Source organism: Nansenia antarctica, assembly GCF_963989245.1.
Source record: "Nansenia antarctica genome assembly, chromosome: 4".
NCBI lineage: Eukaryota > Metazoa > Chordata > Actinopteri > Argentiniformes > Microstomatidae > Nansenia > Nansenia antarctica.
The window spans coordinates 23,780,268-23,924,144 of record NC_137689.1 but is presented as its reverse complement, the minus strand read 5'-3'; the positions used below and the strand labels follow the sequence as shown (position 1 = coordinate 23,924,144).

General features: G+C 42.6%; 12 protein-coding genes across 13 annotated transcripts in view; 7 read left to right on the top strand and 5 right to left on the bottom strand.

Annotated features, from left to right (window-relative positions):
* The window catches only part of tecta (tectorin alpha), a gene marked incomplete at both ends in the record, with an annotated part of 18,869 nt that extends 15,789 nt beyond the window's left edge, over positions 1–3,080 (bottom strand). The window contains 6 exons of the mRNA XM_080528818.1: positions 1–72; positions 893–1,058; positions 1,351–1,488; positions 1,937–2,224; positions 2,628–2,767; positions 3,017–3,080. The exon at positions 1–72 is cut by the window's left edge and continues 341 nt beyond it. Coding sequence (XP_080384944.1) covers positions 1–72; positions 893–1,058; positions 1,351–1,488; positions 1,937–2,224; positions 2,628–2,767; positions 3,017–3,080 — 868 coding nt within the window. The remainder of the gene's footprint in view (positions 73–892; positions 1,059–1,350; positions 1,489–1,936; positions 2,225–2,627; positions 2,768–3,016) is intronic.
* A 5,783-nt stretch (positions 3,081–8,863) lies between these two features.
* Positions 8,864–19,188, bottom strand: tbcelb (tubulin folding cofactor E-like b). 2 transcript variants are annotated; one of them, XM_080528822.1, is made up of 8 exons: positions 19,076–19,188; positions 18,509–18,660; positions 18,247–18,386; positions 17,255–17,436; positions 16,769–17,025; positions 16,473–16,599; positions 16,094–16,210; positions 8,864–12,592 (listed from the first exon to the last, which is right to left on the bottom strand). In XM_080528822.1, the coding sequence occupies exons 2-8, from the start codon at positions 18,648–18,650 to the stop codon at positions 12,229–12,231; spliced, it is 1,329 nt and encodes a 442-aa protein (XP_080384948.1). In that variant the 5' UTR covers positions 18,651–18,660; positions 19,076–19,188; the 3' UTR covers positions 8,864–12,228. The 2 variants fall into 2 exon arrangements, with proteins under 2 accessions (XP_080384948.1, XP_080384947.1); XM_080528821.1 differs by having other exon boundaries at positions 19,007–19,185.
* A 21,741-nt stretch (positions 19,189–40,929) lies between these two features.
* Positions 40,930–46,649, top strand: foxred1 (FAD-dependent oxidoreductase domain containing 1). The gene is made up of 11 exons (XM_080528820.1): positions 40,930–41,217; positions 41,569–41,789; positions 43,324–43,434; positions 43,627–43,745; positions 43,839–43,933; positions 44,359–44,460; positions 44,569–44,645; positions 44,828–44,988; positions 45,275–45,404; positions 45,580–45,684; positions 45,871–46,649. Exons 1-11 carry the CDS (start codon positions 41,067–41,069, stop codon positions 46,123–46,125), a joined length of 1,527 nt encoding a protein of 508 aa, XP_080384946.1. The 5' UTR covers positions 40,930–41,066; the 3' UTR covers positions 46,126–46,649.
* A 2,190-nt stretch (positions 46,650–48,839) lies between these two features.
* Positions 48,840–52,270, bottom strand: cry5 (cryptochrome circadian regulator 5; the record flags this gene model as incomplete). The annotated part of the gene is given in 9 exon segments (XM_080528823.1): positions 48,840–48,995; positions 49,113–49,253; positions 49,925–50,019; positions 50,022–50,091; positions 50,226–50,366; positions 50,662–50,816; positions 51,031–51,149; positions 51,649–51,843; positions 52,056–52,270. Coding segments are annotated over 9 exon segments (1,287 nt in total).
* Positions 52,271–56,207: 3,937 nt separating this feature from the next.
* dcps (decapping enzyme, scavenger) lies at positions 56,208–63,749 on the top strand. Its single transcript, XM_080528828.1, has 6 exons — positions 56,208–56,399; positions 56,530–56,680; positions 60,946–61,091; positions 62,176–62,289; positions 63,059–63,169; positions 63,426–63,749. The coding sequence occupies exons 1-6, from the start codon at positions 56,211–56,213 to the stop codon at positions 63,690–63,692; spliced, it is 978 nt and encodes a 325-aa protein (XP_080384954.1). The 5' UTR covers positions 56,208–56,210; the 3' UTR covers positions 63,693–63,749.
* An 812-nt stretch (positions 63,750–64,561) lies between these two features.
* Positions 64,562–78,824, top strand: LOC308155499 (CMP-N-acetylneuraminate-beta-galactosamide-alpha-2,3-sialyltransferase 4-like). The gene is made up of 11 exons (XM_080528827.1): positions 64,562–64,692; positions 69,080–69,157; positions 70,258–70,333; positions 70,802–70,891; positions 72,238–72,341; positions 74,083–74,146; positions 74,400–74,495; positions 74,883–75,072; positions 75,613–75,756; positions 77,741–77,893; positions 78,048–78,824. The coding sequence occupies exons 2-11, from the start codon at positions 69,130–69,132 to the stop codon at positions 78,135–78,137; spliced, it is 1,035 nt and encodes a 344-aa protein (XP_080384953.1). The 5' UTR covers positions 64,562–64,692; positions 69,080–69,129; the 3' UTR covers positions 78,138–78,824.
* Positions 78,825–80,891: 2,067 nt separating this feature from the next.
* Positions 80,892–82,239, bottom strand: LOC308155907 (G protein-activated inward rectifier potassium channel 4-like; the record flags this gene model as incomplete). Its single annotated transcript, XM_080529273.1, has 3 exons — positions 80,892–81,082; positions 81,223–82,099; positions 82,213–82,239. The coding sequence occupies 3 exons, from the start codon at positions 82,237–82,239 to the stop codon at positions 80,892–80,894; spliced, it is 1,095 nt and encodes a 364-aa protein (XP_080385399.1).
* A 6,172-nt stretch (positions 82,240–88,411) lies between these two features.
* Positions 88,412–89,578, top strand: LOC308155389 (ATP-sensitive inward rectifier potassium channel 1-like; the record flags this gene model as incomplete). The annotated part of the gene is made up of 1 exon (XM_080528707.1): positions 88,412–89,578. One exon carries the CDS (start codon positions 88,412–88,414, stop codon positions 89,576–89,578), a length of 1,167 nt encoding a protein of 388 aa, XP_080384833.1.
* A 4,443-nt stretch (positions 89,579–94,021) lies between these two features.
* On the top strand, positions 94,022–95,167 carry LOC308155906 (ATP-sensitive inward rectifier potassium channel 1-like; the record flags this gene model as incomplete). Its single annotated transcript, XM_080529272.1, has 1 exon — positions 94,022–95,167. One exon carries the CDS (start codon positions 94,022–94,024, stop codon positions 95,165–95,167), a length of 1,146 nt encoding a protein of 381 aa, XP_080385398.1.
* Positions 95,168–103,365: 8,198 nt separating this feature from the next.
* On the top strand, positions 103,366–104,517 carry LOC308154935 (ATP-sensitive inward rectifier potassium channel 1-like; the record flags this gene model as incomplete). Its single annotated transcript, XM_080528157.1, has 1 exon — positions 103,366–104,517. One exon carries the CDS (start codon positions 103,366–103,368, stop codon positions 104,515–104,517), a length of 1,152 nt encoding a protein of 383 aa, XP_080384283.1.
* Positions 104,518–110,155: 5,638 nt separating this feature from the next.
* Positions 110,156–122,637, top strand: LOC308154758 (protein C-ets-1-like; the record flags this gene model as incomplete). The annotated part of the gene is made up of 8 exons (XM_080527974.1): positions 110,156–110,216; positions 117,548–117,667; positions 118,574–118,774; positions 119,001–119,075; positions 119,213–119,449; positions 119,958–120,218; positions 120,357–120,475; positions 122,422–122,637. 8 exons carry the CDS (start codon positions 110,156–110,158, stop codon positions 122,635–122,637), a joined length of 1,290 nt encoding a protein of 429 aa, XP_080384100.1.
* Positions 122,638–137,136: 14,499 nt separating this feature from the next.
* smtlb (somatolactin beta) lies at positions 137,137–139,836 on the bottom strand (the record flags this gene model as incomplete). The annotated part of the gene is made up of 5 exons (XM_080529270.1): positions 137,137–137,337; positions 137,871–138,050; positions 138,243–138,356; positions 138,873–139,051; positions 139,821–139,836. The coding sequence occupies 5 exons, from the start codon at positions 139,834–139,836 to the stop codon at positions 137,137–137,139; spliced, it is 690 nt and encodes a 229-aa protein (XP_080385396.1).
* Between the last annotated feature and the right edge of the window lie 4,041 nt (positions 139,837–143,877).

Genomic DNA, 143,877 nt, shown 5'->3' with positions numbered 1-143,877 from the left:
TGTCCAGGCAGCGGCACCGCTGGGAACACTGGTCGGACAGCCAGAAGATCTCGCCACGCCGATAAAAGCGCCCTAACGGAGGAGGAGTGAGGTGGAGATGGAGATGGAGATGAGAACCAGGAGGGGACCCACTTCTACGTGAGCTTAGAATTATAAGGTTCTATCTCCGTTTAGGGTAGTTCAGAGATATTGAGCGTCAAAGTTTTTACATTCCATTATGTTTTGTGAGATGGAACCTTTGTATTTTATGAATTACTAACTCAAAAATGTCAACATTTTAAAAAATAACAGCACACAGGCATTAATAAACACCTAATGGATCAGATTATGTAAAAAACAAAATTTTGACAAAAATGGAGATAGAACCTTATAATTCTAACGTCATGACTGGCTTTGTGCCAGCATCAAGACAGCTATTCCATGAGAAGGGCTACACTCATCATCACAACCTGTCTGTTACCAGGGGGTTGGGTTGATGTAAATGTTAAATGTCTGTTAACATCTGTTGTAAACAGATTACAAATGTGTTGTGAATTTGCTATGTTCTGTAATGTACTGTTATGTGTTTATATGTGCGGATTATTATTTCCGGTATGTGTCTGACACCACAAACAACGTTTCTTCAAGAGAAATAAATACAGTATAGCCTACTCATAATGAGCTTCCTAGCCCCATATGTGACATCCCCCACTAAGGTGGGTTTATAGAATGAGGACAACCAGTACTGTTTTGTGACAGGAGGAGGAGAGTGATGTACTGTATTTGTATTTTTCGCTATAAATAGTTCACATCCTCTTTATAAAGTGTTAACTGGTTTGTAGAGAACCTTGGTCAGTGTTCTGTGTTCCGTTCATACTAGTGAGTCTGGTCGCGTGTTGGACTCCTCACTCACCGTTGTAGCTGCAGCCATTGGCTGGGTCTATCAGCTCAGTGTCCACACGGAACAACCAGCGTCCAGGCAGGTTGACGTTGGTGGTCTGCTCGATGTTGACCACGTCGTTTGACCGTGACCCGGGCAGGTTGAAGAAGTGACCGATGTCCCCTCCGTTAAAACCTGACTGGAGGTGGGCGAGAGAGAAGAAGGGGGGCGTTAAGGGAGGAGGTTATCACACCATAGAAAGTGTTGGATTACACATTCAAGATTCAGATTCAGATTCAGATTCAATGGAATTGTCATTGGCAGAGTACAAGTACAGAGACAACGGAACGCATTCGGCATCTAGCCAGTCGTGCAATATCCGCATAGTGCAAAAGCCATAAAAGGTGAGGACAGATATATAGACACATAAATATGGTTTTGTACAGTTTTGGTGGTGGTGATATGGATACTGGATGTAGGGTGACTGTTACCTGTGCCGTGGTGCCGCCCAAGCCTGTCAGAGGGTCTCCTCCGCTGGCCGTCCCGGTGCTCCAGGTGATCTCCCCGTAGTTGAACATGGAGAAGAAGGCCACGCCGTCTGATATCAGCACCGCCTGGAACGTGTTCACCTGTGGAGAGGTCCCCATGCAGAGACAGAAGGATGCATAGAAGGCAAATCAACAACTGAGATCAAAGATGAGGAGAGATTCACCATGAAAAAGAAACATTCCCCGTAAAAAAAAAAAAAAAAAAAGACTTACCCCACCTGGCATAATTCAGCATTTAAGCAAAACAAACATCCCCCTCTAGACAAAACCAATATCTACCCAGAGAGACAGAGAGATTATATAAATGGCATCTGTGGAATAACTTACTGCTCAAAGTTCTGGCATGATTACTCGCAGAATGTTGGTGTGGTTTGTACTTCTAATACGTGATTTAAATGTCTATTAAGGGACATATCAATCTTACATTGAGGTGTGTGTGACTGTGTGTGTGTGTGTGTGTGTGTGTGTGTGTGTGTGTGTGCGTGTGTGCGTGTGTGTGTGTGTGTGTGTGTGTGTGAGTGTGTTTTACCGGGGTTGTCTGACTGCCTCCATAGAAGGTGACCTGATTCCACGTTGTTAGAAATACCCATGTGGCAGTGAAGGTGGGTATGTTCTTGAAGTACTTGCGAATATCTTGTGTGGCCCGCTCTAGTATATCTGGCTCAGTGCTCTCGCGGTAGTAGACATCTCCACGGATGCCGTTGTGCACATCTGCCCATAGTGGAGCGATGAAAGACCTAGTGTCACTCAGGGGGAAACCCTCCGGGGTAAACTGGCTGACCTGCACGTTGAAGGAGATCACTCCGTTGTTGTTAACCTGTTGAGAGAGAGACGGGGGGGAGAGAGAGAGGGGGGGGGGGGGGGGGGGGGAGATAGAGAGGGAGAGAGAGAGAGAGGGGGGGGGAGATAGAGTGGGAGAGGGAGAGAGAGAGAGGGGGGGGGGATAAAGAGGGAGAGGGAGAGAGAGACATAGATAGAGAGAGAGAGGGGGAGAGGGAGAGAGACAGAGAAAGAGAGGGGGGGAGATAGAGAGGGAGAGAGAGACAGAGAGAGAGAGAAAGAGGGGGAGAGAGAGGGAGAGAGAGAAAGAAGGTGGGTCAGGCAGAGAAGAGAGGGAAATATTAGGATGCAGAAAGAGAGAGAGAGAGGATTAATTTTAATTTAAACAGATATTAATATAATGATTGATGGTTAGGAAGAATAGGTAGATGGAGACTTACATAAATGGACCGGTAGGGGACAGTGAAGAAGACAAATGGCATTTGTAGAATAATTTCAGTAGAACTCCCATCGTCCATCTTGGGGGTCTCCAGATCCCTGTTGGCTAGTCCAAAGGGGTACAGGACATCCTGAGAAAGAGCTTAAGGGAAAGGGGGGTAGAATTGTCTCATGAGATGAGTAAAGAACCAGGAACGGTTCATAAAAACATAGGGAGACTACCCCAGGTGATCTGATACATTTCAATGGACATTTCAGATAAGATCAGATAAGAGCAATGTTATGTTTGTGATCAACTGTGGGAGAGTTGGCTGTCTATTGAGCACACCGGTCTTCAGCGTTGTGTCTAGACACTGTTAGAAGTAGCCTATTGAAAGAACACAGGACCCACCTCCTCTCTGGGCAAAGACACTGAAGAGGTGGAGCAGAATGACTGGAGTGTCTGACCTGACCATCCTAAAAGGGAGAGTGACAGAGACAGAGAGGGGTGGAATAAGTCGGAGCAAAGACCATTAGGGAGCAGTTGCCATCATGCTGTAGTGATGGCGACTTTTAGTCATGATTCTAATTTTCACCAAATCCAGGGAGCGGAGTTTATTTGGTCCTCAACATGAACTGGATCCTGAATCTGTTTCCATCCCCTCTTGTCTTCATTTTGAGGGTTAGGGTTAGAGTTCACAAACCATTAAATGGGAGGAGTGAGAGGGACATTCAACACCACAAGCAGATCTCACATCCTCAAGCCTGGTAAAGGGTAAAAAAAATGAGTCACAAAGACAACTTCTCATAAACAAAAGCGTTAGACAAAAGCGGTGGGGAGGGTGAGCCAGCCTGCTGACGGTACGTAACTTCTTTAAGATCAGTCTCCCAGGTCTCCCCAGAGGGCAATACTCCCCCCCCCCCCCCAAAGCCCTTTCCCCACTGCAGTGACTGGTTAAAGGGAACCTTAAAAAGGCCCCATTATGCGTTTGGGAACAATGTGTCAGGATCACATTCACCTTGCAGTCCCGTGTGAGTGGACAACGGCGGGGTAGGGCCCGCTTGGTGCCAGGGACCCTGTGGCCCCACCCGACCCGACCCCCGCTCCAGCGTCTCCCTGTCTGAGGGCGGGAGGTAGCTGCCTGGGACCTCATTACCAGGTCTGTTTGGGAGCCATGCCCTTGTTGGCGAACGAGTGGAGAGCGTAAACAGTGGAGCTCTTAATGACTTTAATTGAGCAGGCTTGAATTGCCAAGGTCCTTACTGTGGTCCTCAGGGCTGTGTTGGTGCCTGACTTGGCAGGCTTCCCATCGCCAAACTGGGATGTTCAGCCAAGTTCCACTGTACAAGACCAGATATAATTCAAAAGCTGTGTTGAATTGAATGAACGTTGAATGTCAGAGGGATAGTTATGTAATCAATTGAATGAAACAGTGCGGTAATTTGTTGAATAGATGTATTGAATCAAACGATGTATCCGTGTGATTACAGTTGACCTAACACAGGTGCTTTGAGGGGAGTCTCCGAGGGGTTGAGCAGTGTAGGTAAATGTGATGCCGTAGGTAATTTGATATTTTATCAAAATTAAAATGCCCGAGATCAAGTTCTAAGCGCTGTCAAGATGATAAAATCAATAAATGACAGCATAGTTGATCCATCTCCTAAACCAATGGAGTCATTTGCCATTTGTCAACAACAAGAATCGAGAGTACAATAAACCATAAACATCTATAAACATATCCAAATGACATTAGTGCTCTGGGGATTAGTTAACCATCAGTAAGTAATGCGTTGGCCCATGAGGTATTTATATAATTTGTAACATTATCCAAACATTTGCATTTGAGGAATGTGATATAAATTAAGTCAAATCTCCACTGTCTCCTCTTTAATGCGTGAGCCGCATTGTCTGATGGTAAACTGCGCACAGGTGTGCCAAGGTGAGTGGACCCTGGTGAGAGAGGACCATTGTACAGTCATCACCCTGTCATCACACTGTCAACACAGAGATTACCACAATTGATATTTTGATTCCTACAGTTCCCTACACGCTGTCTGACAGTCATTTACAGCGTACAGTTCCAACAAAACAACTTAGATAAAGACCATGGGTCCTCACATAGGGTTTGACAATAAGGTTGTACTGATGGTATAATTGAATAAAATGTATGGGTCACACTCCAATGCCCTAAACCTTTTACTGTATGAGCAGGTTACTATCTTCAGTTAACAGTTAAAGAATATACAATGCATATAGAGCTGCAGAACTAAATGAATGAATAATACATCATCAGACAGTCATGTCTCAGGAGACACAGCCCAATGACAGTTGGGTTATCTTGTGCAACTGAGATTCTTGTAAATCAGAGACAATATCTTATCTATTATCTAAAACATGGAACATATAATCCTCCAATTCATGACACAAAGACATTAAGTCCCACTAAGACTGAATACTAATGATAGCACACATCTTTCCTTGAGTTATGACAAGACAATAAATCAATATGGTGTTCTCATGCTGTCATGTACCAAATGTATAACAAATGAAGTGGGTGAGGCTGGTTACAAACTGGTTGTATTTCCTCAAAAAGCTGTGGGATGACAAAGGTAAATCAACACAAGCACAATACGTTTTCAGGTGCAGCTTACCACCAGCACCAGTCTACCAGAGATGCACCTGTCAGAGGCAGTAAGGGAGAGGGAGAGAAAGAAGGCTAGAGAAGAGAGATGGTCCACTCACCTGCTTTCAGAAGACGGACATTTAGCACCTCACCACTCTCACCAGGCTGCCTCCACTACAGAGCTGAGTTCCATTCAACTGGGAACCATCCACAGGGTTTAAAAGAGCAAAGGGAGGACAGGAGAAAGATGGAGTGGGTGGTGGTTGGGGTGATGGGAGGAGGCGAGGGGGGGGTGGATGTCGAAACAGAGGAACGCTTCTCGTCCTCCACCTCCACAGGATTACCAGGAATAACGAGTCCCAGAAAACAACAGAATCCTCGCCTACGGCGTCCAGTGGGTTTCAAAAGCGAGGAGAAAAAGAGATCCCTTGGATGCGGAGGAGAGAGGCACTGTAAAGCCCCTGCCGAATCTCTGGAAGGAACTTCACTAAAGAGGCAGGTGCAAAAACTTTAGGGATAGTGTTCAACTTAATCTGAGATCAGTGTTTGGGGAAGGGGTAGGTGGGGAAGGGAGGGGGGCTTTGAGTGTACAGAGAGGGAGGGAGGGGAATGGCAGAAAGAGTGTTTGAGATAGTATGAGTGAGAGAGAGAGAGAGCAAATGAGAGAGATCCTGGAAATGAGGGAGGGCAGATTGCAAGCAAAGGCAAATATTGAAACCGGACTGTAATCTCCTCCAAACATGGAAGGTATAACTGTTTGAACAAAGAGGATTTCGGATGTAAATGTCAGCCTCTTGGATTGGGCCCTAATTCCCCAGCAGCCCTGATGACAGGGTTTGCTCTGTGTGGCTAAAGCTTTCCACCTGAGCGCTCAAGACAAGGCAAAGGCAGCAGTCTCACTCTGGGGCATTTATGGACAAAAAAAAAGAGAAACCCCGACACACACACACAGTAAAACCTTGCTTTTTCCAAAAACCTGGGGGTAGGTAGAGTTACCGAATTTACATGAGTCACTTAGGACACACTGTGTGCCTCTTCGTCCTTAATTAGGGACGGCCTCGTTTAAAAGGACACACAACGCCACTCATTACCATAGATCTTGGAGAGCGATTAGGAGAGGGGGAAATCGCTGGTGAATCCGTGCTGATAGAGTCTGGGAAGGAGAGGGCAGTCAGTTGGGTCTTTGTTGCAGGGGGACAGTGGAGGTAACTGGAGAGGGCAGAGCAGAGACGTATGAAAGGCTGCAGGACTGAGGGCCGACCTGGGGCTCCCATTGACCAATGTAGGGGCTCTCTGTGGAGGATTCTTTTACACCTCCCATGCCTTGTTGTGTAAATGCACACATACTCTGACCCAACCCGTGAAAGAGAGCGACACACAAAAGGGGACAAAAAACAACATGATCCCAGTAGGCCTGCTGGGCTTGGAATCCTCCGGTGCTATTGGTTGGTGTTTGGGGAAATGTCGAGGATGGAGAAGTGGGAGAGATTGAGATGAGACGATAGGCCCTGATTTTCTCACTTGAACTCCCTCCCTTAAATGCACTCACTCACACACAAACAGTTCATTAGACAACAAGGACCTGATAGTGACTGGATAACGGTCTCTCTCTCTCTCTCTCCCTCTCCCTATCTCTCTCCCTCCCTCCCTCCCTCCTTTTAACTGACTTGGAATGGGGATGGTGTTGTGTAACAGGGATGTTGGGCAGAGCTGAGGTGACATTGCATTTTCCCCATCTCTACAGTACGCTTTGTTCTATGCATCAGTGAAAGACATTATATACAGTATATATGGGAATACCTACTCACTGGCTAAGAGGGCTACATGTTTTGTTTTGATTTTGGTTCCAATTGTAAAAATGTGGTCAAATGAACCACCCATGGTTGATCTGAAACAGACTGGTCTAGTAGCTTTACTGTTAATGAGTAAACAGCATTTACCATCAACAGTTTCTGTGGGATAAGCGAGGGTGCTTTGTGGGAACAAGGTCAGGTGTATCGAACCTCCCAAGTTCTGGAGAGTCCATCAAGCTTGACCTTCTGAGAAAAAAAAAAGGTCCTGGACTGGATTCCGGGTGAGCTCAGTTCAACAGTCATCCAATCTCTAGAGTGGGTCGCTCCACATCAACCCTCTAACCTCCCCCCTATGCCCAGCAGTTGGCCTTGCCCTGCCCTGCTCTCCTCTTCTTTCCTCCACAATGTAGAACCTCCTTCTGGTAACCCAAACCTCCCTTCCTCAACGACTCCTTCTCCTGGGCACACAATGGACTCCGTTCAGCCCTCCCTGCCCTTGCTCCAGCTCCATAATGCAATGGGGCAGATTAGGATACCGGCTGCCCGGCCAGGTCTTGGGTAGGAGACAAGTCGTGAAGAGTTACCGAAACAACTCACCACCTCTTAACCTCAGCGTGACCCTGCATTAGCGGGCTGCCCCGGTGTCGCTGCCGGCTGACCCCCATTGCCAGCCCGGTTGCTTGACTCCTATAGTTTCTGTCTATCCCTCAGTGAAGACAGCCATGGTGCTCCAGCGAAGTAAGGCCAAGGGGACCTAGCTCAGCCCTGAATACTGCCTTGTGAGAGAGGTGCTGCTGGGTTGGAGACTGGACTTTGGAGCCGACGGGCTGGGTGCTTTAAGCAAACGCCCATTATTAGACGAGGGAGGTGGCAATGGCGTCAGCCAAACTTGGCTCGCACGGTTCACACCCTGCCTGGAGGATAGAGGGTGGGGAAGGGCTTTCGGTACCTCAAGGCTCTGTGACACCAATTAAGCCTGATTGTTTTGCAGCCAAGTTGTTGCAGTGATCCGGCGGTTGTGGGACTGGACTGGCTCCAGTTGGAAGGCTTGAGCTCAGTGGTGGTGACTGTTGTCGGTGGCTATTTCAGGTCTAATACAACTCACAGGGTGATAAGCGAGAGTCAGGAAAGTTATTCCTCAGAAAAGTCAATCACAAAAACATGACTGAACTGACTCCAGTGGATCATTTGACTCTACTATTGGCTCCATTGGTATCAGGTTCAGGAGAGAACATCAGCACCAGACCACTCACTTTTCAAAAGCGAGAGAAACCACCAGAATGTCTGTGAATCTACTGACTCCTCTGTGCTGTCGAGTTCTCACCCAAACCTGAATAACCTCAGCCCCTATCCACGTGCTCCCATTTGGGATACGAGGATAACCTCTGTGTCTAATCTGAACCCCCTAATGGGTCTTGAGCTTGTGTTAACACCCTCCTAGAGGATAGGGTTGCACTGGGTTACCCAGAGAAGGGGTCTTGTAGTGGGGGAGGGGTAGACACATGTATATATACCACTCAGATCAGGATTAGGCCTGGATTTGGTGAAGCGGAGGGGATGGCCCAGAAATCCAACACCTTGACACATATGGAATGGAGATAGCTGCTTCGTTAAAACATGCATGCCAGAAAGAGAGAACGGATCTGCTGTGGCTGACTTAGCAGCAAGGCATGTCAGCCTATGAAATGGAGCTATACTGGCTGGACTTAAAATGGGCAGTGTTTAATGTACAATCAGCAGTGGTACAGTAACACTTACAATACACGTGCAGATATAATACAATTTCCATATTGATACTCTAAGTTATTTCTCAACCACACATTTTGGCATAAATCTGTCTAACACCACTCAAGCATTTTAAAGCAAAACCAAAACAGGGTATACAGCTATACATATGCTATGCAGCGCCATTTTCCAAGTATTGGAAAGACATAGCATTTTGTATTCTTTTAGCTCTATACTCTAATTTGAAATAAAAGAAATGACCATGAGGTTAAAGTAGGGATTCTCAGCTTTAATTCTATTTTTCTCAGATTAGTTTCACCATTTAATTATAACCCTTTATATAGTCCCTCTATTTCAGGGCACCAAAAGTATTCTGGTTAGTCAGGTCATGTTCTGTCACATCATTTGTGCAGACATAAGAGAGCTGTCAATGCCTAGAATTGATTCTAGGCTTTGCATTTGCCTTTGGAGTCTGCTATTGGTGTGTGTCAACATGAAGACCAAAGACACATCAATGAAAGTCAAAAAAGCCATTATGAGGCTGAAATATAAGAACAAAAATCAGATACATGGTCAAAACCTTAGGCTTACCAAAATCAACAGTTTTTGTAACATAATTCAAAAAGAAAGCACCAGAGAAGTCTGTGACACATTTGCATGTCTGTGTCACAGACTTCAGCCATGCAAAAGATTGTCAACCAAATACTAAACATGAGTACTTTATTTTGTCCAATACTTTCGGTGCCCTGAAGTAAGGGGAGTATGTTTAAAAATGATGCACTTTCTAAATGGTGAACACAATCAGAAAAAAAAACTACCTTTGAATTAAAGCTGACAATCTCTACTTTGACCCAACAGTAATTGTATGATTTCAGTCAAACAATTCAAACTGTTGTAGTATAGAGCTAAAAGAATACAAAGTACTTTGTCTTTCCAATACCTATGGAGGGCACTGTATTTCACAGTCCACTAGTTACCTGGAATTAACATGGTCCTGTTTCTTTGGGTTTCACTGAAACAGCACAACTTACCATGATACCAGGTATTCAGTCTGATCATTAGGACCATAATGTCTTTAATATCGGCTGGAACAGGACTTTCTTAAAGCATGACAGTACTGAAGTACTCATGAAGCAAAACTTCTTCACAAATTAATGAATCTGATAAATCACTTTACAGACAGCAAGGAGGTGAAAGGTCTTACAAAATGTCTTACACAAGTTGTATTTTATACAGTGCAAAACATGCAGTCATCAAGGACCTAACGGACCGATCAGCCCATCAACATGAGCAGGTAAAGTGTGTTGATCTTCTTGGTCAAGTTGATCTTAAGTGAAGATGAAAGAGGACACAAACTGAATAATACAAACTGAATAATATGAAAAAGAAAAAGAAATTAATAGGAAGCATCAAAGCTTTCTGAACAATTTGTATCAGTCCTCCAATACAAATAAACTCTGCATAATATTACAATAAAAAGAAACTTTGCATAACATTACAATAAAAAGAAACGTTGCATAACATCCCATTGAAACCTTAGCGCAGATCCCTCATACATCTGAATTGAAAGTCCCACACACAGTATATGATGTCTCACTGAAACATCAAACCATATTTCTATCCCAAATATATTACACATTACATATTCTATTACCCTCCATGCAAACATAACATTTATCAATCATGACTTACAGCACCTGAGAATCAAATTCCCAGATCCGTAGAAAAATCAAAAGCTATCCAGTTCTCTATCAAACACATAGTTGCCTGACAGACAGAGGGCTAAATTGCCCCTTGTTGTAGAAGAATGAAACACAATGATTGAAGACGGGAATAAATTGTAAAATTACTGGTGAAATAATTTTTAAAATGTCATAGTTCACATTTACTTTAAGCAACTTTAAGATGCAAACCTTGCTCTGTTGCAAAAACGTAGTATATTTGGTCTAGAGACCAGGCAGCGACAACAAGTTATTTTTCATTGGCCCACTCTCGCATCTGTCCACCAATCAGAGGTGGGGTCGATTGTGACCCGGGGTCTAGTGAAACAACAGACACTAGTTCCAATGTAGGTGTTGGGTGAGAGAGTGAGACGGATGTGAGGCAGAGAGAGGGGCGAGTCTGTGGAGGGCCGCAGCCTGTTGGGTGAACCCATTGTAATCTAAGCACAGTGGAAGTGGCTGTGACACAGCAGCCGGTGTGTAGTTACCCTGCAGGCTGGGCCGGGGTTCACAGTCTCTCCCTCCACCAAGAGAGAGCTGCTCCATTCATAGGGAGACAGCAGGAAGACCTGAGGCAACCTGAGCACATCCCTGCTCCCCTTCCCTCCGCCCCCAATCCCCTCCATCTCAGTCTCGTCTCTCTCTCTCTCTCTCTCTCTCTCTCTCTCTCTCTCTCTCTCTCCCCCCAGGTCGCCCATCTGAGTTGAGGTCAACGGTGAGTGTGGTCTGTGAGCATGGGATTTATTATCCTCAACACTTAATAGGCATATCTCCTTCAATACTAACACTTTACACTCAGTGATTTCAACTCTACGGTTCTCAGGATATCTCACACGATATCATGTCTCGTGTGATTTGAGACTCCAACTAAGGTTATCTCAAGATATCTCACGCAATATCATGTCTCACATGATTTGAGATGGGGGGAGGGGAGATGGCAAGAGCTGTTCAAAAGTTCAGGTGTTCCAACTGTGCTACCTTTCATAAAACAAATATTTGTAATAAAAGACTTGAGAGTGTGAATGAATTTATGTACGTATGTACAGGGCCCTCCATAAATAATGGGGCAGTGAAGCATTATTTAGGCAAAAGGATGCATGTCATTTCCTGATGATAAGATTCTAGGCCAAAAAAAACTAACTCAGAACAAACAACAACAGCTGAAGATGGCTGAAGATGGCTGCAGCAGGCCTGGCAGATCACCACCACAGAAAATGTGCTTGTCTGGATGGGTCAATGGGTCGCAGCAGTTGTTGCATGAAGGATTGTAAACCAAATAAATATATATAAACATATTCTCATTACTTTTGGTGGCCTGAAATACAGGGGACTATTATGTCTAAAAAGTGTTGTCTGTTTGTTGCACACAAACACCATCAAATAAGCAGAGAATCTATACTGTACATTTACATTACACTTGCATAGTAAATCTAAAGAAATACTGTAAGCTCATCAGTAATTGTTTTCAAATTTAAAGTTAAAATAGTGCTAAAAAAAATAAAAGAAATGCTTCCATTACTTACGGAGGGTACTGTATGTATATGTATGTATGTATGCATGTATGTGTACTGTAAGATTGGGCTTTTAAAAACAGATTTACAACCACGGTTTCAAAAACCTTTACATTACAATCATCTGGCATAAAAAACAACAACAACAAACTCAGCATAGATGGTTGGTATCCAGAGGCTAGTCAGTGTATAATTCCTGAGGATTTCCTTTTCCTCTCACATGTTCACCAACCGCCCCATCCACGCTGACTCAGGATTCCGAGGAAGTGGAAGTGGAGTTCCGGGTCCTAGGTCCGACGACCTTTGGCACCACCAGGATCTCGTCTCCGTCCCTGATGCAGTAGGAGTGGAGGGCCCTGGTTCTGGACCTCATCTCTTCATGCCCCATGGAGTAGCACTGCTCCTGCGCCACGAAGAACACCCTCATGCCGTTGACGGGCAGCTGCACCAGGGCCCTCAGCTCCTTCTTCAGCTCCGCCACCGTCTGATCCAGGCGCAGGTTCAGTGTCTCCACGTTCTCCCCCCAGCGTACCGCCACCAGGGCGCTAGGAGGCCTCAGGTCCACCTCCGCCAGGGGGGCCAGGCGGCCATACTTGGTCACCAGGGTGTGGTACCTGAGAGAGATGTTTAGGAGATGTTTAGATGTTTAGGAGTTTGAAGCACCGGTGTTGTATTTTTTTTGCCATAAACAACAAGCCTGGGGGTTGATCAGTGTAATTAATGACACATATGATGTCTGATCTACTTTGTGGACATAAGTTTAACCATGGTCATTACTTGAGCTTCAACGGTGAACTGCTGTTGAGCGGTTAAAACAACACAAGATAAAAGACCACAGAGTAAGAGGCTACGCAGCTTGACATTCACATGGGGGTTTGAAGAATGACTTTTCCTGAAACTAATAAAATAAAAATTAAAAATTAAAAACATTTAGCTGATGCTTTTATCTAAAACGACTTGCATTGCAATGAGTGCATTTGTTTCAGTCTATATGGTCCCAGCAGGAAACTCTGGAAGTAGTGGGTAGGCCGCAGCGAATGTTGACCTACGAATGAGCCAACGCTCATTTGTGAATGTATGAGTGAGTGTGTGTTCATTTGAATGCATGCAACACAGCAAGCTCTCTGCCCGTGAGAAAGCACTCACCCCCCCCGGGGAAAGCTAGGTAGAGATAAGGCTCAGGAACGATAAAATAAAATCCAGGAGAAAAGCCTTTGCTTTCAAAGCTACTGTAACAGCTGGGCCAATCAAAGCAATTTCCCTTCCCTCCCCGAGAGCTCGCTCCACAAAGCAAAGCCCCTGGCCTGGGTTTCAGCCTAAAGCTCCAGGCCCTACCATGGGAATTCTCCTCTAAGGCCGTTGCGCACAAAGTGCCGTTCTGTGAGAAGCTGTTTCACTCAAAGGTCTCATTTAATGTGGTAACTGCTCGTACACCGAGGTAAATAACATCATCATCACAGGTCTCCCGAATTGCCATTTCTAATGCACATTGGCATAGGTGCTGAAAAAAGCAAAGTGGCATTAATATGTGTTCGATACACAGCCAAATGTATTGGAGCCAATACACTATCTAGCCTAGATCTCCCGCCACAACTTAGCGCCTGGTGTTTCAGGCTCTCTGTCTGTCGTTGTTCATTAATCCACTTGGGCCGCCAGGATGAGAGATGACGCGCTAAAAGATTTGCGATGTTGATTTCCTCCTTCCTTCCGGACTCACCCGCAATCCCCCTTAAACCAGTCGTCCTAAATGGAGATCTGTGTGTGTGTGACACTTTATACTAATAAAAAGGTCTGCTTCAAAATCACACATTGTGCATTTCCATGACAACCACACCTTTTTTGATAGCCAACATCTCCAAGTATGATGACACCATGCCCCCAAGCGCAAATGGTCCATTGAAACTAACCTCATCCAGCTTTACCATCATCATGGTCAATGGAAACTAACAGCTATGAATGGCTAACCCCATTTCAACCATAATGGCTGTCAGCAACACAGACAGAAAGACAATAAGAGTTATTTGCATGATCAATTGCACAATTACATGTGAATAAGTACCCATTCATCACACCCCCATGTCGAAATGCAGTAAATGTTTTCTACTCAAGTCATCATATAGTTTTGCTCTGTCTATTTATCTATTTAGACATTGTTTTCAATTTCATTTATTGTACACTTAAGAAGCAAGATAGTCTAGGCCTATTCTTTTTTTCATTTCTCTTTGTGTGCGTGCGTGTGTGTGTGTGTGTGTGTGTGTGTGTGTGTGTGTGGTTCGGTGGATAATTGTGCAGTGAACGGCTCACTTGTCATTGGTAATTAACCGTATGGTTATGAAAGGATTTACACGTCTCAACCATCATGGTTATCAGCCACACAGAGACAAAGAGCTTTTGGAGAACTGATCATGGGCATACGCTTGTCTTCCCAGACACCATGGAACAGAACCCATTCCTAAAATCCAATATTGGTCAGGTTCGAAACATTACTGTTGATGAGCAATTATTTCCAACATTGTTGGTTTCTTAAATATTTTTTTGGGTTGTTTTGTTTTTTACAGTAGGCTAGCTGTACACAGATTACGTCCTTCAATACTATGTTATATTAAAATGTGCATGGTACTGATCTAACTCAATTATTACACTGTTACACTAACATCTCTCTCCCACTCCTTGCCTCCCAAATCCTCTGTCTCTCTCTCTCTAGCTGCCCTCCATTCTTCCCCATACTTATGGGCCTCACTTTAGAAAGCCGATTAGGCCTGACGCGTCCGTCTCTGTATCTATAGCCGTGGGCTGAGGGCTGAGTTTATGGTTACTATGGTTACTATGAGTTTATGGTTACTCAAAGGCGGCGGGGTCCCTGTGGCCCGTGTCAGATCTCTGCAGGATGTGTGTACACCTGAGAGGCTGTGACCCTCTCCCGCAGCTCTGATCTTAGAGGGGAGCCGGGGCAGGGCCCGGCCCGGGCCGAAAGAGGATAGCCGCCTGACTCCTGTCCACTGCTCACTGACCGTGGCCAACATCACCACACACCCACCCACCCACCCACAGACCGACCCAGACACTCATCCAAGCCTAGCCCAGAAACCTCATGGCCCCCCCACAATCCCGCTCTGAGAAACTGGCTTTGAACCAAATGCAGACTCATACCTAAGACCGAGTTGAAAGGCAGGGAGCCAAAATGAGAGAGAGAGAGAGAGAGATGGGGTGTAGGCTTTACAGTTCCCTGCAGTACCCTGGTCAGCTGAGATTCATGGAGGGCGCTGTGTTACAGTAGTTCCCATTCATCAATTCACCAACATAAACAGACAGAAAGAAGAAGAAGAAAAAAACGACACCAATTTCCCCTACACAGTCCTTCCTCCCCTCCCCCATATCTAAAAAGTCACTTTGCTGGTGTCATAATTAGGTAGACAATTCTTGCTATGGCCAAGCTACATCAGCTCCTATTATTACACAGGGAAACGAGTCAACCTTTCAATCCCCCCTAAAGAAAAAGAAAATGATGGAGAGAGAGGGAGGGAGCAAGGGAGGAGGTTTATATATATCAAAAAAAATTCAACCTGCCACCTTGTATATCAGTTTTCCGATCAGAGTATTCCCAGCACAAAGGAGTCATTGAGTGGGCAGAGACTGGTGGCATTGTCTTCCAAAGGTTACTTTCCCCCAGTCAGGGACTGCGCTTTTCCCCCACAAATCCCTCCCCCACATTCTCCTAAGGTTAAGTGGAATGTGCCCGTTGAAAAGCGTGGGCGATTCCTTTTCCAGCATCGAAGCCCCAAGGCCTTCCCCGACATTCCCACAGAGGGCTCTCCCAAGATGACAACATGTCATGGGACGTTGTGTGTTTCAGCACACTCAGGAGAGGGTTCATATTAACAAAGGCATTGGCAGGTATTTGACAGGTAGTGACTCAAAGTGGAAAGCATCAGTTTTTGGGACTGACTAGTGGAGTCCATATGATACCATGACGATACCATCCATCTCCATGACGATACCATCTGATAAACCTAAAACGTGTTGCACCTGAAATGAAGATCCCCCTCAGACGAGTAGCGTGACTGTAGATTGTGTGTGTGTGTGTGTGTGTGTGTGTGTGTGTTCTTCCCCTGTACCTTTGAGGTAGTTCCTCTTCAGGAGTGTCCTGATAGCATCTGATGAAGAACCGCTCAGCATCCTCTCTCTCTCCCTCGGTCACCACACTTCCATTCAACACACAGACAGATGGCAACCTGCAAAGGGGTGAAGGTCAAAGAGAATATGTGACGGTAGCTGGTGAAAGCTGCCAAATCGGCAACCGACCAAATGTTCTGACTTTTATTCTGAAAAAATGTAAAAGTAAAAGTCTGAATATTTCGATTGGTTGCCGACTTGTTCCCGCTTTCACCAGCTGCTGTCACATATGTGTGTGTGTGTGTGTGTGTGGTGTGCATATGTGTGTGTCTCTCTCTCTCTCTCTCTCTCTCTCTCTGCAGTGTGTTTGTTTTAACTCACCGTGCCACGACAAGGCTTCGTCGCTCTGCGTTGGTGTAGGACTGCAGCAAGGGAATCCCCATCAGCCTCACCTCCTCCAGCTTAGGAAACAAACTCAGCCTCTCAATGTCTTCCCATTGACTCAGCCCTGGATGATACACAGAAACACGTTATGGACATTCAGTATGAAATATAACACTTTAATATATGCATTTTCACTTCATTTGGATAATTCATTTGGATTGTGGATTCATTTCCCTGAGTGAGCGAGCAAGTGTGTGTGTGTGTGTGTGTGTGTTCATGTAGCTGGAACATACCCGAGTTGTTGAGGTTGATGCTGTGCAGGTTGGGGAAGAGGTTGTGCAGTGTGTCCTGAGGCTCCTGGACAGAGTTCAGTGTATTGTTGGCCAGTACCAGTGTGTTCAGGCCAGGGTACATGGGGCCAAACTTGCGCACCTCTGCCCAGTCCTGCAGCTGGTTGTCTGTGATTTGCAGTAGGCGTAGGGAGGAACAGGGCTCAGGGGACTCAGTCACAGAGTCATACTCATTTAAACACAGGAACAGCTCTTCCAACCTGTAGGGGGCGAGAGTGCCCCAAGAGGTATATAAGTGGCAGCAAAATATACATACACACACGCACGCAAATATTGCATTCATTTCAAACCAACATATCTATTAGTGATGCAGACACAATGCCAACATACAGTGCCCTACATAAGTATTGGAAAAAGGGAGTATTTTGTCTTATTTTAGCGCTATCCTCCAACAGGGGGGAAAGAGGGTGAGGGGGGGGGGGGTCTTACTCTGGGGTCTCCCGGGTGAGTGTGTTCACTGTGTCCCAGGTGACGTGTGTGTTGATGAGCACCAGGCGACGGATCTTGGAGAAGACCTCCGCCCGGCTGGGCTCCAGCTCCATCCCGCTCAGAGGGTTCATACTCAGGTTGAGGAAGTCCAGGTTTGGGATGTTGGACACGATGGTGCTGACCTGGCAACGCAAAGGTAGATTTATAGATCTGGCAACCCGAAGAGAAACCATGCAAAAATGCAATCCAACTCCCTTGGGCATGACACTGAACTGACACTGAACACTGAAGAGGCCATTGTAAAGCACTTTGGAATAAGATGCTATATAAGTTCAGTCCATTTACCATTTAGTCTTGACTTGAACATATTTGCTGAGGTTGCATCCCTAATGTAAACTGGCAGTGCATTCCACAATTTGGGTGCATAAAATGAGAATGCAGCCTCACCAAATCACTTCTTTTGTACATGTGGTACACAGAGAAAACCAGCGTCAGAAGACCTGAGAGCTCTCTTGGGCTGATATGCTAGCAAAAGGTCTTTCAGATATTCTGGTGCTGTGCCAGTGAGAGCTTTATAAACAAGCAGAAGGATCTTGAAATCTATTCTGAACTTAACAGGAAGCCAGTGTAGAGTCTCTAAAATAGGAGTTATATGAGCTCTTCTGCTTGTTTTGGTTAAAACTCTCGCTGCTGCATTTTGGACTACCGGTAATTGCAGCTGGCCAATAGCTTTCTTCAGAAGACCAGAAAGAGAGTTGTTTTGTAATAACCAAAACAACTAGTTATCAACTGACTAACCTGGTTGAATAACGTGTTCAATGGTATAATAAGAATAAGTGATCAAATCTTTAATGAATTTCATTGACCCTTTTATTCAACTGGAAGACTGCAAGGCTTTAAAATGTGTTTACTCTCCTGCTATAACAACCAAATGGGCAGCTTTCTGAAAGAGCTCAGAGGCCAGGTGGGGCACACACAGAACAGATACACACCTCCCCCCAGTCCTGGATCTGGTTGTGGGACAGGTCCAGCTCAACCACATGGGCACAAAAGGTGGCGACCTCTGCCTCATCCCCGGCCTTCGTGATACCACAGCCGGTCACCACCAACACGCTGGGCAGGTTCAGACGATCTGTGAAGGGATTCACGATTTGAACCTGTATTACTATCACAGCCTACAGCACTCTCAGCAAGCATTCTCATACGGTACGTCTACCACTGGCCCATCCTGCTTGAAGCTCCCTGACCTCTCACCTTTAATGGGAGAGTCCTGAGGGCTGGACAGCACCACTATGCCGATGCCGTTCCCACTGCAAAATGGGAAATTATCAGGGTTGTACTTCTCTCTAATTACTTGGACGAAGGTGTGCCCCTCTTCTTCATTTGAGGATTCCATGGCTACGGCCCTACAGAGAGAGAGAGAGAGAGAGAGAGACTGTCTTACACTCGGGTATGGAGTGAGAACACCACATGCACCCATAGGCTACATAGGTCGTGGGCACACACATGCTCATGTCAATCAGACAGTCAGGACTCTTAAGACACTTGGCAGTAGTCGTCAATGGTTTTTGCAAACCCAGTACATGGCTTTGGTGATACATTTTCTGCTACGGTTCCGTGTCGGATGATTTGGTTTTCAACTGCTGCATAGTATTTTTAACTACTATGTTAAGTATCTTTTACGCTTTTATTCTGAAATTGACATGTCATGGTTAACAGGCACTGTTCCGAACGAAAAACAAACAGACTTACACATCGGGTTCCTCTTGTGTCATAGCTGGAGTGGACCACTGCCACTCACATGCACACACACACGAGCACCTCTGAGCTGTAGTTTGTGGAGGAGGTGCCCTCTCTCTCTAGCTCTGTCCAGGCCCGGTGGTGGAGGAAGTGGCAGTGGCAGAGACTCACACAGCAGAACCCTGGTACTCTGCTGCTAATGGGGAGACAGAGAGAGAGTGAGAGAAACAGAGCATGTGCTAAATGAGTCAACCCATTGTCCTTCAGCTTTGTGACATCATCTAATTTAAGTAACAATGATTCAAAGACTGGAAGATCCACTCTACTTGGACCGTGTACATGTATGACATGAGTATATTCAGTATATTCAGTGCATGATACACTATGCAATATGCGTAGATAAGCTGAAATGGTTGCCTACATAAAGGCATCAACTTGCATGAGGAAAAAGGTAGTCAAAGTCAGCCATCTTAACCGTAACACTTCTAATAGACACAATAGAGGCATAATCCTGCAACTTGAGTTTGCATGATGTGCAATGCATTTAACTCTGGTTGAATAATTCGTTTTTTTCAAGGGTTAATATTTGCTACAATAGCACTGTGCTCATCCTACACAGGCCACAATTGTGAGTGATTCTTTGATGAATAGCAGCATACATGTTTCAACTTTGAATTGACACTATCTGGAGGGGCAAAATAACATACACCAGAGTGGCTGTGAATTCATACAGTGCTTCTTCAACGATCAGACCTATTGATTTCACAGCTAGTCGGCTGGTCAAGTACTCTCTCTGCCTGCAGCCTGACTCTTCTGAAATCACTAGACCAACAGCTCTAGTGGTTCCGCTTGCAATCCTTATCATCCCAGATATAATACAATCACAATCGACAGGGATCTGTCAAGAGCCTGTGTGAAGTTCTCTCAAAGACGGTTTCTCATATCAGAGAGCCTCTGGTTTCTAGCCCTGACACACCTGTGTGACCAAAGTACAACCTTTCCCTAACATCCCAGATCAGGTGCTTCTGGGGCTGCTGAGGGGCAAATGAAGAGCACTTTGGTCGCTTCATGAAAAGGCTTATGGGATTTGGGTTAGAATCCTAATCATGTTTGACTGAAGCACATTGCATTGCGAATTAATGGATTGAAAACCACAACCTGGATGACACCATGTAAAAGAGGACTAGCCTACCCGTGACAACACCTATCTGACAATAGCTTACAAGACGTCCATTACAAAAGATAAGTCGTGTTCTAAAGGGACAGTTGAGTTCACTGAAAATAACAATTGTGGGGGGACGGGGGGTACAGGACAGCTGTCATGGCAACACGTTTGTTTAGAGTGTTAACAGTTGGGGGAGGGGTAGAACCAGTGGAACAGAGTTGGAGATGTAACTATTCATTATTCTCCAAAGTGAGGTGTTACAATGTAACACTGCTAACAATGAATTGTAACTGCAGCGGATTTTAACTCACACTGGATTTAACAATTCCATTCGATCCTGGATTTACATTTTGTTATTTTTCAATGGTGAAAACCTTTAACCTCACTAATAAAGTCAAATATATTCACTGACAGTTATCAAAAGGATGCAGGATGAATATAAATTACTTTGTTTTGAAACAAAGACGTAGCGTAGACTCGCCGTGACCAAGGAATCGATAGTTCCACTTCATTTGACAACCAGAATGTCAGTCAGGGTTACGACTACAGTTATGCTCATATAGTGAGACAATTTGGTAAGTGGCCTAGCTACATATAAAAGAAAAAACGATGCATGAAATTTCTAAAGCAACGTGCCGTCAAGCCACTGAAACGTCCTGTAAAATGTGGGCACAGTGCAGTCGTACATCGTTCGATTGACTTACCGAACACACCGACCTCCGTCGCTCACTTCTAATGTTTGTTTTGTTGTTCAGTTTGATAACAGACAAGACCCTCCCCTTTATCCAGGAAGTGACGCAATTTAAAAGACGTCAATCATTTTCTCAAAAAGAAAACAAGTATTCAGTTTTCATCCGTTTTCATGTGGGGGGTATTTCACGAAACTCGATTAGCCTACAGGTAATTCCGGTTTGTTTTCATAATTCAAAATTGAGTTCCATTACCAGAATGTGGCTGAAATAACTCGCTGTTTGGTTGCTATGCAACCAACCATTCAGAACAAACCTGGGAGGTATTCCACGTACGTTAGATTAGTATATCTGTGATTAAAATAAAAGATTGGGATTCAAGCCTCAACTTATTCCTCGAATGAGAATCAGGCTTGTGTCATCAATGTTCACACAACATCTTATCAATTCCCATCCCTACACATGATTATACAATGTAAACAGTAGTATGACAACTTACTCATTAATAACGCACACCGAATATGACACCAACAATAGTACACAGGAGAGAAACACTGATAGCCAGGAGCACCGGTAACAACAAAAGTTAAACTTGTCCTGGCATGTCAAGTCACTTGACTCAAGTTCACAGTGATGTCACACCTAGTAAACCACCTGATTGTGGCAACCTTTTGTACAGTTGAAGATACATGTAGGATAGTTTATGTAGGCAGTTGAGGAATTGCCTTACAATGTTGTGTTTTTTTTTGTCATTTGGTATAACACATTTATGTTGATCTGACAAACATGTGTTAGTGTGATTGACAATTTCTGTTACACTAAATGACAAAAGTTACTCTATGCTATAATCTTTGTTATAAATGGTACATTAAATGTTTAAGCACTAAATACATTTCATATTTATGTATGCTACCATATATCCTCAAATGTTAATGCTGAAAGGCACATTTATCTTTGTAGATGTCACTGTCTGCTAAAGAGAGGGCCTCTCATGCCCTCTCAATGCACCTTAATGTGCATTTAATACTGATGTTGAACTGAAAATAAAATACTGAAATAAACAAGTTGTTCTCAACCATGACTTATTGTTTATAGGCTATAGTATGAATGTCTGGAATATTAGTGTATTTAGGTGTTTTCGGGTGTCGAGCTAGCTTTGTGGATCGTAAATGATACTGTGGTTGGGAAAAATAAAATATGTATAAACATTGAAAACATTTTATGGTTTGGTGACCATGTTTAACTGTTCTATGTTGTAAATGAACAGCCAGACCGGTTCATAACTTAACACCCTAGCTCAGAATTCTAGTTAAATTCAACTTTGAAGTTAAACAACCCCGCCCTATAGGTCTATCTAATCTTGCCAGAACATTCTGGGGCGCTGCGTACACAGCTCCCACACCCAGACTCAAAAACGACATGTTGTCTTTGGCCCTTATACATTAAATCGGAAGAGATAGTACTACAACGTTTTTTTATTTAACCTTTATTTATACAGGTAAAAAACACATTGAGCCCCAAGGGCTCATTTTCAAGTGTGACCTGTTCACAGGCATACAACATCCACCACAAACAAATACAATACAAAACCTGGCCTACATAGTCTAAAACTAAACTAAAACGACATAGTCTAAAACTAAAACTAGTCTAAAACAGTCTAAGATCATCTAAAACTTTCCGTCAATATAGTCTAAAACTAAAACTAGTCTAAAACAGTGAAAGATAATCTAAAACTAAACTAAAACTACAAAACCTAAAACTAGACAGCTAAAGAGCTAGGGACAGGGAGGGGTCAGCAATGGGCAAAAGGGAGGGTCAACTCAATTGCAAGAACAAATCATGGACTCGCACTGTATGTCTCTCAGCAAGAGCTTGAAACTGGAAAGAGGGATCAGATGTGACAGTTTCAGACTCTGCTGTAAAGAATTCCAAGAGGAAGGAAATGAGAACGCCCTTTTGCCTTTCATGGTCCGGACCAATAGTCTAGCAGGAAGGGCCCTCAGATTTTGAGATAGATAGATAGATAGATAGATAGATAGATAGACTTTATTTGTCATTGCTACAGTACAGGTACCAAACAACGAAATTTAGGAGGGGAGGCTCCCCTGGTGTTTAGGAAAGGAAAAAGAAACACATTTTAGAAAAAGCATAGATGCATAAAATCACAAGAAGGTAAGGAGCTGGTTTACATCAATAGAGGCTATGTACACAATCCACTGTACTATACTGCACAGATAGTCAACTAGGGTTGTCATATTTCACAAGAAAGTATTTTTTCACATTATTTTAAAGTGTCACAGTTTGCAGGCTTGAAAATGTACATGTTTGTGCCTCAGCACTAGCTGCCATACAATCCGTCCGGACTGTCCTGGGCCCAGAACTTAGGCCTTTTCTGTGTTCAGGGCCTTGACGGCCCTGTGGTAGAAGCTGTCCTTCAGTCTGTTTGTCTTAGCGGCCGGGGTCCTGTACCTCCTGTTCGAGGGCAGCTTGACAAAGTGTTCGTGCCCAGGGTGGGTCGGGTCCTTGGAGATCTTGGAGGCCCTCCTGAGACAGCGTGTTTTGTACAGCTCCTCCAGAGAGGGGAGGGGGGCGCCGGTGATCTTCTGTGCTGTTCTCACGACTCTCTGTAGATCGCTTCTCTCCGCTGCCGTGCAGCTGTGGAACCAGTTGGAGATGCCGAAGGTGAGGATGCTCTCCACTGCGCCGTGGTAGAAGGCCACCAGCATCTCCTTCTTGCTGTGTTGTTTCTTGAGGCATCTCAGGGTGTATAGCCGCTGTTGTGCCCTCTTGATGGTGCCTTTAGTGTTGTCCTTCCAGGCCAGGTCATCCCGCATGTTGTGTCCCAGGAATCGGAGGTTTGAGACTATCTCCACGCTCTCTCCGTCGATGAGCAGCTGCAGGATCTCGGACTTTTTCCTCCTGAAGTCTACGATGAATTCCTGGGTCTTTGACTTGTTTAGCAGCAGGTTGTTAACCTTGCACAGCTTGCTCAATTGCTCTACCTCATCCCTGTACGCCGCCTCGTCCCCCCCCGAGATACATCCCACCACGGTGGTGTCGTCTGCAAACTTTACGATGTAGTTGCTGGGGTGGATGGGGGTGAAGTCGTGGGTGTAGAGGTTGTAGAGGATGGGGCTTAGCACGCAGCCCTGGGGTGACCCAGTGCTGAGGCTGAGGGCTGTGGAGGTGTGGGGGCCCACCCGCACCCTCTGGGGGCGGTCGGTCAGGAAGTCCTTGATCCACGCACATATAGAGTGTGATAGACCCAGGTCTAGTAGTTTGGTCACTAGCCTGTCTGGAAGGATGGTGTTAAAGGCGGAGCTGAAGTCCACGAAGAGCAGTCTCGCGTAGCTGTTTCCCCTCTCCAGGTGGGATAGAGTGGCGTGGAGAGTCGTCGCTATGGCGTCCTCTGTGGACCTGTGGGCTCTGTAGGCGAACTGGTATGGATCCAGGTTGGGCGGGAGGCGTGTGAGTATGTGGGCCCGGACTAGTTTCTCGAAGCACTTCATGATGATTGGTGTGAGTGCCACCGGGCGGTAGTCGTTTAGGCAGCTCACCGTGCTTTTCTACGGGACTGGGATGATAGTTGAGGTTTTCAGGCAGGGTGGGACGGTGGCCTGGGACAGGGACTGGTTAAAGATGTTGGTGAAAACCCCGGCCAGCTGGTCGGCGCAGTCTCTCAGCACCCGTCCCAGGACGCCATCCGGCCCCGAGGCTTTCCTGGGGTCCACCGCCTTCAGTACGCGTCTCACCTCGTGCTCTGTGAGGGTGAGGCTGCTGAGAGCTGGAGAGAGTGGTGTCTGTGTTGTGGTTACCTCCGTTCGCCCCTCGTCGAACCGGGCGTAGAAGGTGTTCAGCTTTCCCGCCAGCAGGGGGTCGTCCTCTGCGGCTGTGAGCCTGTTGGCTCTGAAGTTTGTCATCTGCTGAACCCCCTGCCACATCCGCCTGGAGTCGTTGCTCAGGAGGCATTCCTCAATCTTCTCTCTGTGCTCTGCCTTGGCCGCTTTGATGCCGCGCTTTAGGTTGGCCCTGGTGGAGCTGTACAGCGGTGTGCGCTTCCCTGCGAAGAAGGCGTTGTCCCTCTCATATAGAGATACCCCTACCCGAGGTAGAACAAATGACAACAATGATTTTTCTTATCTTTAGGGTCTCCCATTAATGAAATTGATTGTTGTCAAATTTTTTGGGTTGTTCTTTAGAGCTACTTTTTCAAAGCATATGACTGTCACAACACTGAGTGCTGTAACTGAGAGCTATATAGGAAAACTGAGTACAGCTACAGAACCAACAATGTATAAATCCTGGAAACTCAAAGAAAAGTTGATCCAGCATTATGGGGATAAACTCATCTTCATTGAACGTCCTGGAAAATCTGATCTGATCTGTTCTGGTGCCATGACTGTTGGCCATGCAATGAGAGAAGCTTCTCTCCTCAGAGAAAACATAACAGAAGACAGGGAGACAATGCCTCCACAGAGAACAGAGACCCTCACTGACACTCAAATCCTCCACCAGGCTGCAGGTATATTGAGGAAAACTATGGAAAAGGTTGAGCATGAGCCTCAATTCTACATAAGCAGTGACAAGCTTTCCCTTCTCCAGTGCAGTGAATATGTGCCAAACACTCTGTATGATTTTGTGAACTGGTGTGTCAATGCAGGTGCATTTAAAAATGTGCAGACCTGTGATGAGGACCCAGCTCTGAAGAATAACACAAGTGTTATAACCTTTTGACTTACTTGACTTATGCCGTTGGATCTCTTGCAGAGCAAAGGCCATCAACGACACTTCTCCATCCATCACGGCTCTGGGCTTTCTTTTCCACCTCTCCCCAGCTGGTACCCTGCCTCTTCAACTCCGCCTCAGAGTCCCGCCTCCAGCTGTTTCTGGGCCTTCCTCTTTTCCGCTTTCCCCGTGGGTTCCATGTCAGGGCCTGTCGTGTGATGGTAGCTGCTGGTTTGCGCAGGGTGTGACCAATCCATCCCCACTTCCGTCTCCTGATCTGGCTCTCTACTGGCTCCTGGCTCCCTCTCTGCCACAGTTCCTTATTACTGATTTTATCTGGCCACCTGATTTTGAAGATGCGCCTCAGACAGATGTTGATGAAAGTCTGGATTTTCTGCAATGTTTTCTTTGTCATTCTCATTTTCGTCATGTCAGTGTTATTTGTTCTACCTCGGGTAGGGGTATCTCGAAAACTAAAGCCTTTTTTGAGGACTTGCTGCTAGACTAGTCTAGCAGGAAGGGCCCTCAGATTTTGAGATACCCCTACCCGAGGTAGAATGACAACAATGATTTTTCTTATCTTTAGGGTCTCCCATTAATGAAATTGATTGTTGTCAAATTTTATTTTTGGGGAAAATATGTTTTTTTGGTTGTTCTTTAGAACTACCCCAATCCCAGAAAAAGAGGCAAATTAGACCAGGCCGAATATGGGGAAGGTGACAAAAGAGCCCATAACTTGAGAAGGATCACTCTTTTCCTCTTCAGATTTGCTGAGGTATGAACCACTTCTTGATCTAATGAACAGAATAGATGCTGATCTTAAAGTTCACGTCAGCTTTGCGGGTTTTTCCTTATACGTTTACCGGTAGGTTTGAAGGTTGAGCGAATTACGGGTCAAGGGAGAGCTAATTTATTGCGCCATTGAAATCATAACTAAACGACTTAATAGAGTAGGAATTAGAAGGGTAAAAGATAACTGATAAAATATGAATAAAACATTAATAGAATGTAATACAGAAACATTTTAAATAATATAATGTTTCTCTTGGTATAACATCATGCTGTGGTTTTATACGATGTATTGATTTCTGTATTTTACTGTGTTGTTTAGAAATTGTATTTATATATGTATGTATTGCACCTGCAAAAGAGACATCAGTCTCAGTGTCAGGGTTCGAGTTATGTGGGAGCCAATGAGCTCCCATAAGGAAGGTCTGAGCTCCCATAAGGAAGGTCTGAGCTCCCATAAGGAAGGTCTGAGCTCCCATGAAAGCAGTAAGAACAGTACATCAACAGTAGTGTTATGTCTGCACACAAGTGGTGACGTTAGAATTATACGGTTCTATCTCCATTTTTGTCAAAATTGAGTTTTCTTACATAATCTGATCCATTATGTGTTTATTAATGCCAGTGTGGTGTTATTTTTAAAATGTTGACATTTTTTAGTTAGTAATTCATAAAATACAAAGGTTCCATCTCACAAAACATAATAGAATACCGTACCCTAAACGGAGATAGAACCTTATAATTCTAAGCTCACGAAGTGTGTTCGAGTCCAATCCTCATCACCAGATATTGTGTTTGTAATATTGAACACAGCTTCAGCCTTCCTCGTCCCCACTACGGCCTGCTCGCACACGTTCAAGCCCTGACCACCTAGAGGACTTTGTCTCAACATTTCATGTTTGAAATCCTGCTGGGGACAATCCATATTGTTGGTGGATAGCTGTGATTCTAAGCTTTCCAGTGATATAGTACTATTTTTGTATGTGGCAACATAGTGTCAAATGTCAACAATTCTGAAAAGATGAAAAAGAGAGAGTGTTAACACACAGGAAGCTATGAGTAGATTAGGGGTAGTGGTGGTCTAGTGGATAGTGAGTTGGACTTGTGATCGGAAGGTTGTGAGTTCAAATCCCGCCTGAAACCACACCACTACTAGTGTGCCCTTGAGTAAGGCACTTAGCCCTCAGTTACTCCAGGGGGAATGTCCCTGTAATTCGTAATTGTAAATCGCTTTGGATTAAAAGCGTCTGCTAAATGGCAAAATTAATTAAATTAATTAATGAGTGTTGCAATGCCTTCACACACATTCCAACTCTAGGGGCAGAAACCTTCCAAAACATCACTGAGATATCGTACCTCCAGATGATCCCCTGGCTCTGACTTTTACTTTTGGAACAGGTCTGTCTTGTTAAAAACATAAAATAAAAATCTCAATGAAACTTACCTATAAAAAAGGATGAATAAAACCATAAAAACACACAGGCACACACATACATGCACGCACGCACGCACGCACGCACACACACACACACACACACACACACACACACACACACACACACACACACACACACTCACTCTATTGTCAATTTCAAGTATAGTGAACCCCTGATGAATGCAAACTGCTTTGGAATTTTATGGTAGCATGCACGCTAAACTGTAGCATTCAGTAAAATTACAGAGAATGTTATTGAATGGAGACCGGAAACCTTTAGGCTATTGGTCATGGCATTTGCAATTGCCTGAACTGTATATCAGGAGTCAACTACTGTATAACATTCATTATTTCACTGTCATTTTGAGTTGTGTTTTTGACAGCAATCCATGTGTAAGAAGCCCTCCCTATACTATATGAGTACTCCACCCTCACATCTTCTCAGTTCTCAGTGTTTCAGGCAAAAAAAACTCAGCTAGGGTTTGGATTCTAGACTTAAATGGAGGAGAATCGTCAACTGTGATCATGACATCATGACTGAATTATAAGGACAATGCGGAAGTGGTGCAGAACCTCAATATGACCTCAGTAATTAATATTAATTAGTATAAATGTGTTAGCAGGTCAACACATCTTGAAAACATCTTGACTTGAGTCTTAGATCTGGCTGTTATACAGAATTAGCATGTGACAGAGCATAGAATGGGGATAGGGTTCATGTATATATTTTATCATCTGTAGCCATATGAGACTGGGCCGTGTGTGTGTGTGTGTGTGTGTGTGTGTGTGTGTGTGTGTGTGTGTGTGTGTGTGAGAATTGACTTTTGGACTGCAAAAGTTGTTAAGTAGACATGAAGAACATTCTAACGTTCTTATCTTACAATGTCATTTGTAATACATGTGTACCTTCTTCAGCCTTTAGCTTTGTGCTTCCCAGGACATGCCCTTGGCAATACTGATGAACACTTACTGTAAGTGCAAACATTTGTACAATTTCTAAATTGTTAACTTTCAATGGCAAAAGAAGACAATTAATGAATGGAAACAGCAAGTATACAAGAGCAATGTATTGAATGTCAACAACAATAACAAGCTACCTCTTTTGGAGTCATTCCTTTCCTCTGTTTTTAACGTGAGTAGATACATAGGTCTCTTTACAAGTCAGCCTACCTTTCTAGCCTCACTTCTATTTCACTTAAGATGCTCACTATGATATTGTACTCAGTGGCGTAGCGGACGGGCCCGCAAGCGACGCACCGCGGGGGGGGGCCCAGCCACTAGGGGGCCCCCTAACATTGGATCCCCTTTTTATTTTTTTTTATTTTTTTTTATATAATTTTAAAAAATATAAAACAAAGAAAATAAGTGGCCCTTCATTGTGTCAACCTTAATTTTAATATATAGGCCTATATTAAAAAATATATACATAGTTAGCCGTATCCAATAGCAACATGACTTTGACGTCAGACATAGGCAGCGAGACACAAGGAAAATGAGCAAGCGAAAATACAATACAAAGTACAATAAGCATTCTTTAGGTGGTGATAGATTCTCTATTCGGACATTATAGCCGCTATATGTGGGACTGTCGGTCCGATATTGTAAAAAAATCTAATAAAAAATGTATGTTTACGGAAGTACATGTCTCAAGTATTATCTCGGCGGTTAGTCGAGTGAAAGAAAAACAACATACAGATGATAATTCACACAATATAATACCACGAAAGCGTACAGCACTAAACAATAACATTTATTTGGGCAGCATCATACTCAAACTCAGGCAGAAAGGCAGGGTCCGGCCAGGTTCACAGTCACAGGCTGTCAGTGCATCATACAGGTACATAATTCAGCATGGTTAGGCTATATATAGCTGTTTCTTTTTCTATTCTACTATTCTATTCTATTCTACTTCTGCTGTCTGCGTCTCCCTGGGTATTCCTAGACCAGATGGCAAACAGTAAAGAAATGCCACAATATACCAGGACTTAAGAAACGAGATGTCCAACAAAGGATTTGACTAACCCTGGCCAATTTTACGCAACAAGTAGACTCTGATGCAGCGGAGACAGGGTTGCCAGATTGGCTGGTTTTTGGTGGAGTTTTTAGATTGATTAGGTTGGAAATTCTCAATCCCATCTGGCAACCCTTAGCGGAGAGTCTACAGATATGTTTACAGATATCACACTGCTGTGCACACCACACTTTGTTAAAATAAATAAAGCTTGTACTATTCTACTTATAATACATTCTACTGATGTAGTGTAGTCTACCATTTGGTTTTAGTTATAGGCTATTGCTCTCACTTGTTTGTACCTTTTGCTAAATCAAGCATTTAGAATGTAGAGTGCATTGCGAAATTTCGCAACGTCAATAACGCATCGGCCTCTAAAAAACGCACGTTTTTTTTTTTTTTTTTTTTTACTCCGTTGCGAAAGGGCCCCCGCCGCCACCTTGCGGGGGGGCCCCGGGATTTTGCGCTACGCCACTGATTGTACTGTACAATGCTTTTCAATGCAAAATTCTGTACAACAAAAATACATTGAATACAATCCTTATTCACTAGTTTCTTACTATGTCTATCATGTGCTTCATCACATTGGACTTGATATACACATTAGAAATACGATTGAATACAGTTTTTAAAATATAGGCACAGATAAGCAATGCATCCATCTATTTCAGAATACATAAAAAGACAACGGCTAGGGTTAAAATGCTCAAACATAATCATTACATCTCAGATATCATAATAAATCTTTATTTTATAATTCGGTGGATTACATTTAAATCCATCCTAATTCCAGATAACCTCAGGTGATTAGGTATGTGATTCAATCAGCCTCATGTGGGTCACTAACAGAGAAGGAAGACTATACTTTCACCTCAAATCAGTTGAAAATATCTGTGTGTGAGAGAGAGAGAGAGAGAGAGAGAGAGAGAGAGAGAGAGAGAGAGAGAGAGAGAGAGAGAGAGAGAGAGAGAGAGAGGGGAGGTGACAATTAATACCTATGAAATTCTGTATTACAGGGGGTAAAACATGCTGTGTGTGTGAATTCTGTCATTTAGCTTCCATCTCGCAGCATTCAATAAAATGCACTAAAAGATTACCTTAACCTACAACAGCAAGTGTCTCTCACATCTAGATAGAAGAGTAGTGCTATGTGGGAGCATGTCTGGCAGGGGTGGACTGCACACAGCATTGTCAAATCTTAGTATGTGCTCTACAGTAAATTCAAGGCAATCTTTTCAGCTAAGTCCAACAAATACAAACATTGCAATGTAATTTGACTGTATTCAACTGAAATCTATGACTGTGCATATACAGTAAATGCAACAAACCATGCCACCATTGCAAACCAGCCATTAGAACTGACGGAACAAAAAAAACATGTCATCATTTTTAAATATACTATACTGAGCTGAACATCAGAGATGTCCATGAAAAATAACAATAAAAAGAATGCTTACGTAGAAAACAGATGTGATCAAGCATACTTTTTTTTTTTAAAGAGCACATCGTAACTGCCTGCTCCACTCTGCCATTGCTGAATGAAGAATCAACAGAATCCAGATGGAATTTCTGGTTTACTGGTTCGTCGGGCAAAAGGGGAATCGTGTGTCATCATGTACAGTATGAATGTACATGACTGACTAACAGGGAAGCACCTGTTGCAGTAGTCTGTGCAATCTCTGAAAGACTCTGTAGAAGAAAAAGAAGGCGCAGCCCAATGTCTCTGCATCTGTGCTTATTTGTCCGCCTTAATGAGGTATTATATATATACTGTATATATATGAGGAGAGGTTTGGGACAGGGCCAGGGGCCATGTCGAGGGGAGTGACATTTGACCTAGGGGAGGTCGTGATTTCCCATCCAGGCTCTAGCAGTGGGACTCCTCCTCCAATCGGTTTTGAGACGGAAACGAGGAGAGACGAATCAAGGAATCAGAGATTCACAGTTATGTTATTATTAATTATACATACATTTGATTTATTTAAACTGGTATTTCCCACAATGCTGCTGACAGGTTTTTCATCCAAAGGTTGTGGTCGCCTCCATAACAGTATCACTTCACATAAGGAACCCACTGATGATCCAGACTCATAATAAATATGAAGTTATAATACTAAGTAGTATCCTAGTGGAACATGTTTGCAGAGTGAATCTTTAACATCAAAACTTACTTTGAAAATAAAATGACCAAAAGGACAGTGCAAATCTCCAGTGCAACAATTTATTGATTAGGGCTAAGTTGTTTGTGTGTGTGTGTGTGCGCGCGTGTGTGTGTGTGTTCTACAAATTCTACAAAAAGTGTAAATGCATTTCAGTCTATGACCAGGCTTAATCTAGAGGAGGACATAGTAGTAGTCGTCGTCCTCTGCGGAGAGCTCATAGCAGCAGGGGACAAAACTCCTCATGGCGTTCACTGCTCCTCTGAAGAAGGCACGTAGTATTCCCTTCTTCTTTCCCTTCTTCCCGTGATCATTCTGCTGCAGATACAAAAAAAACATAGCAATAGAACATCAAGATTTTCTGTTGGTCGTGAGCTGGGGTATGTCAATGTAAATATGTCAATTTAAAAACAAGATGAAATATTGATGTAACTTATGGTAACTTTATGAAGGTACATAGTATAGGCTTGTCTTACCGTCTGGTTGTGGCTCTCTGTGTCATTGTTGGTCCACTGGTAGGCCTTCAGGGCTTTAATAAGCTCTGCTGTGAGATTGTTAAGGAGCCACAGGCTTTTATTCACCAGGCCAGAGTGAATCGCCTCCAGTGAACCAGCGGCCGACAGTATGGTGGAGTGGATGTTGGTGGCCATCAGGTCCAGCGCAGCCTTTGGGATGGTGTCGACCCTGTCCACCACTACGACCTCAGGATCCCTGCTCAGGAGCTCCTGGGTCATGAGAATGACCTTCAGGGAGAGGAGGTTGAGGTCGGTGCGGGACAAAACCCGGGGATCGAAGGGGGTCCCAACATTCCCATCAGGACTCATCCTCACCAACAGGTGAGGGACAAGGTCAACCAGCTGACCAATGTCAAAGTCCCTCTTAGTTGGTTCTGTTGCTCTGGTGACATGACCAATAACCACTGGAACCATGGACTCTGAAACTCCCTTCACCACGTAACGCACCATGTTCTTCCCCAGCTTGGGGGCTTTGTGCGTCATCATCTCCTGCACGGCCTCCTCCCCCCCGTACCTCTGCAGGAGCTTCTTCTGCACCGCCAGCACCAGCTGGAACACCTCTGTGGCCCCAAGGCAGACGTTGGCCTTGCTCCACTTGGTGGTGACCCTCACCCACGTTGCGTTCCTCAGCTTGGTCAGCGCGTCATCCGCAAGGTCCCATTCCTGCAGCTTCAGGGGGCTCAGCTGTGAGAACAGCCTGATAAACACGTCCCTGACTGTGTCCTCATGGACAGTGATGATCACAGGGTCTGTAGTTCTGTCCACCGCTGAGGCACACCGACTCTTGCAGGCAGCCTTGTTGTGATGACGTGTCAGAGGACAGATGTCAGCGGACAGCGGGCGGGCGGAGACTGTAAGGACCTCCCTGCATGCTGATGGGGTGAATCCCCTAGGTGAATCCCCCTGCTGATGGTCACCTGACCTCTAGAGACAGAGAGAGAGAGAAAGAGAGAGAGAGAGAGACATTTTAATCTAAATTTCATCAGATTATTTGTATAGCACTTTTCCTGCAAACGTAGATAAACAAAATAACAAAATAATATAATAATTACTATAAGATTTAAACAAGTAATAGCTAAGTAATTAGCATTAGCTAGTAATAAGTAATACTAATACAAATATATACAATATATACAATATTCACCAATCAATCACACAAAACAATTGCATTCCGTTATCCATTTGACAGGAATACAGATTTTAACAAACTAAATGTAGGAAATTACTCACATTCTCGTACTCTCTATTTTCCATCTTAGACAAACAACCGTCTTCCGATAAGTGAACGTCAAACTGTGACATAAACTACCCGAAACGCACATTATTTAGGCTAGATTGTGATTACGTCATAATACGGTGGTTGTGTTAGCGTTAAGGCCGATTTAGACTTCTGCGTATTATCAACGCCGTAGCCTTGCGTAGTCCCACGTGGGCCCGCCTTGCCTACGGCGTAGGTTGACGTGCACATCTCCAAAAATGTAAGAACGCGTCAGTTTCTACGCAACCGTAAGCTCTGTGATTGGTCCGCTTGGTAGCACATGATTCCGACTCTCTCGTAGACCAAAATGCGGAAGCCATGGCAGAAATGTCATTGACCTTTTCTGTAATTACTCATTAATAAAGATTTGAAAAATTATGATAACCATCGTATTATCTTAGTTTAATGTCATTTGACTTAGTTGACTATCTGTGCAGTATAGTACTGTAACGATCCTGTATGAGGCCCGTTAACAGCTCCACCAAGGGAGTTAACTCTCTTGGTCTAATGGTTAGCGCGGTCGTCGGTTATGCGGGAGATCAGGGTTCGATTCCCGCATGGGGCGAGTTACACTACCAAGTCTCCGTTCGCTACACTGGTGTCAGAAGTGGGATGGAAGGAAGGCCATCGGAGAGGCGTGTCCACGTGAGGGACTTGACATAGTGAAGCGTGAGGGCACGCTCTCCCGAACGGTGAGGATAGTGTAACGATCCTGTATGAGGCCCGTTAACAGCTCCACCAAGGGAGTTAACTCTCTTGGTCTAATGGTTAGCGCGGTCGTCGGTTATGCGGGAGATCGGGGTTCGATTCCCGCATGGGGCGAGTTACACTACCAAGTCTCCGTTCGCTACAGTACAGTGGATTGTGTACATAGCCTTTATTTATGTAAACCAGCTCCTTACCTTCTTGTGATTTTATTCTTTTTCTAAAAGTGTTTTTTTTTTTCTTCCCTTTCCTAACACCAGGGGAGCCACCCCTCCTAAATTTCGTTGTTTGGTACCTGTACTGTAGCAATGACAATAAAGGCCATTCATTCATTCATTTCAATGCATCATAGAACTTTTATTTACAACAAGCACAACACAAAAAGATCGCTATTATGCCGCTTTGAGTACACCGTTCCAACGGAGCTCCCTATGGAAGCGTCAGGCACAGCCTTCCTGAGCGCGATTCACATTTACGAGATGTACAATCCTGTTTATTTAGAAATAAATGATTAGTTACAGGGAGCCCCATGGCTGTTCGTTGGGTTTAAATTATATTTATGATAGACATATTTAATGTTAAGTTATCTATAAGAACTATGATTGGTCCGCTTGGTAGTGTCACATTCCGACTCTCGTAAATGCGGAAGTCATGACAGATGTCATTTACTTTTTCTGTAATTACTTATTAATAAAGATTTGAACGATTTGGAAATGTATGATAACCATCTTATTATCTTAGTTTACTGTCATTTCAATGCATTATAGACATTTTATTTACAACAAGCAAGTTTTTTGATCTCTATTATGCCGCTATGAGTACACAGACCAATGCGACGCGGTCCGCGGACCAATGTCGAACTATAAACTTGGAGAGCCCTCGCGTAGGCTACGGCGTAGCCGCGCGTAAATTCGACGCAGGAGTATAAATCAGGCTTTATGTATTCACCGTTGCCATGGTTTTGTTAACGCTATGCATACTGAGTATTGAAAATGCCATGTTGTACTGTTAGGTTGATCTAACGTGGGGCTCCACAGTACATAACAATAAATACTCAAGTTACAGCCGTTGTCTGAGTAAGTACATGTTATACAGGTGAGGTTCATAGTCCTCAGGGTATAACATTAACGCAGTCCCGCGACCCTATAAGTAAGACCCTATCAATATAATTAACCTGTACCAAATGCATTGTAAAGTGTATTCTGTCCCTAAGTAATGAAATTCATCTTGGAGCATAACATAAACAGGACATAAACTGCAGCTTCAATTGCATTATATATTTATAGAATTTATTATGTCCCAGTGGAATTAATCTTGGAGTGCAGAGTTAATAAACAACACATAAACAGCAGCTTCAATACGTGATGTGTTGACGAGGTTTGCCCCCTGAAATCGATAGGCCTACATGTTCAATATGAGTGGATTGACAAAGTCAATCACCAATTATGTTCAATACAGTTACGCACAGTATAGATACACATAGACAACTATTTGTGTCCCAAACATAACTGCGTCCAACAGTTCATGTTATCAATCAATCAATCAATCACACAAAACAATTGCATTCCGTTATCCATTTGACAGGAATACAGCTTTTAACAAACTAAATGTAGGAAATTACTCACATTCTCGTACTCTCTATTTTCCATCTTAGACTCACAACCGTCTTCCGATAATTGAAAGTCAAACTGTGACATAAACTTCCCGAAACGCACATTATTTAGGCTAGATTGTGATTACGTCATAATACAATTGCGTCATTGTGAAATTCTGTGCATTCCATTCTGTGCATTCCAACGCAGTCGCGCGACCCTATAAGTAAGACCCTATCAATATAATTAACCTGTAGGCTACCAAATGCATTGTAAAGTGTATTCTGTCCCTAATAGTCTAGCAGGAAGGGCCCTCCGATTTTGAGATACCACTACCCGAGGTAGAACAAAATGACAACAATGATTTTTCTTATCTTTAGGGTCTCCCATTAATTAAATTGATTGTTGTCAAATTTTATTTTGGGGGAAAATATGTTTTTTGGGTTGTTCTTTAGAACTACCCCAATCCCTGAAAAAGAGGCAAATTAGACCAGGCCGAATATGGGGAAGGTGACAAAAAAGCCCATAACTTGAGAAGGATCACTCTTTTCCTCTTCAGATTTGCTGAGGTATGAACCAGGTGGCTGTCCTACATCACCAAATAGTCAGACAACTATTTACCTAAATAAATACTGAATTATAGTCTTGTAAACGTAGCTTTAGTTTAGACGGAAATTGCACTTTTTGGTGATAGGAACATAGGACTCCATCACTTTTCTCTCATTTATCAGAAAAACTGAAATCCCTAAAAAATATAGGCTACCATTACTGAATTGTCTAGGGTGCTATAATTGAACACTAACCAGTAGTTGTATGGACGCCTAACCCCCCCACCCTACCAGTCACACCAAACCTGCTCAAAGAGGATGGCTGCAAAACAACCATTCAGAGGAATCTGTGACATTTAAAATAACAGAAATCAGCTATTCTGAATGTAGTCTAAACCATTTACAGCATAAGGTGTCATCTTGCTGCCCTATGCTGTTTAAATGGTTTATTCAGAAGTGGCCAACCTTTGGCCCCTCGCTGTATCTCAGGTTGTTTCTGCTATCTCTGTATGGAATTATCTAATTGGTCCTCTTTGTGACCTCTTTGTGGTAGTAAAAGGTTGCGCCTGGTTGTCACCTGTAGTCCCTCTATCCTCTCTATCTTTGGACTGGTTGCCTTGTCTTCTAGTTTGAGCTTCCCCTCTTCACTTCAGTCCCTAGTCCGCCCCTCTACCCAGCCCCAAGTGTGCAGCACTGTGCAGCACCCCCCCCCCCCCTCCCTCTCCACCTCTACCCCTCTTCCTCCACTGCTCACTCTATTTGGGCTCAGTTCTGCTGGGCCTGCCCACTGCAGGGTCACTGCACTCTTTTCCTGCTTGTCTGATCTGCATCGGGGACTGAGAAAGAAACCACACACTCGCATTGTTGTGTGTTTGGAAAATAGGAAAATATTTGCAAAGCTTCTGCCAGTGTCAATGAATTGTTAATGGTCGATAAGACTCGATTTCAGAGATCTGCTAAGTCATGTAATTCAAACTAGTATGACTATCTGGAAATAACGTTTGGAACAGAACTGCAGTAAATATTTGGACATTTGTCCATTCATGCACACAGACCACGTCCATTATCTCTGTTTAGTTTCTTGTCTTGACCTTAGGCAGAAGCTTAGGAAATATACCAGGCTGCCATCTCACACAAAGCATTATTCTTCTCATGTCATGGCACAGCACAACGCTTACTGCAGGTCTGAGCTTCCTGTTGCCTTCCACTCCCACAGGAAGTGAAACTGGGAGGTAACATTGGAGCTATGTCTTAGAGGAGTGGGTTGGGGCGGGGCGGGTTCTGGGGGGCATTTTCTATCATGACAGCAGTAGGACACCTCTCTAAACCCCCAGACAGAGCATGTGTCTCCCCTCTACATAATGTCCAAAAAATGACAGACCAGGTGAACACATTCACAGTTAATTAATCATTAATTTGAAAAATTCCATTCATACTGAAGTCCCCATTCATACTTGATATCCAGCGGCTAAAATATGATGAAGTTGCAGATATGAACAGACATCAAAGGTTTTAGACCCTGGATAGGCTTTATGGATGTTCTTATGAATATGTCCACAAAAATGTATAATGGTAGATTTACGTTTGTTCACATTGCTCAGGGATTAGATTACTACTGGTCCAAATTATGAATTCATTTTTGGGGTGAAAATAATCATGGTACATTTCTAAAGTGTGTAATATGTCTTAGTTAACCCGCCATGTCCCTATGAATAACCACATCCATTGGGTGCATGGGTGGCCCAGGAATACATTTGATCCTGCCCTAACCAATTTACTACAATGTCCTATGTTCATCAATTTATTTGCCATTTAGTTTGAACTGAAATTAAAATTGAGGTCAAAGTGATAAATAAATGGATTGGGAAGTACGCGAATGGAGGGATGAGGACGTCATATGATGACACTGTATGAATGGAGGGATGAGGACGTCATATGATGACACCGTATGAAAGAGATTCTGGAAAGTTAGAAGGTTGAGAACCTTTACAATTTGCTGACTTGAGTTTTCTGGCACGTTGGAATATGAAGACCAATTCAACTCAAGCACCGAGCATTGCAGCTTGAATTCAACCCATTGCACTGCTTAACATGCAATGATCATGGGCTGTTCTGACCCCGTACTCTTTGTTAAATACTCTCTTATGCTACTTTGTAATCGCATTCTTACTTTTTCAAGCAATGCAATGTACAAGAATGACACGGCCACTAGTCATTTTAATGTTGGTATCACTATCTTTTTTCCAACACTAACACTATCTCTAGTCTTTGGTTGCATCTTTATGTAGTAATGACAATATTCCAGTATTTGTTTCGTTACCTTCAACAGACTGTCAAACTAGACAGGATATTGCCATTTTAACATCAGCACTGGGCCATTGAATAAGAACTCTGAGCCCTAGTTATAGTCAATGCAAATGACCCTTCTTGCTGCACAATGTTAAATATCAGTAGCAGACACATCTGAGTTACATACCAATGGCACCCAGACAGACCCAACTCTTGTAACCTTTAAACAGAGAGTGTTAAAAACTACTGTACAACATCCATGATGCTGTAGTTGTGTGTCTTATACACCAGCAGCCCATACACCAGTGTTAAATAACCTAATCAGATACACAAGCAATGTTTTGGCCATTATACTGTATCTTTATCTCTCTATCCACACATTTCTCTATCTATTTATTGATTTGAACGGTTTTTGAGATTTCACAACAATGCCATGTAACACGCATGTAACTATCTAATTGCCGATGCACATTATGCACTTTTGAAAGCCATTTTCCCTCAATTTTAAGATCAATTTGACCTCAGCTAGAACAAGCAGTTTTTTTCTCTCAGCAAGTACAGAGATATATGTAAGAATTGTCGTTTTCAGAAGGGTAGCCTTTACATCTCTAATTTCTTTTTATAGATTTACACATTTGTTATGCATGGTCTGAGCACAACAAGTTTGAATTAAGGTTCCAGTTTCAATAAAACCTGTACTATTTACATATGTTTGAGAGGTTTGCAATTTAGAACTAATAAACTTTATTTTATTGGGTTACTCTTATTATGACTATTTGGTGATGTAGTTCAGCCACCTGGTATTTCCCTCTCCAAATATGAGGACCGAGTGAGCATTCTTAACTTAAAGGCTATTATGCCACTTATCCCCCATTCGGAATTTGACTGTATCAGAGAAGAGGTAGGCCCATGTCTAAAGAAATCTCATTTGCTATAGAACTGTATGAGATATTTCCATACAACTACTGGTTAGTGTTCAATAGCACCCTAGACAATTCAGTAATGGTAAATCTTTTAGGGATTTCAGTTTTTCTGATAAATGAGAGAAAAGTGATGGAGTCCTGTGTTCCTATCACAAAAAAGTGCAATTTCCGTCTAAACTTAAGCTAAGTTTACAATACTATAATTCAGTATTTATTTAGGTAAATAGTTGTCTGACTATTTGGTGACGTAGGAGTCAGTAGGACAGCCACCTGGTTCATACCTCAGCAAATCTGAAGAGGAAAGGAGTGATCCTTCTCAAGTTATGGGCTTTTTTGTCACCTTCCCCATATTCGGCCTGGTCTAATTTGCCTCTTTTTCAGGGATTGGGGTAGTTCTAGAGAACAACCCAAAAAACATATTTTCCCCCAAAATAAAATTTGACAACAATCAATTTCATTAATGGGAGACCCTAAAGATAAGAACAATCATTGTTGTCATTTGTTCTACCTCGGGTAGGGGTATCTCGAAAACTAAAGCCTTTTTTGAGGACTTGCTGCTAGACTATTAAGTACTATTGTACAGAGATTGGAGGAGCCAGAGGGTTCACTCAGCATCCTTTTCCGTCCACGGACGTTTTTTTTTTGTTTTTTTTTTGCAATGCTGGAAAACTACAGCAAGGTGTGAACATAGAAGATCCTCTGGCCTTATAATTGCCGATCGGCATGAATAAAACTTTCCTGCCGCAACATACATATCCTACTTACTTGCACTTCGTTGTCCAGCTACTTATTTCATCAGGAAATATGAAACATATCACTGACAAACCTCTCTGCGCATGCTTGTAGTGGCGTTACTAGTTTACAGGGATGACAACCTTAGTGGATTTCGAGTTACTCAACTATCTTCTCTGAACTCTTACTGTGAAAATGGTTTGAACTCGAAAACATTTTATTCCGGGTCTCTCCGACTCCGGCTCTGAACTCTTATTGTGAAAATGGTTTGAAGTCGAAAACAATATTATTTTGTTCCGGGTCTTTCGTACTACACTACTACAGAACTCCATCCTCACTGGCTCTGCCCTCTGTCATTGAATAACACTGACAGGGGTGATTGCCCTGTAGCTTGTAGCATCATATCCAGTGTCAGTTAAATATTAATTTTACATTTACATAAAGGTCAGATAAATGCATTTTCGTCAACACACCACTTTGAATCTGCGCTTGCAAGATCAGATAGTTTCCCAAGTCTGAGAGGCGAAATCAGGCACAGCAATGACAACGTGGCGAGGACTGCATTTGACAGTCCGCACGACTCGAGGAATTCACGTTGCCTCGCGATTTATCCATCAACATACACGACTCTGCGCACTTGGAGGCAAACACTTCAGTACTGGTAGACCTGTCCGAAATGATTTTGGCAAAGGTATTCTACTTTTTTCCACTGTTGCACTCCGTTCGTCTTTATATTGTACTATATTCTATTTCTATTTTGTAGAGAGTTGATAAGCCTACATGCATTTTCATTAGCTGAGATTCTGTAGCTGGCTGTGATTATCGGGATAGGGTTGTTCATATATGACTCCCTCCTTTTGATAGTCGTAATTGTTGTATTCAATGTAATGTCAGGTAATCGGTAGGCTACTGTTTGGGTCTACTCAGTAGCCTGGCTGTATGCTTTATTGTTCGTGAGCGTAGAGTGACTTTAGTCTGCACATCATTCATATTAGGACAACATGACAATGACCATAAACTCTCTCTTTTTCCTATTGCTCAGACCTGGAGGCTCAGTTCAAAGCCATCAGGGAGAAGGTGTCAGACGCCTTGCCGGGGAGTGACTGGAGTCCCTATGAGAAAAACCATAAACTTCCCCCTGAAAGGGCTGACATAGTGATTGTAGGAGGGGGTGTGGTGGGCTGGTCCATCGCCTATTGGCTGAAGAAGAAGGAGAGGATTCGGGAAGGGGTGCGAGTTATTGTGGTGGAGAAGGATCCTACTGTAAGTGGCTTCTGCTCCCCCAAATACATTCAAGTGAAAAAGTTAGGACACGTGAAAACCCTTGTCTTTTTCAACATATTTAAACATATAGACCTTGATCTTCATTTTAAAAAAATATTGAGAGATGGAGGTAATAGTGTAACTAAACAAATAAAACAGAAAATAAATCCTTCAAATGATTTGTTAAATGTAATGAATAGAAATGCAATTTCTTTCTCGTGTGGAAAAAGACACCCTCACATTTGTTACTACTTAACATGCCTACAATTAGAATCAAGTGCACCACTTCAGGTGAAAATGATTAGAACATTGTTAGAGAGGATTTTGGAGGAGCCTGTCTTATTTAAACCGTAGACATTTAGTTTGGTTTGCTCTTGATTGTTGAAGTGAGTGGTATAACCATGGCGAGATCAAAAGAGCTCTCTGCTCTCTTCAGAAAGAAGGTTGTAGATGCACTTAAGTCTAGGAAGGGATTTAAAAAGATCTCTAAACAATTATAAATCAGCCATTCCACTGTCTGGAAAATAATTAAAGTAAAATAAAGTGGAGAACATTAAAAAAAAAAACGAGTTCAGCCCAAGTTCAGCCCAAAAGCAGAACGCAAGATGCTTAATGAACTCTTCAACAATCCTAAAATGTCATCATGGGACCTACAGGTAGCTCTTGCCACAGTTGATGTCAAAGTACATGCATCTACCATCAGAAAGAGACTGCACAAGTGTGATTTTCATTGGCGGTGTGGAAGGAGCAAACCCTTGATGTCAAAGAAAAACTAGACAAGCTAGACTAAAGTTTGCCAGAGAACACCTAGACAAACACCAGGACTTCTTAAGCGTCTTTGGGGTTTTTGAAAGGCGCTATATGAATTAAAGTTATTATTATTATTATTATTATTATTACCTCGACAAACACCAGGACTTCTACACCTAGACAAACACCAGGACTTCTACAACACCTAGACAAACACCAGGACTGGAACAATGTTTGACAGATGAATCCTAAGTTGAATTATTTAGGCACAGTAACAGAAGACATGTTTGGCACAAACCAAATACAGCATTTGAGCACAAGAACCTCGTACCAACTGTGAAGCATGGGGGTGGAAATGGTTTGAGGCTGCTTTGCTGCAGCAGGGCCTGGCCAGCTCACCATGATAGAACCCACTATGAATTATCTATTGTATCAGAGGGTGCTTGTTGAAAGTGTGAGTCCATCTGTCCGAACATTTAAGCTGAAGCGGATGTGGACTATGCAACATGACAAGACCCAAAACATTCCACCAAGATCCACCAAGGAATGGCTCACAAGAAAGAAATGGAGAGTTTTGGAATGGCCAAGTCAAAGCCCGGATCTTAATCCTATTGATGCTGTAGTGTGATTTGAAACGGGCTGTGCATGCTAGACACCCCTCAAAATATTTCATGGGGTGTCCTCATTTTTTCACATGACTGTATACAGCTACACGTTGTCTTGGCTGATGCCAATTGAAGTGCTGATTTGTGCCAACCTGTTCCCCCTCCGTCTCTCTCCTCAGTACTCCCAGGCCTCCACAGTGCTGTCTGCTGGGGGGATTCGACAACAGTTCTCCTTGGCAGAGAACATTCTTCTCTCCATGGCCTCTGCTGACTTCATGAGGAACATCAATGTAGGTCACTCACTATGAGGTTCACAACGTTTTGTTCCACCGAATCAGATGATATGAATGGATTGGTAATATGGATATTAATATAGTGGTATGGATTTGACTTCTCGCTTGGGCTTGCACCTGTTCACGTCTCCCCCCCATCCCCCCCCCCCCTGTTCACGGCTGACTATGTTGGTTGTTATGCCTACCCAGGAACACCTCAGTGTGTTAAACGGCGACCCGGTGGACCTGCAGTTTAACCACTCTGGATACCTCTTTCTAGCCAGTGAAAATGGGGCTCACATCATGGAGGAAAACTATAATACCCAGAGGTCAACACCGTAACTTTGGAAAATGGTTTCATGATTGCCCGGTAATTGTTTCCTATGGACGTTGACCATTCGACATTTCAAATCCCTTCTTAGGTCTGCTGGAGCGAAGGTGTCTCTTCTGTCACCGATACAACTGAAGGAGAGATGCCCATGGATAAACACAGACGGAGTAGGGCTGGCATCCTATGGTATCCCCTTTTTTGTACCTGTGGCATTAACACAGTTAGCAAAAACATTATTTGTGTTGTGTAACGATTATTGTCTTTTGTAAAGCGTATGTGGCGGTTGGTACTATTACATTCATCTATAGGAATTCATTAATTATATGAAAATTGTTGTATAATTGAATGTTCACGTTGCACACACAGACTTACAATACTGTACATTAGTTTCCATACACATTCCATGCCAGTAACACATGCTTGCAGTGCTGTTAAGGCAGGCACTTCTCTTTAAATCCACATTCAGCTACTGGAACACGAGGGTTGTTGCTCAACCTTCCTTGTAATAGTGACACCATGTCAATGTAATCCTACTGTATACATCTTCGGGCTGCCCTTTTGAACAGTTATGCATACACTTGCTCTCTTCCCTGCCTGTCTGTCTCACCCAGGGCAGGAGAACGAGGGCTGGTTTGACCCCTGGACACTGTTGAACGCCTTCAGACGCAAGGCCATGTCCATGGGGGTCTACCAGTGCATTGGAGAGGTCACAGGTCTGTCGGTCTCTCTTGGCTTAGAATACTATGTGTAAGCGTAGTTTAACTCAAGTGACATTTTAGCCGTAACCCACTTGGCTGTCTATTGGCTTGTTGTTGATTCAGGTTTCAAGTGTGCAAAGAAAAAAATGACAACCATGGATGGAGATGAGGTGAATTTCAAGAGGATTACATACGCTAATGTAAGTATGACCCTCCTGACTTGACTATTTTCACTAAGCTATGTTTACCTGATGAAACCACATCAGATGGGCACATTTGGCACGTCCCCCAAAAAAGTCATCTTCAACCTGTTTTCTCTCCTTCGACCCTGTGTTACGGTCCATTGTCTCCGTCTGCGCCCCTGGTGTCTGTCGTTGAGTAGGTCCAGATGCCCAACAGTCTGGAGTACCAGCCCGTGGAGTGTGCCATAGTGGTGAACGCGGCGGGGGCCTACTCTGGGAAGGTGGCAGAGATGGTAGGCATCGGCTCCGGAGCCAAAGAGAGCATCAGTGGAATCTCGTTACCTGTGGAGCCCAGGAAAAGGTATGACACGAATCAACTCGCAGACAGATGTTTGAACAACGCAATGGCATTTCTCAGATGTACAGAAACCTTTCACTGGGATGGTCTGGATCTGGAGATCGGACTGTTGATACTGTGATATCTACACACTGTGTTTTTCGTATGAAAAATACAAATTGTATCGGCCCACAAACAACATAACACCTACGTAGATATCGTACAGAGGTACTCTGTGTCCTGTATGTATGTTCAGTGGTGTTAAAATGATCATGTGTGATCATGTGTATTTTCCTGTGTCCCTATACAGGTACATCTATGTGGTCCACTGTCCAGACGGGCCAGGGTTGGACACTCCTTTCCTGGTTGACCCCTCAGGAGTGTACTTTAGAAGGGAGGGACTGGGGGGAAACTACATCACTGGCATGTCACCTGAGGAAGTGAGGAACCCCACTTTCTCCTTCTCTGACTGACAATACCAGACCTTAATCATGCTGATTTCTGTTTCCTGTTTCCTGTTTCCTGTTACCACTAAACGTTTCCTCCTGTTTCTTCCTGTTGAATGTAAGCATGCAGGAATCAGGGAAGTGTAATCCATCTTTATGTCCCACTCAGGAGGAGGAGCCGGAGGTCAGTAACCTGGAGGTGGACCACCAGTTCTTCCAGGATAAGATCTGGCCACATTTGGCCCACCGTGTCCCTGCCTTTGAGAGTCTCAAGGTAGGCAGTGAGGTTTGCTTTGAAACCCATCTAAGAACATTTTTCTGACAGCATACCAGAGGGTCTGTTGATAACCCTTAAACTGTTGCTCTCACTATCCCTTTATCCAACTTGATGCTTTTGAGTTTGTTATACACTGTATTTGTTATACACTTTCCTGATTATAATCATCTTTGCTCCCCTCAGGTCACAAGTGCGTGGGCAGGTTTCTATGACTACAACACCTTTGACCAGAACGCCATCGTCGGTGTGCATCCGCAGGTGAGGAACATGTTCTTCGCCACCGGCTTCAGCGGGCATGGGCTTCAACACTCGCCAGCTATCGGGCGCGCCGTGGCAGAGCTGATCCTGGACGGGGGCTTTAAAACCCTGGACCTCAGCGCCATGAACTTCACACGCATTATGACCCAGGAACCCATGCTGGAGAAGAACATCGTTTGAGAAGAAGATGGGAGATTCCTGAGGAGGACAGAGAGGATTGTGAAGAGTGCATTTCAATAGAGGAGGGAGATGGAGAAACGAGGGAGGAATTGGGTAGGAGAAAAGAGAACGGTGTATGGAGGGAGGAGAAAGGGGTTGAGAGAGAGAGCCTTGTCAGTAATGGCGGACTGAAGTCAGTACTGCTATGCAATCAGTTTGCATAATTGTATATTTAATATCAGAGTCAAGTTCATTACTTAAATGAAAAAATACCTTGCTTTTTTAATTGTACATAATTATGTATAGGCAATATTGCAGAGAGGAACAGTGGCTACCTCAGCACGTATTTGCGTCAACAGAAATGATATATAGTGGTGTATGTGATATCGTTGATCGGATGTGTTAAGGTGATTTGAAGCCATAGGTCAATAAGCCTTTCTGACTGTGATATGAATGTGTTTCAATAAGTAATCTTTAAACTAAATGTGAAAAGTGTAAATGTCATGGAGTACTATAAAAAAATATTTTTTAAGGATGAACTTTTACTGTGTGTGGTTCTGTTGAAAAGACTGATATACACCATTTCACAGATGTGCAGGGTCATTTATGAAGATAACATTATGATTATTCTATTAAAAGGGACTACTGGTATGGGCGTTTTCTCAATTCCCCACTATTTCTCTGGTAGTTACCATATTACTACTTCCTTAATCTACCAATCTTCAAGGTCAAGCATTATAGTACAGTATGTTAGGCTAACTGGATTATAAATACTGTATGTTAGGCTAACTGGATTATAAACCTATAACTATTGTGAAATAACTACCTTAAAACTGTGTTTCAAATTGAAAGTCCTTTGTAAAAATTGATTACAATATTTTAATTTACTGAACATAACATGCATGAAAAACACCACAATTTCTCCATCACCAATAGTCATAAAACATGAAAGGATAAGAGTGTAAAAGTAACACAATGACACATTTACAGTGCACTGCATGTACTTGAACATTGAAGCATTCTTCTTTATTTCTATACTCCAATTTTTTATTTTATTTTTTAAATCAAACATTTACTATGGAGATAGACAGATCTTCAGCTTTTATTAAAGTGTTTGTATTGCTTTCAACATTTAGAAATGACAACACTTTTTAGGTCCATTTCAGGGCACCAAAAGTAGAACAATTGGCCAATTGGCTTAACAGGTGTTTCTGGTTAGTCAGGTGCCAGAGTGATGGAAAGAAGAACGTGTGGAGAAAAAAAAGGAACTGCCCAAGACCCGCAACATCCCACCACATCTGTGAAACATGGTGGAGGGTGTGTGAAGGCTTGGCATGCATGGCTGTCACTGGAACTGGCTCACTTGTCTTCATTGATGATGTAACAGCAGCAGAATGTATTCACAAGTGTACAGAAACATCTTACCTGCTCAAGTATAAGACAATGTACCCAAACATACTTGATGATACTTGCCATAGCAACTACTGAGTTTTTCAAGGCCAAAGAGAGGTTTTGAATGGCCAAGTCGATCTCCAGATTTAAATCCCACTGAACATGCATTTAATTTATTGAAGATAAGACAGCTGAATATGGCTGTAGTCCTAGCAGAGAAGATACCCAGCATCTGGGAGGGTCAATGAGTCACTGACTTCAGGCATAAATGTATAAGGCATTGCATGCAAAGGATATGAGTTCAATTGTATATAATATGAATCTGTCCAAATACATTTGGTGCCCCTCCAAGTGTTGATCAAAAAGTTGTTTCTAACAACAACATATTTACAACAATAGCGTTCAATAAAAGATACAATTGTTTGATTTAAAATGTAGCAAACTTTTGGAGTATTGAGTCAAATGAAGAAAGAAATGCTTCACTGTCCAAATACTAGTAGCATCCCTTATCCAGCTCCAATACAGAGTTACAGACCAACACCATTCTCAACACTATTCCCTTTTCCATTCTTCTTTACTGTCAGAACATGTGAAATGTGTATTATCTTTTCCTCTTCTTGATTAGCATATCCACCACCGATGGAGCCTTGTGCTTTGTACCTTCAAAATGAAATAAAAATGGAGGTTAGGTAAATCTTTTCTTTATGTAAACTATCCAAAATATTTACTGAAGCATTAAAGCATTGACATAACTTAATTAATCATCACTTATATTATTATGATTATTATTATTATTAATAATCATAATAATCATAATAATATTATTAATATTATTAATAATAATAGTGTTTTGTTAAGGTAATCCTTTGTGTTTTTTACCTTTGTCCTTGCTAGTTGACTCAGTCGTGTCTGTGGATCTTCTCTTAGCATAGGCAGCCTTCATCCTCTGCATGTTCTTCTTGCAGATGACCTCATGCTCTACAATTGGTTGTGGGTAGTCCTTTCCCACAATGCACCCTGCTTGCTCCTGGATACTGCGAGGTGCCTTCCATGGCTCATAGATGTACTGTGCTGGAAACTTCTTCAAGATGGGGAGATACTTCCTAAAACAAGTTGGTTGTGGTTAATTGTAAAGGTTGGTATAAACAAAATCACAGTTCTGATTCAAATCATGATCAAATATTTTCATGATGATGAAACAATAAGGTAATACAACAACTTAACAATAAGTACATTTGTCATCATAAGCAACAATCTATGCTAGGACCACTGGCAGTCACAATGCTAGAAGAAGGAAGTAATTTATTTGATTGTTTTATTATTATTAACAGAAGCAAACGGCTTTACTTGATGTAGTCCCCGTTTTTGTCAGTTTTCTTCCCGAAGGCGATGGGTGAGTACACCCTGAAGTACTGGTGGAAGAAAGCACTGGCCGATAGCCACAGCCAGTTCCCTGCATTCAGAGCCCAGTCTCCGTCTAACAAGAGCTCCTCAAACACCTGTAGGGTCCGTTGGAAAACGATTAAATCAATTCAAAAGTTAGCAGACAGATGACAGTCAATGCAATAAGGGGGGATTCTACAGTGTCAGAGCCAGGCTCTTTCCCAGTGACAGACCTTCTGGCCCTCCTCCCAGCTGAGCCACAGGTCTCCCCTGGTGAGGAAGCAGGCCACAGCGTGCCGGGCCAGGTGGTGGATCCAGCCCTCCTGCCTCAGCTGGGTCATGATGGCGTCAATGAAGGGGAAGCCAGTACGAGCCTAGAAAGAAATGCACCCATTTTTTTTACATGTACATTTTTGGCATTTAGCAGACGCCTTATTACAAAGCGACTTACAATCAATACATTTGACTAAGCAAGTGAATCATCGATTCACCAGTCGTAGCAGGAAGAGTAATCTAGCTCAGGCCCGGGGCCATTGGCAGTCTCAGTAATAGAAGGAAAAAGTTATTTATATAACTTAATATATATATATATATTTATTTTTTACCTGCCAGAAGTTACTGTACATTTGGAATGGATTGATAAAGAACCAATAATGCAATTCTGAAGCATTAACTGCTCTCCCGACTAAACGTGTCCTGTACTTCTTTCTATTATCTTGAATTATGCCTATTGCCTTATTGTCTGCAAATTGTCTGGATACTGCTAATTGTATCCTGTCTTATTGGTCACTTGTGTCCTGTACTATTGTCACTTTTTTATCTCGAGTTATGCCTTATTGTCTTGTGTTGCAATGTCAGGAATGTCTGGTGTAATGTGACATAACAATACAACTCGAAACTTGTTCTACTTTGCTTTGAGACTAGATTCTGCTGTTTAAATGTTGTAAATGTATTTTATTAGGAAAAACCCCTTGAGATGAACCATCTCGTTTTCGAGGGGGTCCTAAGTTCTGTGCGCAATGTGTTCACAGCCCTGCAGGCCTACCTCTCTCCATGCTGCCAGGTGCTCAGGGTTGCTGTCCCAGTCCACCTGCACACAGACAGGGTTACCCTCCATTTTGTCAAAGTTGGGGATGCCACCCCAGCGACGTAGTAGAACTCCCTCCACAGTAGCTGTCCATACAGGGTGACTTGAAGCTGGGAGTGCTTTTTCTGCAAATGGCACCCGTTTATGAAGTCAGGTAAAAAATATTCATCTTCCATCGTGTGATAGATCAAACTTAGCACATATGACACAGATATCAGTTGAATCATTGACTGTTATCGATGTGCATCCTGAGACTCACCCCTTGGTAGACCTCTGTTAGTCTCCACCAGAAGGTGCGCACAGACAGACATCCGAATCGGATGTAGGGGCTGAGGACAGTGGTGCTGGGGCTCAGGGAATTGGGGGATGTCTGGGGTTTCTCAAAGCCACGTACCCATTCCTGGATGACACCAAGTGAAAACAATAGAAGAAGAAAAAAAACTGGTTATTCAGCTACTGATGAAATTCAGTATTCCCTTAATAGAAATGTAAATAATGTAGTAACATTGTGATAACAACCATATGGAATCACTTACAACGTCTTCGTTGCGTCATTATGTCAACATGCATATTACAAAACCCATGAATCAATTTGAATGCTACAGCTCATGTATGAAAAAGTTGTCCTCCATTCCCGCCAATATGTCTTGGCAGAAAAATGGCAGAAAAGGATGGCAGAAAAAGTCTTCAAGTACCTTTCTCTGCATGTGTTGGTCCAGCCTCTGCAGAGCCTCCTGCTCTCCTCCTGGGAACACCTCCTCACTGGCAGACTCTGGCTCCTGACTCAGCTCTTTCAGCGTGGGTATCCTATATTTCTCTTCAGGTTTCTCTGAGCAAGGAGTTTTCACTTCTATGGGATGATGAATGAAAGTTCGGCTTAACATTTAAGCATGTTGGGAGAACATGTGAGGAGATGCTGTTATTTTGCACTCTACTGATACTCTTCCAGCACCTCAGCAGAGTTTGATAACACATGAGCGGTGGTATTTTCACTATTAGAACATGTGAGGAACAAATGGAAAATAATATATAGATCAAATGGCCTCTGACCAATCAGTGTTCACCTTTCATGTCCTCTTTGGTGGGTGCAGGGATCGGCCTTTTGGGGGGGCCGATGCTCTTCAAAAGGGTCTGCAGGCGATTGAAGGTTAGAGGAGGCTTCCCGTGGTTTTCTTCGATTATCCTTAGAGATAAAACTGATATGTTCACTAATATCTCTGTCTCAGATCGTCTTGCCAGGTATCATGCTTATGACAACATGTGACACGGTCTGGTGAAAGGGGGAACAAGTCGGCAACCAATGAAAATGTTCTGACTTTTATTTTGAAACACGGATATACGTTTCAACGTTAATCACAACACACACTCGCTAGTCAAGCCAAAATATTGCAATGCAATGGATTCGGTGAGTAATCCCCACTAGTACCTAGTTAACTATAACACTACTTTACACTGTTAGCAGGCTCACAAAACAAGCTGTGTTAGTTGACTAGTAGGCGTGTCATTGATTTTCAACAACGCTGAAATGTATTTACATTTGTCAAAATAAAGGTCCGAACATGAAATCGGCTCCCCTTTCACCAGACCATGTCACATATGATACTGTAATGATTACAATTACATGTTACCACTATGGAAGGAGTGCCCCACATCGTATTCTAAGGTTTATTCACTAGACTCACCGCTCTATGTTGTAGAGGGTGTGGGAGATTTTGTAAATGACCTCCACTCCATGTTCCTGGGCCAGTTGGACCACCTCTTTGTCCTGCTGCAGGCTGTAGGGTTCTGTGTCATACTCATAGGTCAACCGTGTCACTTTCCACTTGCTGAACAGCTTGGGGAAGACCTCTTCTGGCTTACCTCTCACAACAAACAGCCTGTAGACAGTAATTGGACACACACACTTTTTAGTATGGTTACTGCACAAAGCATTGGCATATAGGCACATATGTAGAAGGTTAGACACACAGCTAAAGTTTAAAAAGTTAACGTTTTTAATGGGTGTGTCAACCCCAAACACCACAGGCTCTAGGAAGTATGCAAATTAAATAACATCAATGTTCATTCCTAGAGTTGGCCAAAGTCTCACCTTGAATTTAGTTTTCTTAGGCTGCAGTCCAAGTCTTTGAGGGCTCCAATGAGGAATCGACAGCGATTGACGTTAACATTGACGTTGTTGGGGACATTGGGGTCCAGCACGAAAACTGGGTAGATCTCCTTGCAGTCCTGCAGGGCAGCGACCAATGCTGGGTTGTCATGCAATCTGAGTCCCTTGCGGAACCAATGTATACTGGTATGTGCCATGCCTGTGTGGTTGTCTGTAAGGATGAACAAATGGACAGGATAGTATGAATGCGTCCATGCGTTATTCTGAAAATCTATCATCTATCATCTATAATCTTTATAAGCACTGCTAGAGATCTGGAATCTCAAATGGTTATAGAGCTTGCCTTGGACAGTCACAGGTTCAAGCTCATTGACATCAGCAGACGGCGATGGATTTGAGAACAGATGCAGCCCTGCCCACTTTTATTCTTACTTAGTTATCAATTATTGTCCTAACACATATTAGGCCTAATTAGGCCTAGACGTTGGATTTATGGATTTAGTAAAGTCAATTCTGTAAAGTAAATTCATTCATCATGTTTGATAGCTCTTCCAAACAAAAGCAATGTGGGGGTGTTGAAACCCTTTAATCCTGCAACCAGAGATGGGGATCTGCATTCAGCACATACCAAGGTTTTCTTTCATTAAGCTTGTGGGACGACAAGCATGCCCTCCATGCTCTGGGAGTGTGATAACACAGTATGAAAACAGCTGTCAAAACAGGAATTATCTAACCTCTTAGGGCCTCTGTAACCTGTAAGGATTCTTTGTAACATATACTTTGAATCAGTAGTCAATGGCAGTAAATGGGAAACTGAAAATTCGGTATTTTCTGATTCTGAACAACTCAGACCATTGTCTTATATAAGAGAAAATCCCCCCAATAATAAATAAACATTTGTCATTACATTGTAGCAAAAAATAATAGCTCTCTGGCTGGATTGACAGTTTGGATAGAACTAGAGGTCTGTTTTTGAAAACAATATACCAGAGATACAGTTAAGAATCAAGATGATATACTCTACGGTCGTTTGTGAGTTTGAGATTTATATTTGTTTGGTTTGATGTTTTGTTTTAAATAGGGTAGCCTACTATTGTTAAATACCAAAATATATTGTGATTTTACAGTTTAAATGTTATTTCCCAGAAATCGTCAAAACGGGTTTGACCTGCCTGATACATGAAACCTACATGTGGTCTACATAGTTGCAAACTGATTACAAATTAGTTGTGGTGTCACGAGCCAAAAAAACGTTGGGAAGCACTGGGTTGGGATTGGGAACAGGGATTGGGCACTGGGTTGGGAACCACTGGGCTGCTTATGCAGGTTTTTCTCCATCGCACTGCATGACTACTGCAAGAATAATGTTACACTGAAAACGCTATTAGGACTGACTGATACATTGAAAGTTGCGACATGCACTAATCGACTAAAATGCTAATGAAGACGTGTAAACAACGTAGCGAGCAGGCTACAAAAATAGCATTATTTATTATTAATTACGATTTCATCGTATCGTTGGCTTTTCAATAAAGCCTAGGTTATAACTTACCTCTCCACACTGTTCTTGCCACCACCAAAGAAGAAATGTGTTAGTTTCTCAGTGCTTGTTACGGTTGTTTTGTAACCAATCGCTATTACGAAACGCTTGCTCTCCACGTGTTTACTACACTGAGCCAATGAATGGCTAACCTATGGAATCTGGCGAATGAGACAGTCCGAGTGCATTCCACTACCAACTTGTAGGTGGCTACTCTCACCACTGGGTGGCACTGCTGATATTGTCCATGAGTGATTATTAATGAACGGAATTGAAAGATCACATCACATAGTGATCATTATAGCCAATAGTGAGTTTGCCATTCCTTTTTGCCTCTAATACTTCAATAACAGATCACATCTGGAATAGTGGAATTCAATCAACTTTATTTGGAGATTAATAATGCATATCACTGGTGAACTTTTTTTTTTTGTGCATGTGTGCGTGTGTGTGTGTGTGTGTGTGTGTGTGTGTGTGTGTGTGTGTGTGTGTGTGTGAGAGAGAGAGAGAGAGAGAGAGAGAGAGAGAGAGAGGGGGGGAGAGAGAGAGAGAGAGAGAGAGAGAGAGAGAGAGAGAGAGAGAGAGAGAGAGAGAGAGAGACAGAGAGACAGAGAGACATGGAGAGGTGTGGGGCACGTGCCTGTGCCTGTGTTGCTCTCTCTCTGAAGCGGCGACTGGAGTTCAGGCCAGTTCAGGAAGAGGAAATGTCCTCTAGCCAGCCAATAATACTCTCAACAAATTGTGAAATCCTTAGGATTCATTTGACCATGCATGCCATTGACACAGAGGAGGGCCACTCATCCTTCAACACATCAGAGTCTGGGGAGGGATTTAAACAATTAGAAATCAGCCACTGTCTGGAAAATAATTTACAAGTGGAGAACATTTAAAACAACCGCCAACATGGCCAGGTCTGGCTGTCCTAGCAAGATCAGTCCAAGGGCAGACTGCAAGATGCTTAAAGAAGTCTCCAACAATCCTAAAATGTCATCACTCTTGCCACAGTTGAGTACATGCATCTACCATCAGAAAGAGACTGCATGTAGGTCCCGTGCAGAAAGTTTCATGGGAGGTGTGCAAGGAGGAAACCCTTGCTGTAAATCCACTATGAATATTTTTGTTGTATCAGAGGGTGCTTGAGGAAAATGTGAGACCATCTGTCAAAAAATGTAAGCTGAAGCGGATGTGGACCATGCAACATGATAATCACCCAAAACATTCCAGTAAATCCACCAAGGAATGGCTCAAAAGAAAGAAATGGAGATGCCAAGTCAAAGCCTGGATCTTAATCCTGTTGATTAACACCTATGGGGTGATTTGAAACAGGCTGGCATGCAAGAAACCCTGCATGGAGTAGAGGGAACATGTTTCTTTCAGTCGATGTCAGAGACTAGTAGACAGTTATAGGAAACGTTTAATTGAGATTATTTCAGCCAAAGGGGGCAATACCAACTGTTAGAGCATAGGGTGTCCTAACTTTTTCATCAGTAGGAATTGGCATTTTTGTTCCTTTTTTGTTCAATTACATCACCTTTATCTACAGATATTGTTTGAAAGGAGATAAAATATTGATACACTATCATGGACAAAAGTATTTGGACACCCGAACATCACAGCCATTATGTGCTTGTTAAACTTCTCATTCCAAAACCATGGGCATTAATAAGTTGGTCCCACCTTTGCTGCTATAACATATGATATTTCATGGGGTGTCCTAATTTGTTCACATGACTGTACATTTAAAACAGAAACAGCATTCTATTCAGCCAATGCCAGAGGCTCTTCTCCCTAAAGTGGAACCAAATCTTGAGGGGGGTGGGGGGGCTGTTTGAGGGTGTGAAAACCCTTAGTACTGTATCATTTTTATTTTATTTTACATGTTTCTTTGAAACTATTGTATTGGTTAATTTGTTAACACGCTATTCTCCTTTTTCTTGGGTGCATTAACGTGATGTTGTGCACAAGATAATGGATCTGTTAAAATAGCACAACATAATCATGACCAGGTTATCACATAGAGTTCACCATTATTATTATTCACCATTCTGAGTTCCATCCTGCATACATAATTGGTCGATATCGTCTATTGCCACATGGGGCGCTAACGTAATACGAATCGAAACACACTGACTGTGTCCACTCGATTAGGCTGAAATGGGCGATGGCCAACATGTAACGGGAAGGGCGGAGTAGGTTTACAGTTCATTGCTACCTGAAATCATTTGTACAGTGCGTTGTCTAGTTCGATTAGGCTGACCTGGACGATGGCCAACATGTGTTCAACAAGTGTTCACAAATCAAAGATAATGTAGACCGGCTTGTCATATTGTAAACAAAGCAGCAGCATCAATGTGCCGTTCAGAAACATAATAATGACATAGTCCTTCACATTCAATTAATGTTCGAATTAATGTTTCATCTCTAGTTTTACTTCGGAAGGCACATAGGAATATGTTTGTGGTGGTGTACGTTTTCATCAATAACAAACACTTGTGAATCTAATTGTTGAATCTTCATTTCAAATCTAGCGCCACCCGGTGCGCCTCCCGGGCATAGTAAACGAATGCTCCTACAGCCACAGAGCCCCGTAAACAAACATGGCGGACACGACGAGTAAGCGTGACAATAACAATGGAACTGATGAATCAACTCAACATGCCAAAAGACGAAAGAGTGACAAAGGAGTTGGCGATGGAGCCGCATCTGAACATGTTTTGTCCGGATTCAAAACGACTACGGTTCTGCGAGACTCTGCACGAGAGAAAAACATGTTCATACATGGACAGGTAGCTTTGGTGTATTTTAGCTAGTGGTCAAAGCCATTCCCCTATCATGCACACAGGTACACATGAACTATTCATAACGTAGCTAGCTAGCTCAATCAATCACTTTAACAATGTTCCTTCCCAATCTCAGTTGGATGACCAGGAGGCTGTCATCATCCTGGAGAAGACTCCTATCACAGAGGACACCCTGTCGGAGCTGTTCAGTGGCTCCAGACTGAAGCTGGAGATGAGAAATGACATCTACAGCACTTATAAGCTACAACCTCCTGCTCATTTGAATGGTATTATTATCCAACCCTATTATGCAAAATACATGTTGATGTTCCTAGAATTAGCCTTCTTGTGGCCCTTCAGAACTAAGCACCTCGGCCATAAAAGCACACATTGTCCAAGGTTAACAGCCTTTGCAATTCAAAACAACCTGTGTGGTTCTAGGCTCTGGATGGCTACATACTATGCTCCACTGTTTATAGCCTTCTTACATGGATTAAAACGATTGCCTAACCTCTGGACCAATCTCATATAAACACCCCCACAAAGCTCAATGCTATGCATCACTTGGCAAGCTTTTAATGATGAGTACAATCTTAAAAAGACAGATACTCAAAGAACATATTATCTATGTTTATTATTCCGTTTCTGAAGCGGAACATTTGCTCCTCGTAATGGTCTGAGTGGGTTTGGTCCAAAATTCAAAGATCAGACTGAGGGTTTGGCAGTTTGCCTTCACCATCAGGTTCTGGCAGAGAAATATTGAAAATGTGAAAAGAGTAAATGTGAAAAGAGCATCCCCTTCATCCAAACTGTGGTTGTACCATGGGTGGGGAGTAGACAATTTAGGTGACGTGATTTAGGTGAGGGATTAGGTGACGTTTCTTCTTGATAAAGCAGAAATTCATGGCCAATTACATTGACCAGATCAGAAGTTCTAATTGTCAACTCAAATTAAATGGGATCCTGACCACTATGGAGGATGAATCGTGCCACAATGAAATACAATACACACATCGAAATGCAATACATGTGTAACATTAAATACAATGCAAAAACACGGAATATTTGTGCCAAAATGAAATCAATACAGCCGCATTGTATTTCGAGATGTGTACATTGTATTTTCGAGATGTGTACATTACATTTCGAGATGAGTGCACTGCATTTTCGATGTGAGTTTTGGCACGATAAGCATGTGATGAAATTCTAGTCATGTTATAGGCTGGTTTTGTTACTGGGTGGGGAGTGGCGGTAACAGAATGGTCGTAAGGTTAACATGGACCTGTCTTAACACATCAGTCAGGCACAAGTAATCCGTATTTTTCCATTGTATAGTGTAGTGTTACACACATATTGCATTTCGATGTGTGTTGCATTTTCGATGTGTGTATTGTATTTCATTGTGGCACGTCCTTCATAGACCACTCTGTCTGGTTGTGTATTGTATTGCAATGATACTGTATTATTGTCCTTCATTGTTGTGTTACTACTGTATTCTATGCCACTAATGTTCTATTGTGTTTTCGAAGAGGTGAGAGCTGGCAAGTAAAGCCTGGTACATACATAAAGATTTTCTAAAACTTTTTTATCTGAGAGAAAAATCCTGGATTGAAAAGTTTTGATCGTATTGTGTGTGGTGTGCTCCGATATTCCCAATACAGCACACCACATACATAAAGTCTAGACTAGAGTCTCGTCCCCCAAGCCAGAAATCCCACGTGATCAGGGTAGTAGTACCCTGACTGACCTGTACGAGGCAGCCATGTGCGACAGGGCAAATAAAGTGCTGAAGAACGAAAAGAAGGAGACGCATCAGTCAGCTCGCTTCTTGATTGGCTACATTCCATTCCACGTCACAATCGGACTCGCGAGCAGGGTTGCCAGATGGGGCGGGTTACCGCCGCATGGGCTACTTTTGATCACGTTGGGCTGGATAAATAGCATTTTAGGCTGTATCAAAATGTCAGTGGCTGAAAGTTACAAAATGCGTGAAGTTAAAACACACACTGCTACATACAATGTGCAGGGTTTTTATTTTACAAACATCATTGGCAACAGACATACAGTTTAGGGGGCAGGAGATGGGCACCTGCCTGTTAGTAATTAGCGGTTTTCTGACAATATAGGTTTTGTGCTGGTTTTTGGTGGATTTAGCGGTTTTTAGACTGTGGTTAGGCTGGAAATTGTCAATCCTATCTGGCAACCATGCTCACGAGTTGTCAGTTTTGCCCACACGTTTAATAGTTACGATTGTCGGCCCCGACCATTTCCGAGCAGATTGTCGGGAGAAATTGGCTCTTAACACACCTCACACCACAGGATAATCTTGTAGGATAATCTTTAGAGCCATCCGATAATCGGGCGTTTGCTGTGCTTGGTCGGAAGGGGGGAAATCGGCCAGATTATCTTTATGTGTGTACCAGGCTTAAGATTCATTGTGCTGTCATACACTCCTTCCGCTATGTTTCAGTACCCAATCCATGCCTTTATGTTCTCATACCTGGACTACTGCATTTACCTGTCTAGGGTTCAACAGAAACGATGGCCTGGGGCCAATTTATGGGGCCAATTTACATTTACATTCCATCTCCGGCCCAGTCATCTTGGGAGCCCTAGGTGGGATATTGACATGATCTTAGTCTATACCTGCTAGGCTAATACCCCAGTATTTATATTATCTTAGTCTATACCTGCTAGGCTAATACCCCAGTATTTACTTTAGCTTGATAACCTTTGTTTATTTTAACATGACGTGTTTCAAGATTAAGTTCTTTGGAATATCCAAACCTTATCCAAACCAAACTCCACTTGACTAACAGTTAACAGGCTATCTATCACTCAAGAGCCTCAACACTCAGGCACAAAGTAAGGCACAAGTTAGACTTTTCATTGGTCAACCTGTTGCTGCTGCCCGTTACCTGGAAGTAACTGAACTGAACTGAATAAGACTGAATTGACTGAATAAGACTGAACTGAATAAGACTGAACTGAATAAGACTGAACTGAATAAGACAATTCTTGAAAATAAAAGGTGTGGTGTGAATGTGTGAGTTGGCAGTTGCCCCCTGAGCAACGGCAGTTCCGTGTAAAAGAACCTGCCCAGTCATCAGAGCATATCAAATTGGGTGTCAAAATGAAAGGTAATGGTTTATATTTTGGGGAAATGAAGTCAGCAATATATTTATCAAACACCTTCCATTATTAAAATAGGGATAAGCAAAGGTTTTGACTTCTGGTCAAACTTAGGGAAAAGCGTCTAAGAAAACATCTACCAGAAAAAGCCTTTAAAGGTGTTAAGAAAAACATCAAGTATAAATCCCCATCAACCAATGTCAGGTCCTTGTTATAAATGTTAACACTGACATTTGCATAAGAATGAATACGTCTTTTCCAAGGTAGACGAAGGTTTATCTCTTCAGGGTACACCTTAACTGTCCCTCCTGAAACCTCTCCAGCCCCTCAACCCCCCTGTACAGTTTCTCTACTGTAAAAAAACAAAACATCAAAGCATAGGTTACTTTTTCTTGTGATGATGACTGATGGATAGTTGACTCACTTACTTGTGTGACAAGTGTATTTGTTAAGTCGCTTTGGATATAGGCGTCTACTGAATGCCGTAAATGTAAATGTTAACATTATTCAAAAGAGCTTAATCCTAACCTTTAAAATAAACAAACGTTATCAAGCTAACGTAAATACTGGGATACTTTGAATACAGAGATTTTCAATGGGAGCGGGGGCGGTGGAATCTCCCTCCACTAGCCCTCAAACACTAGCCTCTGGGGTTAACGCTCAAACACTAGCCTCTGGGGTTAACCCTAAACCACTAGCCACTGTGGTTAACCCTGAAACACTAGCCACTGTGGTTAACCCTGAAACACTAGCCACTGTGGTTAACCCTGAAACACTAGCCACTGTGGTTAACCCTGAAACACTAGCCACTGTGGTTAACCCTGAAACACTAGCCACTGTGGTTAACCCTGAAACACTAGCCACTGTGGTTAACCCTGAAACACTAGCCACTGTGGTTAACCCTCAAACACTAGCCACTGGGGTTAACCCCCAAACACTAGCCCCTGGAGTTAAGTCTTGCGAATCTAGACTATGAGACAGAAGAATCTATTTGGAGAGCGGTAGAGCGGTTGTACCAGAAGAGCTCATACATGAGACAGGAGGCCACTTAGGAGTTGAGAAACTCAGGTAAAATCAGAGCAAGATTTACTTTCCATGCTGCCAGAGAGCCATAACACAGTGGTGTAAGGGTCGTGGTCCTGGAGAGTGCACTGCATACAAGTTACAAGAAAAAGAAGAAGTAGTTAACCAAACAGGAGAAAATGCAACGGCCCTTCCTTCCAAAACAGCAAAGGAACTGTCAAGATGTCTGCTGTTTGTACGTTATAACAGACACAAAACATTGGTTTGAACAGTGCTATATAAATAATAATAATAATCATATAGTTATTAATAATAATATCATATTTCTTTTTATTATTATTATTATTATTAGGACATATGATCATACAACTTTGAAACTTGTTGTTTTGCCGCCCAGAGATCAAGACGACGGTGGTGTGTCCAGCCACAGAGAAGCATGTGAAGAAGTACTTGCGCCAGGAGTCGTCTCTGGTGGAGGAGACGGGGGAGGACTACCGCTCCATCACTCTACCTTACATCCAGAGCCGGAGCTTCAGTGTACAGGTATGCATCAGCTCTGTTATAGCTTTTGAATTAAAAGATATCTGTTTGTTTGAGAAAAAAAAACTAAAAAACGTTCTGATCTTAAATCACACCCACACACACACATACACCCAAACGCATGCACGTACACACACACACACACACACACACACACACACACGCACACACACACACACACACACACACACACACACAAAAGCATTCATTGGCTATCTTGCTACTTCCCCCACCCTAACACAATGTCAACAGACCTTTATTAGGCAATAGGTTATCACAGATGAATACAATAATTGAAACTGGACTGCATGTCCCACATAGCAATTAAGGGAACACTTCAGGGTTATGCCTCCCCAGACCATCGCTGACGCGCCAAACTGGTCACGCTGGATGATGTTGCAGGCAGCATAACCTTCACCACGGCGTCTCCAGACTCTTTCACGTCTGTCACATGTGCTCAGTGTGAACCTGCTCTCATCTGTGAAGAGAATTGGGTGCCAATGGCGAACCTGCCAATTCTGGTGTTGCTGGGCTGTGAGCACAAGTTCCACTAGAGCAGTGGTTCTCAAACCTCTCCTCGGGGACCCCCAGCCACTCCACATATTTGATCTGTTCCACCACCAGCACACCTGATTCAACTAATCAAGTACAAAGCATTTATGATTTGATAAAAAAAATATGATCAAATAATGATCAAAAACACATTATCGAAATAGATTGCATAGAAAAAGAGCGATTAAAGACAGCATAAACCCCACTATAATACATAATACATAGTATATTATACAAAAGACCATCAAATAGTTCTGAAAAGACTTTTCACATTCATAGACTCATAACATGACGTTGAGCAAAAGTTGAACCCCGTGATCTCACTCCCACAACAAAGGTAAAAAGGTTTTCAGTAACCATGAGCACGAGGCCTGGTTTGAGTTGTCATTATTCCAGGCTTATATGCGCTGTGCGCAATAGCCTGGGGGCAAGGTTATATGTTACATGCTTGTGTTTAAATTAGATTTTGTCCATAGTAGTCTCTGCACATCTACTCAAGCCTACTCTAATATTGTCTCCATGGTTTCCCCTTCAGTGGGTTTACAACATCTTAGAGAAAAAAGCTGAGGCGGACCGCATCGTTTATGAGGATTCAGACCCGGATGTCGGCTTTGTCCTGCTCCCAGACTTCAAGTGGGACCAAAAGCAGGTGAGACCTCAAAGTGACTGAAAGTCCAGTCAAGGACAAACATATTGGCTCTTCCGTCAGATAATGCACCACTTCTCCCAGAAAATGTAAATGCTTTACAAATGCTTTGGTATTGACATGTTTATTTCTTTTGTTTGCATTGGAACAACACAAAAAAGCAGAGAAAAAAAAAGCCAAATCTGATATCATTCCATGCAGAACTCCAAAAATGGACTGGACAAAATTATTGACTTCAAAATTGTAAGAAATAATTGTATTTCAAGCATGTAATGCTCCTTTAATTTGTATTTAAACTCACCTGTGGCAAGTTACAGGTGCTGGTAATATAGAAATCACACTTGCAACCAGTTAAAATTGAGAAAAGTTAACTCAACCTTTGTGTTGTGTGTCTGTGTGTACCACACTGAGTATGGAGAAAAGAAAGCAGCAAAGAATTGTCTGAGGATTTGAGAAGCAACATTGTGGAAAAGCATGGACAATCTCAAGGCTACAAGTCCATCTCCAGAGATCTTAATGTTCCAGTGTCCACTGTGCAACGCCATCAAGAGGTTTACAGCCCATGGCGCTGTCGCTAACGTCCCCGGACGTGGACGGAAAAGAAAAAAAGATGAAAGATAGCAACAAAGGTTGTTCGAATGGTGCGTTATCTGACAGAAGTGCAGGGGTGCCAATATTTTTGTGCCATGACTATAGATGATTGACGCCATTTTGAAATGACGAAGCTTCGTATTGAGCACATGACTTATGGCCACTTACCTCCTCTTTATAGGTGGACGATTTATATCTAATTGCCATCGTTCATCGAAGGGACATCAAGAGTTTAAGGGACCTGACATCCCAGCATCTGCCATTGCTGAGGAACATCTGCCAGAAGGGACAGGTGGGAACATTCACATCAAACCAGATTAATCTTGTATAATTGACATTTACTAAAGCGTTCGCTGTTGTTAGGAGTGATGTTTACAATATCCTATTCATAGAGGGTACTTTAATCATTGTTTTAAGCCGGATAGGCCGGACATTGGCCCTTGTTGGAGGCCGGAAGTGACTGGAAAATGGGCTTTGATCTGTGAGGTGTGCGCCCCGCTGTGGAAAGCTGGCTTTTGTGTCAATCCATTTGGTCTTTCACATCACAGGAGAACATTCTAAAGCGGTACAGCATGCCAGCCAGTAAGCTGAGGGTGTACCTCCACTATCAGCCCTCCTACTACCACCTCCATGTCCACTTCACCGCCCTGAGCTACGAGGCCCCGGGCTGCGGGGTGGAGCGGGCCCACCTGCTCTCTGACGTCATCCAGAACCTGGAGGCAGACCCGCAGTACTACCACACCCGCTGCCTCTCCTTCTCCCTGCGGGCAGATGATGGTCTGCACGGCAGGTTCAAGGACGCCGGCCGGCTGTAGAGTTCTCCATGTTGCACTAGACTAGACTGTCATGTACTTCCCAAGTGGATTCCAATTTTGCAGTTTAACTACTTTTCACTTTGTCTCTGTATGATTGTTTTTTTATATTCAACTAAAATAAAGATGGTTGTGCTAATTGGAGTTGTCTTCAATTATGAAAGTGACCAATTGACACATTTGTTTGAGGTGTATAAGATTTTGGAGGTGGAGTAGTGTACTATTTAGGGTTGATGTTATGTACAGGTAGTTTCATATCAAGTATAGTGATTTGCCGTTTGTAATTGCTGTCAGAGACAGACTTGACAAACATGAACGTAATACTTTATTATTGGTAAAAGTATTGGTACAACGAAGTAGGCACAAAAATACAGGCTAAGGAAAACCTGTGATTCTAACCTCACCTTGTGTGCCCTTTAGCGTATCCTAGAATATATATATATATATATATATATATATATATATATATATGAATGAATGAATGAATGAATGATCTTTATTGTCATTGTAACAGGTACAACGACATTTAAATGCAAGCCCTAGGTGCTAACAATCAAACACAGTCCTAAGATAATAAGAAACAAGAAGAAACAATATGGAGACAGACTGATCTATCACTTACATCATTCTCAAGAATCTCCATTCCCCAAAAATGTTTTTGCACAGTTGCACCATTTTTGCACAGTTGATGCAAGCCGTTAATGACATGTATTCTCTGTAGTGCAAACTTCCTCATTTGGAGATAGCGCACAAGCGTTTGCAAGCGCATGCGTTACTTGTAGTTGGAAGTGTTCGGATGTTGTTTCATACAACGTGCGCACAGTGACAGAGACAGGCTGCTACAGTCCGATAACAGTCCGATAACGGCGAATTCATCTAACTATTGTGTTAAATAAATGTTGACACCGTCAGGTCTCGGAAGAAGAGAAAGAGACCAGAACGAAGTATACGGCCATCATTCTTGCATTTACGATTGATCGATTTTCTTTCAAAAATCCGAACGGTAAGTAGGATAAAACGCCAACGACGTTTTCATGCTTCGACCTAAAAGAGCAGAGTAGCCTATAGTTACTCGTTTGTTTTATGGTATGTTGTGTATTCGTCTTGATCTGTCAGAAATATTGGGCTTTAAGAACCAAACATTGGCTACCGGATGAGAGACACAAGGATGTGAATGAAATGTTTATTTTTAAAAATATATATAAAATATACTTTCTTGATTACATTTGCTTTTGATATGAACGTTTTTACTGGATAAACTGTAATGTGAAGCAAATAGGCTACGTGTAGGCCTATACTATTGAAAATCCCTTATACGTCAAGTCATTATCAGTCATTTTGTCATTTTGATAATTGGGATTAGAAGTAGGCCAGTGCCTGATAATTGCTTGTGAACTGCCATAGAGGAAACACATACTGTATATGTTGGTGCATAGAGGAATACCAAGAAGAAGAGGGGTAACAGTCCAGATGCTGTATGCATGTTGGGACAAGGCTAATACCAGATTAACCTGTGTTTTCTCTCGTCTCCCCCAGAAAGCATACCTTTCATAGGTTTTCCACATTTGGTAATTGTGTACGTCAAACTCTATTCAACTAGAACTCTCAGAAGGATTGCTCTAACAAATTAATTACCTAGACAAATTCCTTCACTTCTGCCTCCAATTTATGATTTATGTCTGCCAAATTTCAGTCAAGAAGATTTTGCCCATGAAGGAGAATTGAGGTGGAGGCCAGCAGCTTTTCTTTGAAGTGAAATCAAGTGTAGGCTTGAATTAGAATAGACATTTCTAAGGATGACACACACTGTATTGGCACTGTATTGGATGATGCCGTCCAGAGTGATTGTCTGTCTATCTATACTCATGACATGTATTGACATGTGTTGGCGATGTCTGTTGATTTAAGATAAACAGAAAGCCTATAATCTGTCCACTGCAGCTTGAACATGGGGTAGTTCCATGCCTGACAGTTAACAGCTCTTCTTCCAGGTGTTCAATGCTCTGTCAGGTCTGGCATGGAGGAGTATGGGAGCTGCTACACATTTTCACGGATGTTTGCCTCACATGATCCTATCAAACAGAGACATACTGCCATTTGTCGAACTAGGCCTTACTCACAGTTTCACTTCAAGATTTGCACACAAGCTTCTTGTCTCGAGAAAATAGTTTAACCATTAATATAGCCCAGCAAATGTGTGCCCATGTCTGTATTTAGGAATTTGTATTCAGTAGTTCATCTCATAGAAGGTAGTCTATCAACCTGTGAGGAATCGTGTGATACCAAGCAAAGAGGGAATTAGAGCAAGAACAGTTTTACTTCATAGAGGACCTTTAAATACTCCACGTCTTAAAAAGACACAAGAAATCACGTTTTGTTTTGTTTTCCCTTTCATATTGTCAACCATAATGATTCATTTAAAAACATCAACCAATTGAATCAAATGAGAGATTGATGCTGACATCTCAGCTGTGTATGTCTTTCCTGAGTGACTCCATTACAAAGTTGGCTAGGTGGTTTGAGTGGCTTGCAGTCCGATACTGGTTGGCTGGGGAAGGGAAATAACCGTTTAAGACCTGTCATCCTCTATCTGTGATTCACAAGAATCTGAAACGGATTGTGGCAAATCTAGAGCAACATTTGATGTGTTTATCTGATGTATTTTCAAAAGATAAACACATTTTGACAACACACCAACAATGTTGCATATCAAAGCTTTTACCCTGTTCACTTTGAATATTAGGGAGGCTAATCTCATAGGCCTGATCTGTCATTTCAGCAGCCTGACGGGCTGTGCACACTTCTGTTTCCGTGTGTGGCTGGTCACGTGATTCTTAATTTTGAATGTCCAGGTAAAAATGTGGGAAAAAATGAGGAAAATGAGGAAAATGTATCTATTCTGGATCAATTAAGGTGTTAAGATGATTTCTACAAGACCGCCAGCTGATCTTTCACATTAAGTGTTTTCTCAGTGAGAAAATTACCATCAGTTTAATGGAGAAGGAATCCACTTACATAGAAATGTTTCCATCCTGGAAACATCCTGGATGGGGCAATTCTCTTGGTTACCGAGTAACTTCTGAGAAAGTAGGCCCTACCTTTATTTTTCCATCTCCAGATTGTATTCATGCTGCTAGAATTGTACTGGGTGAGGTTGTGAGCGTATGTAGCATACCTAAGAAGGGACTTTGAAGTTGTTTGGTATCTTTTGGGCCAATTATTTATTTATTATATTTTATAGCTCAAACCGCATTTCCATTACACCAAAGTATTAATTTATCGCTTATACTCACTCACAACTTGAACAGAGAATGTAGCCTATTCTTATAGGAGGATAAGTGTAATTCACCAATAAAGAAAGCATAGCCTACTACATTTAATTCATCTTGGTTTTCTTGTTTCTTGGCATAGGCATACTGTCTGTCCCTGATGAATTACTTTGGGGAAACCCAGTGAATGGATACCCTAATCCCAATCCTGTATGAAGACAACCGCCATGAGAGACCTCAATGACACTATTAATCCCAACTTTGAACCCCATCTTTCATCTAACGGCTCTCTAAAGCAGAACTGAATAGAATCAGATACTTTTTCTATATAGGTCTATGCTTTATGAATTACACTTCTCCTATCCTAGGTTTAGAAAAACATCAAACCTCATTCATGTTCAAATATATACCCCTGTCAACTAATATTAACACTTGCATTTTGTTTTGCAGAAATGGTTTGGCTTCTCTAAATGTAAGAATCATTGCCCAATCACCAGGTCATTCTGTTACCAAAAACCCACAAGTGACATAAGATATACTGTATACCTACTGTACTACTACCTATATAAAAAGTAAGACGTTTTTACTGATATCGATTTAGTTTATGAATTAATAGGTGATTAAAACTGATCATTCTGTTAACAAATTGGGCATTCCGTTATCGTTTTTACATTTTCAGTGGGAATTGTTCGAAATAGTCCTAGGTTTTTGTCTGGCATATGTTTTAAAGTGAAAAGTCCCAACAGTCATTCTGTTACTCCGTTATATTTTCCATACAGTACTGTACACCACACTGGCGGTAAGACAACGTTGTAGCAAACAATTGTCTTATCATAGTGTTATTGTCCAGCTGTGGGACTGGTAGATAAAGAGAAGGACTGGGAGAGTGTCGTAGATATATCTAAATATAGAATCAAAAAAAGCAGCCTGCTTCGTTTCAAATTGCATAGGAAAAGGTATTTAATTTACTTTTGCAAAAGGAGGAAAGTTTACAGCATATCAAGCGAGCCTGACAGGTTCCTCCAGAAAGTCCAGTTTACTTGTTACATCTCCAATCAAATCAAACCAATCATTAGCAAGGGGTAGCAAGGGGTGTGGATTTGTACACGGAGGAAGATGATGGGGGATAAAGGTTAGGGGGGAATCTGGCCCTCCCTTCCTTACGGTATAACAAAGGTGAGGAATGATGGCACCAGAGTGAACAATGCAGGGCAATCACTCTGTTGTGGCTCAACATTGTCTTGAGTTTCTAGGGTCAAAGACAGACTATGGAACACAGAAGGGTAATTGCATATATTCAAATGTATGGCACAGGAAAACAAGTAGAGGAACATGTTTCATTGTGTGCTTACAAAAGGAAATCAGTTTCTAGCCTATAGCTTGCTCTAGACAGTCAATTTACTGTTGTGAGTTTTAAGTGTTAAATGTAGAAAAATGTGTTATTGCATATAATAATTTTCTCCTACAAGAGACATTGGACAGTGTTCAGGAGGACGTGTGTTTGTTTTGCTGATGCATGTGGTTGTATGCTTGTGATGGTTAGGCCTAACAGGATTATCAGGATATGAAAACAATTGTTTCACTTCTCTTATAGAAGCTTGCCCCACATACTACTCCAGTTTCACGTACCCTACCAGCTTACCAGTAAAGGAAGTACTTAGCAAAAGTCCCAAATGTCTAAGCACACAATTTAAATTGGTCGTATGTCTCTAAAAACAAGTGCTGTTTCAGTTGTTAAAGCCACCACCACATCACAAACCATAAAGGGTCATGCAAGTGTATCTGCAAAGACCTGCACATGGAGAGAAAAAGAGAGACCCAATTGGACATAGGCCTATTTGTGGTACCAGCCCGATCCCATCAATCTTTTTGTATGATATTGTGTTGGTAGTACTGTAGTATGACCAGTAGGTACATCTGTACAGTTCTATATTGAGAGTTGCAAATATGCCTTTCAACCTGTGAGACGACAGAGCAAGACATTGACTGATGGTGTGGTGACAGTCATTGGTAGCTGACAGTCATTGATAGCTGACAGTCATTGGTAGCTGACAGTCATTGGTAGCTGACAGTCATTGGTAGCTGTCAAAGATGACCTTGTGTTTTCTCTACCACTCCCAGGGTGACATCTTCACCACAAACAGTCCAGAAATGAGAAGGAGAAGGAGCAGATGAAGATGTCCCTGAAGACAGCCAAAGGTAAGCACCTCTCAATTTGAGGAATATTTTAGGAGGGGGTTAAATTAGTGCTGTCTTTGTATTAGGGCTGCACGATATTGAAAAAAACGGACATTGCGATTTTATATATTGTGATATGAGATATAAGAATTTTCACCAGATTACTTGAATAGCTCTATTTGGAAAGAATTAATTAATTAATTAATTAATCATTCTAGAATTGGTGGTTTTGTAGGGGAATGCATAGAAAAATAATAATAATTAAAATCACATACTGCTTGTCAAGCGACCAGATAAGGGTTTTTAAAACCGTCTTTGATAACTGTGTAAATTGGTATCATGTCTTTCGCGAGGTGAAAGTTATCGCATTAGTGATTTCTCTCTGCCGCTTGGAGCCTTTCTTGTATGGTGTAACACTGGCAAACGTGTTGCCTCGTGGCACTGTTGACAAAGTATCTGTTTCTGGTCAACATCATCTGTAGTCGAATAATTCCATACAACTGATGCTTTTCTTGTTCTTGTCAAAACATTGCAGGTGCGGCGATGTGACTATCACACATGCGCGCATTGCGATAATGCTGCTGAAACAACATATCGTGCAGCCCTACTTTGTATGTTATTTCTCATGACATGCTGTAAACTTGAGAAACCATTGGTGCCATGTAGTGGGAATAACTTTCATTCATGTTTTAAGGCTTTCCTTTGCATTGATCGTAGTCAGCCCAAGGTGAAGTAGGTTAAATTGCAACTTTATCCTGTTGCCTTTCTTGTGAAAGAAAAGAGAAAAGGGAGGCATACTAGATTAATCATTTAGTCACTCTAGGGAGTTCCAGGAAGTTCCATTACATTTTTCACGATAAAAGGGCATAGTTATTTTTGGTTTCCTACTAATGGACGGCAAGACAACTGTTTCATTTGCTTTCAGCTGAAAATGAAGATGGCAGATTTTCAGTTACCACATTCATAAATGTTGAAACTGCTACTATACAACACAGTGGACACATTAAACAGTGGTGTCCAAAACATGTATCGACAGTTATTTGACTCTATTAAGACCATGACTACACAACCCTATTGTAAAGAGTGTAACCCTACTGTAACCCTACTGTATGTATTTGTAGCTTGGTCCATACGACTTCTTCTGCCTGTGCTGCTCGTCTGCGTGTCCTACTACTGCTCCTATGTTTTTCTTCAGAGGTAAGGCTCCTCCCCTTCTTCTACAGACTGCTGGGCCCTCGAGAATTCCTCTGTATTTCACTGGTTCAAGTGCTCTATAGCAAGGTATCATTTATAAGAGAACACTGTAGCTCAGTTGGGGAGAGTGAGATAAAGTGTTATGGTAAATGTTGTCTGGTAAGCAGCTGGTTAAAGAAGTTTGAGGAAAAACTGTGCCAGTCCAAAGAAAGTGTTGCTCAGACCACCATGTCAAAAATGAACATTTAAGAAATCAGGAGGATAACTTCAACTGATACACATAGTCATTTCCAGGAACATTTCTGTGACGGTTGGGGAGGTCTGTGTTGTATCAGCATATCTCATTCAGTAGGCAGGTGTTTCCCAAGAGAGACCGTGAACCACTCGGGTCTTTTACTGTACATCCTGTGTAGGTTTCAGTTTCTATTAGGGTTTGTTTTGAGTTAAGTATAGTTTTGTTGTCTGTTTCAGCAGTGGAGGAGTGTTCAGGCCTCTTGGTCCTAGTAAACCTCTCTGTGACAGCTGGGCCATGTCGCAGAAGTGGGAGAGCCTCCACTTCAAGTGAGTAATAAAGCCTGTTTAATGAGGAACATTGAGGGGAGGAGTGTGTGTTTACTTTCTCTCTCTCTCTCTCTCTCTCTCTCCCGCTCTCTCTCTCTCTCTCTCTCTCTCTCTCTCTCGCTCGCTATCTCCCTCTATCTCTCACGCTCTCTCCCTCTCTCTCTCTCCCCCTCTCTCTCTCTCTTCCTCTCTCTCTCTCTCTCTCTCTCTCTCTCTCTCTCACTCTCGCTCTCTCTCGCTCTCTCTCTCTCACTCTCGCTCTCTCTCTCTCTCGTTCTCTCGCTCGCTCTCTCCCTCTATCTTTCACGCTCTCTCCCTCTCTCTCTCTTCCTCTCCCGCTCTCAAACCATTAAGATTGTGGTTGAGATTGGAGCCAATGGGATTGGGCTTACATGTCGATGATTAGATAGTTTTTAATTGCTTACCGTTGTTATTTAGTTATGTCCAGCAGCTGTGATCGCTCAGATTGGAGAGAAAGGAATTAAGGGGCATGTAGCTTCTTGGTCCATTAAACAGCAAAACTTTACAGTATGTCTCCCAATCCCTTCGGATTTCAAATGTCTTTCCACAGCGGGGTTTACGCAAGTTACATACGCAATAGTGATAGGATATTAGGATATGTATATGTACATGATGGCAGAGACTGGGCATCTCTACCGCTCACCAAGGCCAGCCCTGAGAGCGCAGAGTGAGTGCGCCTAGCCAGAGGGAAGAATCAGTATACATGTCTTCAACTACTGGATAGATCGTCTGATTGAATTGAAGCTCTATTATTCTACTTAGTCTAGAGTCCCCGGGTGAGTGCCTCTGAGAATTTGAAAACTCCACCAAAATGTAAATAATATCTCAAGTTGAAAACAAATTCAATTTCAAATTTTGCATACCAATTCAAAACGATTAAATTCAGATTACATTTGTGCTAGCACTATAATAGCTCCATAAATATAGCTATAGTCACTAAACTGTGTGATGTATTATAAACTGAAACTATAGTTTTTCACACCAATGACCACCAAATCTCTCATCTTTTTTTCCTCACTTCCTCAGAGGGCATGTTCTTTTCCTGTCTGAAAAGGATAGAATCTCTCCACCATTGCGCAACCTGAAATTACAATACATGATGCAATACGTCTAATTGATGTCTCCACAGAAATGTAACCCTAAAAGTCCAATATGTGACATTCAACTGCTCTGTTGTTGTTTGAATCCCAGATTGCCTCATTAATGTATAATATTATCATTTGATTTACCTCCATAATGATAGTTGTTTTATTGGTCTGTGGTCTTGTTCTTATCAGCAGTGTATTTATTTCTTCTTTCCTACTTGTTTTAATCTTCCCTACTAGTGTGAGCAGAAAAACTCAACTCTTTCTGAAACTGGAGGATTTTTTCTGGAGACCCTTCTGGTCGTCAGGCTTGTTCCCCTTGCCTTATGGTGTCAAGGGCAGTGGTACGTTCTCACAGCTCTACACTTTATAGATTCTTTGTAAGATGTGCACGTCTTTTTAATGGATGCTATTTAATGTGCTATTATGTGCATGTCTTTTTTTCTTCATTTGGAAGTACTGCATGTTATGCCATTACTATTACTACATTACAGTGGGGCGCAAAAAATGTGGGCACCCCTGGTTTAAATGTCTGTTTTAATTAATCTCCAAGTTATTGAAAGCAAACCTGAACACTATGCTACAAAGTTAAACATGGCACCAGTTTTTAAATGATAAAAAAGGAAAGAAGTTTGGGAATCCTTTTGCATTATTCTTTGTTACCTTTTGAGAAGATGATTACTAAGGCTCAGACCAAGGTGATTTATAGGTCAGGTGAATATAATTCCAGGGTTGAACTATATATTGTGAAGTAACTCCATGCCTTCTAAAAGTATCTGACTGCGGTGGCTGTTTTGTCTAATGTTAAAAACCATGGGTTCCTCTAAACAGTTGTCCAAGGATGTCAGAATCAAGATAGTTCATTTCCACCATCAAGGAGAAGGCCACAACAAACTCTTGCAACGTTTCAAACTACCCATTTCCACTGTCAGAAACATCATCAGAAAATGGAAAATAAATGGAACAATTGAAGTCAAGGCAAGATCTGGAAGACCAAGAAAGATTTCTGATAGAATGGCCCGCGGTCTGGTGAGAAATGCTCAGAAGAACCCACACATCACTACAAAAGAGCTGCAAAAACGAGTAGCAGACACCGGTCTAGTTGTTCACTGGACCGCAATACAGCGTACCTTAAACAACAAAGACCTACATGGCAGAGTTGCCAGAAAGAAACCTTTCCTACGACCTCAACACAAAATGAAGCGTCTGAAGTATGTAAAAGAAAACTTTGAGAAACCTGAAGTCTATCGGAAAAACAATGTGCTTTGGACTGACAAAACCATAAGTGAACGTTTTGTCCACAACTAAAGAAGGTATGTTTGGAGAAAAAAGGGTGAAGCATTTGTGGATAAGAACACCTTGCCAACTGTTAAGCATGGAGGTGGATCCATTATGCTTTGGGGTTGTGTAGCAGCTGGGGGCACAGGCAATATTGTGCGGGTGGAAGGAAGAATGGATTCCACCAAATATCAAGACATTCTACAGGTAATGTTCGAAGGTCAGTCCAGAAATTGAAGTTGAAGAGAAGTTGGGTATTCCAGCAAGACAAGGACCCGAAGCATACCTCAAAATCAACCATGAAGTACGGATGAAGGTTTTGGAATGGCCATCACAGTCCCCAGACATGAATATTAATGAAAATCTGTGGAGAGATCTCAAGGCCGAAGAATATTTCTGAGCTAGAGGTGTTCTGCTAGGAAGAATGGGGGAAAATTCCAAAAACAAGAATTGAAAGAGTTTGCAAGCTATAGTTGCCTGAGGAGGAGTTACAAAGTACCAGCTGACAGGGTTCCCAAGTCCTTTTTCCTTGTTTTATTATTTTGAAACTAAAAACATTTTTTTATCTTGCTTTAAAATGTGTCATGTTTAACTTTGTACCTTTTAGAAGTTAGGTTTGCTTCTTTTCACTTAGATATTAATTGTAAAAGGCATTTTGACTAGGGGTGCCCACATTTATGTCGTTATACTCCACTCTAGATAACACATATCACTCCATCTAAATGGAGTTATGTTATGTGAGTGGACCATGACTGTGTTTGGTATGTATATTTGGTTTGAGATACTAATGTTCAGGTTCTATTCCAGAGTTTTTCCTTGTGAAGGCGTTGGCGGCCATAGCAAGCTATGACATGCCAGAGAATATACAAAAGTAAGGAAAATTGCTCACCCCTGGACAGTTTGGTATAAATATGAGATAATATAATATAATAATATTTTTGAAAAATCTATGGAGGCTTATGATTTAATCGTAATCAGGATCAGTGTGTGTAGTTTTTCTGCTTTGTATTGAGTTTCCAAATGGAATACATATATTGACATCTATCCCTCTGTGTCTGAAATCTCTCTGTGCTATGAAACCTTTCTTAAGTTTAGACATGACCTGTGTAGTTCTCTGTCTGTAGTTTGTCTTGCAGAACCTGCGTAGTGGTTGGGAATGGCTTTGCTATCAGGAACACCTCCCTAGGAAGTGCCATTAACAATTACGACGTAGTGATCAGGTAAGAGACCGTTGCTGCACTCTGTCTTGTCGCATCATGTTCATATTTGTGGGTGGCTGTGGCGCAGGAGGTAGAGTCGCCGTCTAATGATCACAAGGTTGGCAGATCAGCGGTTCGAGCCCCGGCTGGCCACATGTCGAAGTGTCCTTGGGCAAGACACTGAACCCCAAAATTGCTCCCAGTGAGCGGGCCTTGCATGGCAGCTTGCCGCCATTGGTGTGTGAATGTGTGTGTGAATGGGTGAATGAGAGGACGTTGTAAAGCGCTTTGGAGCAGCTTTGGAGAAGCAAAAAAGGCGCTATATAAGTGCAGTCCAATTACCATTTACCATATAGTAACAACTGCATGTTGACTATGGCTGCTGTTCTCATTATGTGTTACTCCCAGGCTGAATAATGCTCCAGTTCGGGGGTATGAGGTGGATGTGGGGAGCAAGACCACCATGCGCCTCTTCTACCCAGAGTCAGCCTCCTCTAATCCCAGTGTCCACAACGACCCCGACACCCTCATGGTTCTAGTGCCTTTCAAACAGCAGGACGTCCGCTGGCTCAAAGAGATCCTGTACAATGAGAAAAGGGTACTGTGCTATATCTATACACAACAGATAAGGATGTTTACTAGTGAAACATCTCTGGCTTCTCTCTTTTGCTCTTTTTCCCCTCCCTCTCTCTCTCTCTCTCTCTCTCTCTCTCTCTCTCTCTCTCTCTCTCTCTCTCTCTCTCTCTCTCTCTCTCTCTCTCTCTCTTTTCTCTCTCTCTCCTCAATCTCATTCTTGTGACATTTCCCCCACTTCTGTGTTTAAAGCCACTAATCAGTTTAAAGCTGCAGCTGCTGCTGCAAAACTAATTTCCCCACATTATCTCTCATCTCCGAGGCACTGTTTATAGGTCATGTTTGAGCAGCGTCTAATAATAACCCTCACGGCCTTGGGGCTTCGGCTCATGCCACCCTCGTTAACGCAGAACGATTCGAACTCCAAAAGAAGAAGAATAGGCTTTTATGTGATCAGCCCAATGAGGACAGGGAGGAGTGAATGGAGAGGTCTGATGTGACTAACTGCTTTAAAACAAGTAATCTTTCTTATGTAACCCCACCCTGTTTGTGACCTCTCGGGCAGATCAGAGATGGTTTCTGGAAACCCCCTCCCCTGGTCTGGCTGGGCGAGAGCAGCCACATCCGTATCCTGGACCCCTGCTTCCTCCAGCAAACAGCCAGCCGTCTGCTCCGTCTACCCCGTCTAACACCGTCTAAGAGCAACCAGGTGAGAGCTGCTCAGAACAGCGCAGTTCAAGACTGTTCTCATATCAACCAGGGGACAACAAGGGGTCAAGAGGGTTCAGAGGTCAACCTAATAACAATCATGTATTTTTGTTGTGTCTGATGTGATGTTGTTGTAGCTTTTCAAGGCAAAGTCCCATACACGGGAATCTATATCATGAGAATAATAACATCACAGGATTGTTTTGCATCACAGGACTGTGTGAGACTCTGGTGGGTGGATGTATATATATGAAAAAGAGGTTGGCGGAGAAAATGTTCGCCGGGTGGGGGGGGTAACACTTTCCACAACACTGCAAGCAGTGCGAGCACCGCTGAAAATGTTGAAAAAAAACAGAAGAAAAAAACCAGTGCTAAAAATACTTCTATCTATGGGAAACACTGATAACACATGAGCTCCATTTCGTCATGAAAAGCATAGTTGGCTTTAATTCAACCTCAAACGTACACATGGACACGTACCTCTGTGACATATTTCTGTCTGCTGACCTTGTAGTGTGGCAGGCAGCTTCCTAAGGTGCCCTGTCTTCCTCTGTGCATAGGGGTGCCATTCAGCTCTGAGTGAGGACTCACAGCTCTAACAATAGTGCTTTGTTCACCTTCACTCATGAAGAGCTCTTCTAGTTAAACTGTGGCAATACCTCTGGTCTCAGAGGATGTGTTGGAAACTTAAGATAACAGACTTAAAATGGAAATGAGTGTGAGAAAGGAGAACTAACAGAGTGGTTCAAGGTTGTGGTGATGAGCCTCAAGAGAGGGTGGTTCTCTGTGATGTGTTACGACTATTGAACCTGACTATTGAACCTGGACTGGCTGTGTCCTACCTTGTTTGAACACTGCGAAAAATCAAAGTGCATGGTTGAACCTCTCCGGAAGTTTCCGTGCCAGAGAGATGCTTCTTCCAGTCAGAAGGGTTTCACTCTGGCACCGCGAAGCTACAGTTGAAGCACACAGCCCACAGTGTCATTGCCCCAGAGAAGTTTCATAAACCCGAATGAACTTCCTGTGGATGTGATATCGAGACCTTGACATTTAGGTCATTTATGAAGTTCTCCTCCCCGCGGCCCCGCTGTATTACTTGTTGTTGAGTTGGGTGGTTCTCTTTCCTCCTTCCTTCGCTCCACTCACTGGAAGGAGTGACTGAGATAACACGTATCATGTAAACAAATCTACTGTGCTTCGCCTGTCTAGACCTCGGGGCTCCGCTTTGGTTTAAAAAAAAACAAACAACCAAAACCTCTTTAATTAAACTACAGATACTCACACTATCAACAAAGTGTAAATGGCAAACACTGCTGACATACAACAATTTGTTTCTATATTTTTTTGGGGGGGCATTTCTGCTTTAATTGGGATAGAGAGAGTAGAGATTGCTGGGAAGGATGATGTGAGAGAGAGAGGAGAATATGCAAGATATGTCGAGGGTCCGAATCGAACCAGGAACCGTGCGGTGATATGGTATGGGCATTAGCATTATGGGCGTTAGCTACGCCACTGAGTTCCCCAGATGTGCAACAATGTGCAAGAGTTGGGGATAAGTGGTTACGGGTTAGGGTTTGGCTTGTATTTAGGGTTAGGTTTAAGCTTTGGGCTAGTGTGGGTAAGGGTTCAACAACCCCAATAGGGTAAAGGCTATCAGGGTTAGGGTCAAAGTTCGAGTTAGGGTCAAACCATCAGTAGGCCTCTACCCACAAACCTTGGAGTCTAGAAGCAATCAGACTGGTAGGAGGAACGAATACCCTTTAAATGAACGCAATATGTTTAGTTATGCTTGATTGCATCATTTAATACAGTATTTGTATCGTTTTGGGTTATGTAGTTGTGTGTTGTGTGTAAGTGGGAAACGGATGTTGCAAAGATGGAGAAAGCTGCTCATCCTTCTGTGTTCTGGAGTTGTGTTAGTAGTGCCACCTGCTGGTGGAATATAGTATCACATCTCTCATAGGTCTATGATCATTTCCTTGCAGATTATTGCTCACCCTACTACTGGAATTCTGGCCATCTATGTGGCCCTAAACTACTGTGACGTGGTTCACATCGCTGGATTCGGGTACCCAAAGTCTAAAGAGCGAAAGCACCCTATTCACTATTATGGGCAGGACACCATGAAGTCCATGGAGGTAAGCAAGGAATCATACATTTACTATTGTCTTGCCAGTCTGTTTTAATAATAATATAGTATTATCTGGACTTGATATAGGAATGTGAACATGTATTTATGTAGTTGGAAATGAGTCGATAAGCGTTGATTGAACTGCTCTTTTTCCCTGTCAGACTTCTTACCACAACCTCTCCTACGAGGCTAGCGCTCTGAAGAGACTGGAGGATTCTGGTGCCATCACATATCTACACCCTCACTCCTGACAAAGTCTATTCCAGCTTGTATCCTGAGTCATCTCACCCCAACCACACACAGTCCTTAAATCACCCTGAGGCCAGGACAGCATCGTCTGTTTTCCCAGAAACACTCCACCTCCACCCAAATTCTTGCCAAGGACTTTGCCCACTCATCCACCTCCCTCCAAATGTTATCAATTATGCATTCAGCACCCACCCTCTCTTTCCCTCATAGAGACTCTGGACTCTGTTTAGGGTTATGCACAAAACGGATGCAAGTCCAAATGCAGCCATATTGGCAATTTGTGTCAGCGGTAACTAGTGAAACTACCACAGTGCTGAAGCGCTGTCTCACCTATGTCCAGGTGGGCGGAGTAGCGGTAATAGAGGTGTGTTCATGACAACGAGCAGGTCAAGTTCCATCCGGTGCGGTGAAAGATTCTGGCTTTGAAAATATCACTCATATTTCAGACACACCCCATAAGCTAAGACTGTTAAATCTTTTTACACTGTTAAATTACAGCTGAGTTTAACGTACTTTTTTACACACTGAGTTTTGCTCCCTTCGCAATGCTCTCCAAAGGCTTTGTAAATGCATAATGACAAAACAAAAACAATGTAGTGTTGGGGAAAAAGATTAGAGAGTCTCATCAAGTGATGAGTCTCATCAATCTCAAGTGATGTGTAAATATTGTGTGAGAAGTATTCACAGAGGTCTGTTTATTTTTGTAACAACAAAATAAGTAATGTTTATTTACTTAAGTATTCTGTTGTTCTTTGTAAATAAAAAAAAGATGATTTAGGTTACAGTATTTGTAGATGGTTAATTGATGGCAATTTCTCTCTCGTGCAACTGAAGAATTCTATATGGGTTATGCTATATGTTTCATATGTCTTATTAATAGTTAGTTAAATTTGTTTAATGCATTTTACATTAAATACAGGGGTCGAACGTCAAAGTGCCTAACCAGCTGACCCTCAGATGTAACTGGTTCCTCAGGTGGCTCCTATCCATTGGTCATGTCCACCTTACCAAAGTTGTAATATTGTGCCAAAATCAAAGATTTCCTCTAGTGGCCAAGGGAGGTATAAGAATTCTATTACACAGTGGAATGAGTTGACATAATCGTTTTGCTGTGGTAATGTTGTTAATGTTTATGAAAGCATCACACATAATGCTCAATATCAACAAATGCATTCTGCGTGTGAAGAGGATCATGGGATTGGACTGCTAAAGATTTGGGCTTTAGCTTCCCCTCCCTCCCGCAAGGCTTTAGTGACTAAGCAGTTCCTTTTCAGCAGTACAGTATGTGCTTTACATTATGTAACATATCTGAGTAGCAATGTACTCTGTTAAGGAGGATTTATTCAGCGATTTATCAGAGTAGCCTACAGAAAGGGCTTGTGTGTGTTTGAAGGATTTTACTATAAACCCTATTTCTGTGTTCTTAAATCTTAAAGCATCGTATTATAATGTGTTAGATCTAAAGATATAAGCCTCAAGCCTCTAAACATTCATAACAGATAGAGAACAGAATCAGAGGATCATTTACTAGAGACATACAGTGTCACATATCACAGCCTCTGCCTGTATTGCTATAAATGGTTTTCACACTTTGATACTAAATACTACCCATTTGAATACAATTACAAAAAAGATATGTTTTACTCAAAATGTAATCGGAGGCAGTAGGCTTCTGTTGTTTTAACTGCACTTATACAACCTATGCCAGTGATGGTATTTCAAATACAATTCAAAATGTTAAAAGGATAGACCCCATCACCAAAGAGAATTTTTTCCGCAGTGAGTGCTATATTATGGAAAGAATAACTACAGATTGAAGGCTGTTATTTTACTCAGTGCTTTCTTTCTTTTTGAATGTTACAAACTTAAGTCTAAGGTTTTGGCTATGTTTAAGATGTTTCTGATATTTCTGTCTCATAACGGCTTCCTTAACTTGCATTAATGTCTCTTTGGTCCTCATGTTGACAGATACCAATACAGACATCAATACTAGACATTGAGAACTCTCTTATGCCTGCACAAATGATGTGATGGAACACACCTGACAGAAACTCTTGTCAAGCCAATTTTCTAATACCTTTCAAAAAAGAAAACATTGAATTAAAGTTAAGAATCTATACTTCAACCTCATAGCAAATTGTTGATGTATAGAGCTAACAGATGACAACATGCTTCCTCTTTCCAATACTCTATGAGCACAATAACAGGCTAAATTGATATCATCTATCTATCACAAACATGCCCTCCACTCTTGACAAATGGGATCATTCAATAACAGAAAACAATAGCTCACAGGATAGGCAGCAAGCAACTCTCTTTTCATCATTCTTGAGGTCCTATCACAACCTTCATCCACACATAATTATTTGTAGTCAAGCTTGTGATTGTGTTCCTTCAAGAGACTGAGAAATATCCTTAAGGCTGCAACCTTGGAAAGCACACAGACATCCTTTAAGTCAATGATAATGAACAGCTCATGATGAAACATTGAAGAGATGCTTCAGATTTCCCACAGATGCTACCCTGACCTGCAACTGACCTTTGAGTGACATTTGTAGCTTATATCTTTTCACTGGATGGTCACACTATTATGCCATGTATTTGCCATATTGTTAGGGGGTTTAGTTTGTCATTAATTCACATAGCATCTGAATGATGTGATAATTACATGAAAACACAGACATCATACGAAGAGGCCATCACACTGATGACACGGACTGTCTGAGAGTTGGTAAGGACACCAGCCCTGGTGTGAACTATTCCTTCCTTGCTGTGGTCGCTGCCAGGTCTTTGGCACTGCAGCAGGGGGTGTTGGTCTGGTAGATGTCATGGAAGCTGTTGTAGTCCACCTGGTAGAAGCCCTTCTCCAGGGAGAGGACTGGGGTGAAGCGGTAACCCCACAGCACCTCAGTATCCAAATAAGAGCTCCGGGCCTGACAGGTCATCCCTGCAAAAAGAGGGAGATGAACAAACAGAACTTTCAGATAGCACTTCTCAGGCTAAACAAAAACAATGTCTCCTTTGCAAACCAAAATAAAAAACACTCTTCAGAGTTCAAAGGTGTCTCTAGTGTCTTATATCACCCACCTGTGGCCTCCACCATACCCTCCAGAATCACCACAATCTCAAACTGCTCTGACTCCATCTTGGCCCGGCTCCACTCCCAGAAAGGGCTCCTCTTGTTGATCTCGTGGCAGATGATGAGCGGTGACACCAGGAAGAGCCTGTCATCTCCCGTGTCAAAACCAATGTTGATGTCCGTCTGGTTGAGTGGGATGAACTCCCCTTCCTTGGTCTGCCTGGACTTGATCAGCTTGGCCCTGATAGAAGCCTCCACGATGTGTGAGTTCCGGAGGTCTCCGACCCTGAACATCAGGCACAGCCGACCGTCCCTCATGGAGATGACCGCGCTGGTAGAGAACACCAGTGTCTCCGCCCGCTTCTTGGGCTGTGAGATCTTGACAAACATGCAGCCCACCATCATAGTGTTAACAACGGAGCCCGCGATGGCTTGAATGAGGAGCAGGGCGATCCCTTCGGGGCAAGCGTCAGTGATGACACGATAGCCGTACCCTATGGTGGTCTCTGTCTCGATGGCGAACAGGAAAGCAGAGATGAAGCTGTCCAGATTCTCCACGCAGGGCGTCCAGTTCTCGTCGCGGCTGTGGACCAGGTCGCCATGGACCAGCGCTATGAGCCACCACAGGAGGCCGAAAGACAGCCAGGTGAGACAGTAGACGAAGGTGAAGATGAGGAGGCTGAACCTCCATTCCAGGTCTACCAGAGTGGTGAAGAGGTCGCTCAGGTAGCGGTAGGTCTCGGTGATGTTGCCGTGGCGGACGTTACACTTGCCCTTCTTCTGAACGTAGCGCTGCCTCAGCGTCTTGCTCGTCTCAGAGATGAGACGTGTACGATCCGTGGAGATCTGGGACTCTGTGACGTGCTTCTTAGGGAGTCTCTTCGACTGAATGAAGATGACATGCTGGGTTAAAAGCTAGTTCATTCATCTAATTTCTGAACTGAGACAAATATAGTACCTTTATTCCCATCACCACTAACCTTCAATGAATCACTAACCTCTTTGGGAAGCACTCCTATCTCCATGGCATCGTTCATAAGCTACAGGTGCTGTGGACCAAGCAGGGAGAGAGAAATGCTGAAACAGAGTAAAGGACACAGAAAGACAGGCAAACGCAACCAGGCTACTATTGCACCAAGACCATACTGTACTGAGTTGTTTCAGGGTCAGTCTCAATGAACAGAGGCAATAAGGTTTCCTATTTTCATTCATATCACCTCTAAACATGAGTGGCTTTGTCCAGAGCGTGAGTGAGCAGAGTGATTCTAACTGTGTGTGGCTGTGATTCCTTACCACTCCTACATGGTAATTTGCCTCTAAAACAAGTGCCCCCTGCCACCCTAGACCCAGGGTTCACCTTTAACATTTCCCTTGAGTAGATGTTCACTGAATAGAGGCCTTGATGACTCAGTCCTATTGGCAGCATTACACAACACAGCCCACAGTCGTGGAGAGAAACACATTGGAGAGATGTTTCTGTCCAGGAGCCTCTGCAGAAGACTTGAATCAAACAGATGCTCTTAGCTTAACTAACATCTGTCATGAAAAATAAAATCATCTTGTAGAAACTGCCACTTATTACTAGGGGGGGTGGGGGGTTCAAGAAAGGGGGGGCGGGGGTTAAAGAAAGGGGGGGGGGTCAAGAAAGATCTAAATAATGTATTTGAAAATATCTATGAGAGAATTTGCCTTCAATGCCTCTGTTCACATATCTATAGGTTAAGCACTCTTTAAGAGGTCTTTAGTGTCAACAGAGAAGTCATGAGCAGCACTACATCCTGTCACTGATATGTTTTAGGGGTGTTGCCTTTGGCTCCACAGACTTACCGCTCGGTGTCTAGTCATGTGTAAAGCAAGGTCGCACAGAAAGTAATAAATACTAGACCAACGAAGGTGATCAGTTTTGGGGGGTTTGCAAGTACATGTACATACTGACATGGTTATTGAAATGTCCTCAAACTATTGTTGTATTGCAACAACATACAAACATTTTGTATTATCCTAACCATTATGTTCAAGTATTTCTTTTATAGAATTAGACTGCAATCATTTCAGGTCAGATAGAAGTCAAAAGAACTCATTTACATTGACATTTTTACATTTTTTTAAAATTAATCATCTATCAGTCATTACAAGAAAGAGTCATCTTTCCTCGGGCCAAAGGCTCTTGGCAGTCAAAATGCTAGAAGTGTTTTTTATTATTATTATTATTTACAGTAGAGAAACTCTTCAGGGGGGTAGAGGGGACAGAGAGGTTTCAGGAGGGACTCAAACCTGGCACCATGAGAGTTATTGTCACAGTTCACCCTTTGGCAATGGGTAATGAGATAGCTACTGCCATTACAATAATGAAATAGTAAAGTAATGAAAGTTAATGAAGGATATGGCTGCTGTTCAGCAAAAAGAGTCTTCCCTCTGTTCATTCTCTGTTGACATAATGCGACTTACAGTGAGCACTGTTAAGCTATGACAGAAAATGCATTGAAAGTGGTAAATTCTATTTTTGTGTGCATTGTGCAATTCAGAGGTGTATCAGTTGTGCTTAAGTCTAGAGCCTGAACCTCCAGATGGTCGACACTGCTAGATCTCATCAGAGCCCATTTGTAATGTTCTTTTCTAGTTTATTTTCATCATTGTTATTTTAACAGGGCCATTATCTTAGAGGTAACTGGTGTAACCATTAATATACTTCTGTATTCCATCACCTGAGGATGCACATCTGTATTTCCTGATTTGAGCCATAATCTAATTTCAGGTTCTCTTTTGAGACAATTTGAATTGCAAAGCAAATGCTCTTTGTTTGGTTCTAAACAATTGTCTACATCAAAGTTTGAGCAATTGGGTTGATATGAAAAAGCACTGTCCTCTAGATAGGGGAAGTGAATTTCAAATGAGGGTGCGTTAACAGTAATGTTGTTACAGGGTCCAAAAAAGCATCTGTCTGGATAGTGCTGCAACAAGATTAGATCTGGCCATAGCACTTTCACATCTGATTAGAAGAAAATCATACTGTGGGTGGGTGTACTTGCTGCAGACTCAGAGAGACAGAGAGAGAGAGAGAGAGAGAGAGAGAGAGAGAGAGAGAGAGAGAGAGAGAAATGCTCTCAAGTTTAAATGCTTCTGGATAGGAAAGAAAGAGGAAGGTGATGTTGTCATCATCATCATCTGTCTCACCATCTCCCAGTGACCCATCAAGAAGGCAATGCTTCTTTCCAAACATCAAACATGGACATGATGGAGGCATGCCCTCCCCCAACCTACCACCTAGCAAAGCCACCTAGCCACCTACAATCTCTGTGTCCAACCTACAATCTCTACAATCTCTGTGTCCAACCTACAATCTCTACAGTCTCTGTGTCCAACCTACAACCTCTACAATCTCTGTGTCCAACCTACAATCTCTACAATCTCTGTGTCCAACCTACAATCTCTACAATCTCTGTGTCCAACCTACAATCTCTACAATCTCTGTGTCCAACCTACAATCTCTACAATCTGTCTCCAACCTACAATCTCTGTGTCCAACCTACAATCTCTACAATCTCTGTGTCCAACCTACAATCTCTACAATCTGTCTCCAACCTACAATCTCTACAATCTCTGTGTCCAACCTACAATCTCTACAATCTCTGTGTCCAACCTACAATCTCTGTGTCAATAGGTTCAGACATACGTTTTAACTCTCACATTAAGTCAACAGCAAAAACAACTTATTATCATCTTTAAAATAGTGAGAATTAGGGATTATCTGTCCAATCATGATCTTGAAAACCTTTTTTCAGGACTCTCCAACCAGGCACTTAAACAATTACAACTTATTCAAAATGCTTTATTTGGTTTTGCTATAGGAGATCAATAAGTATCCGCTTCGATTGTTTCGATGGAGGTCACACATTGTTTAGAGGTCACAGCATTGGAGATGCTCCCTAAGATCCAAGGATTGGTTTAGTTTCTGTAACACCTAACAATAATTAACATGACATAATGCAGTATAAACCATTTAGTCATGCATTTACAAAGCATAACCCATTAACACCCTTTGTTCATATGATTAAAGGATTGAAATAGTATTTAATGGTCTTAATGGTCCAGATGCGATCTGTAATTCAAACAACAAAGCAGGCTCCCCGGTACTTTTTTGTGAAACAGATGTTAATGGGGATGGGACTGGAAGAATGCAACGACTCACAATGTCATTGACAGGGCTACAGATGATACTAATCATCCTTGAGATCAACATTTTCACCATGTTTTGAAGATATACATTGTTTACAATACCATTGTTTACAATCCATGGAGTAAAAGCATATATGTTGGGTTCTGATAGGGTAAGACAATTGAACTAAGATCATGAGGCATTCTAAGTTATATTCTTCAAGAACCAATGGCTATATATAATTCATTTAAAAGTAAAAAAGAAAATATGCACCAATTACAGATTGTGTCTTTAAAGTGTTTATTAATCATCAGTAAACAGTACTTCATCAATTATCTGCGTTTGTGATCCTTATTGGAAAGTGGCAACACTTTATTGAGTTGATAACTAGTGTTTATTAAGCATGAACAAGGTGTTGTGGATGCATTAAGTTATGTTCACAATGGCATTGATTGATGTTTGTTAATGTGTCCTTATTGTAAAGTATTGCTGACGTTTCTATAACCAATAAGCAGTGTCAAACATCACTGTCAATATCAGTCATTCAAATCAATCTGTTGCCCTGTAGACACTGAAGATCTACCTCTCTGGGCAACATTTTCACTCAGATTTATTTGGCTATTATTCACGTCTATTGTGAAAATTATGTGGTGATACAGTCTAGTACAAAATCCCAGATACATAATATCAATGTAATAAATGAATACGTCACAAAATAATTAAAGTAATTAACCAGTTTATCAAACACATTATAACATAATAGTGAATGCAGAGAAGTGCACCACAGAGTTCATCTGCGTAGAAAGGTTCTTACCTTTAGATTCCAGAGGAGGTAGAGTCAATGGGGGCACCAGAGCATCTCTCAACTACTCACCCAGCTCAAGGGCTTTTTACCAGCAGTAGACATCTCTCCTGTTTACATCACATCCCTGCTCTACCACTTCTTTCTGGCATCTCTCTCTCTCTCTCTCTCTCTCTCTCTCTCTCTCTCTCTCTCTCTCTCTCTCTCTCTCTCTCTCTCTCTCTCTGTCTCTCTCTCTCTCTCTACTCCCACCTCTACATCTCTTCCTGCCTCTATCTTTCCCTGGCAGAAGTATTATTCCCTCCTCTCTTCAATGTTTGTGTGTGTGTGTGTGTGTGTGTGTGTGTGTGTGTGTGTGTGTGTGTGTGTGTGTGTGTGTGTGTAAAGCACATGGCTTGGCTATCTGCAGTAAGGGGGAATGAGATGTTATGAGAGATCTGGCCCAGTATAGATCACCTGATCAGTTCTGAGTTAGGTAGGTGGTGGAATGCAAGTGGGCAATGAGGCGTCAGAAATAAGTGAGGACATTTGATATTCAAGATAACATAACAATTATGTATTATTCCTCGAACAAGTTTTGGCAAAAATTGCATTTGTCAAATCATGATAACTCAACACTGTTGTGTAATGAGTGAATGGACAGAAGAACACTGCAGCATATGCCCTTCAATGTGCCCTTCAATGCTGGTCTACAAATAATTTTGTAGACATCAGAAATACAGAGATTTTCAGTGAAAGAAAACATGGTTTAATCATACCACCACAAACTCACCAAGAAACCCATCCTCCCACAAATGTAAGTCAACAACTTGTTACTTTCCGGGCCTCATTTATAGAACGTGCTTAGATCAAATGTTGATCTTACCCGTGTCGTACGCAGAAATCCACGTCAACGTAGTGATTTATACAATTTCAACGTGAGTCGATTTGAACGTGGAAACGATCAAATCTCTACGTCGTGTTTTCGACTTGCGTACGCAAATCACCTACTGGTTATGCGGAGTTATTACAGCCATGTGAGACGCTCTGCCTACTGTCATTCATGCAAGTGGCTCGTAATAAAATTACGATGTTGTTATCAGCCGAGAAAATGAGTTTAATTCAAGATTGAAAGGGAACTAATGTTTATGATTGTATTTCAGTCTTTCTTTATATCCCTCCGGAGCTGTCTATCTCTCTTCAACATGCCTATATACTTATATCCTCATACATTACATATTTGTTTTTATTTTTGAATAAGCTGTGGCTGGACTAAACTATACCTTCATATACCTGACAAAGGATAAGATTTCTTCCACAATTTTCATGGTTGTGAATCACATGGGGTATAATGACTCTCAGTATCCCCCCAATTTAGTTTTGATGTGTTGTTTTGTTCTTGTGTAAATGTAACAAGGTGCATCTGCAAAAGAAGCCTTGTTCTCAGTCACCTGGTCAGATGGCCAACTAATCATTATCACTGATGGGTTGGCATTTATATGTAAATATCACCAATATAGGTTTCCCTATATAAGTGTCCCAGTCTCATTCTACAGTTAGTTGCAGCTGACAGAACACCTTGACTAGTTCTACTACCACTTCATCTTAGAAAGGTAAGTGCATTGTTTTAGTTCTAGCACTGTCTGTCTGTTCTGGTGCTTATTTATTTTTTTAGGTCATTTAGTCATTTTGGGGAGGTAATGTTCTTTTTAAAAGTTGTGTTTTTTCCTTCTAGATGCTTTCCTGTTTGCTAGTAACCATCATTAATTTTAGATGTGTGATGGTGTGTTGAAGATAAGAGATATGAAAATCAACTGAAATCAGTTTGCACATAGACGTGCTTGGTATGTTCTTTTTCAGTATGGTAGAGCTACCATCATAGGAAAGGAGAAACAGAGTTAGGGTGAAACAGTCCTTGGTCCCTATGACATCCTTTCTAATGGAGTCTGCAGCATTTGAACAACAACTGAAAGGAATAGCCATGAATGTGTCATGTCCTTTCCCTGTTCCTCTTGGTCAATTAATACTAATGGTTTTAGCTTGAAACGTCTTTGAGGAGGATGTTTTGGGGGAGTTTAAATAGGTTATTGGCTAAATGTAAAGGTCTTAACCGTTCACATACGCTATTGACTTACATTACTGTAACCAAACAAAACATACTTTGTCTGCTAGTGTCTGCTAGTTTAGTATATGGAGTCCCTCTATTTAATTGTAACGTTGCCTAAAATTGTTGTTATTGTTCTCTTCCAAAAGTTCCAGGATGTTCGAGTTCATCCAGAGACACATCCATGACCTGGCGGAGCACAGAACCCGCCACACCCGACTGGTAACCAAAGATGGCCGCCTTAACATTGAGTTTGGCAGCAGCCACAAAGCCTTCCTGTTGGACTTCTGGACAACGTTTGTAGAGATCCGCTGGAGTTTCGTCATTCTACTCTTCATTGCCTCCTTCACAGGCAGCTGGTTTGTCTTTAGCCTGTTTTGGTACTGGATTGCCAAGAGCAACGGAGATCTGATTGGACAGAACAACACTGAAGGACACATTCGATGCATAGACAATGTTAATGGGCTCACCTCAGCTTTCCTGTACTCCCTGGAGACCCAGACTACAATTGGATATGGTGGACGTGCACTCACTGGGCACTGCACTGGTACTGTGGTCCTCATCATCATTCAGTCTCTCATTGGAATCTTCATTAATTGCTTCATGTGTGGGGTAATCCTGGCCAAGATCTCCCTACCCAAGAATAGGGCAAAGACAGTGACCTTCAGCGATACAGCAGTCATCTGCCTGAAGAAGGGCAGCCTGTGCCTGATGATCAGAGTGGCCAACCTGCGCAAGACCCTGCTCGTTGGCAGCCAAATCTATGGCAAGCTGTTGAGAACAACAGTGACGCCAGACGGTGGAACTATGATTGTCGACCAGGTTGGGATTGACTTTGTAGTGGACGCTGGCAAGGATAACCTGTTCTTTGTCTGCCCACTGATGCTATACCATGTCATCGACAAGAACAGCCCGTTTTATGACATGTCAGCAGACACCCTACAGCAGCAGGACTTTGAGCTGGTGGTGTTCCTGGATGGGACGGCTGAGTCCACCAGCTCAGCTTGTCAGGTCCGGACCTCCTTCATCCCCGAGGAGATCCAGTGGGGATATAGCTTCCTGCCCATCATCTCTCGCACCAAGACTGGCAAATACAAAGTGGACTTCTCCAACTTCTCTAAAACTGTGCCAGTGACTGCACCACATTGTGCCCATTGCTTTCAAACAGGCGAAAGCAACTGCAACAACCGCGTTCATCACCACAACCATCACAACCATCACAACCATCACAACCATCACAACCATCACAAAAAGCAAGGCATTGACAACCCAGAATTTGCGGTGATTGACATTGAAGACCCAATGGATGTCACAATAATGTGAGCCAGAGGAGATGAAGCTGATCTTTTCCTCTGTTTACGCACAGCAGCGCAGGATGTGATGAAAGATGTGGGTTTAGCACTTCATGCTGTAATGAGACTATTCTGGTCCTCCCTAAAGACTAGTCCAACATACCATCGTATTTATGTCTATATCTTGAACAGACTAAGCATCAGTATGTGTTGTTTTAGGAAGGTAAAAACAAAAACAAGTCCAAATGGCAGACACAACAAGGCACACAAAGTTAAAGGACGACATTCCATGGTCAAAGAGAGTTGGATATGCAAAGAAATATTGTTTGTCAAACTCAAACCTGTTCTCAGGTCCCTGTAGGAGATAAGCTGTTGTATGTTGAGAACAGCTCATTATTGTGCACCTTTGTGACATGGTACAGTAACAATGATAAAGGGCTTTGACAGAGAAAGCCATAGAGCATGAGCGAGAAAAAACACAATGGGTATCCATGAGAAGATTATGACCTGAGCCTGTTTTAATGAAATGCTGTATGTAGCTTAAAACACTAGCTTAAAGCTTCCCTTGTTTTTTTCCTTCAAAATGAAGCTGAAATTAAACCATTTAAATGTGTATTTTGTGTCAAACTACAGGTACATGTTTTGCACTGTTTTGCACTGTCTGAAAATGTGAATGTGACTAATTTACATTTTAGTAGAGATTATTTTGTAACTTGTTCTCAGGGAAAGCAGCATCCTTGGTTACAATAAATATGTTTTTTGCATTACCTTGTCTTGACCTCCTTCCTTCTGGACACTGGGCTTTTTGGCTGGGGATATTACCAGAGGTGTTGTGGCAATTCTCTCAAAGTATCATGAGTGGGCAACATTGATCAGCAGATTTGATCCCATCCTTTATCCAAGGTAATGGAATTAGTCAAATATGTGTGAAAGAAAAGATCTGATTATTAGTAATTTTTCGAAGTAAGAGCCTTATTCGTCAACTTTACATACTACTTCTCTCTCTCTCTCTCTCTCTCTCTCTCTCTCTCTCTCTCTCTCTACTCCCACCTCTACATCTCTTCCTGCCTCTATCTTTCCCTGGCAGAAGTATTATTCCCTCCTCTCTTCAATGTTTGTGTGTGTGTGTGTGTGTGTGTGTGTGTGTGTGTGTGTGTGTGTGTGTGTGTGTGTGTGTGTGTGTAAAGCACATGGCTTGGCTATCTGCAGTAAGGGGGAATGAGATGTTATGAGAGATCTGGCCCAGTATAGATCACCTGATCAGTTCTGAGTTAGGTAGGTGGTGGAATGCAAGTGGGCAATGAGGCGTCAGAAATAAGTGAGGACATTTGATATTCAAGATAACATAACAATTATGTATTATTCCTCGAACAAGTTTTGGTAAAAATTGCATTTGTCAAATCATGATAACTCAAAACTGTTGTGTAATGAGTGAATGGACAGAAGAACACTGCAGCATATGCCCTTCAATGTGCCCTTCAATGCTGGTCTACAAATAATTTTGTAGACATCAGAAATACAGAGATTTTCAGTGAAAGAAAACATGGTTTAATCATATCATCACAAACTCACCAGGAAACCCATCCTCCCACAAATGTAAGTCAACAACTTGTTACTTTCCATGTAGAATTGATTTTCTCTCACTTATTTTTCGTTTACTTATATCCTCATACATTACATATTTGTTTTTATTTTTGAATAAGCTGTGGCTGGACTAAACTATACCTTCATATACCTGACAAAGGATAAGATTTCTTCCACAATTTTCATTGTTGTGAATCACATGGGGTATAATGACTCTCAGTATCCCCCCAACCCTCCCCCCTTTTCCCCTCTGGGGTACAATGACTCTCAGTATCCCCCAACCTGTCTTTCAACCAAATTGCATACCAAAAAAGATTTGGCAAATGTCATCCTGTCGTGCTCTGGTAAAAGATGTGATTGTTTCTCCTAATATTTTGGTTTTATATGATGTATTGATTTTTGTATTGAACTGTGTTGTAGTTTTGATGTGTTGTTTTGTTCTTGTGTAAATGTAACAAGGTGCATCTGCAAAAGAAGCCTTGTTCTCAGTCACCTGGTCAGATGGCCAACTAATCATGATCACTGATGGGTTGGCATTTATATGTAAATATCACCAACATAGGTTTCCCTATATAAGTGTCCCAGTCTCATTCTACAGTTAGTTGCAGCTGACAGAACACCTTGACTAGTTCTACTACCACTTCATCTTAGAAAGGTAAGTGCATTGTTTTAGTTCTAGCACTGTCTGTCTGTTCTGGTGCTTATTTTATTTTTTAGGTCATTTAGTCATTTTGGGGAGGTAATGTTCTTTTTAAAAGTTGTGTTTTTTCCTTCTATCTCCCCCATGGTACAAGGGGGGGGGGGGGGGGGGGTAGAAGGAAAAAACACAACCCATGGTACAAAATAAACATAAAAAACATTATCTAGGGCACACTGAAGAGTTCTGATGCTCATAACCAAAGGAAGTGGTGAAGTTACAGCAGGTTGAGATGCTTTCCTGTTTGCTAGTAACCATAATTCATTTTAGATGTGTGATGGTGTGTTGAAGATAAGAGATATGAAAATCAACTGAAATCAGTTTGCACATAGACGTGCTTGGTATGTTCTTTTTCAGTATGGTAGAGCTACCATCATAGGAAAGGAGAAACAGAGTTAGGGTGAAACAGTCCTTGGTCCCTATGACATCCTTTCTAATGGAGTCTGCAGCGTTTGAACAACAACTGAAAGGAATAGCCTTGAATGTGTCATGTCCTTTCCCTGTTCCTCTTGGTCAATTAATACTAATGGTTTTAGCTTGAAACGTCATGTGACTTCCTCTCTTGTCCCCCTGATTTACATAACTAACGTGTCTCCTGCCGAGGGTCAGCATGCTAGGCTGTCTTTGGAGGGACCTGCTCCGTTACAAACGCTGAAACCTCCTTCTCGTCCTATTGTAAATATAGAATAGTGAACAAATTGAATGACAATAATAATCCACTAATAGGAAATGTCTACTTTACAATCTAGTTTGAAGACAGCTTCTCTACCACTGCAGCACTTAATTCTTATGCAAATGCTAAACAGGCTGAAGTTTTGAGGGGGAGGGGAGGTTGAGGACCAGTGTAGAAAGGAGAAACACAATTCAAGGATTTCTTTGTTCAGCCTGACGCAAAGCTCAAATGTTCTCAGGGTGGAAAACAAAAACAGCATGGCTGCTGCACTAGTAGGTGCACCTTCGGCCTGCACAACAGTATTGTGTGCTTTCTGGCAAACTGCACAGCCATTGAATCCAGAATATTCCACTCCTGAACTTGAGCCTTCATGTGAGTTGGTGTAAAGACCATACTGTTGTCCAATGGGCCACTATGTCAGGGAGACCCAGAGACATCCACGACACCCTGAGTAGGAATGATGTGAGTGGCTGGACTGGGGGCAGGAGCGTGTGGTGGGGTGTTGATGAGGCATAAAGTTAGGCACTGTTGGAACATTCTGGCCTGCTTCTCTGTCTGTCTGTACGGGGCCAGTATACACCATGGCATGTGGCTGGGATTAGGACATTTCATTGTGGATTAAACACCTTCATGGCAACTTGAGAAAGGAGTTGAGTTTCCAAACTGATCTTGTCTGCAATTTGGTCCATATGGTTTGACTTAGTAGGTATGTAAAGTGTTTTTATTTGGTGTTGTTCCAATGGAGGAACTGTGCTGTGACAGTTATTTATTTCTTATTTTATTGGAAGTATTGTAGCTTTTTCCAAATCAGAGAGATGTTTTCTTTGTGTGAGCTGAATAGGAACGTGGTAGTGTTCGTTTTTCTAGGTGTTGTTTGATTGCAGAGATTGTGTTGCGTCATTGGTTTTATTAGAGGGCCAGTGACCTATGTTAAACAGTTGCCATAGCTATTTAAGATTGTAAAGTGCAAGAACATAACTTTTGTCTGGTTTTCTCTCAATGGAACGGCTGTCAGGGATTAGTGTTTGCCAATTACATAATAGTGGAACTCTTAGAGACACAAATGTACCCATGATGTTTGGAGTGTATCTACACAATATCTCATTCAACTTTTATCAAGTGGCACAACATTTTAAAAAATAAACATCTTCTTAGATCCAATACATCTCAGAGCTCTAAGGTGAATCGAGTGTGTCTTGTTACAAACAATGTTGAGTGGCATATCAAAGATCTATAAATGCATTACACTGTCTTGTCCCAAAAAATATCAGAGCTAGTAAAAAATGTATAGGAGGAAAATAGATGTAGTCTTTGAGGAGGATGTTTTGGGGGAGTTTAAATAGGTTATTGGCTAAATCTAAAGGTCTTAACCGTTCACATACGCTATTGACTTACATTACTGTAACCAAACAAAACATACTTTGTCTGCTAGTGTCTGCTAGTTTAGTATATGGAGTCCCTCTATTTAATTTTAACGTTGCCTAAAATTGTTGTTATTGTTCTCTTCCAAAAGTTCCAGGATGTTCGAGTTCATCCAGAGACACATCCATGACCTGGCGGAGCACAGAACCCGCCACACCCGACTGGTAACCAAAGATGGCCGCCTTAACATTGAGTTTGGCAGCAGCCACAAAGCCTTCCTGTTGGACTTCTGGACAACGTTTGTAGAGATCCGCTGGTATTTCGTCATTCTAATCTTCATTGCCTCCTTCACAGGCAGCTGGTTTGTCTTTAGCCTGTTTTGGTACTGGATTGCCAAGAGCAACGGAGATCTGATTGGACAGAACAACACTGAAGGACACATTCGATGCATAGACAATGTTAATGGGCTCACCTCAGCTTTCCTGTACTCCCTGGAGACCCAGACTACAATTGGATATGGTGGACGTGCACTCACTGGGCACTGCACTAGTACTGTGGTCCTCATCATCATTCAGTCTGTCATTGGAATCTTCATTAATTGCTTCATGTGTGGGGTAATCCTGGCCAAGATCTCCCTACCCAAGAATAGGGCAAAGACAGTGACCTTCAGCGATACAGCAGTCATCTGCCTGAAGAAGGGCAGCCTGTGCCTGATGATCAGAGTGGCCAACCTGCGCAAGACCCTGCTCGTTGGCAGCCAAATCTATGGCAAGCTACTGAGAACAACAGTGACGCCAGACGGTGGAACTATGATTGTCGACCAGGTTGGGATTGACTTTGTAGTGGACGCTGGCAAGGATAACCTGTTCTTTGTCTGCCCACTGATGCTATACCATGTCATCGACAAGAACAGCCCGTTTTATGACATGTCAGCAGACACCCTACAGCAGCAGGACTTTGAGCTGGTGGTGTTCCTGGATGGGACGGCTGAGTCCACCAGCTCAGCTTGTCAGGTCCGGACCTCCTTCATCCCCGAGGAGATCCAGTGGGGATATAGCTTCCTGCCCATCATCTCTCGCACCAAGACTGGCAAATACAAAGTGGACTTCTCCAACTTCTCTAAAACTGTGCCAGTGACTGCACCACATTGTGCCCATTGCTTTCAAACAGGCGAAAGCAACTGCAACAACCGCGTTCATCATCACAACCATCACAACCATCACAACCATCACAAAAAGCAAGGCATTGACAACCTAGAATTTGCGGTGATTGACATTGAAGAGTTGGATGTCACAATAATGTGATCTTTTCCTCTGTTTACGCACAGCACTGTAGGATGTGATGAAAGATGTGGGTTTAATTATTTTTTTTCATTTTGCCATTTAGCAGACGCTTTTATCCAAAGCGACTTACAATTACGAATTACAGGGACATTCCCCCTGGAGTAACTGAGGGCTAAGTGCCTTACCCAAGGGCACACTAGTAGTGGTGTGGCTTCAGGCGGGATTTGAACTCACAACCTTCCGATCCCAAGTCCAACTCACTATCCACTAGACCACCACTACCCCTAGCACTTCATGCTGTAATGAGACTATTCTGGTCCTCTCTAAAGACTAGTCCAACATACCATCGTATTTATGTCTATATCTTGAACAGACTAAGCATCAGTATGTGTTGTTTTAGGAAGGTAAAAACAAAAACAAGTCCAAATGGCAGACACAACAAGGCACACAAGGTTAAAGGAAAACATTCCACGGTCAAAGAGAGTTGGATATGCAAAGAAATATTGTTTGTCAAACTCAAACCTGTTCTCAGGTCCCTGTAGGAGATAAGCTGTTGTATGTTGAGAACAGCTCATTATTGTGCACCTTTGTGACATGGTACAGTAACAATGATAAAGGGCTTTGACAGAGAAAGCCATAGAGCAAGAGCGAGAAAAAACACAATGGGTATCCATGAGAAGATTATGACCTGAGCCTGTTTTAATGAAATGCTGTATGTAGCTTAAAACACTAGCTTAAAGCTTCCCTTGTTTTTTTCCTTCAGAATGAAGCTGAAATTAAACCATTTAAAATGTGTATTTTGTGTCGAACTACAGGTACATGTTTTGCACTGTTTTGCACTGTCTGAAAATGTGAATGTGACTAATCTACATTTAGTAGAGATTATTTTGTAACTTGTTCTCAGGGAAAGCAGAATCCTTGGTTACAATAAATATGTTTTTTGCATTACCTTGACCTCCTTCCTTCTGGACACTGGGCTTTTTGGCTGGGGATATTACCAGAGGTGTTGTGGCAATTCTCTCAAAGTATCATGAGTGGGCAACATTGATCAGCAGATTTGATCCCATCCTTAATCCAAGGTAATGGAATTAGTCAAATATGTGTGAAAGAAAAGATCAGATTATTTAGTAATTTTTCGAAGTAAGAGCCTTATTCATCAACTTTACATACTACTCACAAAACATTGAATATTTGACATTCAGAAATGCATTTTAGCTTTTAAATTGTTCTTTACACTGAAAATGGGTCGTGGATGGGTCTTCCCACACAACAATGACCAAAAACATACGGCCAATGCAACAAAGGAGTGGCTGAAGAAGATGCACATTAAGGTCATAGAAAATCTGTGGAGGCAGCTGAAGCTTCGAGTTGCCAAGCGACAGTCTCGAAACCTTAAGGATTTGGAGAAGATCTGCAAAGAGGACTGGACCAAAATCCCACCTGAGATGTGCGCAAACCTGGTGACCAACTACAAGAAATGTCTGACCTCCGTGTTTGCCAACAAGGGTTTCTCCTCCAAGTTCTAAGTCATGTTTTGCTAGGGGATCAAATACTTATTTCCCTCGATCAAATGCAAATCAATTTATCACTTTTATATAATGTGTTTTTCTGGATTATTTTGGTTTTGTTGATATTCAGTCTCTCATTGTTAAAATAAACCTACCATTAAAATGATGCTGTTCATTTCTTTGTAAGTGGGCAAACTTACAAAATCAGCAGGGGATCAAATACTTATTTCCCCCACTGTATGTCAGGAAAGACTCATCACACCAAGACACAAAGTCATCCACCACCGGCCCATGATCCTGTTTTTCACCTTCAAGGAGGCTAATAAGTAATAATAACAGAATCATCAGCAAACTTTAAGATGTGTCTATTCTCATACGTAGTTGCCCAACCTGACAGTGGGGAACCGATGGATGAGTAGAGCCGGTTGGAGAGAGCTTCATTAACTCTTACACACTGTGACCTATCTGTTAAAAAAAAACATTATCCAATCAATCAGGTTAGGATTGAGTTTAAAATGACAGAAGAGCCTCTCTCCAAGCAGGAAAGGTTGGATTGTATTGAATGCCGAATAGAAATCAATAAATAAGAGCCTGGCATGAGTCTTGGGGCCCTCCAAATGCTGGTACAAATTGTTTAATGGTGTAACAACAGCATCCTCCACACCTCTACCAGGCATGTACACAAATTGTAATGGATCTAGCTGTTCCTCACCTTGCATTAAAACCCCTCTCTCTCTCTCTCTTTCTCTCTCTCTTCCTGCCTCTATCTCTCCCTAACAGAAGTATTATTCCCTTTCTTCAATGTTTGTGTGTGTGTGTGTGTGTGTGTATATGTGTGTGTGTGTGTGTGTGTACGTGGCTCGCTATCTGCAATAAGGGGGCATGAGAGCTGTTCCAGTGTAGATGCAGAATCACCTGATCAGTTCTGAGTTAGGTAGGTGGTGGAATGCAAGTGGGCAATGAGGCGTCAGAAATAAGTGAGGACGATAAACGGAATCTGTTTTCGACCCAGACCACATTTGATATTCAAGATAGCATAACAAGTATGTATTATTCCTCAAACAAGTTTTGACAAAAATTGGATTTATCAAATCATGATAACTCTGTTGCGTAATGAGTGAATGGACAGAAGAACAGTACAGCATGTGCCCTTCAATGCTTGTCTACAAATCATTTAGAGAAATATTAGATTACATTTTACATTTTTGGCATTTAGCGAACGCCTTTATCCAAAGCGACTTCAACAAAAATATTTGTCTAAGTAAGTGAATCCTCAGTCATTGCAAGAAAAGGTTATCTATGCGTCGGCCAGGGGTCATTGGCAGTCATAATACTGGAGAAGGAAGCATTAAGATTATTATTTTAAAAAATAAATAATTAGGTGGGACGCAATTTAAAAAATGTATCTAATTAATCAGAGGCTTTGTAATTAATTAATCGAAATTAATCACATTTTAATCACATATCAATATTTGACACGAGAAGCAACAGTTTTCAATTCAAATGGATTTGGTATACGAGTGAATCAATGAATATACATATACATAAGCAAAATCCTGTTTATTTTAGCTACACAGACCAACAGATCGCACAATGTACCTAACCTAATGTTAGAGTTCTGTGATGTAGTGTGGGGCAAGGCCATTTATGGCTTTAAAAACGAACATGAGGGTTTTAAACTTCACTCTGAACCTAAAAGGCAGCCAGTGTAGAGATGCCAGGACTGGAGAGATGTGGTCTTGCATTCTGGTACGCGTCAGCAGTCTGGCAGCAGCGTTCTGAACCAGTTGCAGACGGTCCCATCAGCTATCCCTGTGTAGAGAGAGTTATAGTAGGCGAGCCGTGAGAAAATGAGCAAGTTGATGACCCTTTGCAGGTGCCGAGGGGAGAGAAAGGACATGATTTTAGCAATAGTCTAGTCGAGTCGAAGACAACACCCAGGTTCCTGACCTGGGGCTTCACCAGGGCAGACAGGCTTCCCAGGCCACCTGTGATCTGAGCAACAGAAGTGGTGGAGCCAAACAGGATGACCTCCCCCTTGCTTTCGTTTAACCGCAGAAAGTTCTGCGCCATCCAGTCCTTGATGTCCCACAGGCAGTTTATGAGTCAGGCCTGGCCACTTAGTTCAGCCATGTTTAGTGGGAGATACAGCTGGGTGTCATCTGCATAACAGTGAAACGAGATGTTGTGATGTTGGAGGAATTGACCGAGGGGGAGCATATACAGGGAGAAAAGGATTGGACCCAGGATAGACCCTGGGGGACCCCGTAGGCGAGGTCAGCAACACGGGCGAAACAATTTTCACAGAGAAAGTTCTACGTCTGAGGTATGATGTGAACCAGGTTAAAGCTGAAGCGGTGATGCCAACCCCCTGCTGGAGGCGGTCTAGGAGAATGGCATGGTCAATGGTGTCAAAACCTGCACTAAGATCCAGTAGCACCAGGGCAGCACACTTGCCGGTGTCCATGATGCAGAGCAGATCGTTTGTTACCCTCAGGAGGGCAAACTCGGTGCTGTGGGCAGCCCTGAAACCAGATTGGAATTTGTCCAAGATGTTGTTTTCATGGAGGTATGGCAGCAGTTGACCGAAGACAGCTTTCTCCAGTATCTTAGAGATTAATGGAAGTTTGAAAATGGTCTTAAGTTATTGAGGAGGTTGAAGTCTAAGCAGTTTTTTTTAGAAGAGGCTGTACCAATGGGGCTGGATGGAACAACACCAGAGGCCAGGGAGCTGTTGACAATGGCTAGGATGCTAGGCCCTACGGTGTCAAATACCTTCTTGAGGAGAGGGGTGGGGGCAGTGTCCTGGGGGGCAGTGGCAGAATTCAGGCAGGAGCTGATCTTGGCCAGGGATGGGAGTGTGATGGATTGAAGGCTAGACAGGGAGGAGGAGCATCTCAGACCAACAGCCAAGTCGCGGGTGGAAAAAAGGATGTCTTTCTGATGTCAGCCACCTTGTCTAAAAAGAAGGTCCGAAAATCCTCACACTTAGCAGGGGATGTTTCCAGAACTGCAGTGGGTGAGCGAATGACAGCATTTATGGTCCTGAAGAGCGTGTTGGGATTGTGTGAGTTGTTTTCGATAAGACTGGCGAAATACTTAATTCTCTCGACTTTCACCAGCTGTTGGTTGGTTATTCAAGTGCGGTATGTTTGGACATGTATGACAAATGTATGACAAATGAACAGTGCGCTGTAGACTATTTTGGTTTTTGTTTTAAAGTCATCATTATCAACACAGTCCCGTATCACCGACCACACAGCTGCGGATTCCAAGGAAATACGATACGGAAACTCCCTTGCAGAGTTTTCAAAAGTTAGCAGAGTCAGCTCTTGAAATCGCCTGAATCGTGTGGCTGCCAAGTACAAAGATTTTCAGTGAAAGAAAACCCTAACCCTAACCCTAACATTTAATCATACCACCACACCCAATGAAAACTCACCAGGAAACCCATCCTCCTACAAGTCTATGTCAACAACTTGTTACTTTCCATGTAGAATTGATTTTCTCTCACTTCTTTTTTGTTTACTTACATCCTCATACATTACATATTTTCTTTTTCTTTTTGAATAAGGTGTGGCTGGATTAAACTATACCTGCATATACCTAACATAGGATAAGCTTTCTTCCACAATTTGCATGGTTGTGAATCAAAACGAGTGATCACTTTGTTTTTTATATATGTAAATACCAGCAATAGGTTTCCCTATATAAGTGTCCCAGTCTCATTCTACAGTTAGTTGCAGCTGACAGAACACCTTGACTAGTTCTACCACCACTTCATCTTGGTAGGGTAAGTGTATTGTTTTAGTTCTAGCACTGTCTGACTGTTCTGTTGCAGCTTATTACTACAACTATAATTTTGTTGGTAATGTTATTTTTTAAATTGGTGTTTTTTCCTTTTATTTCCCTCCCTTGTTCCTATGGTATTGGATGGTACAGTGTGTCAGACATTTGTTTACAGGTGTTCATTCCATTAGCAAATAGCACAATAACAAATATATATTTGTATACAAAGAGTAAAGAAGTGACATCACACATGTAAGACACAGAGTAAAGGGTTAGGGTTGTTGGGTTACTGAATATGTTACAGACACATTCAGTAATTTTTAAAGAAAAGTTGGATTAAAGGTGTCTATGAAATGAAAGTCAACTGTATTTGATATCATCAGTAATATAAACATAATCTGTCAATAAAATATAAAGAAATATAAAATCTTCCCAACACAGTCAACCATATTATGTTAAACTTGGATTGTATTAGTTATACAGTACTGTTTGACATGATGTCGAAATTGTCTGACACAAAAGCAACACACCAACCTTTTAAGCAAATCAAGACTAGCAAGTATCTATCATGAACATAGATAATCAAATTATCGCTGATGTAAATGTAATACAAAATTAAGCAAAAACATTATCTAGGGCAAACTGAAGACTTGAGCAATTTGCTTTGATGCTCATAACCAAAGGAAGTGGTGATGCTACAGCAGGTAGGTAGAGGTAGAGTAATAATGTCATACTACATGCCTGTAAATAAAAATGAAAATACTGAAAATCAACTGAAATCAGTCTACATAAAGATGTGCTTGGTATGTTCTTTTTCAGTATGGTAGAGCTACCATCATAGGAAAGGAGAAACAGAGTTAGGGTGAAACAGTCCTTGGTCCCTATGAAATCCTTTCTAATGGAGTCTGCAGCATTTGAACAACAGCTGAAAGGAATAGCCATGAATGTGTCATGTCCTTTCCCTGTTCCTCTTGGTCAATTGATACTAATGGTTTTAGCTTGAAACGTCATGTGACTTCCTCTCTTGTCCCCCTGATTTACATGCAACTAACGTGTCTCCTGCCGAGGGTCAGCATGCTAGGCTGTCTTTGGAGGGACCTGCTCCGTTACAAGCGCTGAAACCTCCTTCTCATCCTATTGTAAATAGAGAATAGTGAACAAATTGAATGACAATAATAATCCAATCATAGGAAATGTCTACTTTACAATCTAGTTTGAAGACAGCTCCTCTACCACTGCAGCACTTAATTCTCATGCAAATGCTAAACAGGCTGAAGTTTTGAGGGGGAGGGGAGGTTGAGGACAAGGGAAAAGAAAGGAGCAACGCAATTCAAGGATTTCTTTGTCCAGCCTGACGCAAAGCCCAAATGTTCTCAGGGTGGAAAACAAAAACAGCATGGCTGCTACACTAGTCACGTTGTCCCCCTCAATAGGTGCACCTTCGGCCTGCACAACAGTATTGTGCGCTTTCTGGCAAACTGTACAGCCATGGAATCCAGAATATTCCATTCCTGAACTTGAGCCTTCATGTGAGTTTGTGTAAAGAAAGACCATACTGTTGTCCCATACTGTTGACCATACTGTTGTCCCTTTTTTTTTTTTTTTTTTTAAGTGATTTTTTTTCTTTCCTAACACCAGGGGAGCCACCCCTCCTACATTTCGTTGTTTGGTACCTGTACTGTAGCAATGACAATAAAGACCATTCATTCATTCATTCATTCATTCATTAATTCATTCAATGGACCACTATGTCAGGGAGACCCAGAGACGTCCATGACAACCTGAGTAGGAATGATGTGAGTGGCTGGACTGGGGGCAGGAGCGTGTGGTGGGGTGTTGATGAAGTTAGGCACTGTTGGAACATTCTGGCCTGCTTCTCTGTCTGTCTGTATGAGGCCAGTATACACCATGGCATGTGGCTGGGATTAGGACATTTCATTGTGGATTAAATTCTTTGCAACGCCTTCATGGCAACTAGCTAGGGGAAAGGAGTTAAGAGTTCCCAAACTGATATTTTCTGCAGTTTGGCCCATGGTGTCACTTAGCAGGTATGTAAAGTGTTTTTATTTGGTGTTGTTCAAATGGAACTAAGCTAACTAAGCAGTGATTTATTTCTTATTTTATTGGAAGTATTGTGGCTACAGAAATAAACCAGAGAGATGTTTTCTTTGTGTGAGCTGAATAGGAACGTGGTAGTGTTAGTTTTTCTAGCTGTTAAAAAGAAAAGCTGTTGTTTGATTGCAGAGATTGTGTTGCCTCATTGGTTTTATTAGAGGGCCAGTGACCTATGTTATGAGAGGGTTGCCATAGCTATTTAAGATCGTAAAGTGCAAGGACATAACTTTTGTCTGGTTTTCTCTCAGTGGAACGGCTGTCAGAGATTAGTGTTTGCCAATTACATAATAGTGGAACTCTTAGAGACATAAATGTACCAATGATGTTTGGAGTGTATCTACACAATATGTTATTCAACTTTTATCAAGCGGCACTTAAAAACCAAATAGAAAAGACTTGTCTTCTTAGACACAATCTGAGATTGATCTGGGAGTTTTAAGGTGAGTATGTTTAGGTACAAACATTGTGGCATATTAAAGATCTATAAATGCATTGCACTTAGGGTTATCTTGTCAATAATATATTATTATTATTATTATTAATAATAATAATAATATAAATATCAGAGCTAGTAACAGATATATAGGAGTAAAATAGATTTAGTCTTTGAGGAGAATGTTTTGGGGAGTTTAAATATGTTTTTGGCTATATCTAAAGATCTTAACCTTTCACATACGCTATTGACTTACATTACTGTAACCAAACAAAACATACTTTGTCTGCTAGCTGTTTAGTATATGGAGTTCCTCCATTTAATTTTAACCAAGCCTAAAATTGTTGTTATTGTTCTCTTCCCAAAGCTCCAGGATGTTCCAGTTCATCCAAAGACACATCCATGACCTGGCGGAGCGCAGGACCCACAGCCCCCGACTGGTAACCAAAGATGGCCGCTGTAACATTGAATTTGGCAACATTGAATACCACAACCACTTAGCCTTCCTGTTGGACTTCTGGACAACGTTTGTAGAGATCCGCTGGAGTTTCGTCATTCTACTCTTCATTGCCTCCTTCACAGGCAGCTGGTTTATCTTTAGCCTGTTTTGGTACTGGATTGCCAAGAGCAACGGAGATCTGATTGAACGGAACAACACTGAAGGACATGTCCGATGCATAGACAATGTTACTGGGCTCACCACAGCTTTCCTGTACTCCCTGGAGACCCAGACTACAATTGGATATGGTGGACGTGCACTCACTGGGCACTGCACTGGTACTGTGGTCCTCATCATCATTCAGTCTCTCATTGGAATCTTCATTAATTGCTTCATGTGTGGGGTTATCCTGGCAAAGATCTCCCTACCCAAGAATAGGGCAAAGACAGTGACCTTCAGCGATACAGCAGTCATCTGCCTGAAGAAGGGCAGCCTGTGCCTGCTGATCAGAGTGGCCAACCTGCGCAAGACCCTGCTCGTTGGCAGCCAAATCTATGGCAAGCTGTTGAGAACAACAGTCACGGCAGACGGTGAAACTATGATTCTCGACCAGGTTGGGATTGACTTTGTAGTGGACGCTGGCAAGGATAACCTGTTCTTTGTCTGCCCACTGATGCTATACCATGTCATCGACAAGAACAGCCCGTTTTATGACATGTCAGCAGACACCCTACAGCAGCAGGACTTTGAGCTGGTGGTGTTCCTGGATGGGACGGCTGAGTCCACCAGCTCAGCTTGTCAGGTCCGGACCTCCTTCATCCCCGAGGAGATCCATTGGGGATATAGCTTCTTGCCCATCATCTCTCGCACCAAGACTGGCAAATACAAAGTGGATTTCTCCAACTTCTCTAAAACTGTGCCAGTGACTGCACCACATTGTGCCCATTGCTTTCAAACAGACATAGTCGAAGGCAACTGCAACAACCTCAACAATCATTACAACAACCATCACAAGAAGCAAGGCATTGACAACCCTGGATTTCAGGTGATTGACATTGAAGACTCAATGGATGTCACAAAAATGTGAGCCAGAGGAGATGAACCTTTCCTCTGTTTACGCACAGCAGCGCAGGATGTGGGATAAGACATGAAGAGGGATGTGGGTTTAGCACTTCATGCTGTAATGAGACTATTCTGGTCCTCTCTAAAGACTAGTCCAACATACCATCGTATTTATGTCTATATCTTGAACAGACTAAACAGTATGTCTGTTGTTTTTGGGAGGTTCAAAACAAAAACAAGTCCAAATGGCAGACACAACAAGGCACACAAGGTTAAAGGAAAACATTCCACGGTCAAAGAGAGTTGGATAAGCAAAGAAATATTGTTTGTCAAACTCAAACCTGTTCTCAAGTCCCTGTAGGAGATAAGCTGTTGTATGTTGAGAACAGCTCATTATTGTGCACCTTTGTGACATGGTACGGTAACTATGGTAAAGGGCTTTGACAGAGAAAGCCAGAGAGCGAGAGAGCGATAAAAAACACAGTGGGTATCCATGAGAAGATTATGACCTGAGCCTGTTTTAATGAAATGCTGTATGTAGCTTACAACAGTAGCTTAAAGCTTCCCTTGTTTTTTTTTCTTTAAGAAGAAGCTGAAATGAAAACATTTAAAATATGTATTTTATGTCAAGCTACAGGTACATGTTTTATGCCTTAATTAATTTAGAATACTGTGAATATAGCTGCTAACTGCACTGTCTGAAAATATGAATGTGACTAATCTACATCTTGTAGAGATTATTTTGTAACTTGTTCTCAGGGAAAGCAGCATCCTTGGTTACAATAAATATGTTTTTTGCATTACCTTGACCTCCTTCCTTCTGGACACTGGGCTTTTTGGCTGGGGATATTACCAGAGGTGTTGTGGCAATTCTCTCAAAGTATCATGAGTGGGCAACACTGATCAGCAGATTTGATCATGGTCAATGTTGCCCACTCATGGTACTTTGAGAGAATTGCCACAACACATTTGGTAATAATTTTAATAACAAAGATCAAATTTTGATCACATCATTTATCCAAGGTAATAGAATTAGTCAAATATGTTTGAAAGAAAAGATCAGATTATTTACCCTAACCCTAACCCTATGTGTGAAAGAAAAGATCAGATTATTTAGTAATTTCTTTAATTATTCGTCTACTTTACAGAGCCACCAGAATGATGCGACTACTCACAAAACATTCAATATTTGACATTGATGCAGAAATGCATTTCAAGTTTTAAATTCTCTTTTGATGTTTGCTGATAAATAAGTGAGTACACATTTGAACGTGTAGAAAAGGAGTTCAGGGGTTCAATTGCAATGGGTTGGTGATAGAGAGTGGTATTCAGTGATGATCCTGTTGAAACGTAGCTCTTAAACCTAAAATGTCATCTGCATATGTTTCTCTGCTGGAGACTAAGCATGGCTAACCACCGTTACCTCCAAACATATGCTGGATCATATGCTTATAACACTACCTAGGGAGACAACAAATGCCCCCCACAGACTCTGCTGCATAGTTGTACGCAGCTTTGAGAGTGAGCCAAGACCAAGTCAAACAGATGATTGGCCAATAGGTGCATATTGTGAGAATCAATAACCTATTCATTATTTTTCTTCATGGAGATGCAATACAAACACATTTGTACCAGCAGTCGACGTAGACAAAACATGGAAACAGTATACTGACATGCAGTGACATGATAATAATACAGCTAAATTCCAGTGCTCAGGGAGGCATTACCTACAATAAAAGTAAGCTTGAACACTAAAGATGTTCCTTGACAAAACCAAAACGTTTTCCACCTCACCCCACTTCCAATTCCAATACATTGAATCTGTCTGAAGGGTGGAGAGAACCAATGTGCTGTATTTGGCGAATCTCAATGACATTTTTACTGACACTGAAGTCACTGACGCTAAGGGGATGCTAAAATTGTCCTCATATGATAAAACCCACCACCATCCCCCCTGATTTTCTTTTACAACTTGAGTACTGAGTATAAGCATTTGCCTGGTTAGTTGTCATGATCAAACTTTACAAACGCAACTTACCGAGAAGCCACCCTTCTCTGCCCTCTCCCGCTTCCAGACGAACGCCTACCCTATATTATAGCACTTGTCTTAATTCAGCCGCTATAATTGAGCCTCTATCACAGGGCGTTAATACAAACCTCATTCAGAGATGACGTTCAAGTACTTTTTTTTAAATAAATGAGGCCCCTGGTCTCCTATTTCGACTTCGTCTGTGCTGTCTCTCAGTTTAATCTAGCGCCCCCTGTAGTACACATTTGCGTCACCAGGTGGTGTAGCAGCTCCGTGTTCCAATGTTATCATGCAAACGGATCATTTGTTTCCCCTTCCAGCCTAGACACTGCTTCTCTCTGCGGGTTTGAGCTATGGCTGGGGCTTGTGGACCCTCATCAGTGGAAGCAGGCCTATCGTCATGGGAACACATTGAGGACTGGGTGCAATTTTTTTTCCACACACTCTGGTCTCCCATATTGTTTTCATTTAGACAATGCTTTAGACAATAACAAACACACAGTTACTCCAACACTCCAAGCAGGGTTTATCCTACTCATATATCCTGTACAGTGCCTTCCCACTAATGAGGGTCCATGAACTCCTGCCTTAAGTGAACCCCCAAGTCTGCACCTCGGGCACTGCAGAAGGGTGTTGCCACTGCAGAGTGTGCACATGGGAGTGGTGTGAATGTGGAGGCATGCATGTATTTGAATATGAAGTTCTCTTTTACCACTTGTATTGTGATATATAATGTAGGGTTGACTGTAGGTGACACCCTATTATAACCCTTATTAGCCTCTTCATAAGCATGTTAATTTCCCAGACAAGGCTAATAGACCTTGACCAAAATAGCGTGGGAGACTATGGACGCTTTCTTAGTTGTATGTTGTATTAGTGGGGAGACCATTCATTTAGATGTCTACAAACATTTACTGTAAATACTGCGCTCTTCTCTCTTCAGTGTTTCCATCAGCATCAGAAATCATTCATTTACCTTCAAATACAGCAATGATAATCTACACTCGCCGGCCACTTCATTAGGCACACCTTGCTAGTACCAGGTTGGATCGCCTCTTTTGCCTTCAGAACTGCCTTAATTCTTCATGGCATAGATTCAACAAGGTGCTGGAAACATTCCTTAGAGAGATTTCGGTCCATATTGACATTATAGCATCACGCAGTTGCTGAAGATTTGTGCTAAGAAAACATCCCCCACACCATTACACAACCACCACCATTTCCGCCCAGAGAACTGGATATTTTCTCTTTTCCTGACCATTCTCTGTTACCCCTAGAGATGGTTGTGTGGGAAAATCCCACTTTCTGAAATACTCAAAACAGCCCATCTGGCATTATTTTCTGTTATTTTTTCTGAGTGGGGCAGTCCCACTCATATTTTTCATTTTATTGGACAGATATAGTGAAGACAGACAGGAAAGTAAGGAGAAGAAGGGAGAGAGGTCATGTCAGCAGGGCATGGGCCGGATTCGAACCCATGCCGACATGGGCATAATGTGTGCACTGTAGACCGTGTGGACCACCCCAGGCCACTTTCTTTCCCTTTCTGATGCTTGGTTTGAACTTCAGCAGATTGTCTTGACCATGTCTACATGCTTAAACGCATTGAGTTGCTGCCACGCGATTGGCTGATTAGATATTTGCTTTAACGGACAGTTGAAAAAGGTGTACCTAATAAAGTGTCCGGTGAGTGTATATCAATGCTTGAAAACAAGAATAACATAAGTTGATAGATACAATGCATGTATGTGTGTGTGTGTGTGAGAGAGAGAGAGAGAAAGAGAGAGAGAGAGAGAGAGAAAGAGAGAGAGAGGAGAGAGAGTGGGCAGAACAGGCCACAGGACCATTAACTGGACCAATGGGGGGGAAATGCTCTGTACTCTAGGTACTGGCATATCTCGTTTTGATGCTTGATGCTTGACAGCCTGAGTGCAACCATTTTCTTTCTCAGACGTGTAGCCATGTCTGACACAGAACACTCACTCACAAACACATACAGTAAAGTTCTGACCTCAGAGCTGTAGACGAAAGTAGACACGCATGTATGAATAGTACATTTAGTATTGGCATGGCCTGTTACATAAGAGAAACACTTCTGCTGCTCTCTTTTGTTCAACATGATGTTTTTATCTCTTTGAACGGCTTAACAATGAGGGCATGATGTTACAGAAACACTTTGGGGACAGGGTGGGGGTTAAATCCTATTTCCGTTGCTCTTTTCTGTAAACAGATCTGCCGATGGTCTAGGGGGCATTGGGGGAGGGAGGAAATGGTGATACAAATCAGGCTGGAGCACATTTCCCTCTGTCATAAAGCATATGACAGACCAAGGCCTGTCACTCCCAATGATGGAAGTTAGCCCTGGCATTGTGCCACCCCATACCATCAATCTCAATGTACCATTTCGAGGGCTAAATTCCCATTTGTATGCCAAGTCCGTCGATGGGAAACTCTTTGTTAATGTAAGGCCAAAGATTAGATATGTTACAGCTGTGTACATACATGAGGGACATTGTCAATAACCTATGTGCAAGTGTTCAGATAAGAAAGCCATATTGAGGGTGGTCATGTTGAACAGTTCCTGAGTTGTGTCATTATAACGGTTGGCCATTTGTCTTGTCTGTGCAGAACAATACTCTATTCACGACAGCCGAAATACTGATTCAGTCTGGCCTCACAGAAAAGGCTCTGGTTGGTCAGCTCATGATTGAGTGCGTAGACATCATTAAGAAAGGCTGGGGAAGGTTAATTAAATTAACAGCGGCATGGATTGATGAAGGGCACATGGTGGTAGTAATGGGATGAGCTGGCTCTTTGACTGGGTTAATTGGTTGGAAAGAGCAGGGGCTTTGTTTACTGTGACCCCCCTGTTGGTCCCTCCCTCACTCCAGGGGTCCCTGTGATCTGGGCAGGTCAGGACACTGCTTCAGTGCACTGTCTGTCCCCCCTCCCCACATTATGAAGGACAGGAGACTATGGTGGACAAGCCAGGGCTATGGACAAGAGATGCATTGTGTGCAACGAGGTGTGTGTGTGTGTGTGTGTGTGTGTGTGCTCACAAGTATAGTTGCAATCAAACATTCTTTTAAAAAGTGAATGTAAACTGTTTTGAGTAACTGTTACTCATTACCAAAACGTTAGTTTAGTCAACAATATTGGCGCATAGCTCGTGTATCAACATCATGTTAGGATTCTGAGATGTTTTGTTTAACATTTACGGTTTATTATAAGAATCTAATTTACCCGAAGTTACTCTGATTATGAGTAAGCTGATTGGCATCACGAAGTACATGGCCACGCCTCTATACTGCGTCATGTGTCAAGTCCTGCCCCTCTCAGCTGAAAGAGTACAGCAAAACCATCAGGAATGTTTTTAATAGTTTACCATACTTAACACACAGCTTTGAGCGATTGGGAAAGTGGATTTATTCTGTTTTTAACAAACAATTGTGTTTTTACTAATGTTTTAATGAGAATGGGGAACAATGACATGCTGAGTTGAGGGAATTGCAATATCAAGACTCGCCCGGGAAGTTTCGAACAACAATTGAACAATCCATCAATCGATAGTGGCAGGAACATTATTATCAAGCTGAAATTTGGATCAACGTTCTGTGGAATCTACCGGACGGAGATGACGGCAGCTCTTGATATAAAACCAACTTTGACTTTGATAAAGTCCGAGAAATTGGACGGTATGTAGCCCAGCTCTACTACAAAACATTGACAACATCTATATATTGTAGCCTACAATGCATTTAAATGGTGGTTTGGATATGACAAGTTAGTTACAAGTGTGTGATGTTGTCCTAGCTGATCGGTTGGATGCAATGGTTGAAACTCAAACTAGCAGAATATGTTTGACTATAACATATTGAACTTGTAGCATGTTATGAGGTTTTATTTAAAGCTCATAATGCATTAGGCTCAAGTGACATGACGGTACGGAATAGAATACAATCTATCTAGAAAGACAACAGGTAATTCATTGGGCAGGTGCGCAATCAGAGAAATTGTGCACACCTGTGTCAACATGTCATTTCGTATTAATTTGCTGTCACTACAGTTGGGGACAAATGCAAAACTCAAAAAGATTCTAAGTAGACTACATTTCACATCTAGACATGGTGACTTTCAACGAATGTTGATTTGCGGTGAATTCATCAAAGCATGCAGTAGGCCTACAGTATTGTTGTAACGATCCTGTGTAAGGTGTAGTGCTGAGGCACAAATGTGTACATTTCAAGCCTGCAAACTGCGACACTTTAAATGAATGTGCAATAACACTATGTGCAATATGACAACCCTAGTCGTTTTATCTGTACAGTATAGTATAGTGGATAGTGTACATAGCCTTTATTTATGTAAACCAGCTCCTTTCCCTTCTTTTTTTTTCTTCTTTCCTAGCACCAGGGGAGCCCCCCCTCCCAAATTTCGTTGTTTGGTACCTGTACTATAGCAATGACAATAAAGACCATTCATTCATTCATTCATTCATTCATTCATTCATAAGGCCCGTTCGCAGCTCCCCCAAGGGAATGAACGTTCATGGTGTTGTACACGGCCGGTTTGTGAGCAGAAGGTCGTGAGTTCGATTCCGCTTAGGGCAAGCTACCTTACCCCGCCGGTCGCTACAATAAAGAAAAGTCATCCTTAATTCGCATCATGAACATCATGATATTAATACCTCTCTCACCAAGATCTCTAACAATACAATATCAGATCTCCTGTCAGACACATCAGCTTTGGAAACTGTTGTACATATTTCTCTCAATGAATCAAAAATAATCACAAAGTTGTGTAGCAATAGTTTTCTATTGCTGATGTAAGTCAGTAGACACATTCTCAGATGTTTTGCCCATGTGTTCCCTTCACATCTGCTCACAGTGACGCTGACGTCATGGAAACTAGACTTTTCAACACCACATTCACACATTTGTCAACCACATTAAACTGAGTAAAGGTAAAATGACGCCCCCGTGTTAAAAGAAAGCTGTGTGTGTGTGTCTGCACACAAACACCCACTGAGACACCTGCAGAATGTGCATGGTCGTGTGATCACCGTAGCGCGAAAGAAAATGTCAAAGACAGTTGCAGCATTGTCTGCAGAAGTTCACACCACCCTACTAACTCCTCTAACAACCAGTCTCTTCACCACAGGCGAAAAGCTCCCATACACTGGAGTAACATAACCATGCCATTGAAGTCCTTACCTTGTTTTATGCAGGCACAAAACAAAGTGACAATGACGTTGTGACCAGCCTAAGAATGCTGAGATGAAAGAAACACATAAAGGAGTCTCATAATAATGATGATAATAGATTTCTTTTAAACGTGCCTTTCTCAGACTCAAGGACACAGTGCAAAAAAGAAAAGACAAAAAGATAAAATCGTAGCCAAGATCAAAAAAGGTGGAAAAGCTCAGGCAACTATAGGGAATAGTGTTCCTCAGGACCCGTGCTGTAGGAAGGCGAGTCTGAACAGATGGGTCTTGAGTCTGGTCTTGAATGTATTGAAAGTATCAGAGCATCGAATGGCCGGTGGAAGGGTGTTCCACTGCTTGGTCGCCAAGTGTGCGTCGTCTAGTGGGGGGTATGACGAGGAGGTCAGTGTCAGAGGATCGGGGACCGCGTGTAGGGGTGGAGTAGGTCAGTTAGGTAGGCAGGCGCCAGGCCATTGATTACCTTAAAGGTCAGGAGGGGGACCTTGAAGGAGTATTTTATTGGGAGCCAGTGAAGTTGTTGCAGGGGGGGGATGTGCGGCCAGGATTTAGTGTGGGTGAGGATCCTGGCTGCTGAGTTTTGGATATATTGTAGCCGATTCAGGGCCTTGCTGGAAACACCGAGAAGGACTCTTGCATTAATCCAGGCGGGAGGTGACAAAAGCATGTATTAATGTTTCAGCAGAGGTATCAGAGAGTGAAGGGCAGAGACGGTAGATGGTTTTGATGGAAGAAGGCAGACTTTATGACTGACCGTATGTGGGGTTCAAAGGAAAGGGTCGGGGCCAGCAAGACTCCTAGGTAACCTAACCTCCGAGGAGGGGTAATGGTGTCAATGTCAATGGTGAGGACGAGTTTACTGATCTTTTGAAGGAGGGTCTTGGGCACCACCAACCATGAGTTCCGTTTTATTGCTATTGAGTTTGAGAAGACCAGTGGTCATCCGTTCTTTGATTTCACAGAGGCAGGAGATGAGGGAGGGGGGAGGTAAGGGCGGCCGAGGGTTTTAGTGTGAAGGTAGAGCTGGGTGTCATCAGAATTATGTTTGAGAATTGAAACCGTGTTTCCGAATGATCTGGCCAAGTGGGAGGAAGTAGATGGCGAACAGTAGTCTACGGGTGTTTCAAACTCCCAATGTCTCCTCATGTATGCTGTAGTGCGCCTACGACATTACCAGAAAACATAACATCCCTAAGATGTACTTTTTGAAAGGAGCAGAGAATATTCACTATTGTGTGTCATGACAGGTTCTCTAAAGCTTGACAGTGATCTCCTCCAGATCTCCCTGACACAGAAATGACTCAGAGTTATGCATTACTTCCGTGGTCCTGTTGTGTCTACCTCAGGATGTGCTGTCACATCATCATGGTATCTGTGTTAGTCTGATTTGGCCTAGCGTCAGTACTGTAGCTTGTCTGAGCTTGCCAGATCAAGTCAGCAGGACCGTTTGCATACATTTAAACATCAGCTGCCAAAATAAAGGCAACAATGGTGGATATGGGCTCACACCTGCCTGGCAGGTGGCACAGAGAGACATGTGTGAGGGCTTTTACAGTGATGAAAGGAGACATTGGGAGTTGAAACACCCATAGACTGTGACTTCTTATTGCTCTTATTTGATACATTGTTGGCCACCATGTGACCCGCTCTCACATCCCATGGGTTTAATGAATACCTCTACTCCTCCTAGAAGTGGGCAGTATGTTCTGAAAGATGGTGCTTGCATCATGTATCACTGTGTCAATCAATGTGTCATACATGCTTTCATCGGTCGTCCTCTCACTGTGGTCTTCCCTTCCCAGAGGGAGATGTTAGTCAACAGATTGGCATGCTTACACATTTTTAACTTGGAGGTTTAAAGCCTTTGTGGTGGGTGTCCGGAGGCAGAGAGTGGGGGAGGTATTGTCCAGGGAGGCTAGACTGTGGATGGTGAGCCATTTCCAGGTCATGGATGGGAGCGTGGGCCACATTCCATTCCCTCTGCTTGGCACTCCCCTGCCCTTTGCGTGGTCTCTCTCAACTGTTTAGCTCCCTTGGCATGCCGGCACCCTGACTGGTCTGCCCCGTCATGCCTTCTACACACTTAGTCATAACACACACACACTCCCGTAATCAGAGGTACATCACCAGCTCAGTGAATAGAAAATAATTAGGCTGTGGAGTGATCACAGAAACCAGGCTTACTTGTAACTGTCATAATGGGTCTTTTTGATCTTCTAACTAGACCACCGGGAAAACGTGTGTGTGTGTGTGTGTGTGTGTGTGTGTGTGGTGGAGAGGGTGTGTCCTCAGGCATGACTCAATTGTCAGCTAGTTCTGTGTGTGCGTGCGTGCGTGCAGTTCTTGTGTACTTGTCCTCATTGCCTTCTCCCAGCACATGCTGACACATGCATGAGTCAGGCGTAGCGGGGCACAGAATCCAGCAGTGTCATAGAGGTGGTCATACTCTTCTAATTCTGTGTTTTTCCATCCCATAAAGCACTTTGGGTATTAATGCTAATTTGTTCCTTAGTTTCAGTTTCTTTCTTAGAACTTCAGGAGTTTATGGGAACTATTAGCCTCATTAGCTAGCATAGACCTGTTGAAAAGACGGGAACGTGGATGTTTTAGGTTACACAAAGTCAAATAATTTCAACAAAAACTGATGAGAGAGAATGATGTCTGTTTTCTATTGCCTGGGTCATGTCATTGATGACATGTAGGAGGTTTTAGAGTAATGTTAAGAGTGTAGGCTCATGTTTTTATTTTGTCCAAACAGACATGAGAGTTTCTTAAACAGGAATGATGGATGTGTCTATTCGGAGACTTATCTCTTAAATGTTTACTTAGGAGAAGGTAAAAAACACAGCTTGGTATAAACTACACTACCCCATTCACTTCTACTGACATGCAGCAAGACAGTTACCGTAGTAATCACTACTTTAGTAGTAATATAGTAATGATCTACTTAAGCTCTTAAAATAGAAAAAAGTGTACATGCGCTAAACAAGAAAATATATTATTGACAATTTAAAGCATCTACTTGGACGCTAATCATTGTTAATTATGTCTGGGCAAGGACATGCAGTGGGAATCTCCCTGCTCAGAGCCATATTGTTTTGGGAATTATGACTGGAGATTCCCGTTTCGCCTTGTGACTTCCCCCAGTGTCGCATTTGGCGGAAGGTCCTGAATTATCCTTATGACATCACAGCAGGATATCCCACATGTGGTTCCCATTCCCGCTCTCTCCCTCTGCCCACTGATTCCAGGGAATTTCCATGAGTGCCCAAATGGGAATTGGTGAGGTTGGATTGTTTTTTTCTGGACTGTCTCTCTTTAAGAGTTCAGTCATTGTTCTTTTACAGTAACCACTAAAGTCAGTTTTACAGTCAATCACGTTGATGTAGCCTAGTCCTCTATAGACGGCTGCATGGAAGTTTTCAATTTCCTCTCCGTCTCCCCTCCACAACCACTCTCTCCAGTGGTGCATTCTGTTGGTAAGCAACATTATCCTGATTTCACACGCCCTGCCTCCTGGGATGTTCAAAAGAGCGGCTGTGTTAATTGGGTTCATGTGTTCTGGATGTCTCTGGGCGATCTCACATCCCAGTTGGATTAGATAGTTAGCTCTTCTTCTTCTTCTTCTTCTTCTTCTTCTTCAGAGGGCTCTCTTCCAGCCTATGGTCATTTCTAACACCAATACATATGCATGTACACGCATATACACACAAGCACAGATCGCTGTCGTTAATGTCTCCAGCTATCTATCTATCCCCTTCTCTCCCCCTCACCATTCTCGTATTAAGTCAATGGTAGTCATAAGGCTCTGATTAAGCCATTAAAGACCTCTTGGGGTGCAGCTGACTGCTCTGAGAGTGAGTGTGCGTGTGTGTGCGTGCGCCAGACATCAGACAGATCCCATGCTGGCAGTGCACAGGGTTACATTACTGCCTTGGCCTTTGCCCTCTGACCAGGGCAGGAATGCCCCTGCTGGGGTCCAGCCACACTACTCCCTCTGTCTCTTTGGCTGGGTTGATTGGTGACAGCTGCCTTGGTGCACTCAATCATCCAGGCTGCTTTGTGTTTGTTGTGGGTATAAAGCTGTGTGAGTTGCAGCTGGAACGTGTTGCTGCAGTAGGCGACAGACATTGAGACATACAGTGCCCTCCATAAGTATTGGAAGGAGGAAGCATTTCGTCTTCTATTACTAGGCTCTATGCTCCTACAGTTTGTAGCTTGTTTGGATAAAACAATTAGGATCAGATTGGTTTCACCATTTATAAATGACATCCCTTTTTAGACATAATCCTCTTGTTTTAGGGAACCGGTAGTATTGGAAAATTGGCTTGACAGGACTGGTGTTTCTGGTACTTCAGGTGTGTTCTGTCACATTATTTGTGCAGACATGTGAGAGCTCAGTGTATAGTATTGGTTTTAAGCTTTGTGCCTTTGCAGACTGCTATTGGTGTCTGTCAATACGAGGACCAAAGAGGTGTTAATGAAAGTCAAGGAAGGCATTGTTAGGCTGAAATACTGTATCAGAAACGTAGCCAAAACCTTGAACATTATCATGTACCAGGGTGATTTCAAGTGGAAAGTTTGTCCAAGATTTCATCTGTCGAAGGGCATGTGTAGCAGCCACAAGAACTGGCTAACTTAATGGAAGTGTACAGAATCTGGTCTGCTCATTTCAAGCCAATGCTTTCAACTTCATTGAATGGCGCTTCATTACAGTAAGGCAAGTTTATTTGTATAGCACATTTCATACAACCGGGGCAATTCAAAGTGCTTTACATAGAGCATAAAAAAATAAAAATGACAAGAAAATATATATAAACATATATATGAATGAATGGACTTTATTGTCATTGCTACAGTACAGGTACCAAACAACGAAATGTATATATATATATATATATATATATATATATATATGGCATGTGAGATCGCAGTGTAAAATGACACGTACTGTAAGACAATGACCCAAAAGGTTTTGATTTGTACAGGGCAATACTTTTGGAACCCTGAAATAGGGGGAGTATGTTGTACTTTCTAAATTGTGAAACCAATCTGAAAACCCCCCCATTAAATTACTGTCGTGAATCTCTACCTTGACCCCATATTAATTGTTTGATTAATTGTTTGGATTTGATCAAATCCAAACGGTTGGACTATAGAACTGAAAGAAGACTAAATGCGTCCTCTTTACAATACGTATGGAGGCCACTGTAGCTTTGGTGAACTAACTATTGAGATAACATGCTTTAGGCAGAAGCAGAAATAGAGTGGCACAACCTGGCAACCAGGCTAAATCAGAAACAGACTGGCATCCATGCTAGTATTGCTGAACTATGTCCCTTTGTTGTTACTGTTGAAGTATAGAGCTAAAAGAAGGCAGAACTCTTCCTCTTTACAATACTTAAGCAGAGCACTGTAGCTTTGGTGAAGGAACTATTGAGGTAACATGCTTAAGGGAGAAGCATAGGGCTAGTGGTGGTCTAGTGGATAGTGAGTTGGACTTGTGATCGGAAGGTTGTGAGTTCAAATCCCGCCTGAAACCACACCACTACTAGTGTGCCCTTGGGTAAGGCACTTAGCCCTCAGTTACTCCAGGGGGAATGTCCCTATAATTCGTGTCCCTGTAAATTGCTTTGGATTAAAAGCGTCTGCTAAAATGGCCAAATTAAATTAATTAAATTAATTAAAGAAGCAGAAACAGACTGGCACCCATGCTAGTGTTGAGGCAGCCATGCTAGTGTTGAGGCAGCCATGCTAGTGTCGAGGCAGCGTTGCTGAACTGTGTCCCTTTGTTCTTCTTGGCAGATGTGGAATTCAACGACGTGCCCCTGCTGACCCCAGGGAGCAAGGAGATGATGTCACAGGCCCTGAGGGACACATTCAGCGGCTTCACAAAAGAGCAACAGAGACTGGGGATCCCCAGAGGTAAGGCCACAACGACCCGTCAACAGCACTCAGAAACACAAGGCTGGTTGATGGAAAAATGTACAGTTGGATGGAAAAATGTATATCCTGTATGGCCTTCATATGGCAACCCAAAAGAACGAACAACCCAATTGAAACAGAACTAACGTCGGTTCAGTGCACGTTTCAAGTTGATGAAGCTAAGCTTCAAACCACGGTTGTCGAAGCCAACCCTATTAGTTTTACATGTGGCCTACAGACACTCTCCAACAGGAATGTGCTGCCTCAACATTGTTTACATGTGCCTGAGGGCACAGTTTGTCAGTGCCAAGAGCTGTAAAACAGTATGCGAAAATCCCTAGACGCCCCATTCACTGTCTATAGCGCAGACATGAAACCACATGACCTGGTTGTGGAGTCAGAGTGGGCTGTTTAGAGCCAGACGGTTAACGTACGTGACGTTGACAGACATTGACTCACCCCTGGAGGGCGGCTGTTAAAACGCTCCTATCAGTCTTGGCAGTCGCTGAGGAATTTGGGAGGTATGGAGTCTGACAAAAAATTAATGTTGGGAGGATCTCTTGAACGCTACAGAAAACAAAGCAAACATATATAAACATTTTTAATTTTTGGAATACATTATTCTTTTATCTGTTTAGTTTATTAGCTGGTGCGCAGAATAATTAATCAGGAATAACACATCAGAAAAACACCTTTCTTACCCATTATGTCTTACTTTGTTTGGCCATGTAGTGGAGAAGCAATGCTTCACAGTGACTTCCACCATAGTTGTGGTAACAGTACTGGAGAGGACGGTGTGAAAAGAGCATATGAGAGCCTGCATATTACAGGTTTGGGGTGGCCCTGTTTTGTGTAAAGCTCCCAAAGGGGAACAGGTTTTGACCACACCTCCCACGATGTCTATAGACCCCCGGCAGTGGTCGGAGAGCCAGGTGAGCGAGTGGCTGATGTGGACCGTGAACGAGTTCAGCCTGAAGAGCGTGCAGCTGCAGCGGTTCAGTATGAGCGGGGCCGGTCTCTGTGCCCTGGGGAAGGAGCGCTTCTTGGACCTGGCTCCCGACTTTGTAGGAGACATCTTGTGGGAACATCTGGAGATGATGCTGAGAGGTATGACCTGTTTGCTAATGCAACATATGGTTATCGTTAAACTTGCCATGTCACTGTAACAGTAAGCAAAATTGATAAACATTTTGTACAAAGGTTGAAGGCAGCTGACAAACATGATCTTGCCTGTGTCTCTCTTTTAAGTTGGTAAACTGGTTTAATGTTTAACCAGAAATACTTTGGCACATTTGTGTATCATCCTAATCATCCCTTATCGTCCTTCATGAAGATGTTCGACATTTCCCTGTCAATGGATTGACGTCCACGTTTCAAGAATCCCGGCTTACCTCAGACTACTTTGCTAGTGAGTATAGCTGCTCTTTCTTGGGTGAAAACATTCAACATTTACCCAAGTTCAAAATTGGAAAGCAATCGCATGAATGTTCATCTCCATGTTCCTCATCTTTTGCTTCCCTCTTGTTTCCTCTTTGCTCTCTGTAGACTATGGCATTGAGCGTGCTCAGTGCGTTCCTCCAACCGAGTACTCAGAGTCAGGCTTCATCACAGAGTCCTATCAGACGCTTCTACCAATCAACTGTGAGGACCTGCTGTCGATGAACGGACATTCTAATGGACTCACACGGGACAGCCCACAGAGTCACTCACGGCGGGACTACCTCTCTATCAAACAGGAAGTTGTCTCCCATGACAACATGTGCATGGGCCGTGTTAGTCATGGTAAGACCACTATAACCCCCTCTTTAAAGGGGCAATCTGGGATTCAAACAACAAAGTGGTCACCGTGCCACTTTTTTGGTTATTAGCTGAGGGATGTGGCTGGAGACATGGCACTTTCCTAAATTCATAGTCTGAGCTTTGGATGCAAGGACTGACCTCCATGAGATCAAAAAGATAGTTCCAAGCTCTACAATGTTTGTTTATAGTTATGTTGTTTACTAACAATCGAGTAAAACAAACTTATATTTTGGGTTATGATGGAGAAGACAGCTGAACTCAGCTCAAGAGGCATTTATAAATATGCACTCACTGAACACTTTATTAGGAACACTATACTAATACAGGGTAGGGCCTCCCTTCTCAACACAGCCTCAATTCTTTGTGGCATTGATTCCACAAGATGTTGGAAACATTCCTTTGAGATTCTGGTCCATGATGACATGATTGCATCACATACATTTGTATTGTGTAATTATCGAGGTACTTATTCCCCTCTGTTTCCTCCAAGGTAAACTCGGAGGCCAGGAGTCCTTTGAGAGCACTGAAAGCCTAGAGGGCTGTGATCGCCTCACCCAGTCTTGGGGTAGCCACTCGTCCTTCAGCAGCCTGCAGCGCGTTCCCTCCTATGACAGCTTTGACTCTGAGGACTACCCTGCCATGCTGCACCGGCACCAGGCCAAAGGCACATTTAAAGACTATGTGAAGGAGCGCACAGACTTGAGCAGAGACAAGTCTGTCATACCAGCAGCAGCTCTCGCAGGATATACAGGTGTGTGTGTGTGTGTGTGTGTGTGTGTGTGTGTGTGTGTGTGTGTGCGCCCCCCGCGCACGCATACCAATAAAGACCACGTTTATGAGACTCGTAAACAGCAACATAAACATATGTTGACGGTTGTGATTCCCACAGGAAGTGGTCCTATCCAGCTGTGGCAGTTCCTGCTAGAGCTCCTGACGGACACATCCTGTCAGTCGGTCATCAGCTGGACGGGAGACGGCTGGGAGTTCAAACTCACCGACCCTGACGAGGTAAGAATGACCTCACACTGAAGCCAGGGGTACTGTAAAGTAGGGGTTCTCCATGCCTTATGAATTCATCTGATGGTTGGTCCTCCTAGCATTTTTACATACATTCTTACATGCATTTCTGTATATACATTCACTGAGAACTTTATTAGGAACACTATACTTATGCTGGGTAGGGCCTCCCTTTGCTCTCAACACAGCCTCAATTCTTTATGGCATTGATTCCACAAGTTGTTGGAAACATATCTTTGAGATTCCGGTCCATGCTGAAATTATTTCCGGTCCATGACTTTTGCTTTGTGACATGGTGCATTATCATGCTGGAAGTAACCTTTAGAACATGAAGGGATGCACATGGTCAGCAACAATACTAATACAAAAAAAGTCTGTGGCATTCAAGTGATGATTGATTGGTGTTAACTGGCCCAAGGTGTGCCAAGGAAACATTCCCCACACCATCACACCACCTCCACCAGCGTGGACTGTTGACACAAGGCAGCTTGGGTCCATGGATTCATGCTGTCGGTGCCAAATTCTGACCCAACCATCTGTGTGCCTCAGCAGAAATCCAGATTCATCAAAACGGGTTACATTTTTCCAGTCTTCATCTGTGCAGTTTTGGTGAGCCTGTGCCCACTGCAGCCTCCGCTTTCTGTTTTGCTGTTGTAGCCCATCCGCCTCAAGGTTGGACACGTTGTGCGTTGTGAGATTTACATCTGCATTTGTGGCAGACGCCTTTATCTGAAGCGACTTACACCAAATATGTTTGCCCAAGTAACCGGGTTCCCGCGCTGGTCTTAAAAAGCCTTAAAGTCTAAAATCCAGCACTCCGATTTATACGGCCTAAAAAGGTCTCAAGTTTCAGTTATTAGGTCTAAGAAATTAGGTGCTAGGTAAAAGAAAAGATTAGCTTGTCCTGCAAGGAAATCAGTCCGACCACATCTATTTACGTGGAAATGAATCAAGCTGGAACAAAAAAAAAAGCCAATTCGCTGCCTCCGGGAGAAATTATTGGCGAGCGGAGCTACGGCAGGATGCCAAAAAGCTATCATATGGTGTCGCGAATAGGTGCCTAAAAAGGTCTTACATTTGACTTGTTGAAACTTGTAGGAACCCTGTAAGTAAGTGAATCATCTATCCATCAGTCATCGTAAGAAACGTAATCTCTGCTCGGGGCCAGGGACCATTGGCAGTCACAATGCTAGAAGGACATTTTTAGTTTTTTTAATAATATACATTAGAGAAACTGAACAAGGGGATGGGGAGGTTTCAGGTGGGGTGTAACTTGAAGAGATGGGTCTTCAGTCGATGGCGGAAGATAGGGAGTGACTCTGCAGTCCTGAGAGCGGTGGGGAGCTCGTTCCACCAGTGGGGTGCCAGGACGGTGAAAAGCGTACACAATTGTACAGAGTGGTTGATTGACCGTAGCCTTTTTGTCAGCTCGAACCAGTCTGGCCATTCTCCATTGACCCCTCTCATCAACAAGGCACTTCCATCTGCAGAACTGCTGCTCACTGGATGTTTTTTCTTTATTGTACCATCTGAGTAAACTCTGTAAAGAGTAAAGACTGTTGTGTGTGAAAATCCCAAGAGATAGAAATACTCAAACCAGCCTGTCTGGCACTAACAGTCACGTCATGGTCAAAATCACTAAGATCACATTTATTCCCCTATTCTGATGGTTGATGTGAGCATTACCTGAAGCTGCTGGCCTGTATTTGCAAGATTGTATGCATTGCACTGCTGCCACATGATTGGCTGATTAGGTAATTGCATGAATGAGAGGGTGCACAAGTGTTCCTAATAAAGTGTTCAGAGAGTGTACATTATTTGGCATTAGTAAACAAGACATGAGGAAAGAGACGTTTGAACAATACTTGCTTGAACTCGCCGTAGCAGTAGGACAATGATACGCTGGAATGAGCTAATTACCTCCTGTCTTCTGTCAGGTGGCCCGGCGCTGGGGCCGCAGGAAGAACAAGCCCAAGATGAACTACGAGAAGCTGAGCCGCGGCCTGCGCTACTACTACGACAAGAACATCATCCACAAGACCTCGGGCAAGCGCTACGTCTACCGCTTCGTCTGCGACCTGAAGGGCCTGCTGGGATACAGCCCAGAGGAGATCCACAACATGTTGGACGTTACACCCGACACTGGAGAGTGAAGAGACGGACCTCTGTGTGTGTGTGTGTGTTTGTGAGTGTGCGTGTGTGCATGTTTGTTTGTTTATGTGTGTGTGCTTGTTTGTTTATGTGGATTGGGACCAGGATGCAGCTTGTTGGCGACAATATTCGGAGGCATTCGATGTCGCTAAAACGACTTGGAGAACGGGTCTCATACTTAGTGAGTGCAACAATCAGGGACGTTTTATAATGCTTTCTTGAATACTTTCATGTGACTGCAAGTCTAGTGGCTGAAGACAATCGGACCCGAGTCACTTGAACATGACCGTCACAGATGTGTAACCTAATTGTGCATGGCCGGAATGTTACTCTTCGCGACCAAAGACTGTAAAGACGTTTCTTTTATTACCAGTCATGCCCTCCAAGACTTGCAACAGAATCCACGTTGTCAATCCAACTGAATTGTCGCAGTCATAGCCCCCCCCCCCCCCCCCCCGGCTTTTAGTGTTGAAGTCTAAAAGCGATGAATGTACTTCTACACAATGACTGCCTGAACGATTTTTTGGAACTGTTGATTGTCACCTGAAGACTGCATCACAGTTATCCAGTTCTTATATATATATATACCTGACACATGTTCAGTACCAGACCAAAGACCCTGTAGGCCGTTTGAATAGCTTTACGAGCTGAATTCATCCTCCCCGCATGCTTTTTATTAGGGACCTAAGACATACTTTACTTGTTTTGTTTTTTCTCTCGTACTTCCGTCTCCCGGCGCCAAGAGGACAACATGGAGCAGTCGTCTCGTACCACGTGGCGTCTGGAATGTGGAGGCACACACAGCGCCGCCTAGAGGATAAGCTTTGAAGTGACATGTTGATGTGTGGCCAGTCAGGTGGTCAAAGAATTTCTCAGGTCCGAACTAATCGATCGCCTTAGAAATTACTGTTACCCATTATGCCTGGTCCGAAATTCGAACACCGACAAAAATTGAGGTCAAGAATTCTATGATGTTTTTATTTTGTATTTTTATCTACATGTACATGATTTTTTTTTTTTTACATTTTAAATATTTTTTCACGTGAGTTATGTTTTATTAACTTTGACATAGGAAGGCATAGACAGCTGACGCTATACCAGCCATAAATGGCAACCATATTCTCTTTTTTATACAGACACCAGATGTCTTGTCTTTGTAGAGTGAGATAGAGGAGAGGAGAGGCTGATGCTGGCCCATCACTTTTATAGAGCTGAGCTTTTATCACTATTGTAATTAATTATCTATTTTATAATGTTTAAACATGTTTAAGAAAACCCTATTATTGTGTCCATCATATTTTCTCTAAAATCCTCCCACTCAGAGCCCTTCAAAACAGCTTTTGAGAGAGAGACACACACACACACACACACACACACACACACACACACACACACACACACACACTGCTACAATGCTATATTTAGCAACAGTTTATAAAAGACTACCAGAAGCAGAGAGGTCAGACAGATGTTACGGCCAGTCACTCAGAATCCCCCTGTCCCATGGTTTTAATCTAGCTGTTGAAGTGATTTAGTGTCCATTGTTCTGCTTCCTCCCTCTTCTGATTACATGTCACAGTCGCTCTGACGGGGTGGAACATAGACGGATCAGGGCCACGTTCACTTGGCTCAACGGTGTGATACTTTTTGCAACAGAACTTGCTGAACACACACATTCTCTCCACGGTGCGCAGCGTTCTCCCCATGTCTTGGAGACTGCTACCATTCGGTGGGTGTGGTGGGCGCAACGGGCTGGAGTTCGTTCATTGGATAGCATTTTAAAGCTAAAAACCTATAGAAGTCAATGTACCCTAAATTAGCATGTTTGTAATGTCTTGAATAATCTCTACGTCATTTAAATCAAGTGAGTCTCTTCAAATAATGTGGCATGATTTGTAATTGTGCTAACTATCCCTTTAATGTTGCACAACGTTGCTGCTTGCTGAATTCCCCCCCACCCAGATTCATTGTCAGAGTTTGGAATAAACACAGTCGGATGTTGGATTAATGCTGATTATAATCTTTTTATGCCTTTGAAGAAATGCCAATAGTGCTATAGTTAGTGCTACTTAAGGAAAATCTAAATTATGTTTGAAATGAAAGCAGCTATAAAACCCTGCATAGTGAACAGATGCCTACTTTAGAGTAAGTCGAGCGTGTGGGTGCAAGTTGCGGTGTCGTTATATTTCTCTAAAACCTAAAACCACAAACCTCCTCTGCATGCAACACAAAGTGACGCATTTACTTTTAGCTTCTTAGCTGTAACCTGGATTTAGAATATCTGCACGGATATCACACGTTGCTCATCTGTATTCTCGTCGCAGCATGACACCTCCTCCCCCGCAAGGGTTTCTGAAAAACACAACATGTTCTCTGTCAATTTACTTACCAGGTTAAATAAGGGATACAATAGAAAAAATAGAAGAATAAGAGAAAAATCAAGGATCATAATGGATTATCATCAGGGCTGCCAAGTTTCACCAAAAGTTTGGAGTGAGATTTTTTGGTGGTGGAGCGACCCAAAACTGTGCACGTTTTGGCAGCGGCGGCCCCTCTCTCCCACCCAATTATTTGTGCTAGTTTCCTGCAATTTTACATGTTGTTCATGATAAACCAGCACAAGAAATGAAAATAATAAATAATAAATAATAACATTTTATAAAACAAGAAAAAAATTCAGACAATATATCATATTTATGAAATCTTAATAAACAAATACAGTAGCCTACAGACTCTAAAAGAAAAATTGGCCCCATCAACAGGACTCAGCCCCTTGGTCAGCAGCAGAAAGACCCGTGGTCATCATCTTATATACAGTGCATTGCTCATAGATGGCTATCATGTTATACAGTACATACCAGGGTTTTTCCTGGGTCAGAATGAGGGCTTGGTGGGTGATTTTGTGCACGCACAGCGCGCCCACATTTTTTTGGGAGGGACCCCCAATTGTTGTATTTGTATTGTAAATTGTAATTATTAATAATAATCATTATTATTAATATACCTGGTTATGTTACAGTAGAGAAACAAAAAACAGTTACCAAAACTGAGTATTTACTAGCTAAGATTGGCAAAAGATTGACGTGGTGCAACCGAAATTAGTAAACAACTAGTTTGAAACTAACTAGTAACAACTAGGGGTTTAGTAACTACTAAATATTGGTGCAACCCAGTCCAGTAGGCTACCAGATACGATGTTGTAATGTATGCACATATTTTGCTACCACGGTTGCCAGACGGAATTGACAATGTCCAGCCCAACCGGTCTAAAAGCTGCCGAATCCACCCGTCCAGTGTGACCAAAAGTAGCCCAATCTGGCAACCCTGCTTGCTACGTTCTTGCAGCTCGCGTGAACACAGGTTCTTCCATCAGCGCTCGCCTGCCGCTTCGATTGCAGACTCAAGTTAACGCGCGTGCAGAAAGATGCCACGAAACTCATGTCCGGTAGCTTTCTTTCAAGGAATTTCAAAAATAAAAGTCCCGTAAAACAATTGTTATTTCTCGCCGTGAGAAATAGAGATGCGGCGTGAGAACTGGTTGAAATGCGTGAGTCTCACGGTGATTGCGTGAGACTTGGCAGCTCTGATTATCATGGATTCGTGAGCTTAGAATTATAAGGTTCTATCTCCGTTTAGGGTAGTTCAGAGATATTGAGCATCAACGTTTTTACATTCCGTTATGTTTTGTGAGATGGAACCTTTGTATTTGATTAATTACTAACTAAAAAACGTCAACATTTTAAAAATAATACCACACAGCGGATGGATCAGATTATGTAAAAAACTCTTGAGGAGATAGAACCTTATAATTCTAACGTCACAGATTATAATTCTAGTTCTGAATAAAAGGTGCAAGCACACGTCCTCACAAGGATGACTAGTCCCAGTTGGGCTTCAGACTGGAAACCGTTAACAATCCAGGTCACGACCTCAAACCCAGTAGATAATGCCCCTCTGGGATTTGTGGGATTTATGGGATCTTGATAACAAACCAGATTCTGTTCAACACCTCAGGAGAACCTCCCTGGAGGAGAGGCAGACAGGTCAAGGGAATCGCCCCTGAACCATTCAGCTGGAACCAGCTTAAGCCCAGCATCACAGATTTGACTTTTGACCTTAAGTGAGTGGGGGGGGGGGGCAAGGTGGGAGGATCACTAGCTTATTATGAGAGAGGCTCTGTCTCTGGCGGAGGATGCGCTGTGGAGAGCACTGTCTGATGATGATAACATGGAGGACGATAAGAAAAGAGGGGAAAAAAACAAGTCTTAAAATGGGTGGAGAGGTTGGTGACAAAGTGTTTGTAAAGTGTCTGTCTGATGATACTGTTGGTTGAAAAAGGGCTTGAGGCCCGAAGGGGCCCAGTGCATAATATGCAGTCATCAAGATGCGTCGCATTGGTCACCATGGTTGTAATGATTTACTTAAGAATGGCAATTTTGAGATTTGATCCAAACTCCACTGGGGGCTTTCAGGATGGGGATTGAGGGAGAGGGGGTTGAGGGAGAGGGGCTTTCAGGATGGGGATTGAGGGAGAGGGGCTTTCAGGATGGGGATTGAGGGAGAGGGGCTTTCAGGATGGGGATTGAGGGAGAGGGGGTTGAGGGAGAGGGGGTTGAGGGAGAGGGGATTGAGGGAGAGGGGGTTGAGGGAGAGGGGGTTGAGGGAGAGGGGGTGGAGGGAGAGGGGGTTGAGGGAGAGGGGGTTGAGGGAGAGGGGGTTGAGGGAGAGGGGGTTGAGGGAGAGGGGATTGAGGGAGAGGGGCTTTCAGGATGGGGGTTGAGGGAGAGGGGGTTGAGGGAGAGGGGGTTGAGGGAGAGGGGATTGAGGGAGAGGGGATTGAGGGAGAGGGGGTTGAGGGAGAGGGGGTTGAGGGAGAGGGGGCTTTCAGGATGGGGGTTGAGGGAGAGGGGGTTGAGGGAGAGGGGATTGAGGGAGAGGGGATTGAGGGAGAGGGGGTTGAGGGAGAGGGGATTGAGGGAGAGGGGCTTTCAGGATGGGGGTTGAGGGAGAGGGGGTTGAGGGAGAGGGGGTTGAGGGAGAGGGGATTGAGGGAGAGGGGCTTTCAGGATGGGGGTTGAGGGAGAGGGGGTTGAGGCCCAAGTCCGTCTGAGATAATGGGTTTCATTTCATGCCCCACATTTCATTACAGTTGTGTCATTGCTTTATATGGTCACTTGAAACTGGAGTCTTTGGGCCCCATTTTCTTTTGTGAGCAAAGTTTCCCAAAATAAGTGCCCAAGGAAAATGGGTCCATAGTTTCTTATCTGATGGTGACACACAGTAGGCCGATTGTTACCACAGTGACTCAATATGTCACCAATACACTGGTGTGAGAATTTCACAATCATTATGTGTCAGTGTCAAAGAGGATAACTATTTCATTAATATATCAACAAATGAATATATCAACAGGCATGTGTGATAACCACACTCTGGTAGACATACCACACACAGACATATGGGTTCAGGAAACTATGGGTTCAGCATTGGCCTGGGACTGGGATTGGCTATATTGTGGGTAGGACATTAATGAACCATGCAGCAATGTTCCTATGAGGGTCCTTAGGGAGACTGGGGAGTGGGAGACACGCACGCGCACGCACACGCACAAGCTTATAAACTAATAATCAAGCCTACTGAGGACAATTACTATTTATCCCCAAGCACCCCCCATGTACAGACTACCTACCCTTAAGCATAAGTCACTTTACTACCTATGCAGACAGTCACTTAATACTACTCACTACTCACTACTCCATTCTACCTCTTCCATCCACTGCCATCGTGTGCAATACTCATGGTATTTCTATTATTTGTATTTTGTATCTTGTATTGCTCAATTTGTCTCTTGTCTTATTTGTCTAACAACTATTGTCCCTTCTCTCCTAATTGTCTCACTTATCTTTTATAACTACAGCCACTTTATTTGTCTTTTATAACTACAGCCACTTTACTTGTCTTTTATAACTACAGCCACTTTACTTCTCTTATTGCTGCATGTCGAGTAACTGAAGCCTAAGAATTTGAATCTCTCTCTAAACGTTATAACACGCATGCACGCACACACACACACACGCTGTAAAACTATTGAGGCGTGGCTGTGTGTGTGTGTGTGTGTGTGTGTGTGTGTTTGCTCTAATGGGTTTTCCCTTGCCATGTGTTGGGGTCCCAGACAGGGGGAGTATACAGTAGACTGCTCAGTCTGTCATCTACCCAATCCCACCACATAACAGCAGTTTATCATTAAGTCCATAATCACCGTTCTCTGACAATTCATTGGCAAGTTATAAGATGAGGACTGACTGAGTAGGCCTTGGGTTTGGTTGAGGCTGGAATAGGCTCATGCAGCATGGAATGTACTGGTAAAGCCCAAAAAAACAAAATAGTTTTTTGGATGACGGCACAAACTGATGTGTACACGATTTGTGTCACTTATTTTATCAAATAACTTTCAATTGAGATACAGTGTTCTGGCTGCGTTGAGTCACACATCTTGTACAGCTTTAAATGACGGGTATACTGAACAGGTTTGCTCATTTTATTTGGTTGTGGATCAAGGTCATTTCTTGCCCCTTTGATCAAGCTGTACTGCCACCTTGTGACAGTCATGCTTTGTGTCAAACAATCTAGCTGCTGCACTGTCTCGGGTTCATTTCGCAGTGGATAATGCAGGAGAATACAATGATTGAAGCTGATTGGACAGGATACACTGATGAGCCAAAACATTATGACCACCTGCCTAATATACCACACAGGTCCTCTGTGTGCTGCCAAAATATTGCACACACACACACACACCTCACACACACACACACACACACAGACACACACACACAGACACACACACACACACATACACACACACACGCACACACACACACACACACACACACACACACACACACACACAAGCTTATAAACTAATAATCAAGCCTACTGAGGACAATGACTATTTATCTCCAAGCACCCCCCGATGTACAGACTACCTACCCTTAAGCATACAGTCACTTAAGAGACTCATCGGACCAGGCGACCTTCTGACGACTGCTCCAAGGTCCAGTTCCGATGCTCGCATGCCCATTGTAGGTGCTTCCCACGATGGACAGGGGTCATCATGGGCACTCTGACCGGTCTGCGGCTACGCAGCTCCATACGCGATGCACTGTGTGTTGTGACACATTCCTCCCGTGACCACCATTAACACCATTAACCATTAGCCTTGCCGTTTCAGAGATGCACTCACTGACCCAGTCGCCTGGCAATAACAATTTTGGTCCTTGTCAATGTCACATCCAACACATCAACTTCAAGAACTGACTGTTCACTTGCTGCCTAATATATCCCACCCCTTGACAGGTGCCATTGTAACGATAAAGATAATCAACCATTATTCACTTCACCTGTCAGTGGTCATAATGTTTTAGCTCATCTGTGTATATTCTCAATGTTCAGTTTTCTGTAGGGATATGATTATGATATTAAGTTAAATATCAGGTCCAATCAACTTCAATCATAGACTTTATAGACTAGGATACAGGCATTAAATGGAACATCATGTTTAATTGTTAAATCCCATTTATACACAGTATTCATACAAAATTATAGCTTGTCATGTTTCTCACCAGAGTGAGAAGCCATTCTCATATATTATGTTGTGACTAACCACAACCCTCCCACAGTACAGGCCTTGGTAGGCTTAGCCTGCCTTAGTACAGCCAACTGCCTAGAGCCAACTGTCTCTAGAGCACGCCAGTGATGAGTTATGTTTTAATTTCAAGATTCTTAATTTGGAAATGTTACTTACAGTGCTGTCCTGCTTAAGTAGTGGGACAGTGAAGCATTTTTTCTCTTTTTTTGACTCTATACTGCAAAAATCTGAGGCTCGAAATCAAAACAATTACAATGAGGTCAAAGTAGAGATGGTCAGCTTTTTGTACATGTTGGTTTCACAATTCCGAAATTTCCAAAACGGCTTATACATAGTCCCCCTATTTCAGAGCATCAAAAGCAATTGGACATATTCATATGATGTCCAAATTAAGCACTCATGTTTAGTATGTGGTCAACAATCCTTTGCATGCAACATCTTTTTGAAGTCTGTGACACATTGTCCCCACCAGATGCTGGGTTTCTTCCTTGGTGATGCTCTGCTAGGCCTGTACTGCAGCCATCTTCAGTTGTTGTTTGTTTTGAGGTCTTTGTGCCTAAAATCTCATCATCATTAACCCAGAAATACTCCCGTGTTGCTATGGCAGTATGTTTTGGTTCATTATCTTTCTGTGGAGGCATTAGCTTGTACTGGAGCAGACAAGGTGTTTCTGTACACTTCAAAATACATTCTGCTCTCACTTCCTCTCGCTATCACGCTGGTACAGTCTCCTCTTGCTATCACTCTGGTACATGATACAATGCAATATTCATCTTCTCTGTACACAAAAACACCAGACATCTGCAGGCTTTTTAGGTACTCTTTAGCAAACCCTTTTTGAGGGTAACTAGTGGTTTGCACCTTTCAGTGAAGCCTCTATAGTTTGGCTAGTGACGTATTCTGCGGATGGTCGTTACTGACATGTTCATGCCTACCTCCTGGAGAGTTTTCCTCATCTGTCACTTGTTTTTGGTTTTCTCTTAATTATGGTGAGCATTATTCGGTCATCCAATGTAGATGTCCAGCCTGTTTGCGATGTCTTTCTTTCTTTTCCTTTTTAATGATGTTCCAAACTGTTGATTTAGATTTGTCAGTCTAATAATGGCTTCCTTGACTTTCCTTGACACCTCTATCCTCATGATGACAGACATGGATAGCAGACTCCAAAGGCAAACACAAAGCCTGAACAAACACACCTGACTAACCAGAAACCCTTACCATTACGTTTGGTGCCCTGAAATATGGGGGATATGTATACAAAGCCTTTCTATGGTGGAACCAATATGTACACAAATACCATCAAATAAAAACTGAGCATCTCTCCTCAAACCACAACAACAATAACACTCAGATAATATAGCCAAACGAAGAAACAATGCTTCACTCTCCCATTACTGTTTCCAGTCTGACTAAAAGTAGTTGATGAACATGTATTCTCCTACTCAACACCATGGCTTGAGGAGATTCATTATTCATTCATCTAAGGTTTCAAGATACAATATTCACCACATGGGAGTGCCTCACCCCTAAAGATAGCCATGTGACCAATCAGCCTTGCATATATTTAGGGTGGCCTGCGGTTGATTACTTCAGTTTCAGCTCTGGTTGGACTTAGCTCACAATGAAGGACTTAATAAGCCAATGTCTGTGCTGGTTGCATTGCAAAGCCTGCAGATGTCTTCATTCTGTATTATTATATATTTTTTTATCTTTTACATTTTTTTAGGGCATTTCTGTTTTATTGGAGACAGTAGAGATTGAGAGAGAGAGAGAGAGAGAGAGAGAGAGAGAGAGAGAGAGAGAGAGAGAGAGAGAGAGAGAGAGAGAGAGAGAGAGAGAGAGAGAGAGAGAGAGAGAGAGAGAGAGAGGAGGGATAACATGCAAGATATGTTGAGGGTCGGAATCGAATCAGGAACCTTGTGATTATGTGGTATGCGCATCAGTGTGCTGCAGCGGTGTTGTGTTTAACCTGTGTATCGCTTTTATTACATCTCACTCAAGTACAGAAGAATACAATTCTTAGGCTTTGGTTCCTCAACATTGACATTGCAGCATTCAGATACAAAAACACAATAATAATAATAATAAGGAACGTCAGTAAGTAATATCAAGTCATACAGTGATGGTTTTACAGTGGCTTCAGTGGATTCTGCAGGCTTTTGAGAGATGTGTGGTGGAACAACAGTGGCCCCTAGTGAATTTTAGCCTGGTGATACAGAAGGGACAGCAAGTTGTTTGTTTATTAGGATCTCCATTAGCTAATGCCATGACATTAGCTAGCCTTCCTGGGGACACAAAAATCATATCTGAACAATTGTCAACATTATATACAGTACATACAGACAATTGTAAACATTGTATACATACATCATAATAGCAAAATAAAGGAATAATAATGCAAATAAATAAATAAATAAATGAATGAAATACAACAGATCAGCAAACGAGATAAATCATCTACTGTTCATTCAGAGTTCATTGTATTAAGTTCTCTTTTATTGTTTTCTTGAAAGTGCCTCTAGAATTTGTTTTACTAACATGCTTGGGTAAAGACTTCCATCCTGGAATGGCTCTGTAAATTACAGTAGATTTGAGAAGATTTGTCCAGGTGGTAAGAGATGTCCTGAAATGGCCTGTCTGGTCAGATAGTTATTTTCAGTTTTGATACACTACTTGGTCAGAAAAGTAGTGTGGTTTCTTGACATTCCTGAAGAAGATCAGAAGACTGTGGTGTGCAAGTGGTGTGATAAGAGAAAGCAGTGATACAACAACATCGGAAATGCTGTATTGGCAGTTACTCAAACCTTTGTTTCATGCCAGTGTATTCCTTAGCTTCCCTAGAGTATGTCATGGTGTGTGTGTGTGTGTGTGTGTGTGTGTGTGTGTGTGTGTGTGTGTGTGTGTGTGTGTGTGTGTGTGTGTGTGTTCAAGATTGGATACAGGATGAAATAGAGTGGGGTTTGTTCAAGATATTACCCACTGATGAACCCGTATGTAACTGTGGAGTATTTCCAATGTCTTTGTAAAGTGATTACATCAAAGTGTAACATGTTGTATCACTGTTGTCAGATCTTCTTGTGAATAAACAAATAATTCAAACAACATCATTTCATGTTAGAATGTTATCACACTTTATTCCCAATAAAGCATTTGAAATAAATACATCCCTGACTACCATTGAAATGTCTCCCTATTTATCAGCATAGAATATTATTGGACAGTGGTTACAATGATACAAATAACACTCTCATACAGTATACACTAAACACTAAATACGCAATAATTGTGATGTTCAGAAGTTGGATAATTCCTTAGTTTGACCTTGCTGGCACGACTGTCCAATTACAATTTAACAATCTGACATGTAGACGTAGTAATCATTATTTAATGTAATTCGTCTTTTCTTCCATATGAGAGGAGGATCGTGAGTTCATCAGGTACATCATCATATATCACCCTTTATAGGAATGAAAAAATCTGCGTGCTGTCCTTACATTTGCTATTCTAATCTTTTCATTCTTGCCTCGTTAGAAGAGGCAGCTCGAGTTCTAACTCTGGCTGCTTTTTTAATTAGGATATAATTGAGACATCATGATGCTAACTGACTCAGTGTAATAATAAAAGAAAAATATATATTATCACTCGCTCACAGGTAACAGAGGACACGGACCAGTATGAAAGGAGAACTTATCCAATTAGTTGTACATTATTTCCTGTGGTTCTTACCTTTGTTGAATTGTACAGTATGTCACTAAGTTGAACAAGTATTAGTGCACAATGAAGTGGTTTGTAATAAACCCATTTCGAATTCACCTCTTTCCCTCCAACGTCCACAACTAGACAATGACACTCAACTACTTCTGTTTTTTGGTCGTAAACAAGCATTATTGAGGTGGATGGCTCAGCCTATTTTCCTGTTTTCATTACATTAACATTTTTTTGCCATTTTGTAGACGCCTTTATCCAAAGCAACTTACAACAAATACATTTGACTAAGTAAGTTAATCATCTATCCACCAGTCATAGCAGGAAAAAGTAATCTATGCTCAGGCCTGGGGCTATTGGCAGTCGTCGTGCTAGAAGAATGAATAATGATGTAATTATTAAATGTTATTATGACACTAGATAAACTGAACAGGGGGGTGGATGTCTCAGGAGGGACAGTTAGGGTGTAGTCTGAAGAGATGGAGGTCTTCAGTCTACGGCGGAAGATGGGGAGTGATTCTGCAGTCCTGACAGCAGTGGGAAGCTTGTTGCACCACCGGGGTGCCAGTATAGTGAAGACATGTGACCGGGTAGCGCGACTGAGGCATCCACATAGAGGCATTTGCTTGCAGGTAGGAAGGGGCTGTTCCCTTTGCTGCCCGGTAGGCGAGCAACCTGGGTCTTGAATCCGATTTAAGCTGCTATCAGGAGCCAGTGAAGGGTGCAAAGGAGGGGGGTAACATGAGAACATTTGGGGAGGTTGAACACTAGACGGGCGGCAGAATTCTGGATGTGCTGCAGAGGTCTGATGGCAGAGGCGGGGAGCCCGGAGTGCATTGCAGTAGTCAAGGCGGGAGATGATCAATGTCTGGACCAAGAGTTGAGCTACTTCTCTGGTGAGGAATGGATGTATTCTTCTGATGTTTTAGAGGAAGAATCTGCAGGAGCGTGCTGTCGCTGTGATGTCCGCCGAACAGGATAAGTGGTTGTCGACGATCACCCCAAGGTTCTTGGCTGTCTGGGAGGAGGTTACCATAGTTCTCTACTGTGATGGAGAAGTCTTGGAGAGGGCAGGCTTTTCCGGGGAGGAAGGGTAGCTCAGTCTTGTTAAAGTTGAGCTTGAGGTGGTGGGCTGACGTCCAAGCAGACTTGGTATACAGCAGGGGTCACCAATTACATTTGTTCAAGGGCCAGAATTTTTCTAAGCATACACGGTGGGGGCCAGACTTTAAAATCTATCTATATATATTCATATTTTCTTATTTATTTAGGCCTAATTAGCATATTCATGTTATTAATGTTTATTAGCCTATATCAGTGTGAACAGACTCCTAACACTGCTGCAGCCAGCCACCAGGGAGCGATTGAGATATTTTGGCTTCACTTTTGTCAATTAAAATAATAATTGACCATTTAGCAGACACTTTTAATCCAAAACAATTTACAATTAGAGATTACAGGGACATTCTCCCTGGGGTAATTTAAGGCTAAGTGCCTGACCCAAAGGTACACTAGTGGTGGTGTTTCATGCAGGATTTGAACTCATGACCTTCTGATCATCAGTCCAACTCACTGACGTGGAAAAACTGCAGCTTTAATGAAAAATGGACTGACAAGTACGCATTCATCTTGTCAACTTTCAGTAACGCTAAACCTGTATGCCTCTTCTGCACTGAAAAGGCAGCTGTTGCAAAATAATACAATGTTCACCGTCACAATTACACAAGGCATGCAGCTTTCTAAGAGTCATACCCTGACCAGTCAGAGGCCCGTCGCAGAAGGATTGTGAGCCTGAAAGCTGGATATGGACATGCCTGTGGAATTATTAACCAAACTTTAACTGGACAAGAGAGGGCATTCAGTGCACAACCAGTGAAGCAAGGTTGCAGCTTTGTGAATGAGGCAGGTCTGACTCCTCCTACATGGGGCCGTGTAGGCTACTCGCCAATAATAAGCTGACAGATGGATTTATAACTTAATATAATATGACTTTTCTCTTTAGAACCTGTGGGTCGAACGCATGTATTGAGTGAGGTAGGCCAATTGGTTTTGGGGTTACTTCAATATTGGAAGAAACAAATGCTAGATATTCTAAATACCCGAACACATTTTTTCCCTCCTCACATTTTCTGAATTCATTAATATAACCCCCTCCTCCAAAAAAAAAAAACATGAATATTCTGCGGGCCAGATGGGAAGCTTTGGCGGGCCTGATGTGGCCCGTGGGCCGCCTGTTGGTGTAGAGGGAGAACAGTAGGGGCCCTAGGATGGAGCCCTGGAGGACCCCAATGGTGTGGGTCTATGGAGAGGACAGCGATCCTCCCACGTCACCTGGTAAGAGCGATCAGCCAGGTAGGATGCAAACCAGGAGAGTACAGAGCCAAAGATGCCCATTTCTCAGAGGGTAGAGAGAAGGATGGGGTGGTTGACTGTGTGGAAGGCAGCAGACAGGTCCAGGAGAATAAGAACAGAGGAGAGGGAGGAAGCTCAAGCGGAGTGGAGAGCATTGTCAGTAGAGTGCCCAGCGTTAAAGCCGGATTGGTGGGGGTCAAGGAGGTTGTTCTGAAGGAGATAGTGAGACAGTTGGCGAGATACAGCACGTTCAAGGGTTTTTGATAAGAAGGAGAGAAGGGATTACCGGTCTGTAGTTGTGGACAGAAGATGGGTCAAGAGTTGCTTTCTTGAGAAGAGGCTTGAAGTTGTCCTCATAGGCCAGTAGTAAAGGTGCTCTGGTTCTCTGTTCTCCACTTTGCTACAGCAGTCAAGGCTAACTTTGTTTGAAAGTTTCTCAGAGAAGACTTTGATATGTCATTTCAACAATGCTAACTTCATTCTGTTAGAATCCTGTATATTGGAGAGGACGCTGCTAACTGCTTACGCTGCGGTAACAAGAGAGTACAATAGAAGCTTTCACTACTAGCCTATAAGGACAACTCAGGGTAAGATGATATTTCACTTAAACATGAAAATAGGCCGAACCGTCCCATTAAGTAATTTACAAGGCACATTTGTTGAACTTTAGCATGCAGTATAGAAATCAGATTACCTTTTCGGGGGAAGAATAGCGTAATGTTTGTAGGGGACAGTGTTCATTCCAGGCGGTCAGGTAAGGGCATAAGTTGAGCACTGGGGAGTCTCTCCCTATCTCTTATAACAGAGAGCAGCCGAGTCCATTTGTCTGCCGACACTTGAGCTGTTTCAGGAAGGTCTCTATCTTATGGGTGTCTTTTTTGAAGCAGGCCAGTAGGCTGTAGTCCCTGAGCACTGACTCCACTAGGTCAGAGTGCACTGGGTTGTCAGCCAGGGTCTCGTTTTTCTGCACCAAATTTACGGTACTATCTCCAAACATCTGATGGACAAGAGAAATGACAGATTAACACTAGAGAGATAAAGAGGGAGAGAGAGAGAAAGAAAGAGAACCAGGGGGGAAAAGAGAGAGAGATAGAGTGAGGGAGAGGGAGATGGAGAGAGAGAGAGATGGAGAGAGAAAAGGAGGGAGATGGAGCAATAGAGCAAGGGGGAGAGAGATGGAGAGAGAGGAAGAGAGAGTGAGAGACAAAGAACGAGAGAGGGGAGGAGAGAGAGAGAGAGAGAGAGAGAGAGAGAGAGAGAGAGAGAGAGAGAGAGAGGGAGAGATAGAGCGAAGGAGAGAGAGAGAAAGAAAGAGAGGGGGAGAGAGATGGAAAAAGAGGGAGAGACAGTGAGAAAGAAAGAAAGAGAGAGAGGGGAAGAGAAATAGAGAGGGAGAGAGAGAGAGAAAGCGAGAGGGGCATTCAACAATAATTAAGTGTGAGATATAACCCGGTGTGTTGTGACAGTGATCCACCACGTTGTGTTAAGACCTCGCACGGAGAGTATCGTGTTGGATGTTCTGACTCTGACCTTTTTGATAAGGACTGTCACTCCTTGTTCCAGGTTGATCAGCTTGCTTGACATCCACCGGGACTTGGTGATCAGTGCCAGGGGAGCGTTGTCATAGCGATCCAACGAAGTCTGCAGGTTGACTAAAGGATCAATCCAGAACCTGATCAGGAACAGGATGGTGTGAAGAAGCCACTGGTCCTGCAGTTACAAGAGATGTCCCAGCAGCATGACATTCAGCTCTTACAGTACAGCACTATGCAGTAATCCAAAAAACATATCAATGAGATTGTATAAAAACGATTCATTGTGTATTTCATTAATTCTTTTCAAGGCCAGCATACACATACAGTAACACATCCGTAGCTTCCCTGTCAGTTCACTGTCACTTACAGAGTTTTGTTGGACCTCACTTCTTGAGGTAGGGGAGGTTAGGGTGCTGGTAGTACAGACATTTCCTGTGTGAGTCAGTGATGTTCGCACGTTGAAGGGAATGAACATATCCTCCTACATGGAGCCGGGAAAAAAGAGAACAAAGTAAGCAAGCAGTAACAAAGACTGGCACGTAGCAAGAGCTCTTCCAGTGAAAGCCATCTGTTGACGATGAGACGCATTTGCGTTGCGATCAATTTTCATCTAGCGTTCACACACTTCCTTTTCAATGGTCATACTGAGCTTTCTAAATGAGACTTGTGTGACTGAATTGTAACAGCGAAAGCATATGTCTGTCTTTTTTTTCTCTCTTCACATCATATGAAATTGCTTTTTTGATTCAGATAATAGCAATAGCAAAATAGTATAATTGTACACATCTAACATTACTCATCAATCTCTCAGCAACACTGACCTTACAACAATCAATGTTTGAATATCTTTATGAAAATATGATTCATATCCATCTTCTAGACCCTGGAGCATAGGTCGATATCAAATAATCAATCACTGGATCATAAGGGGACGAGGGGAGACCTGCATAGATGGGGTTCCTTTAAGAACCGTAGGAAGTCTATCTGCTCTACTTACAAAAAAGGTGAGAGACTCCTCTGAGACCATGTAGATGAGCTCCGCATGTTGGATGGCCCGGTCTAGGAGCTTCTCCAAGGATATTGTGCACTGTACCCTTCCTGGATCATGGCAGTCCACCGGGTATCCCATAACTCCCTGGCAGGGCCAGAGCAGCAGTAACATACAGCCTTGCAGAGCTATGAGGCACACAACACACAGGAAAACACATGATATTGCCGCTCTTCATGACTTTGGAGGAAAACCCCACTCCAAACCTGAGTTCCTATGGTTACTCACAATCTAGCATAGTACATATTCTGTATTCAAGAAAGCAAAATTAATTCTGGGCTCATTTTATTATGCCAAGTTGACTGAACTTGAACTTCGAAATCATATGCACAGAGAGAGATACTCTACACACGACATAGGGCAGAGAAAAATGCAAAGATCTCCTCTGTCGACAGCCTTTTTATTCCCAAATCACTTGTTTGTACCCATCTTTTCACCTCTCAATCTTTAAACCAGATGTAACCTTTTGCCACTCCATATACTCAGAAGAGGTAACCTCTCACCTCTACATATGCAGATCATAGCTAACCTTTCACCTCTCCATATATGCAGGAATGTGTTATTGCAACAACAGTAGCCGGAGAAAGTCAACATGAGTCAAAAGTTCACTATACATATGTATGTATAAAGGTCAAATATTCAGTATCCAATATATCATATTATTAATTGAAAGGATGAATATAGCAGTAATAATCCGTTGATCAATTATCACAATCTTACGCACGATGATACACAGGCATCTTTGAAACTCTCTTTGTTTTGATGCTGTGGTTAGATGAATAGACAGCAACCCCTTTCATGCACAGATCTTTCATGTACTTTTTTTTGTATTATTCTTTTTTATTCTGAGGACACTCAGAGTTTGTAATCATTTCCATGGAGGATGGGGTAGCCTACCTTTGTTCTTGTTCATTTTGTTGGTTTAGAAGCACCAAAACACACTCCGGCTAACCTACCTTGTTCTCTGAAGGTTCCAATGGTGGTTTTATATGATCGTAGACATTATGAATGATACAGAGGGGCCTGGTGGTACGTAAGAGGGGGTAAGTTGATCTTTGCAGACAGATTTCTTCTCTTGATTTTATGCATTGTCTTAACCTGGAATAAAAGAGCGGATAATGAATACCAATGATACTAGACAGAAGAGGCTTGCCTTAATGTACTACAATAGGTGGACCAGTTGGAGTCTCACTTAATCCTTTCAATGTAATACTGTAGACATGAAATGATTCTCCGCCATGGGTCGTGACTTTATTTACATCATCTCAATGTACCGTAGAGTGTGTAACATCCATTTGTGTGAAAATTTATTGTTTCGCGAGGGCACGTTCATAGAGTCATACTTTTGGAGAGAGAAAATTGCTCAAACAACAAGTTTATACATCTACAGTGCCTTGCAAAAGTATTCACCCCCCTTGGCTTTTTACCTATTTTATTACATTACAACCTGTAATTTAAACATTTTTTTAATCAGAATTTTATTTGATGAATCTGCACAAAATAGTGTTAGTTTTTAAATGAAATGAGAAATATATATATAAAAAAAGAATTAAATAAAATAAAGAACTGAAAATTGGCATGTGCATATGTATTCACCCCCTTTGTTATGAAGCCCCTAAAAACTTCTGGTGCAACCAATTACCTTCAGAAGTCACATAATTAGTGAAATGAAGTCCACTTGTATGCAGTCTAAGTGTCACATGATCTGTCAGTATATACCCCAGAGGCTGCAACACCTAAGCAAGAGGCACCACCAACCAAACACTGCCATGAAGACCAAGGAACTCTCCAAACAAGTCCGAGACAAAGTTGTTGAGAAGTACAAGTCAGGGTTGGGTTAGAATAAAAAAATCAAAATCTTTGTTGATCCCCAGGAGCACCATCAAATCCATCATAATCAAATGGAAAGAACATGGCACCACAACAAACCTGCCAAGAGAGGGCCGCCCACCAAAACTCACGGACCGGGCAAGGGGGGCATTAATCAGAGAGGCAGCACAGAGACCAAAGGTAACCCTGGAGGAGCTGCAGAGTTCCACAGCAGAGACTGGAGTATCTGTCCATAGGACCACAATTAGCCGTACACTCCATAGAGCTGGGCTTTATCGAAGAGTGGCCAGAAGAAAGCCATTACTTTCAGATAAAAATAAGAAGGCACGTTTTGAGTTTGCAAAAAGGCATGTCGGAGACTCCCAAAATGTATGGAGGAAGGTGCTCTGGTCAGATGAGACTAACATTTTACTTTTTGGCCATCAAGGAAAACGCTATGTCTGGTGTACACCCAACACATCCCATCACCCCAAGAACACCATCCCCACAGTGAAACATGGTGGTGGCAGCATCATGCTGTGGGGCTGTTTTTCAGCAACAGGGACTGGGAAACTGGTCCGAGTCGAGGGAAAGATGGATGGTGCTTAATACAGGGATATTTTTTATTTTTTACATTTTTTTTTCCAGATTTTATCCCTTTTTTCACCCAATTTGGTATCCAATTAAACCCAACCTAGCATCCAATTATCCCCTACCTATTGCGTAGGATCCGCCGCACGACCCCGTGGCCGGCAGCCCCAGAGGAGGCCGCCAGGCAGACTAGCTGACTGGCTCCTCGAGCCCAGCACCGTTATTCCGGCACCCCGGGGGCGCTGTTGCGCGACAGATCCTTGTCCGGAAATATTCCTATACCGCCCTCGGGAGCGGCCGCTCAATATGCCGCTCCCTGTGTGTGCCCCGGCCATATCCGGGTCTGGCGAGCTGGGATTCGATCCCAGTCTCCGGTGGGTAGCTTGCACTAGTGGCTAGTGTTTAGACCGCTACACCACCGCGGGGCACATACAGCGATATTCTTGAGCAAAACCTGTACCAGTCTGTAAGTGATTTGAGACTAGGATGGAGGTTCACCTTCCAGCAGGACAACGACCCCAAGCATACTGCTAAAGCAATTTTTTATAACCCAACCCTGACTTGTACTTCTCAACAACTTTGTCTCGGACTTGTTTGGAGAGTTCCTTGGTCTTCATGGCAGTGTTTGGTTGGTGGTGCCTCTTGCTTAGGTGTTGCAGCCTCTGGGGCCTTTCAGAAAAGGTGTGTATATACTGACAGATCATGTGACACTATTGCATACAAGTGGACTTCATTTCACTAATTATGTGACTTCTAAAGGTAATTGGTTGCACCAGAAGTTTTTAGGGGCTTCATAACAAAGGGGGTGAATACGTATGCACATGCCAATTTTCAGTTCTTTATTATTATTATTATTTTTTAAATATATATATATATTTCTCATTTCATTTAAAAACTAACACTATTTTGTGCAGATTCATCAAATAAAATTCTGATTATTTAAAAAAAAAAGTTGTAATGTAATAAAATAGGTAAAAAGCCAAGGGGGGTGAATACTTTTGCAAGGCACTGTACGTACATGACACATGGTTGTTCTTCCTTATTCACAATGGGTAGTCAAGACACCTGCTGCCAGGGTGGGTGGGGGACAGGATGTCCATGCATGTGGCCTTTGGGGGGGGGATTAGGTTTCCGTCTCTCCCACCTGGCTGACCATTGCCTCATGTGACGTAATAGCAGGAGTGACAACCTCAATCACTCCATACAGTACAGTACTCAAAACAAAATGACACAATAGGGTCAAAAGGACATGCTAATTGAGTCATGCTATGTCTGAGCTATTCCAACTGTTTATTATTCGATTGTTGCTGATGAGTGGAAAATGGAAATACAAGCAATGTCAAAGTTGTTTCAATTGGAACACTGTATTTGTTGAGTGAACAGTGGTTTTTCTATCTGTGTTCTCTGAGCTCCAACAGTAGAACTCTGCCCACCTACTTCCGGTGAAAGTGAATGTATGTAAGTGAGGATTTGTGTGCTGTGCCCCCCAGACGGACGAATGATCCCCCTGATTTGTACAGGACCAAAATTAGGGAGATGCTGCCTCCCTTTCTACGACTAATCCCGTCCGAATAGGGTTTCAAGTCTTAGTCATAGTTTTGTCTAGTTTCTCTGGACAGACTCGAGCAGCACCAAACAATACAGCAGCTGCGAGAAGAGGTTTTGCCCAGATCTTCTTTGATTGTAAAATGATGCTGGTAGCACAACAGATTGGAAGACGGCTTTCAGCCTTTTTGTCAGTGTCAGCCATTCTGTGTGGAAGAACTATGGTGCAGACGGGGGATGCAGATCATCAACGTTGTTTTCCTTCCCTCAGCTAAGCAGCTTGTGTGCAGTGCAGACTAAGCACTAATGCTTTTTGATCGATTGAGTTGTGAAAAAGAAGCGTTCTAAAAGTATTTATGTATTCTTATTTGGCCACTCCAGAGTCTAGACTGAGGAACAAGGTGACTGTGTCTTTGGCATTAAGGCCCCTAGACTCTGCAACGACCTGACTGAGGATATTAGGCTAGCAAGACCAGCATAAATCTTTTTTTAAAAGACATTTTTATAGCGTACCTTTAATTGATGCTGCCCTTATTCTTTTTACTGTGTTGTATTTTACTGCTTTTCTACTTAAAGTTTTAGTTTTTGATGCTGCTCTTATTCTTTTTAGTGTGTCTGTTTTTATTTGTTTATCTGTTTTGTGTATTTGTAAATCACTTTGGAACATTTGTTTTAAAAAGGTGCTATATCAATAAAGTGTATTATTATTAGTAGTATTATTTATCAAAGTGTCTGTATTCTAGCAGAATATGTAATACTTTAATTGCCACACAAAGCCGACTGTTCCTGGATCAGACCGCATCTATCTAGTTCTGGTGCCAATGATGGATATCCTTAACAGAAGAGTCAAATGCCAAAATGCCATGTTTTCACCTCAGAACCCATTGAAATATATATGTTTTATCTCTCTGAAGGAGTCATATGAGAGTGCAAGTCATCAGAAAGGCAGTATCATACAGTATGAACTGAGGGCCATTTGGCTCTAACGCAAAGGAGAGAATGACTCAGT

Excerpts from the sequence above, each read along its gene's own strand:
- tbcelb (XM_080528821.1), bottom strand. The coding sequence starts at position 19,029 with ATGACACAAGAGGAACCCGATGT. Across the intron at positions 18,387-18,508 it reads TCAGGACTCTCCCATTAAAG|ATCGTCTGAACCTGCCCAGC; the intron begins GTGAGAGGTCAG and ends ATCCCTTCACAG. Across the intron at positions 16,600-16,768 it reads CATCAACCTCAACAACTCGG|GGCTGAGTCAATGGGAAGAC; the intron begins GTATGTTCCAGC and ends TGTATCATCCAG.
- foxred1 (XM_080528820.1), top strand. The coding sequence starts at position 41,067 with ATGACAACGTGGCGAGGACTGCATTTGACAGTCCGCACGACTCGAGGA. Across the intron at positions 41,218-41,568 it reads CCGAAATGATTTTGGCAAAG|ACCTGGAGGCTCAGTTCAAA; the intron begins GTATTCTACTTT and ends CCTATTGCTCAG. Across the intron at positions 41,790-43,323 it reads TGGTGGAGAAGGATCCTACT|TACTCCCAGGCCTCCACAGT; the intron begins GTAAGTGGCTTC and ends CTCTCTCCTCAG.
- LOC308155499 (XM_080528827.1), top strand. The coding sequence starts at position 69,130 with ATGAAGATGTCCCTGAAGACAGCCAAAG. Across the intron at positions 74,496-74,882 it reads AATTACGACGTAGTGATCAG|GCTGAATAATGCTCCAGTTC; the intron begins GTAAGAGACCGT and ends TGTTACTCCCAG. Across the intron at positions 77,894-78,047 it reads ACACCATGAAGTCCATGGAG|ACTTCTTACCACAACCTCTC; the intron begins GTAAGCAAGGAA and ends TTTCCCTGTCAG.
- dcps (XM_080528828.1), top strand. The coding sequence starts at position 56,211 with ATGGCGGACACGACGAGTAAGCGTGACAATAACAATGGAACTGATGAA. Across the intron at positions 56,681-60,945 it reads ACCTCCTGCTCATTTGAATG|AGATCAAGACGACGGTGGTG; the intron begins GTATTATTATCC and ends TTTGCCGCCCAG. Across the intron at positions 61,092-62,175 it reads GCCGGAGCTTCAGTGTACAG|TGGGTTTACAACATCTTAGA; the intron begins GTATGCATCAGC and ends TTTCCCCTTCAG.